General features: G+C 35.7%; 1 protein-coding gene and 1 pseudogene across 1 annotated transcript; both read left to right on the top strand.

Moving 5' to 3' along the window:
- The first annotated feature begins 15949 nt into the window (after positions 1–15949).
- Positions 15950–16289, top strand: LOC105749044 (annotated as a pseudogene).
- Positions 16290–43703: 27414 nt separating this feature from the next.
- Positions 43704–122933, top strand: SRD5A2 (steroid 5 alpha-reductase 2). Its single transcript, XM_003757827.3, has 7 exons — positions 43704–43896; positions 44969–45091; positions 45198–45576; positions 104492–104655; positions 108021–108122; positions 119573–119723; positions 122770–122933. The coding sequence occupies exons 1-7, from the start codon at positions 43704–43706 to the stop codon at positions 122834–122836; spliced, it is 1179 nt and encodes a 392-aa protein (XP_003757875.2). The 3' UTR covers positions 122837–122933.
- The last annotated feature ends 21246 nt before the right edge of the window (positions 122934–144179 follow it).

The following is a 144179-nucleotide window of genomic DNA, read 5'->3' as shown; positions in this document are numbered from 1 at the left end:
TTATCATTATATCCATTTGAGATTTTTTTTAGTTGTACTTATTTCTTCCTGTTATTTTTTATTTCATTTCTTTATATTAAATGTTTTTATTTTTCTAGTTACATGTTAAACAATTTTTTACATTTTTTTTAAACTTTGAGTTCCAGATTCTCTACCTTCCTCCCCACCCCATTCCTTTTAAGAAAGCACATATGAAGTTATGCAAAACACTTCCATAAAAGTCATGTTGTGAAAGAAAACAAGGATTTCCCCTGCCCCCCCCAAAAAAAACTCTCAAGAAAAAAAGTTTTAAAAAAAGAGTATACTTCAATCTGTATTCAGACACAATCAGATCTTTTTCATATTTTTCATCATAAGTCTTTCAGGGTATTTGTAGATCACTGTGTTGCTGAGAATATCAGTCATTCACAACTGATCATCCCATAACATTGCTATTACTTTGTATGCAGTACATTTCACTTTGCTTGAGCTCATGGAGGATTTTCCAAGGTTTTCTGAGAGCATCCTGGTCATGATTTCCCATAGAACAATAATATCCCATCAAAATCACATACCACAATTTATTCAATCATTCCCCAATTGATGGGCCTCTCAGTTTCCAATTATTTGCCTTGAGAAGAGATCTGATATAAATATTTTTGTACATATAGGTCCTTTTCCTTTTTAAAAAAATCTTTATTAGGATTCATGCCTAGTTGTGATATTGTTAGGTGAAAGGATATGCATGATTTTATAGGCTTTTGGGAATAGTGCATATCTTTTGATCATTTATCATTTGGGGAATGACTTATTTTTTTTTATAAATTTTTATGATTTTTAAAATAATTTTTCTGTATATCTTTATTATCTTGGAGGTAACTATGAAGAATAAACCTTCTTTATGACTTTTTAAAATTAAATCTTCATAAATTATAAATTCTCTATACATTTGAGAAATGAGCCCTTCAAACTTGCTTCAAAATTCTTTTTCCAATTACCATTGCTAACTGGATCCCCCATTTATTCTATTCTCTCTCTTCTTTTACTTTGTCCCTCTTCAAAAGTGTTTTGCTTCTGACTATCGCTTCCCCCAGTAGTTCCTCCTTCTTGCTATTTTTTTCCCTGATAGAACATAAGCTCTTTAAAGACAAGAACTCTTTCATTTTGACATTTGTATCTCTGGGCCTAGCACAGTACCTGGCACCTAATAGATGGTTAATAAATACTTGTTGGGTGAGTGATTTGATTTCTTTAATTCTTCAATTGTGTTTTATATTATTATATTTTATTTCAGGATTTCTTTTGCTCTTTCTTGTACTATTTCAATATTATCTTGATTTCTCAAGACAAAAAAGGTATACCTTTCTTTTGGTGTTAGTTCTCCTTTTTTTCTCTTATTTCTTTTTTATATATATTTATACATACATATATAGTTATGTATGTATGTATACATTCGTACACCCATGGATACATACATGCATTGCAATAAATCAGAACCCTTCTTCATTTTGCTTATGATTTTTAAAATAATGATTCTTAAAGCCTGGGGTTTCCTGGGATGTGACTGAAGAGTGTATGTTCGATAAGTAATCTAAGGAGATAGGAAGGATTTGAATATAGGCCTGGTATCAAGTTGAGTGTCTATTGATTGAAGAACAAACTAACAAAGTTTGTAGAGACTTCATCAGGCTGTTCTCAGGGCCATTCATTGTTCAGCCTCAACAATGCTCAAAGACCATCTATTAAGTAAGAATGGGGTTGTGCTCTGTGTCAACACTCACAACAATGGCATTACAAATCCCTAAAATTTGCCTGTTTCTTCCCAATTAGGCTGTAATCTCCATGAAGGCAAGGACTGTATTTTGCCTTTTTTTTTTTTTTTTTTTGTATCCCTCTATCTTTGACTCTCATATAGTAGGTTCTTAATAAATATTGATTGATTGACTCTGATGAGAAGAACTGACTTGTTTTTTTTAAATAAAGCTATGCTGATTTTTCATTATTATTGCTTCCCTAAATAAATGCTCACAAACAGCCCTTTTAATGTTGTGATCTAAAATTTTTCCAGTAATTGACATTGAGATCACTGCCTTGCAGTGTGTAGATTCTTCTCTCTTCCATTTTCTGAAAACTGGGACATCAATTGTTCTTCTCTTGGCTGCACCAAGGAACTGACAATACACAAAAAAGCAAGAGAAGGGACAGAGGTTCTATGAGAGAGAGGAAATTTGAAAGAAGGTGGGAGAGGAGATAGAGGTGCCCAGTTTCACTGGAACTTAGAGGAAGGTCAATAGACAATGTCCTCCTCATGGAGACAGAGGAAGAATAGAATAAAGGCCATCAGGGAACCATGTATGTTAGAATTAATTCTTCTCTGAGTAGTATGGATCTTGTTTTTCAGATCCAGAGGGAAGCAAATCCCACCAGACAGTAATGTTGCCTGGTGCTCCATGCAATAGAAAACATAACTTTCTTCACTTGGCAAAAAAAAAAAAAATATTTTGCATTTTAGGTATTGTTCTTTTTTTTTTTTTAACCATCTAAATAAGACTGATTGTATAACTAAGATCTTGTTAGCCTGGATGCTTACCAAATAGATGAGGCATTTTAGACAAATAGAAGCCAGATTATGTTATTTCCAGGAGAAGGCTGAACCATTCAGATTATTATTGTATGAGGGCCAAATGATACATGAGTTATATAGGGACAGTGAATTGTTTAACCTATGTGTCAGGTCTTCATACTAGTAATGATTAACAATAATCTACTCCTATGTAAGAGTTGTTGAATGCCTATATAGAAGTAAATGATCAGCTCTGACTGGGTACACTATAAACATATTATTTAATTTCAAAAGAACCCTCTTTGTTGTTGGTAATCAATTTTCTCTTTTCTGATGGATTACCCATCTTACTTTGTTCAAGAAGTTTTCATGGCTCCCTATTTCCTCTAGGATAACTCTTCTGTTTGGCATTTAATGCCTTTCATAGTCTGGATCTTACCTATCTTTCTAAGGTAGTTACTTATTACTTCTGCTCACTTACTGCACATTTCTTCTCAATTAATCCATTTCTATTCTATATTTTATGACATTTTAATCTTTCACTTCTATGATATTGTACTGGAAGTTCACATGCCTGAAAAGGTCTCCTTTCTTGCTTCTACTTTTTGGAACCCTTAGCTCCCTCCAAGAGTTAGATGAATTATAATATTCTCCAAGTTACCTCTCCTGCGGTTCTTTGTATACCCTTGACCCCCAAATTACTTCTTATTTATTTATCTCATATATATTCAGTATTTACTTCTTTGGATAAATATTGTATCCCCTTAAAAGGAGATAAACTCACTGAAGGCTGGGATTCCAGAACCATAGTGCCAAGTGCCAACCACATAGGTATTTAACAAATCCTTGATGAACTGAATTTAGTTGAATTGGAAATTATTGCAAAATTCTTCTTCCTATCCTTGAAAACAACCTGGGGAATTAGGTAATGAAAATATTATTATCCTTGTGAGAATTATGAAAATTTTGAGCCTTTGAAAACTTAGGTCATAGTGAACATGGTACAATGGAAGAAAACAGTGGCTTTTTAGTCTGAAGATCTGGAATCCAATCTACCTGTGAAGTTTGCTACTTGCATCTCCTTGGGCATGCCTTAAAATCTCCTGGGGACTCAATTTCTCATCTGTAAAATGAGAGGGCTAGACCGAATGGCCTCCAAAGTCCTTTAAAGTTCCAAATCTACGATTCTGTGATCCTATTTTATGCAGTCACAGAACCAGTGAAGTGTAAGAGTCAGGAGTAAGGACAAGTTATAACTATTCTTTCCATTACACACCATTACATCACTATATTCATCTAAATGAACTTAGGCTCTTTTATCTGTCCCAGCCTACCTCCATACTTGTGAATATTGGATCCCCAAGATAGGGCATTCTTTCCCTTTATGAGATTAAGTTGGTTTCATCAGCATCCACTAGTTCAGCTATTACCTCTCTGCAAATTACTTCCAGGTCTCCCTGTCCTTCTCCTTCTCCCTCTCCCTCTCTCTCTCTCTCTCTCTCTCTCTCTCTCTCTCTCTCTCTCCTTGTTCCTCTCCCTCTCTCTCTCCTCCCTCTCTCTCTTTTAAACCCTTAGTTTTCTGTTCACTTTGCCTTAGATACTTCTGCCCCACCCCCTATCTCACCAGTTCAGATTGAATTGGAAGTCCTTAAGTAGTCCTTTTTTGTTAGTTTTTTTTTTTTTTTTTTTTTTTTACTATACTTTAGCTTTGAAACCCCCTATTCTGTGGAATTGCCCTGGCAGACTCAGTTTTTGGGACTATTTTGTTTTTAGGAAATCTCCAAGATATAGACACCTGTCTTGGGACTGGCAGTCTCCAGCCCTGTAACCCCAATTTTTTTATTGGTATCTCAGCATTTTCAATAACATTGCAGTTTTGAGATCAAGCCTCTAAAGTTCGGGGTTTGCCTGCCTTCATGGTCTAACTGTTCATGCTTTGATAGCTCTGCTCAGAAATCTGGATTCTAGAAGCAGCCCTGTCTGTCCCTCTGGGTGGGGACAGGTGGAGCTACTCCAAGCCTCCCCCTTCTCCCCTGGAGTGAGATGCCCCTCTGAATGGGCAGCATGACTATCTTGAGCCTTGCTACTCCCTATATAAGCAGAAGCTGAGTTAAGTGCACAAATGACTGAAGACCACCTAACACAGGGAACTGTCCATCTCAAAGTGGATTCTCTGGCTGAGATGAGGGCTTTTGTACTGCTGATAACTTTGGTATTGTCAGGAAGAGACTTGCCCTTGCCATAAGTCCTTGCATTTTCTAGTTTCATTCTGATTTATTTGCTTTACATTGGGTTGGCCAAAATTATGGTGCTGAGACCTCCCGGGTATTTTAGGGAGGTAATTCAATAATTCAAATATTCAGGAGAGTGTGTAATGTTGTGCCTCAATTTCCCTAGATTGTCATCTTTGATTTTTCTTTGTATTCTTATGTCTGCCAAATGCTAATTTGTTCTGTGATAACTGTTTCTAAGATAGTGGAAGCAATTTTTATGGTATGAACTTATTGCAATCGTGGTATTATTCTGTTGCCATTATGTCTCCCCTATATAATTACATTTAGTAACCAGAATAATTCAACAGTCCCTATCAAAATATTGCATACAGAAGATGCTATTAAAATAATTATTCTCCAGAAGAAAAGGCTGGAATATATTAAGAGAGGGATGATCTTGATGGTGAACTTGATAAGCAATGTATAAATATGATAACTGATTTTGAGCAGTGTGTAAGTTCTTCATAAAAATACAATAAAAATCATTTACATATTAGAAGGGGGGAGTTGTATGGAATGGAGAGATAAAGTGAAGAACTTACAGGAATGTTTAAATCCTTTTTCTGTATTTTTTATTATTTCTCTGTCTCTCTGACCTGCGTAAGTATGGTGTGTGCAAGCCAATATTTACTTAAAACTTTAGATATATTTACTTAACCAGAAATGATATTTATTCTTGTTCAGTGTTATCAGTATTTAGATTATTAAATGCCATCAGCTCAGTAATCTGAAGTTTGAAGGTCTGACAGATGATTTCTCTTGGAATCAGGGAAACAAAGCATTCCGTTCTAATCTGCCTTTGGCACCAATCTTTAACATTCAATTAGGGGAGAGGGCACCTATTTCTCAATGCTCCCCAACTTATGATGCAATCCTTTGCAACCAAACCTATAAAAACTGTATATCTTTCCTAAATCTTTAGCCCTTCTACTTAGAGCCTTCTCTCTTTCCCTCCTCACAGTGGAATTGCTCATTCTCATGAGAATTTATTAATAAATAACTTTTCTGCTTTCTACTGAGTGATCTCTGAGTAATCATTTTGGGTAAGGATTTTCTACATCCCTCACAAAGTTAATTGTCTACTTAGAAGAACTGTGCCTTTTTATGCTTGTTATATGACTGAGCAATAAGTCAGACTCAGAGGTTATATACTCTTGTCTCAGGAGTCACTCTTTCCTGTAGACCAGGAATTTACATGTCTGATTTCCAGATGGCGAGCTCTGATACTCTGTGGAAAGATACCTCTTTTTTGAATCTGTATTTCTTAGGACATGTCCTGAATACAAGCTATTCTGAACTTAGAGAAACTCTTAATGGTAATAGCAATTGGTACTTTTCAGAATCCTTGTACTTGCATATTCACTGATGTTCTCATGTAATTCTCCCCCAACAAACCTGAGGGTTAGATGAGGGGCAGATGCAATTATCCTCACTTTATGGTAAAGGAAAGAAATGTAAGCATTTACCCCATATTAATTTCAAGACTTCTTTTTAGATCTGAGGTCTCAAGAATCTTTTTCAGAACCCTTTCCCTTAACACACCTTATCTTCCTCTTCTTCTTTTTTTTCCCTTTTTTTTTCTTCTTCTTTTTTTTCTTTTTTTCCTTTTTTTTTTTTCCTTTTTTTTTTCCTCCTCACCTTTTTTTTCTTTTTTTTTCCTCTTCCTTTCTTCCTTTCTTTTCCTTTCCCTCCTCCTCCTCCTCCTTTCTCTTTCCTTTCCTTCCTCTTTTTCCCTCCCTTCCCCTCCTCCTCCTCCTTTCCCCTCCTCCTCCTCCTCCTCCCTTCTTCTTCTTCTTCTTCTTCTTCTTCTTCTTCTTCTTCTTCTTCTTCTTCTTCTTCTTCCTCTTCCTCTTCCTCTTCCTCTTTCTCCACCTTCTTTGATTTTCATTTCTGACTCATAGAATCTTTTGTTACAAAGGATCTGCTCAGACATCACTTCCCACAAGAAACCTTTGCTGATTTCTAGAGTTGATGGAATTACTCTCTCATGGAATTATTTTGTATATTTTGCATTTGGTTTCCTAAATACTTCCTTTTTCAGCACAGAATTTTTGACCTGCTCTGCTTTTGATATGGGCCATTTTGCCCCTTCTTAAATGGTCTGGTACTTTCCTGCAATTGAGGACTCTCTGTATTGGTATAAAACTTAGAGGGGATTTTCATCTGCTTTAGCTTCACTGTACCTTACAACTCTTGAACCAAATCTTTTCTATAGGTTAAATACCATCAGTTTCTTCATCCCATCTTTATATGGCATAGTGTCTAGTCCTATCACCATTCTGTTTGCTGCTCTCTCAATTCTCTCAATGGACCAATAAACATTTATTAAGTACTAATTATTTGCTAGGCACTTCTTCAAAAGTGGTATCCAGAAGCAATTTGGAACTATGCTCAAAAAGTTATCAAACTGTGCATACCTTTTGATTCAGCAGTGCTACTACTGGGCTTAAACTTCAAAGAGGTACTAAAGAAGGGAAACGGACCCATATGTGCCAACATGCATGTAGCAGCCCTGTTTGTAGTGACTAGAAACTGGAAAATGAATGGATGCCCCTCAATTGGAGAATGATTGGGTAAATTGTGGTATATGAATGTTATGGAATATTATCATTCTGTAAGAAATGACCAGCAGGATGAATACAGAGAGGCTTAGAGGGACTCACATGAACTGATGCTGAGTGAAATAAGGAGAACCAGATCATTATATACTTTAACAACGATACTGTATGAGGATGTATTCTGATGGGAGTGGATTTTTTCGACAAAGAGAAGATCCAACTCAGTTTCAATTGATCAATGATGGACAGAAGCAGCTACACCCAAAGAAAGAACACTGGGAAATGAATGTAAACTGTTTACATTTTTGTTTTTCTTCCCAGGTTATTTTTACCTTCTGAATCCAATTCTTCCTGTGCAACAAGAGAACTGTTCAGTTCTGCACACATATACTGTATCTAGGATATACTGTGACATATTTAACATGTATAGGACTGCTTGCCATCTGGGGGAGGGGGTGGAGGGAGGGAGAGGAAAAGTCATAACAGAAGTGAGTGCAAGGGATAATGTTGTAAAAAATTACCCAGGCATGGGTTCTGTTATAATTACGAAAAAAAAGATTCAGCTTGGATATCCATTTTTAAAAATACACATTTCTTTGTGCATCATGTTGAGAGAGAAAAAAATCAGAACAAAAGGGGAACACCAGGAGAGGGAAAAAAACAGAAGAAAAAGAAAAAAGTAAGCAAAGCATGTACTGATTTATATTCAGTTTCCAAAGTTCTCTCTCTAGAAGAAGATGGCGTTTTCTATCCAAAGTTTATTAGGATTGCCTTGGATCACTGAACCAAGTTTTTCATAGTTGATTATCGCACAATCTTGTTGTGTTACTGTGTACAATGCTTGTTTTGCTCAGCATTAGTTTATGTAAATCTTTCCAGGCCTTTCTAAAATCATCTTGTTCATCAATTTTATAGAACAATAATATTTCATTGCTTTCACATACAATAGCTTATTCAGCCATTCCTCAATTGATGGGCAGCTACTCATTTTCCAATTCTTTGTTACCACAAAAAGAGCTGCTACAAACATTTTTGCACATGTGGGCTTTTTTCCCCCACCTTTATGATTTCCTTGGATACAGACTCAGTAATGGCACTGCTGGGTCAAAAGGCATGCACAATGTTATAACTCTTTGGGAATAGTTCCAAATTGCTCTTCAGAATGGTTGGATTATTTCACAACTCCGCCAATCTTTTTCCACATCCCCTCCAACACTTTTCATTATCTTTTCCTGTCATCTTAACTAATCTGAGAGGTATGAGGTAGTACTGCATTTTAAAAAATTTGTATTTCTTTAATCAATGATGAGTTATTAGAGCACTTTTTCATATGATATAGGTGGCTTTAATTTCATCATTTGCAAATTGTTCATATTCCAAGATTTCAACAAACCTGTCCTCATGGTGTTCAGGGAGGACTAGCACCTCTGGTGTGAGGGCTTGCCTAACCCTTTTCAGGTCTGTTCTTCCACTTTTGGTGTCCACCTGGCACTCAACTCTCACCTGTGGCTCCAAGAAACTGTAGTATATACAGTTGACACATCATAATAAAACCTTCTTGGCAGACAGGCTAAGCTAGGTTGAAGGTAACCAATAGACCTCAAATCCATCAGTGAATTAGAAGGCTGTCTACCCTAATCTTGTGAAGACTTTTCCTAGCAGAATAGGTGAATGAAAGCAATTTGCTCCAAAGGCCATGAAAATGACCAAAGCAGGTGCTGTGGAGCACTTGGAGCTTAGTCAGATGATGAAGTCATGAAAGTGTCGTGACTCTGGAAGAGAGAATGAGGCTGAGAACTTCATTCAAGTCTGCCTCACTTAAATCTAATTCATTGCTGGAGTCAACACATCATCCTTTGATGTCACCAGTCCTCTTTGAAAATAAAGGAACTCCTGACTATAGTCCCACAGATGGGGATGAAGAGAAAACAGTGCACTTTTAACTGACTCCTGAGTCCTCCCAATCCCCTTATCACTGGGATTTATCAGGCTTTTCCAGCAGGACGTATCTGCAGTGTAGAAAATGGGGTCAATCCCAGGGTTACTACATTAAAAGAGGGATGGGCCTGACTGGGCCCAAAGATAGCTCCATTGAGGAACAAAGTAACTGTCTTAGAAAATGTTGCCTGGCAAGTTTTTGGTTCCAAGTTCCTAGTCCAGGTAAGGCTATTCAAGGGCACATCCTCTTGAAAGAAGCTGAGCACTGCTTTCACTCTGTCTTATTAGTTAGAGCCGTGAGGCTTTGCCTATTGGTGGGGAGAGAAAGAGAAAATATGTAAGCAAGGGTGAGAAGTGGCAGGAGAGAGATACTTAAGATCAAGGAGACATTAAGAAAGGAGATCATAGATATATGTCCTGGCTTTTGGAAACTTTAATGGACAAGTTCAACTCCAAAGATATGGAAGAAGAAGCAAGATGGCAGATGAGCAAAGAGGAGGCACGTGAGAACATTTCATAAAGAAACTCTGTATGTGAGAAGGAGAGAGAGAGAAAGAGAGAGAGAGAGAGAGAGAGAGAGAGAGAGAGAGACAGAGACAGAGAAACACAGAGATAGAGAAAGAGACAGAGATAGAGAGACAGAGACAGAGAAACACAGAGACAGAGAGAGACAGAGAGAGACAGAGAGATAGACACAGAGACAGAGAAAGACACAGAGACATACATACATAGAGAGAGATAGAGACAGAGAGAATGAGAGACACATACACAGAGAGACAGAGACAGAGAAATACAGAGACAGAGAGAGAGAGAAAGAGAAACATAGAGAGAAGAGAGATAGAGACATAGAGACAGAGAAAGACACAAGAGACACACATACATAGAGAGAGAATGAGAGACACATACAGAGAGACAGAGACAGAGAAATACAGAGACAGAGAGAGAGAGAAAGAGAAACATAGAGAGACAGAGATAGAGACACAGAGACAGAAAGACACAGAGACACATACACATAGAGAGATAGACAGAGACAGAGAGACATACACACATAGAGAGACACAGAGAGAGAAACAGACAGAGACAAAGAAAGGCAGAAAGAGACAGAGAGATAGAGAACAGAGACAGAGAAAGACACTGAGACACACACACAGAGATAGACAGAGACAGAGAGACACAGAGAGACAGAGACAGAGAGAAAGAGAGAGGAAGAGGGAGGAAGGAAGAAAGGGAGAGCTTCGAGGTTGGCTTGACTTTTGGTCACTTTAATGGGCAAATTCAACTCTAAAGATATGGAAGAAGCAAGATGGCAGATGAGCAGAGAGGAGTTAAGTGAGAATATTTCATAAAGAAACTCTGTGTATGTGTGGGAGAGAGAGGGGAGGAAAGAAAGTGAAAGGGAGAGACAGAGAGAAACGAGGCAAGAAGGAAAGGAGGGAGAAAGAGAGGGAGGGAGGAAGGGGGAGAAACTTCTAGGTTTGCCTAGCTTTTTCCTCTACCCTTGTTCTACAAGTAATGATTTATTGGTGGTAAGGAGTAGTTGGAGGAGCCAAGTCTTTCAAGGATCCAGGCTTCTTGAGTCTTTAACTTAAGAAGAGAGACTGCAGGATAGAATCAATGTACATCAATAGAAAATTGTCTTGTATTTTTATGTGCTTTTTTTCCCTTGATGAAGTAACCCTGAAAGAGGGGAGAGGAGATGGGCAGAGATGAACAAAATGGACTTGTGACAGGGGGTTGGAGGATTTAAGAATAACAGAAGAGAAGGGGAAAGATCAATGAACACTTGAAATTAAGAAATATGAGGCTTTTTTTTTTTTTTTGAAGAAGGCAATGACCCTCCGAGAAGTCTTGTCTTCCAGGGAACAATCATGTTAATCCCCAGGGGCTAACTAGTCAGATATTATCCAGTAAAAGTCAAAAGAGATAAGTAGTATGCTTTGTGACTCTTCAGTGAGTGAGATACTAATTATTCCCTCTCTGAAAATAATTGTAATAGAGAGGGCAGTGATCTTTCTGAGGTATATTTCAAGATTAAAAAAAAAAAAGATTCTCCTAAGAATTTTCAAAACTGGTGACTATTGACCATTTTGGGTGTCAAAAGAATATTAGAAATAGTTGCTAAAAATTGCAAAATCTGAGACAAGGTACTTAAGATCTTAGGGAGACAATGTTTTCATCACATCTATAAATTGTAGGCAAGGGCTTGAGAACTGAAAAGCAGTTTTGGGAAATGAACAGTTTGCTAGAAAAATGGAGTCTAAGATTTGGATTTGGATTTAGGGGCCATGGTTTAGAATATTAGAATAATGAGTTACTGGTTAGAAATGATCTGGTTAGAAAATTGATACTAGAAATTGATACTGGTTAGAAAAAGAGTTTGAAAAAATATTTTCCTAGAGTCTTACAAATCTAATCCAAAGGGATTTAAAGTGAAAAAAGAGGAAAAAGAAAACAAATCTCTGTCTCTGCGCACACACACCCCCACCCCCCCCACCCCCCCACACCCATATACATACATATTTAATATCCATCAAATTTGACAATGCAGAGAATATTCACAGGAAGACCTGCAATGGAAGTTCCCATAAATTCACAAAAAAACCCCAAAATGTTATATAATGTCATTTGCATATATGTATGCTAATTATGGGTAATGTGTAAGATGCAATAGCTATCTAACTTGAAGATACAAATTTACATGGTTGTCACTGGTAGAATGCTGATATGTGCTTGACAACTGATTTTCCAAACCCAAAAAAAAAAAGAACTTGTAAATTAAAACAAAGTTATTAAATTTTTTTGCATTACTTTCTTAAGTTTAGACAAACAGCAAAACAATAAATCAAACCTTAATTTATAGCATTTGCTGATTTCTGAAGTATAAATTCTCATGCTGAAAATTTAACAATCAGCTCTTGCAAGCCAGTTCAAGTTGGCTCCATGACTTCTGGATATTTATTGCTAAGATTTGGCAAGATAGCTTTGGAAATGAATCTTATTCAAAAGAAATAAGATAGAAAAGCCTGGAGGGAGGGGAGGAGACTGAAGGTAAAAAAGAGAAGTGTGAGAATAGAATCATATATTTAAAAGATATAGAAGTGAGAAGAATCTGAAGGCAGCACAGTAGAGAACATTTGGCTGAAGATCAACAGAAGGAGAAACAAATATGATATCATTGGAGTATAGTACAAATCACCTCTGCAGAACAGAAAATAGATATTTGGGAATCTGATTGTATATCTGCCACAAAGACATGGCAATTATCTGAACATATCCTTGAGTTCTCTTTCTTTCTCTCTTAAAAGAAGAATAGTTAATTTTTTGGCTTGCCTTAATGATCCTCCCATTTTTCAAAAGGCAAAAAAGTAAAAGAACCAATGAAGACAATTTATGTTCTTGATCTAATTATAACCAACCCCAAAAGACAAAAAAACCTTTTTAAAGCTCTATCTGGATAGGGGTGGAGATTGAAAAAAAAGAACTGGATTGCTATTCAGGGTGGATGATGCTAATAATGGGCAATAGAGGAAAAGTAGAACTCTTAAAACCTTTTTTGTTGTTTTAATTTTTTCCATCAAAGAGAATGGACTTTGTTCTAGAAAGTACAGAACAAAAATTGTGATTAGGAAGTTGATATTCAAGTTAAATAGACAAAGTTTGTCCAGCTGTTCTAGATGACATCAAATTTCCAGGCCCAAGTTACTGAAAAAAAAAAAAAAAAGGTAAATATAACTGCTAAGTCACTTTGAGTGATCTTTGAAAGACAAAGGAGAACAGGAGAAGTGCTGTAGGACTAGCTATTAATATCATGCCATATGAGAATCAGAAGAAGGAAGGAAGCAGGCATTTATTAAGTGATTATTATGGATACAAACACAAGCAAAAAGAAAGTCAGTCTATGTCCTTAAGAAGCTTATATTCTAACAGGAGGAGATGATATATAAAATGGAACTGAAAAGTGAATATATGAGAGTAATGAAGGTAACCAATATGGGAACATAATTTTGAAGTCTGGCTATAAATAAAGAAGACTGGCTATAAAGGTAGAGAGAAGCCTGAATCTCTTCTCAAAATATAGGTTCCAGGAGGAATTCAAAGATAATTTGGCTGATGTCTAGTATATTTGTAAGGGAGTAATATAAGAAATGGTCAGATTCCTCAGGTTATGGAGGATCTCATAATTCTAGCTTAAGCAGGTTAGGAATTATTTGATAGGTAAAAGGGAGTCATTGGATGGTTTACGGAATAGAAATTTCATCATGATCTGATCTGTGCCTAAGAAAGATTAGTTTGATACTGAATGGTGTAAAGAATGGATCATAGAAACACCAGAGGTAATGTTACTTATTTAGAAGGCTGATCAAGCAGTCAATCAACTAATCAAATAGAATTTATAAAGCACCTACTATGGGTCACTAGAGGCTATCACTATAGATATTAAAAATGTATATAAACTCTCCTTTAGGAACTTTCATTTTATTGGAGGAGACAACAGACACATGTTGAAATAAATGGAAAAAAATAAATACAATGAAAAATAAATATTAGTAAAAAGAAATACTATGTAATTAGGAAAAGGGAGGGCACTAATATTCAGAAGCATCAGGAAAAGACATTGTATAGAAGACAGTGTTGATGTATGATGGTAACAAGGACCTTTATGATGACACTGGTGGTAAGAATGGGAGTATATGGGTATGGGAAATACTAAAGTCTTCATGACAGAAGTTGGTAACAAGATATTGGAGATGAGAAAAAGGAAATAAGGGAGTCAGATAATAGCAAAATTTAGTGGAAAGTTAAGTTCTGTTCTACATCTGTTGATCTTGAGTTACAAAAGAATGCAAAATCAATACACTGAAATGAAGTAGAAGTACTAGTACTTCTACTAGAAACTGAGTTGCTTTGAGGCAAGTGAGAAACACACTTTGGATCAATGATCTCTGATTTACTTGGCCTTTTTAAAATAAGAAAACACTTTTTAGGTAAGGTAAATATTCCTTTAAAACCTTTAAAAACAATACACTTATTTATTTTAACCTATTTTGCTTTTAATAGTCTGTTTAGCTGACATTTCTCTTTTGGACTGTTTTCAATTCATGTAGTGCTTTGCAAGTCTGCCTACTGTGGAAAAGGGTTCTTTTCTACTTTAAAAAGGACTCATACATAAATAGGCCATACGCACAAAGATTTAAAATTGGTAGCTTCTTCCAAGTGTGTGTGTGTGTGTGTGTGTGTGTGTGTGTGTGTGTGTGTGTAGGAGGGAGCAGATTTGGGGTTTGGAGGGAGATATTTCAGTCATTTATTCAGAAAGAATAAGCAGTCTTGTGCCAGACACTGGTACTGAGGATGCAAAAACTAAAGAAGAGAGCATATTCAAGAGGAGAAGGTGATCAAAAATAGCAGATTCTTTGGAAAGGTCAAGAGAGTTGGGTTGCAGAGAGAAGGTCATTAGATTTGACAATTAAGAGATTGGAAAGGCAATTTCAATTGAATGATGAGTCATAAGTTAGATTGAAGAATATTTAGAAGATAGTGAAAGGAGAGGAAGTAGACACAGTATAGAATAGCAAATGGACACAGGACAGATAGCTTTCTTCAGGATTTTTGCTGAAAAGAAGAGGATATCTATGGGATAATTGACAGTATTAAATGAGTTTGTTTTTTTTTTTAAAGGATGGTGGAAACAGATCTGTTTATAGGCAGGAGGAAAAGAGTCAGTAGATAAAGAGACATTGAAGATAGTGTGAGGACATCATAGAGGCAATTTCTTAGAAAAGAGAGAAGGGAATAGGATTCAGAATGCTTGTAAAAGTGTGACCTTGGCAAAGAGAAGGGCTACTTTTTTTAGGTATAATAAGTGTGAAGGAAGATTGAAGAGGAAGAAAGCTGAATGCAGTGAAATGATAACAATGGGAAGTTGTGATGACCTTATTAGCACCCTGGATACTTTAAAATCAGCTGGAGTCAGGATTATCAAAAGTCCTTAATCTTTATTCTTTGTGGGAGGAGAGAGGAATGGTCATATGAAATGAAAAAGATGGCAACACGAATCCGGCCAGGTCACTCTGGCTTTCTTACTTCACCCCTTTTTTCCCTCCGCCTCATCTCCCTATACACCAACAGATCAAGCCAGCACAGAATGGTGGGGTGGGCCATTTTCCAAGCAAATACTTACTAATAGAGTATTGTCCAATTGGTAATTAGCTTTAAGTGTTGGACCTTAGTGCATCTGCTCAGTTTCAGCCCATTACAGGAGGTCTCAGAGAATATTTTAAATTTTTGTGTATGTGAAGGATGAAATCAGCTCCTCAGGGAAGAGGAGGTGATATGAAAGAGTTGAAGAGAAATGAAATTTGAAAAACCATTGTGGAGAATGGGTTAATAAATCAATTAGCAAGGAGTAGTGAGGGTCCAGTTGAGATTAGATAACATTATTTTGTAGTGGACCCAATCAACATAGTTTCACGATTTCCTCCATTTCTGCTCTGCATATGAACAAGAGTTAAGGATACATATGGAAAGAATAAATTGGGTCTAGGGTTTGAGAAGGCATGATTAGCAAAAGGGAAAAGGGGTGAAAGTTTTAACAATAGAAGATAGTGTTGAGGATCCGGTGGCAGGTAGTTGAAGAACTGTTGTCATGGAACTGCTCAGAGAGTTTGTAGGATGGGACGCAGAACCGATAACTTGCAAGGGGCCAAGTGAGTCTAGTCGCTTCCAGGGACTGCTTTCTGGATTGGCGCAGTTGAGGGAGCGGGTGACCGAGCTCCTCAGCACCGTGAAAGGGAGAGCAGGACCCGGCAGTGACTGGAGGCTCCACCTCAGTCTCGGAGGGTGAAGAAAATGAGGCTGAAGATGAAGAAAATAACACTCATAGCAAAAATTTACTCATCTGGACCACCTGCAAAACGGATAAAACCCATACATTTCGACAGTAATCTTGAATGTAGTTGTGGAGCAAAAAATTTTGGCTAGATCTTGATTAAAAATATTTGATATATATATATTGACATCTTGCAAAATTTGTATGTTAGTAAAAATGCATCTGTTTTTACCTTCTTGGCTATTCTGTCAAAAGAAAATATTTCTTCTGTGTTGTCAACAACAACAAAAAAATATGACCATTGTTTGGAAATAAAAACAGTCCTCATGGGTGAGGATATTATTCAATCAGCAAGCATTTCAAGTTCTTGCCCTCAAGGAGTTTACATCCTTTCAAGGAGATATAATATGAATCCAGCTCTTGATTCCAGAACCATTTCTCTTACAATACACATTGCTTCCATATATATGTATATATATACATATATATGGATGGATATATATATATATATACACAAAAGAATTTTGAGGGGAAGAAGAGTAGACTAACAACTGGGGATATAAGGAAAGGCCTCTTGAAGGAGATGGCCCTTAAGATGTACCTCAAAGGTGAGCTAAACAGCAAGAGTGGGAACTGAGAAAGGAGAGTCTGTGCAAAGAGAAAGAAGATGACATGTATATAAGGAAGAAAAAGGCCAGTGTTTCTAGAATTCTGGATACAAGAGTGAAGAGTCAAATGATCTGCTATCAAAGTTAGGCTTTATCTGTATTGTAACTTTTAAATAAAAAAAAAATTGACAGTATGTCTCACATGGTCTTTAAAATAATCTCAAACAGCAATTTAGCATTTTTTCAATTTTTCTTTCTAAAATAAGTTAAATTTGAACTCTATTTCATATATAATATATAATAAATGTTATAATCAGTCCTTACCCTAATGTGGTTAAATACTTGAGGCCCTGTAATGTTTTTGCCTATAATATTTGTGTGGAACTAATTAATGATGTTAGGGAGGGTATCTTCTAGTTGTTGCTTTAGCTATATATAAAGAACATGTTATATCATGCTTTGTGAGTAGTCACATTGCAAAGAGTTGAGGTCCAAACTTCACACTTGACTACTAAATATAGGAATGACAGGACTTTAGGACTCCTTTCTTCTAAACTGAGAGAAATGAAGAAAAGGGAAACCCTTGGATGACAACCCAAGAAAATCCTGTGCTCCTTATTGACTTACATCTTGTGGTTAAATACTTCTATTGCTTTTAGGACACATTTTTAGAGGGGATAGCTCTTCTACCATTACTTCTCAGTTGCCAGAGATATAAACTTTAATTTATCAGCATTTTAATTGTGGATTTTGCAAGATCTCATTTGTTAAGGTCAAGCCAGCACTATATTGTAAAAACCTGCTGGGGTATATTTCTGTGCCAGAATTTTATAAATTAAAAAAAGCCATTAATGAGGTTTTTAGAATATATGGGGATGAACTGTCTTCATTTTGTCTTTGAATGTGATAAACACAATTAAGAAATACTATATTATACTTTTTTAAGTTGTCAGTTCCATGTTTAACATAATTAAATAATTTAATATTAAGGATTGAATATAGTCTCTTAACAAATCTTTGTGAAATGAGTAACTTATCCATCAAGTGTTAGGGTAAAGGGAATTCCCTACTATTTTCCTTATAGGTTTGGTTATGGCAGTTATACAAATTAATGTGAAGTATATAAAGAGGAGTTAAATGAGACTTAAAGAATTATAGGATCTAAAGCTTAATGATTATACAAGATGACCATCAGGCTTTATTTTACATCAGGAAACAAGTCATTGTTTTGGTCAAGGTCACCAACACAAGGAAATAAATGTCTTTTTTTCCGTTTTTTTTTTTTTCCCCAGTTCAGTTTACAGATTGAGAAATGGAATATTATTGGGCAGTCTAGGTAGGCGTGGTAGAGAAACCAAATAATGTAAACCACTATACCTGTTGTTTTTCTAATTAGGAAATGTGAGTAGCATGGTGAATTAACATGTTCTGAAATCTATACCCAAAGAACAGATAAAGCTGCTGGAATCACAAACCTTTCTTAAGTCACTTCAGGTTTATTTGCTTTGGTACTTTTATCTGTTGCTAAGTGCTCTTATATAATAATCAAAATAATAATACCAATTATTAAAAGCCCTTTTAAATGGTACAAAATAATTAAAAAAAACTGGTTAGACTTACTTTAAAAGAATGGAAAGGAAACCTAATGTCAAAACATAATGAAACATTTTTCATTTATAGTAATCTTTTAACCTAAAAAGGATGTCCTCATTCTCATAGAATTTAAATATATATCATTTCATTATATTTAAAGTTGAATATGCAAATTTATTTCTGCAAATTCCAGTGTTCTGGCTTTGTCTAGTATGTTTAAAGTGTGTGTTTTTAAAGGTTACATCTCAATAATGGTAATGTATTAAAAAAAAATAGTGTTGAGTTTGTTATGCCACAGTTCTCTTTAACTGTTCTGACTTGGTTTCCCTGAACTAGTTTCCTTTATCTCAGTTTCCTTAACTGTTCTGTCTCAAATCCCCTAAGCCGTAAAAACCCACTCTGGTCCATTAAGATTGGGAACCGTTTACTCTAAGGTTATAAATTGTTAGCAAGATAACCAAGAAGAGCAGGCCTCCTGTCCTCAAGAATTTACAAAGTCCCTCAAGACCTCACTGATATCTTTATCTCTGGGTATTCAGACATCCTGTCTCTGGGCTTTTAGGATTTATGGTCTCCCCCCATCCTGACAGAAATTTTCCCGGGCTTCTTACCTTTCTTTGTCTCTAGAGGGTATTTAAGAGCTTAAGATACGCCCATTCAGCGCTGGATTCCAGCTCTGGGACCAACATGGTTTCCTTGGTCCCAGTACATTTTTATCTCTATCTGACTGGATAATTTGAGACGAGAGTCCTTTCCAGTCAATTATACTCTCCAATTAATAAAATATTGAAAACTCTCTAATTTCTCTCCTGCCTCAGTTTCTCCAGCATTACAAGTTGAATTGGTTCTCTCATGGGTCAAGCTATGGAAAACAGAGTATAGCCCAGTGCAGGGTTGAAGGCCTGGAAAAAACTTAAAAGTGGAAGGAATGAAGGTCATGGGGAAAGGTTTAGAGTTGAAAGGCGTAGGGAAAAGTGAAATAAAAATAGGTTATAATTTGATAAAGGCATTTCAGAGTTCATGAATGTGGAGGTAGAATACTTGTTTGTGATAGCAAGATCAGGGACAGGACCACCTTTGTGTACTGATGAGGTAAATTGGAGAAATAGGTCATGGAAGTTGAGTATATTGAGGATTTGGAAAATTAGGGTATTTAAAAGAGTATTGTATGTTGAAGTCTCTAATTTGAAGACAGAAGTTGGAGTAGAGAGAGAAACTTTGAGTTAGGTACTGAACAACTTGAAGAAAGAAGGCTAGTTGATATATAATGAACACTAAGATCTGAACTGGATAATATCTTTGGAAATCGTGAATATCATCAGAGGAGTAGATGGTAGAGAATTTGAAGTGTCAGTGGGGAGCAAGGAGTTCTCCAATTCCCTATATTGGTCTATGAATTGATAGATAAGTGAAAGTGCAATCTGCACTGGAATATGAGATAACATAAATACTTAAGTTCCTACTATTTGCCAGGCACTATGTCAAGTACTGAGAATACAAATATGAAAAGGTATGGTGGAAGCTTGATGATGGTAGAGAAGAACTCAAGGAGTATAGAAAAGTGTAGTGAGTAAAGCAGTGTCATCACAAGGAGCCTAGATATTAATGAATATTTGGAGATGAAAGAAGTGTTAGAGGAAGAAACCAAAAAATGAAAGAAAGTTTGTTAATTATGGAGCAAAGTTCAAGAGAGTACAATAGAAAGAGTGAGCATTTCTGAAGTAGAAAATTGGAAGGGGGATTGGGTTGAGATGGATAAGAGCAAGAGAGTGGGTATTTAAGAACAGAGAATGGGATATATCCTTTGGTTAATCTCCATTTTCTATCAGTGCCTCTGCTTCATTTGAGTCCATGGAACATGATGACTCTCCCAGAATAAGCTGATCACCTGAAATCTCATCGCCATGTAGATTTACTCAGCTTTTTAGACATAGCACCTTCTCAAGTCCCTGAGTTACTTCTTGTCTCTTATTATATTAGATGAGTGGAGGATGGAGCAAAAACTCCTCTTAAAGCTTTTCGTTATAGAAGACTCAGAGTTTTCAGGTAACTCCATTTTCTATCAATGGCTCTGCTTGGTTTTGATGCCATTTTGTCCTTATACTGGGTACTCCTCTGGTACTATCTCCCCTTTCAGTTTCTTTTTGCTTCTTGTCTTCCTCACTAGATTGTAAACTCCTTGAAGAAAGGGACTTGCTTTTCTTTTTCTTTTTTGTATACCCAGTGCTTAGCACAGTGAAATGGTGCAGTGGATGGAGTGTTGGGCCTGGAAGACTCATCTTTGTGGATGTGAATTCTGTCTCAGACATTTACTGGTTGTGTTATCCTGGAAAAATCACAACTCTATTTTCCTCAGTTCTGCATCTGTAAGTCATACCACTATCTCTGCCAAGAAAATCCCAAATGGGGGTCACAGAGTTTGGCAACTGAAAAAAACCCCCAAAACAACAACAAATAAATGTTGATTGAACTGAATCGTCAGCCAAAGATGGAGAATTCCCTCTAGAACTTTATTTATAAATGATTGTCCAACTTTTTATTGAGGATTTTTAATGAGGGAAGACTTATTTTCTCCTGAATCAAGTCTTTCCATTTCTGGATAGCCCTAAGTTTTTAGGAAGTTTCTCATTACATTAAATCTTCCACTTGCTACTAGCTGATCTATACTCAGGATAAGCAGAACAATTCTAATCCTTCTTCCAGGTGATAACCCTTCAGTTACTTGATGTTAGCTTTCATGGCTCCTCTCATATTCCTTTTTTTCTAGGCTAAATGTGTCCATTTCTTCAACTAATTTTTGTACAACATAAGTGGAACTTTTATTGTCTTGTGTTTTTTCTGGATGCCTTCTAGCTAATCAATATCATAATTTAAAAAGGCACTCAGAATGCCTTTTTATTACTGATGCTGTAGTCTGATCATGACTGAGCATGTGGAACTATTACCCTCCCAACATTGGATATCATGCCTTTTAATGCAACCTGAGATTTTATTAGATCTTCTGTCAACATATCACAATGTTGACTCATACTGAGTCTGCTAAAACCATTAGATAGTTTTCAGACAAAACTGCTATCTAGACATGTCTCCTCCTCCTCCTTCTCCTCCTCTTCCTCTTTTTCCTCCTTCTCCTCCTCTTGCATTTCCTCTTATTCCTCCTCCTCTTCTTCCTCCTCCTCTTCTTCTTCTTCTTCTTCTTCTTCTTCTTCTTCTTCTTCTTCTTCTTCTTCTTCTTCTTCTTCTTCTTCTTCTTCTTCTTCTTCTCCTCCTCCTCCTCCTCCTCCAGCTCCTCTTCCTCCTTCTCCTCCTCTTCCTCCTCCTTGTCTTCCTTCTCCTTCCTCTTCTTCCTCACCTCTTTCTTCTCCTTTTTCTCTTCCTTCTCTTTCTCCCACTCCTTCTCTTCCTTCTTTTGCATGTCTCCTTCTTCTCCTCCTCCTTCTCCTCCTCCTCCTCCTCTTCTTCTCCCCCTCCTCATTTTAAAGTTTGCAAAACATTTTTCAAATATGATCTCAGTCGATCCTAACAGTAACACTAGAAGCTGGTGATGTTATTATCCTTATCTTACAGATGAAAAAACTTACAGATGGGTTTTTTTCCAGTTGCCAAACTCTATGACCCCCTTTGGGATTTTCTTGGCAGAGATAGTGATATGACTTACAGATGCAGAACTGAGGAAAATAGAGTTAAGTGATTTTTCCAGGATAACACAACCAATAAATGTCTGAGACAGAATTCACATCCACAAAGATGAGTCTTCCAGGCCCAACAATTACAGGCATGAAAGGATTAAGTGGCTTGCATAGGTCATAGAGCTAGTAAGTGTCTGAAGTCAGATTTAAAATCAGGTCTTGACTCTCCATGTCTAGCAGTCTCTCTATTGCACCCCATCTGCCTTTAGCAGATAATTTCAACTCATCTATGAGAATCTACATTTGTCCTATTAAATTTCATCTCATTAGATTCAGCCCAACTTTCTATCAAGGCAAAGGTATTTGTGAGTCCTAATTTTGTCAACCAATGTATAAGTAATTCTGAATTCCAATAGTATTCCTTCTAGATTTGTGCCATGTGCGAATTTGAATATTCTTACCTTGAATATTTGAAAACAATTATCTATTGTTTTCAATGAAAGAAAGTTTTTAACTAAAGCTTCTTTCGTGGTTCTATAATTCTACATATTCCACTGTTAAGCAAAGAATTAATTTTATCTTGCAATGGGAACACTATATTTTCTCAACTTCTTTATTCAATTGGTCAATTGTGATTGATGTTGTGAGATCAGGAAGTGATGATCTAAGATTGGTTCATTTATAACTGTAATATTTTTAGGCAATAAAAGTGATGGCTTGGGACCAAAAACACTGGGTCATGAGGTACTATGAATACAAGTGCTACACAGGTATACTCAAGAAACAGATTTATTAGATAGGTGTGGCCTGGTTTAGTGAGCATCATCTATTTATACTTGAATGGTTAGTCCCCAAACTCAGATGTGTGGTGGCTTACATGGGGGAAGGAAATATACTATTTTCACAGATAAGTAGATTTAAAAAAAATTTTTATTAAAGGTTTTTATTTACAAAACATATGCGTGGGTAATTTTTCAATATTGACCCTTACAAAACTTTCTGTTCCAATTTTTTCCTTCCTTCCCCCAACCCCCTCCCCTACATGGCAGGTAGTCCAATACATGTTAAATATTTTAAAATATATGTTAAATCCAATATATACACACATATTTATAGTTATCATGTTGCACAAGAAAAAGTGGATCAAGAAGGAAAAAAAAATCTGAGAAAGAAAACAAAATGCAAGCACACATCAACAGAAAGAGTTAAAATGCTATGTTGTGGTCCATACTCAATTCCCATAATCCTCTCTCTGGATGTATATGGCTCTCTTCATCACTGAACAATTGGAAACTGGTTTGAATCATTTCATTGAAGAAGAGAGCCACATCCATCAGAATTGATCATCATATAGTCTGGTTCCCATGTATGATGATCTCCTGGTTCTGTTTATTTCACTTAGCATCAGTTCATGTAAGTCTCTCCAGGCCTCTCTGAAATCACCCTGTTGGTAATTTCTTACAGAACAATAATATTCCATAACATTCATATACCATAATTTATTCAGCTATTCTTCAATTTATGGACATCCATTCAGCCGTTTCTAGCCACTACAAAAAGGGCTGCCAAAAATATTTTTTCATGTTTCCCTCAGTTAAGATCTCTTTGGGATATAAGCCAGTAGAAACCCTGCTGAGTCAAAGGATACACACAGTTTGATAAATTTTTGAGCATAGTTCCAAAGTGCTCTCCAGAATCGTTGGATCCATTCACAGTTCTACCAACAATGTATCAGTGTCCCAGTTTTCCCACATTTCCTTCAACATTCATCATTCAGATAAGTAGATTTAGCACGTGTGTTGGAATAGAAACTGAAAACTGGGTAAATTAAGAAAAGCATCTTTAAAGACATGGCACTTGAACTGGAGGTAGGACTTTAAAGAAGCAGAGGTAGAACATCTCCGGTATGGGAGAGTATGTGTAAAGGCATCAAGATAGGAAGAAAAATGTAATTTATGTAGAAGAGCAATTGATAACAATAATAACTAACATTTGTTGGATGATTTTAAGGTTTATGAGACACATCTCATTTCGTCCTCTCAACAACCCTTTGAGGTAGGTGTTCTTATTACCCCCCAATTTTTTTTTTATGAAAAAGGAAACTAAGAAAGATGGAGGTAAAGTGATTTGTGCAGGGTGGGTAATAAGTGCTTGAGGTCACATTTGAATTCAGGTCTTCCTGACTCTAGATCCAGCACTTTATGATGCCAAATAATTGCCTTGTACACCCACCCCCACACACACATCTAATCTCGTGGCTTGAGATAAAGCAAATATCTGGGTTAGAATTTTCTAGAAAATTTATACACAGACAAATGATATAGTACTCAGCTTTATGTGGTACAATCAGTAGACAAACCATATATGGATACTATATAACAATGTAAATAGAGATTCATTCCCATGGTGCAAGAAACTCACCCAGCATGAGGGAGAGGAAGATGTGTCAAGGAAGAAACATGCTCATTCTTGGGATTCATTACCCTTTTATGATTATATACCCTAAAACAGGCTTAGTTGATAAGTTATTGATGGCAGATGAAAAGTGTCCCTTGTTGATACCAGACTAGGGTGAAGCTAGAAGAGTGGAAATTTCTATAATGGGACCACAAATTAATGGGAGATTTCAAGTCTTATCTTCCTGATTCTAAGTTAACAGTGGAAAAATGCAAACTTTGTGTTTCATCTATTTGTTTCTAGGACATTAAGTCCATTTAACCTAAGTGACTCCATGTTGGAATCTCATCAATATAATCGTAATCTCAAGCAATAACTATGACATCAAACAATAACCATAACATCAAAAATATAAATTGTAGAATCATCAGCACATGTATGTATGTGTATATTATGTTTGTTAATATATACAAGGTTAATTTGTAATCACTTTAGAAAGGTAGGTTAGAGCTAAATTAGGAGGCAATTTAAATGCCAAATGGACTTTCTGTTAAAGATAATGGAAACTACTGAAGCAGACAAATGAGACAAAATTAAACCTGAATTTTGGCAATTTTAATATGGCAGCAGTGATTAGATTGGAAATGTGAGAAACTGAATGCAAAGATCTTATTCTCCATGGGAGGCAGGCTAAAGAAAGGATAAGAAAGACAAGGCCATTATTTCTCTGTCCTTCCATTGAACTTGTCCAGCCCCAGGCCACCTCAATATCCCATTTCCACTCTGTATTTTCACTTGTAAGAGATCATGGAGAAGCTACCAATATGCTACCTTCTTCCACCCTTTCATCTTCTTTGGTCTTTTAGCAGGTGATTTCTTCCCTTCTCTCCAAAGTGAATTTTCTGCCCATGCTCTGTTATCTCACAGCCTTTTGCTGAGATCCTTTCTGCAACTAATTTTCCTCATTAAATCTTTGACTTCACTATTTACTGACTATTTTTCTTCTACCTTAAGATATATACAAGTCCTCTCTATATTTTTTTGCTTAAAATGTTTAAAATCCAATTTTATTTTATTTTCAGTTTTAAATTCTCTCCCTCACATCATCTCTGTCTCCTCCCTCCCAATGTGGAAGGCAAGAAATACAAAACTCATTACAAATAATGTCATACAAAACAAACTTTTGCATTAGTCAAGTTCTAAAAAACCCAAGGAAAAAAAACTTCAATCCATACTCTGAGTCCATCAGGTTTTTGTTTTTTTTTTTATGCAGAGGTGGATCATGGTTTTCATTATGAGTACTTTGGAAGTGTATCTTGAAAAAAAACAAATCAAACCAAAAAAATCCAACATTGTTCTTTCACTTGTTTTTTCAACCAAGTGTTATATATAACAATTTTTTTTCACTGTTAGCATCAAGTCATGGATATCAGGGAATAGGGCAGACTAGGAAGGGCCAGGACTAGGAGTGGGGCCAGGTTGATATAGCATGGTGGACAGTATGGCAAATATTCTTGAAACTGAGATGCTCAGCTAAGAAGAGTCATGTGGGTTTCATGAACTGAAATGATAGAGCTGAAGTTAAGGGCTAGAGGCATCAGATCAAACCAGAATGCTAAATCAATCAGTTACATGAGATCTCTTGAGTCTTAATATTAGAAATATTTCTCATGGTATCTGGTCCATTCCTTATTCCAAATAGAAGTTAGTATCTTTGAACCCCAATTTGTTCCTCTTTCTAACTTCCCTATTTCTGTATTTATTTAGTTTTTGATGATCAAAACCATCCAGAAGCCCACTATCTCTACTCCAGATATAGTGCTCTCTCTCTTTTGCCCCAACCTGACACTTTTGGTTCAAAAATTATTATAGCAGCTTCCTGGACAATTTCTTGATGTACAGTCTGAATCTGGTACAATCCATCCCCCAAACTAATACTTGAATGATCTTTCTTAAACCATATTTTCTTTACTTGGAACATGACAAAAGCACTCTATTTACTTGTTCTTTTGCATCTAAATTCAATTAGTCAGTATGCTTTTGAAGACTTTGTTAGATGGCACAGAGAATAAACTGCTGAGTTTGTATGATTCTAGGCAAGTCACTATCTGACTCAGTTTCTTCAACTCTAAACAGCACCTACCTCTTGGAATTGGTGAGAGGGTCAAATGAGATATTTGTAAAACACTTACTATAGTGTCTGGTATATAGTAGGCATCTACGAATTGCTTGTTCCTTTCTTCCTTTCCCTTTCTCTCTCTATCTTTCATCTGATATCTCATGAGTTCCCTAATTAGGCAGCTAGGTGGCAAAATGGTTAGAGTGTTGAGCCTGGAGTCAGGAAGACTTCTCTTCCTGAGTTCAAATCTAGCCTCAGATGCTTATTTGTTGTATGACTCTGGCCAAGTCACTTAACTGTGTTTGTCTCATTTTCCTCATCTGTAAAATAAACTGAAGAAGGAAGTGACCAAGAAAGTCCCAAAGGGAATCACTAAGAGTCAGATCAGCCTGAAAAATGACTCAACAAACCCTTAACTCCTTCCCCAGTGATTAAATGCCACATAGTATATATTGAATACATGCTTATTGGATGAATGACTTTTATTGGATGAATGAAGCTGACAAGATAATTCAGTTTAGCTCATAGTTCCAATCAATCCATCAGCAAATTTTTATTAAGGGTCTAATACATGTCAGCTATTCCAGGTTCTAGGGATACAAATTCCAAAAATGAAACAATTCTTCGTTGCCATTGGCTGGCAAACCAAGGGGAATGGATTTTGGGAGTCCCATATCTTGTCAAAATCTTTAACTTGCATTTATATACTTCATTATAGGAGGGACTCTTTTCATCAATGCAGATTGTAAACCATTAATTCTTCTCCAGGTATCTTATGTGATTCTTGTCCATCTCCTTCCATAGAGGGCCCACAAAATGTCTACCTGGCATGTTGGAGGACTTCCTGTAGTTTCTTTTACATGTCTTCTCTATGCCTGTCCACTGTTATTGCTTCTACATTTTCTCAATGATATCCCTTACTATATTGTCACTTGAACATAGGTCACCAAGGGATCATGCCAAATCCCATTTATGCCCCCCAGGTGCCTCTTAATCTGTTCTCTTTGGGTCTCTCCTAACTTTGATTCTTTGGAGATTAAATGTTCCAAAATTTGCTACCACACAGCACCATCAGAATATGTTTTCCAAGGATAGATCTCTGCTCTAGGGAGGAACTTGGAACCCTACTGTTGATAGTTTTCCTCTATAGTGGAGTGTGTGACTGAACAATGAATGTGGAAAATCTGCAATTTTGCTTTGGAGATATGAATATGATGAATTTTCATCTGTAACTTGTAATGGAAAACAAGGAATATGTGGTTAAATTTCCAATAATTAGGACTATATTTGATACAATCTCTAATAACCACTGACTTCAGTGATCCCATCACTATGAGGACTAACAAATCTCTATCCCCATACTGTCCTTAGTTATCTTGTACCTTTATCTATTGTGAATTTACACATTCATGAAAACTTTTTTCACCACTTTGTACCTTCTTGGTGAAGTGTATTGCTGACCTGATGGCTGCCAAATCCTTTTCAGGGATGTTTTCCACTTTGGTGTCCACCTGATCAATCTAACTCTCACCTGTGATTCAAGAAGTTGTAGCATGTATAGTGACCACACTCTGGTAAACTTGTTTTGGCAGACAGGCTAAACCAGGTTGAGGGTAACCAAGAGGTCCCCAATGGTGAGTTAAAAGGGAGTCTACCCCAAGCATGTGAAGACTTCCTCTAGTGGAACGAGTGGGTGAGAACAATTTGTTCCAACAGCCAGAAAGGCAGCTGAAGCAGACACTGTGGAGCTCTTTAGAATGTGGTTAGACATTAAAGACACCAAGGTCATCCATTGCATCTCAGGCCCTCCCCAGTCATCTGGATTTTGTCCTATCATTGGACTGACAATGAAGGAAGAGTGAGACTGATGATTTCATGCAACTCTGCCTCATTCAAATCCAATTTACGCATGAATCCAAAAGAACTCCCCTGTATCATTTTACTGTTCCTACCCATCTCAAAGGTTTGTGGTAACAGGCAAGTGACAAAGTAGCAGCTGTGGATACATTAGAAGCTACAGTCACAACCCTGAATACAAGTGGCCCAAACCATAGGGTCGCCTTCTCACTGGAAGCAGCAGTAGAATTTGGCAGCCTCCTGGGTGTTGAGCACTTTTTAAAGGGTAGTACTCCTTCCTTCCTGGTGTGAGGAAAGGGCTAGAAAAAGTTCTGTAAAAATTATCTGCTTATCCAATCCTCGCCTCTGCAGAGATGATTCCACTCACCACCAGTACATTGAATGTGCACATGCTTATAGATAAAACAAATTCAGTAAACCAAAAGATGAACAACTCTTGTTGCAAGAGAACTCAGTAGGTATCGAGGCTGACAAATGAAGGCTGTGTTACTGAAGGCAGTGCCAGATACCTGTTTCTCTGCAGTGGCTTCAGTGAAGGGGAGTGCATGAAGCTGCTATAGCTTTTGCAATCAAAATGAATCTAGTTAACCAAGCTGTGTGCCTCCAAAAGGAGTGAATGACAGGTTTGTGACAATTCAGCTGCCACTTGCAGGAACACCATCCACCTTCATAAGTGTCTATGCTCCCACCATGACAAGCCCTGATAAGATAAAAGAAAAATTTTATGATGACCTGGAGATCCTTATCACCCATGTGCCCAAAGAGGATAAGCTTATAATTCTGAGTGATTTTAATGCTAGAGTAGGCTCAGATTACCCAACATGGCAGTGAGCTCTTGGGAAGAATGGAGTCAGAAACAGCAAAAGCAATGCTCACTTACCACTGAAGACTTGTGCATGTCATGACCTTCTCATAACTGTGGTATTCTCTTCTTTTGTATAATATGATGGTTCTCTGGGAGCAGGTTTCTTGGGGAGGTTTTCTCAAGGCAGCCTTAGTTTTAGTTTAAAGTAATAATCACCTCAAATACAGCCAGGGATTAAAGTACAGTTCTTTATTGTCTCTTCAAAAATAGCCCAGTTAACTTTCTTTGGTTCTGAGAGCTCTCATTGCTAGTCTTTTGTCTCTGCCAGTTTCTGCCTCTCTCCAACTGATCCTCGCTGAGACTGAGAGCTTCTTATATATGATCTCTTAAAGGTGTGAACCCAAAGGTTGACTACTCCTCTGAGAGAGTGGGATTGTGGGAGGTATAAACTTGGATATCTCCCGACTTGTGAACTCCAATGTGTGAGCCAATGTGTGAACTCTCAAAGGTAAAAACAATGTTTCTATCAATTCTAATGAAGGAGTCTAACACAATACCAACATTCTCTTTCATTTACCTAAATGCAATAAAATGCATGGATACACCTTCATAGTAAACAATGATATTTAATAGACTATGTGATTATAAGGAGAAGAGACAGGATATGAGAGTGTTGAAGGTAAGGTGTGATACAAAGTGTTGGACTGATCATAAACATCTTCTTGAAAAGAAACATTCTTATGCAACAATTCACAGCTTTACCAATAGTGTTTTAATGTGCCTATTTTTCTCACAGTCCCTTTAACACTCACCATTTTCATCTTATGACATCGTTGGCAATATAGTGAGTGTGAGGTAATTTCAATTTGCATTTCTCCTATGAAAGATTTATTAGCAATTTTTATATGATTGTTGATCATTTGTATTTCTTCCTTTGAGCATCTACTGGTAATATTTCTTCACCTATTTACTGGGCAATGGCACTTACACTTAGATATTTGGTCAATTCCATATATGTTTGGAAAATTAGAACTTCATCAGAGAGATTTGTTATAAAGATTTCTTTCTGAGTCATCAAGTTTTATCATTGCATGGCATTGATTTTGGTTGGTCAAACTTTAAAAATTTTACACAATCAAAATTTTACACAATGTTATCTTTTGTAGTTGTCTCTAGCATTTGATTGTTAAAAATTTTCTCTCAGTTGTATTTATATGTTACCTCTTTTCATCCTCCTAATTTTAAATTTATGTGACATTTTCTCTTTGTATAGAATATTCATTTGGAGTTTATTGTGATACACGATGTGAGTCCAAACTGAATTTCTGTTAAACTCTTTTCTAATTTTCCCAGAATTTCAGTACAGTGTCATTCCAGAAATAAATGACTATTTGAAGGATTTGTCATTTCATCCTAGCAGGGAACTGGTATGGAAATTTCCTCCACCAATACAATTCTATGACTCAACAGATAAGATTTAAGGAGTTGCCTGATGTCCAGATAAATTAATTAATTTACTCAAGGTCATCCAACTAGTAAGAATCTGAAAACCTGTATTCAAATTCTTCTTCTGTTTCTTACTATCTTTGTTATCTTTGGCAAAGCAGTCAGTTTTTCTGAAACTCACTTTCCTCATTTGTAAAATGAGTGCTGAACTAGATTATCTCTCAGATTCCCTCTGGCTCTTAATCTATGATCTCAAAGCATCAAAGATAGAGTGTAAGCGTTTTCCTTAGTACAAGCTTAGGACTCTATCTACCATGTCCTTCACATGATGTATGTCTAATAAAAATTTGCTGAATCATTGAATTGAAGGACTTTGTGATGTATTTTGTCTGTTCAAATATCTTCTTTGATTAGATTTTGAGTTGCTGCTGTGGTCTGTATAGTTGAGCTTGCTAGATGGCTCAATTATGTCTAGGCCAGATATTATTATTATACTGAGAAACAAGGAACTTTAATTGGCACAAATATGGTTGCCATTACATTTGTTTTCCATGATGAACATCTTGTATCTCATGACTGTCATTTTGGAGTTAAGTACACCTTATTTTTCTTATCCTAGACTTTGTTGTTGAGTCATTCAGTCATATATGACTCTTTTTGACCCCATTTGAGGTTTTTCTTAGTTTTCTTAGTGGTTTGCCATTTTCTTCTCTGTCTCATTTTACAGATGAGGAACCACGACAGGCAGGATTAAGTGCTGTGCCCAGGGTCACACAGCTATTAAGTGTCTTAGGGTGGATTTGAATTCAGGTCCTCCTGACTCCAGGTTTACTGTACCACCTAACTACTGCTGATTTTATACTTCATATTTCCATTGGGATAGAACCAATGACTAATTTCATAATTAGAACTTTTAGTAATACTATTAGATACATGAGCCTACTTCATAGAGACCTAGCTATTCATTATATAGTCATTGTCTTTTAGTATAAGGATTTTGACTAGTTTTTTATTTCATTTGTTTTATTTTTGGCTATCAAACATAATTTTAAGCACTTTAAGAACAGGGACTATCTTCTACTCCACTAACCCCTTGCATCATGCTGAACTCGTATAAAGTGATTCAATGATAGTGTCTGGATTTTTTTTTCCCCATTGGCATCAAATGCTTCCTAAATTGATTTCAGGTTAATGGCTATTCTGGGCTGAGCATGGGTCAGTCTAGGATCCTAGTAGTTTATATTCAATATTGTAACAAAAGTAGGTCCATTTAATAGTTAACAAAAGCATATTTACCTAGCCATGGTCAAGAGAAGGATATTCATCTAAGACAGGCATACAGGATACTTTGAAGTGATTCCTTTGCAGAAAAATTCCATAGCCTGAGGTCCCTTTTATGGTCTACAAACTAATCATCAGAAATCTCTTGGAATTCTTCATGGAAGCTTCATACTCAGGAAGTGATATCAACAACCTGAGTTTTTAATTCCTTGAACTAACCAAGTCTTGAGGTTACTTTTATAACTTTTAAGGAAGAAACTAATCTAGCTTCTGTGCAGCTAATCTCTGTGGGAGATTAAGATGTTGCATTATCCAGCATGACTCTGAGGTATATTCTGGCTGTTAGTTACAGCCTGTTAAAAATGGTTCTTTGGTTCTTTGGTAATAAATAACTTTGACTCTCTTGGAACAGAGATGTAAGTGTAATATATGCATAAATCTGTGCATTTATCTTGGGTATTTCTGCTAAAGTTGACTTCTCGATACAATATAGGCATGATTCTCTTTAGCAATCTTGGCAGTAGATATGCTCCTCAAAAATCAAATTGATTCTTGGTACTTAGTAATATTCCTATTGTCTTACCTAACAATTATGAGTCATGCAATTTGCATTAATGTATAACTTCAAGGAAGTTCTACAAATCTTCAACAATGTGTTAGTGGGTCTATCTTCCAGCAATACCTCCAACACAGATAGTTGACATTTCCTGTCATTTTTGCCACTTTTCAGGATGTAAAGTAAAATCTTTTCAGGGTGTTTTGATTTGCATTTTTCTTATGGTCATTTGAAGCATTTTTTCCTTGTGGTTATGAATGTTTTGTACTTCTTTGGAGGATTATTTGTTTATATGATCAAAATTATCCAATTTATCTTTGTAGTTGCTTTTATCTCTTGTTTAAGAATCCATCTCTTACACATACCTATGAGAAATATACAATCTGTTTCTCTTCTAAACTTTTTATAGGATGATCTTTGATATTTAGGTCGCATATCTATTTAGTATATATTGTAGAGTGTGATATGAAGTATTGGTCTAAGTCTGATTTCTTTCAGACTACTTTCTAGCTTAATTAGGAAGTTTTTCCCTAGGTAATTTATGTTTCTATTTTATCAAAAACTGGGTTATTGAGTTCTATTGTTTCTGAAACTCCCTTGTCTAATTCATACCATTGACCTCTTTCTTTATTTTTTAACCAAATAATATGTGGTTTTGATGACTGCTGCTTTATAATATGATCTGAGGTCTGGAAATGCTATCCTCCTTCATCCCTTCTTCTTTTTACTATTTTTCTGGATATTCTAGATCTTTTACTTTTCTAAATTATTTTTTTGTTATTTTATCAAGCTTTGGAAAGTACCTTCTTGGTAATTTGGTTGGTATAGCATCAAAGGTTTAAATTAGTTTTGGTGGTGTCATTTTTGTTATATTGATGCAATAGACAACCAGTCAATATTTGCATTAGAGATATCATTTTGTCTTGACCATTGGGTAAAGATCATATGATTTTTGGTTAATATGGATATATCTTTGTCAAATTGTCATTTTGAGGAAAGACCACTTAAAAAATCTGAAAAAAAAACCTTGGCTATCCTCTGATTCAACCAGTTCATTAAAATATTTTTATTAATATCTTTAGTTTTTACATCACCTTTATTTTTGAATATCTTTCTCCCTTGCCCTAACTAGTACACCATCCCTTTTGATAAAGAATAAAAATGAAAGAAAAAAATGTTCAACAAAAATCGGCTATTTGATATATACAATGTTCTACAACTTTTGTCTTTTGTTTCTGCAAAGAAGGGAAGGAAATGTATTTTTTTCATTCTTTTATTATTTAAAACCTGATCCTAATCATTACACAGTGTTCAATTTTCTTCTTTTTTCCATCTATCCTGGCTCCCCATCACCCCTCATATCTCAAGCAATTTCTTTTATAGATGAGGGACCAGAGATCTAGAAAGATGAAATGACTCTCCTTGGAACACTTAGTGGAAGTTAGGATCAGAAATCTGGGTCTAGTTTAGTGCTATTTCAATTTTAGCATTATCATTATCATTAAACATTTATTTAAGCAAATGAAAAATTCTGCACTGGGGATACAGAGAGATCTAAGGCTCTATCCCTATTTCTATTTGCTTTCAATCTAATTGGCAGGATACAAAGAATATCCATTTAAAAAGGACAAATATATTTGATATATCAAATTTGTGATTTAGATAATAAGTTCTATAGAAATTCAAAGCAAAAAGAAGTTTTTTAAGGGCTGGGGGAGAATTCTTGGAGGTTTTGAACTTTGATCCTGAAGAAAGACTTTTAAATGGAGAGGAAAGAGAAAGACTCTCTACCCCTAGGGTAACCCACTTGCTATTTCCCAATTTATCTTGTCAGGACACATCAAGAATGTCATGTTCACTTTTGAGCGTCACCTCTGCAGAAGAGCACTGATAAGCTTGGAGAGATCCAGTTGCCTTCAGATATGAGGGAGTGGAGAGAGCAGTTTGAAGTCTGAGTCCCTGATCTGGGGGCTATCAGTTCCATTAAAGATCCCCAATGGAGATCTTGGATATCCAGATAGAAGAATGAAAGTACTGAGAGTGGAAAAATATCAGCTGATAACTTTACAGGAGAAAAGAAGGTAAAGATCAGATGCTATTGGGAAAGGCTAGAGAGTCAGTCTAGAGTAAATAGACTGGAGTAAAGCAAAGAGGGCCTTGTTGAGACTGTAATGGCACAAATCAGCACTATTTAAGTGGCTTCTTTCATAGAACTCTCAAAGGAATAGATTCTTACCATTAAATAGTATTAATATAAAGAACTGACACTGAAGGTTTACAAAACAGTTTTACTTATGTAACTTGTGTCACTTGAGCATTGCCCTTGAAATGATTGACTAGCTTCAGTATTTTTTGTTTAGTCATTTTTTTTTCAGTCATGTCCAACTTTTTGTAACTCCATTTAGAGTTTTCTTGGCAAAGATACTGGAGTGGTTTGCTATTTTCTTCTCCAGCTTATGAGGAAATTGAGGCAAACAGAATTAAGTGACTTGCCCAAAGTCACACTGCTAATAAATCTCTGAGGCTGCATTTGAACTCAGATCTTTCTGACTCTAGGTTTGGTGCTCTTATCCACTGTACTACCTACTTGTCCAGATTCAGATCCTTGTCCAGATCTCTTTTGTAAGGATAATTTCTGTAGACCAGTGTGACTTTCAGTTTACCCTAGAAAAATCAAGATCTGATATTTTGTATATATATAAAAAGCCATTCAGCAAATATTTATATTAACAATATATTGACCATAGAACAAGTTTCATTTATTTTAATTTTTTTATTTAAAAAATTATTAAAGTTTTTTATTTATAAAACATATGCTGGGTAATTTTTCAATATTGACCCTTGTAAAACTTTCTGTTTCAAACTTTTCCCTCCTTCTCCCCACCCCCTCCCCTAGATGGCAGGTAGTTCGATACATGTCAGATATATTAAAATATATGTATACATATTTATATAGTTAACTTGCTGCACAAGAAAAATTGGATCAAAAAGGGAAAAAAAACCTGAGAAAGAAAGCAAAATACAAGCAAACATCACCAGAAAGAGTGAAAATGTTATGTTGTGGTCCACACTCAGTTTTTATAGCCCTCTCTCTGGATATATATAACTCTCTTCATCAATGAACAATTGGAACTGGTTTGAATCATCTCATTGTTGAAGAGAGTCACGTCCATCAGAATTGATCATCATATAATATTGTTGTTTCCGTGTATGATGATCTCCTGGTTCTGTTTATTTCACTCAGCATCAGTTCATGTAAGTCCCCCATACCTCTCTGAAATCATCCTGTTGATTGTTTCCTATAGAACAATAATATTCCATAACTTTCATGTACCATAACTTATCCAGCCATTTTCCAGTTGATGGGCATCCACTCAGTTCCCAGTTTCTTACCACTACAAAAAGACCTGCCACAAACATTTTTGTACATGTGGGTCCCTTTCCCTCCTTTAAGATCTCTTTGGGATATAAGCCTAGTAGAAATACTGCTGGGTCAAAGGGTATGCACAGTTTGATAACTATTTGAACATAATTCAAAATGAACAAGTTTCTTTTAGGAAATTAAAAAAAATAGACAACACAACAAAACCAGAATGACTATTTTTTTAACTTGAGCCCATCACTATTTGGGAAAACTCTATTCCTCTTTCCAGAAGGTAATTTCTGCTCTGAAGGGGCTTATCTTCCCTTTGGAACTATGGAGTCCCAATGACAGGTAGCTCCTGGTGGGTACTCAAAGCACATGGTTTCTTGCTGGGATGATCCTTTTTCCCTTTTTGTGACCATAAAGATGATGCTAATGCCATCCTCTCTTCATGTCCTCTCTTGCTTTCTCTTATGGAGAGTCTGAATTCCTTTAACTGAAACTTGTCTCTCCTGTACCTCAGTCTGGTGCCAGCTGCTCAAAGAACTTGCTTCCCTATCCTGTAATCATAAAACTAGTTAGTATTAGATGAAGAATTAGAATCCAGAATTCTCCTGATCTCAAGTCTAGGATTTAATTAGATGTTCCCCTCTTGGAATGATTATTTCACAATCACTCACTATGCACTAGCCCATATTCTAGGCTGTTAGAGAGATACAGATAAATAAGGCTTGGTCTCTGCCCCTAGGGAATTTATAATCTAGTATGGGAGAGTAAGAAGGTATATATGTAACTATTTTATGGCCGCATCTGATAAATGTGTTGGAGAAATGAGAGCTTTTTAGTTTCTGAATATTTAGAGAAACTTTCTTTCTTAATCCCTCCCTGTTGTGCCCTGACAAGTCCCCAACTCAGGGAAGAAGGGAGGAAAGAAGGAAGGAAGGAAGAAAGAAGAGGAGGAAGGGAGAGAGGAAAAGTATCTTTTCTCTCTTCTATCCTTTTCTTTCCTTTTCTATCTTCCTTCTCTCCTTCCCTTTTTCCTCCCTCCATCCCTTTCTTTCCCTTTTTATCTTCCTTATCTCTCTCCTTCCTTCCTTCTCTCCCCCCTCCCTCCAACTTTTCCCCTTCTGCCTTCCTCCCTCTCCTCTTTTCTTTCCTTCTTTTCTTCTCTTCTACTTGTCCTCATTTCTTCCCTTCCTATACTCTGGCTGCCAAACATGAAGACTTATAGACAGGAGTTCTGTCTTATATTAAAAGCCATAAATGTCAGCTTGGCATAGGTACCACTCATTCTAGTCTCCAGTAATTATCTCTTCCCAGAGACAATATATTATGTCTTAAGTCTCTCCTAGCTCCTGCTTGCCTCCTCTCCCACCCCACTACAAGACTGTCCAAAGAGAGAGAACAGCAGTAAATAAAGCTACAAGACAGCTTACAAGGGCAATGCCAGTATTTTTCCATCCAAGCCTCTTGAGGGGTATAAAATCCTTCTGAATCAGGGAAGGATTGGTCACAATTAGGTCCTTCCAGTTGATTCCACTTGAGCTATCTATCCTTAGCCCAAGGTATCACCACTCTACCTTTCACTCTAATGAAAAAAGACCTCCTTCTCATAAGTAAAATAGATTTTTATGAGGCTGCTGATATCCTTCAGAAAATCCCGAACGACTGTGCAATATTTTGCAATTATTTGCAATAAATTTGTAACTGTGAGTGGGCCACATGTTTCCCTTCCTGAGAACCCTTGAGCTCCCTGATGCATTTGAGCAGTACCAAGTATTGCTTAATATAAGAATAAATTTTTTCACAGGATTCTTGGTGATACTTGTTCTTTGTACTCTATTGTCACCTGATGAAGTTTTGTTCATATTTCCAGGGAGGATTTTTTTTTCTTGGCAGGGGTCACAATGATAAAAACTGGAAATATCACCTTCCTTGTTTTGGGTGGCTGGGAATTTCAAGGTGGCGCAGGGGTAGTGATAGGGGCAAGAAAGAAATGCATCCTAATAGAGAAGAAGATGTTGAAAATTATGTAAGAGATTAAAAAAGAAATATAAAATAAAAATGAGATATACTTCACTATATTCAACCATTGGCTATGGTTTTTGGCATTATCCTTGCTCTTTTGCCTCACAATCAATCTCTGCTTAATATTATGGCCAGTATACAGGACAGATAAAGTATGGAGTTGTGGATAGTTCCAGATAATTCTCTACATACTATGTTCATTTTTGTCTTTGAACCCTTAGCCACAAAATTAAGCATCCTGGGAACATAATCACACCAAAATAAAAACTTTTTCAGTCTTCTCAGCCCTTTTTTTCCTTTCTCCTTTTCCTGCATCATCAGCTTCCTACAGCCTGTTCCATCAACTCTGGCCCTAATTGTTTCCTCTCTCTCTGAACTCTCACAGGTACCTTTTAATCTGGTTTATACCAGATTGTAAAACACTCAATGCCCACATGCCTCCAGTTTGCCTTCCTGTGGAGCTTTAGCAAAGGAGGGAAAAAGAGCAGCAATAACAACAACAACCATCTCCCCACCTCCCCGCAAAAACCTTTCATATGTTAATTGAGTATTTGTTCCTTCTAAAACTGCTCACTGTCTGTACCTCTCATTTTGCCTGGCACTTAATCACCTTTTTATCATCTTGTATTGTTAGTTTGAATTTTCTGGAAGACCAGCTAACTTTTATACATAAAATAATTTATCCCTCTCAAGTGTGTATTAGCATGCTGAACATGTACCAGGTACTTGATAAATGTTGGAGAGAGAATGAGAAGGGAAGGGAATCAATATTTGTTAAATAATTACAAATATTATCCTGAAATGTTGAGAAAAATAAGGAAAGAAGGGAAAAGGAGAAGATGAAGAGATGTAGAAATAGGAGGTACAAGAGAGGAGAAGATGGGTCAATAAATTTCAGTTCCACTTAACTTTTAAAATAGTTATTCAGTTCAAAATACATTGAGTATTTCTTCTGCACAAGATGCTGGCTAGGCATAGAGGATGTAGAGTCAAGCAGTAATAGTAATTTCCTTTGTGAAGTGTACATTTTACTGCAAAAAACAGTATATATCCATGATGAATAAAAAATGAAGCATGGAGGAAGTTATATAAAGTAATTTCATGAGAGAGAGCACGCTAAAAGCTGAAGACACTTGGAGAACTCTTATACAGGAGTGGTACCTGAGCAATGCTTTGAAAGAAACTAGCAATACAGAGAAAGGGTAATAAGAGAGAACAATCCAGACATTTGGGATCCTTTGTGCAAAAGGGGGTACATGGTCTTGTATAGAAGACAGCTAGCTACTCTCTGGTTTGCTGGGAACATAAAGTAAGTAAAGCGACTAATAGGCATTAAGTCTGGAGACATAGGCAGGAGCCAGACTGTGGGGGGCTTTAAATGCCAGATTAAGAAGTTCTGTCTTTTGTCCTCAAAATATTAGAAAATCACTAAAGATTTCTGAGGAGGGCATTGACAAAGTCTATACTTTATGAATATCGACTTGGCACCCATGCAGAGGATTCAGTGGAGAGAAAACTGGAAGGAAGGAGATTAGGAGACTTTAAGCCAGGGCTTTTAAAACTTTTTCAGTTGCAATACTTTTTCACCGAGAAATTTTTACCCATCTATATGGGTATGTATATCAAATATTTATTGATAATAAATAATAATTTAATGACTTTCACATTCAGTTACATGGTCCCAGATAAAGTCATGACCCATATTTTTTAAAAACTGGGGTCTAAGCAATAGTACAGATGAGACTGTGTGAGTGAAGAGAAGGGGGCAAAATTTGACCGGCAGCCAGTTGCTGCTTAATTACTTGCAGCTAACAATAGGAACTCACCATCTCACTAGACAGTCTATTTTTGTTGTTGTTGTTGTTGTTGTTGTTGACTAGTCTTCATTATATTGAGTTAAAAATCCATTTCCCTGTACATTCTCTGTATCACAATTCCCTTTGTAGCATTACTGATCCTGATTCTACCTTTTTTGATCTACATATAATAAATCAAATTCCTTTATGATATGGCAGTTCTTCAAATGACTTAGTCATCTTTTCTCCAAAATATTGGCTCAAGAAGAATCAGATATCTAGATTAGCTGATTGGGGAAAATATCCTAAAATATAGGCAGAGGTAAAGGAAAAAGAAGTGGAGAAGAAGAAAAAAATCAGAATGAGTGATGGAGGATAATGATGAAAATAGTATAATTTTTAAAAAAGACTATTGGACCTGGATCAGGAGAGCTGTGGCTTTGAATATTGTCTCTAGTGTTGAATTACTTTGTTAGTATTTGACACTTTAAGTCTGATCCTTAATTATATAATATGGAAGAAGTATTAGATTTAAAATAAAAGGACTTAAAAATAAAAGAAATCCTGACTGACTTTAGTAACATTTGTTAAACTCTTTGACCTCAGTTTTTATCAACTGTGAAATGAGGATTGGATTCAGTAGTGTGAACATTAAATAGAAATGGGTCCTCTAAACATAAGGATATTTTGCAGGTACAGTAGCTTAGAAAAGTACACAATAACATTATTTATATCTTATTGTATTTTTGTTTATTTTATTAAATTTTTTTTCAAATTACATTTTAATCTAATTAGGAGGCTATGATGTTTGAAACTTCTGGATTAGATGATTTATCAGAATGCTATGATCCTTCTAGTTTTGAACATCGAATCAGAGCAAGTGGGGGAAAGTCTGAATAGTAGGGGATCAATCACTCAAAGTGAAGTGCAAGAGAGCTTTATTTAGTAGGGAAGTGAATTCAAATCTTGCCATTTAGTTTCTCTGAACTTCAGCTTCTTCACCTGTATTGTTTAGTTGTTTTTCAATCATGTTCGTCTTTGTGACTGACCCTATTTAGAATTTTCTTGGCAAAGAAACTAGAGTGGTTTGCCATTTCCTTCTTTAGCTCATTTTACAAATGAGAAAACTGAGGCAACAGGAGTAAAATGACTTTTTCAGGGTCGTATAGTTACTAAGTATCTGAAGTCAGATTTGAATTCAGGAAGAGTCATCTTCCTGACTTCAGGCCTACCACTCCATTCACTAGGTGTTCCATTTAGTATGGTAATAGATGTTAAAATATTCTTAACTTTTCCAAATCAGTGTTAAGTCTGAAAGACTGCTGGCAATTCCTTGGTCTGTGATAATTCTCTGGCTTTAGTAGAATTTATTGGTTGAATTCACAAAAAAATTTTGAGGTCTATATTTGTGTAGATTTGTTGTCTATCAGTCCAGACAGTTTTTTTGATTCAGTCTTGGATCTTAGTCATGACATAGACTTCATTCAGAGGTAAATATAATATTTATGACAAAAATCCACTTACATAGGAGTTTTCATGGATAAAGAAGATACTACTGAGGACCAGGTGACAATGGTGTTGATGGCAAAAGATTGTGAGCTTCTGATGTATAGAACTCTTGTCAATATGTCATATATTGTTAGGCTTATTATGTGTGGCTTATTATATATAACCCTTCCTGTCATTTCTGGTCATAATGACCTGGTTCTGAAATGCCATAATAAATCACTCCATTTCTTTAAATAAATCTACACAGAGTCATTTGTTTGATACTTATTTGTTGAGCTTTTATTGGCTGATTTCATATAGCTGTTGCCTCTGGGGGCTGAGGGGTCTGTTGATTTCCATCTTAGCTACATCATAGACCTCATTCCTAGAGAAATCATTTTAGTTAACATTTGACAAATTCAATAGTACATACCTGTTGTCAGTTTTGACTATTGATTGGTGAAGTGATAGCTGCTTGTTCTAAATATATTTTTGTGTTTTTTTGGACTTGTTCATCAAGTGTTCTAAGAATGTTTATTAACCCTTTTCCTTCTTTTTGAAAAGGAGGTATAAGCCATCTTTAAAAGGTAAACTACTTTAGAGTGATGGACCTCATATTCTGTTAATATTATGTGAGTATCATCATCACAGCAGAGTAAATGAAAACTAAATGAGAATAATTTGAGGTATATGTCATTCTAGTCTTCCTGTATGCCACTAGAATTTTCCCAAAGAGGATTCTGGTAAAAATAAACTTATATTCTAATACTCATTTAATTATAAAAAGTAGTCATTTTATTTGCGTACACAATAGTCTACAGAATTTAAAATCATAAAAAATAAAAGGATAGTGTTGCCCTCAACTTATTTCTATACCAGTCCAATTACAAAGTTGAGAAGAATAAGATAAGTGATAATGAAAATAAACGAAAATCAAAAGACTGGGTCAAATATAGTCTTCTCCTATACAACATATGTATTGCTAAGGCACAATGAACTTTGGGGTGAAAGTAAATATGCAATGGGCATTAGACGAGTTTATTCATTGTTGCTAACAAGATATCATAGAAACTGTAATCAAAGCAGGACTTACAGGTCTGAAAGGACTGGGAGATTCTGTTCTAGTACCTAATAACCCTCAGGGGCTATGGTCTGGAGCCTGTTGATCTCCCATACTGGGGACAGGTTGTTCTATTCTTCTATCCAATGAACTTTCACAGGAAAGCACTATTCACTGCCATAGTCATTCAGGTTTGCCTCTTTCTGATATATTTAAAGATTGGGCAGATCCAATAGCTTGAGCCAACTAAAGGAGAGGTGGATGGAGGGCGAACAGGTAAACAGATGAGCTGGTCTAAGGGAATCATGGTAAGGATAGGATGAAGAGTCCAACTTACAAACCTTCATTTTATCATTGGATAATGTTTTGTTACTCAGGTCATCTTACGGATTTTTTCCTCAGGTAGGTTTCTACGATAATAGTTCATTGTGCCTTAGCAATGCATGTGTTGTAGAGGAGAAGACTATATTAAACTCAGTTTTTTCATTTATTATCATTATCATTGTTTTCTTATTCTTCTCATCTTTGTAATGGGATTCATATAGAAACAGGCTGAAGGCAACATCTTCCAGGGTTGTTGAAAAAATTGAATGAAATGAAATGTTAAGTGCTTTGCAAACCTTAAAGTGCTATATAAATGCTAATTACCAAAGAAATATTAGTCACATAGAGTGAGAAAGCTGTATCCTGTCATTAGTGATCTGTAAGGGCCTAGCACACACATGAGGTTAACAAGCAGTGGTCAGTTAGGATGCTAATTGTTATTGACTGAGGAGTCTTCCACTACTCCTGAGAAAGCTGCTGAGTACTTTATGCCCTGTGGGTGCTTAAAATAAAATTACCTTTCTACTAACTGAGTGATTTATGTGTTTTTCTCATTGAGAAGCCTTTGACTGTCTCAGCTCCTATGGTTAGTCTGCGAGTTATGGCAGAGTCTGGTAGTGATGTCTAACTCATGAGACGGGGAAGAAACATTGCAAGTTAGGATGAGAGGTAGAGAGAGCAGAAGAGGCTGAGGACAAAGGGGAAAAGAGATAAGGTAAGTTAGGCTTAAAGAAGGAACTAAAAGCAAAAACAGTGACAAGAGAATCTGGGATTTTTGAGGGTTAAAATAGGAGAGAGCAAGCAGGGTTGGATTTTCATCCTGCCTCTGTCACCAGCTAGCTATGTGGCCACTGATGACTATGATCATAAACTTAAGATTGGAAGGGAAACACCTCATGACCTCAACTTTCTCAATTATAAAATGAAAAGATTAACTTAGATCTTCTTGTTGAGGGATTTGGGACACAGGAAAAATAGCGAGGAAATCTAGAGCAAAAAAATAAACTGGAAAGAAGGGGTAAGAGGTCTTAAGCAGGATTAAGACTGGAAAGCTGGGGAGGAAAAGAGAAAAGGGAATCAAGAAGGAGGAAGAGGATTAGGAGAAGCAAAGAACATTGGAGGAAACATCTTGAAAGGACAAGGTGACTGAACAAGGTTATTGGGCTAAGGACTATGGGACTTAGAATGGAAATAGTTTTCATCTGTTTGTGAAAGATGAGAAAGAAGCCAGTGGAGAGTAACTTCATTAGCAAAGTCATGTATGCCATCGTGAAGTGCAGCCCACTGAAATGGTGCATTATGCCTTATAGGGAGATCCTCAGAGTTAACATTTCACACCCAGGGCTACCTACCAACTCCACAGGAACCTATGAAGAGACTTGGCAGAAGTATGAAAGGCTAGGAGTAGGTAAAAATCCCTCTTACGGGACTTGTGAACTGTTTGCTTTACATTTCTCTGCATCTTCTGAGGGCCTAGGACAACATTCTGTCTACTGATTTTTTTTTTGGAGGGCTGTGGGAGACTGGGGATATGAGGAAGAAGGGGTGGAGAAGGGATAAGAAATGGGGAGGGGAAGGACTAAAGAGTTTAGGGCAGAAGGGAAGAATGAAGAATGTGAGTCTATTAAAAAAGAATGGGAAACAATCTGACTTGAAGCAGCAGTATCAACAAAATGAAAAAGCTAATAGAATATGAATGAAGTAGGAATGGAGGGAAGAGAGAAGGATGAGAATGAAGAGGATTGGTCAGAGATGGAACAATGAGTGGGAGAAGTTGGGGCAGTAGGAAGGATGAGGGAAAATAGGGAGAAAGGGGGGAAACAGAAAAAGAGACACAGACAGAAACACACCTGACAGAGACACAAAGACAAGAGATGAAGAGAGATACACAGAAACAGAGAAAGACAGAATGAGATAGAAAGACATACAGAGACAGCAATAGGAAGACAGAAAAATGAGGAGACAGGAAAGAGAGAGAGAGAGAGAGAGAGAGAGAGAGAGAGAGAGAGAGAGAGAGAGAGAGAGAGAAAGAGAGAGAAAGAGAGATAGACAGAGAGAGAGACAGACACAGAGAAAATCTGGTCTAATCTCTTTTGAGACATTAAGAAACTTGCCCAAATCACACAGGTAGTAAGTAACAGAGTCGGGATGTGAAGCCAGGTCCTCAGACTCCAAAGCCAGAGATCATTCTAGAGTACTGCGCCTCCTCTGGTGGTACCTTTCTAAGAAGAGAACCTATGGAAGAGAGGGGGCGTGTGGTGGGGTAGGACAGAAGCACCGGGGACGAGAGCATCCCTAAGGAGTTTTAGTGGTGGTGGGATGTAAACCGGAGTTCACGGTCAGCATCTTCACCCACGCATTTTCCTTCCCAGCCGGAGTCAAGTTACGAGGAACAGGAGCGGTCTTTAAGTTAAAAAAGAAGCTACGAAAGAGCAAAGGGGAAGGTGGTTGAAGGAACGAGGTCTCTTCTTTCTTTGTAGTGGCGGTGGCCGAAACTGATGGATTGGAGCCTCGGGGCTTACAAAAATTACTAGGAATGGATCCACTTTCTTCTCTCGCCTCCCACAGTTTCTGCTCAGCTGAGCCAGCAGCCTGGAGAGTGGGTAACGTTCTGGCTAGGGTTACCTCACTATTTGCCATACCCTCCGGACGCCTCTGATTGGGGGCGGGAAGGAGGGGGGTAAAATGGAGGGGCGGGGGACCTGGCAGAAGGGGCGGACACGGGGAAGTGTCTCTGTCCCCATAAAGGAACCTTTGGGGGCTGCGCTCCTCACACCCGGAGTGGTGGTGAGAGGCGCACTGTCGTGATACTCATGACATGCCAATTGAGCCCGGTGCTGGCTGGCAGCGCTGTGATGATCGGCTTCGGGTTGCTTAGTATGCTGTCTTCCGGACCCTCAAACTATGGCAAACAGGCCAACAGCCTTTTGCCCTTGGCCACCCGGTTGCCAGCCCGCGTAGCCTGGTTCCTCCAGGAACTCCCCTCTTTCTTGGTGCCCGCTGGGCTGATTGCCTGGCAGCCCCAACCACATTTCGGCTTGCCGGGGACCTTACTGCTTGGCCTCTTCTGCGGACACTACTTCCACAGGTACCCCACTCTAGCTTTTCCACCTCTTTCATTACCCTACCGCAAGCAACCTTACTATCTTGGGCTGCGTCTTCGCATCTGCGCTTCTCCATGACAAATAGTCAAAAAGGGATGAAGGAGCTCAATGCGAGTCTCTCTTCAATTCCCAGAAACTTGCATGCATTCAGTCGATCTGTGGGGCTGAAGCATCCCGGGACAGAATGGAACAGCTCGGGTCAGGCTGGCCAAAGGGCAGGAGAAGCAGTAGCTAAGCTCAGAAATGTCTGGCCCCGCCCCCTCACACCTGGCTTCTCTGTAGGAGAGAGGCTCAGGAGCCAGGAGTCCTTTTCCTAGAACTTTTCTCTCTTGGAAACTATGCCCGATGCAAATCTGGAAGGAAAGCTGTATGTCTAGAGGTTGGGGCGGGAGGTTAAGGAGGGAGGAAAGGGAAAAGCAGACATAGAGAGAGATAGAAAAGGAGAGAGGGAGAAGGGAGAGGAGAAAAGGGGAGAAAGGAAGAGAACGAGGGATGGAGAGAAGAGGGGAACGGAATGAGGGCGAGAGAGAGGGGTAGAGAAAAAAAGACAAGGAGAAAAACACACTCAGAGAGAGTCTGCACAGTTCTTTACTAGAAATAAAAACTGCCTGATGATGACTTGGAACCAGCCGAATGCATTCTTAGCCTTCCTTACCCATCTTTTATAGAGTTTGGGTGGATCAGTGGATGGCTGGCTAGGGGGAAATTTTGGATCTGCCAGCCTGAGATTGTGAGCTGGAGTCTACCAAAAAGCATTCAGAATTGATGGGACAGAAATCAAGAAAAGACATGCAGACCAGAGACCAAGATAGGATTTCAGTGGTAGAGAGGAATTGCTGGTTGTACTTTCCTTGGACTTCTTTATTAGCACCAATTCAGTGGGAAATAATGAGAAGTTCTAATTCTTCCTCTCCCCACCTCCCCTCCCAAGCGATCACTCTTTTTTCAAATTCCCTTGGGGAGGGGAAAAGGGGGAGGAGTGGTTATTGGAAAAAATGGGGAGAAATTTTTCATATAGAAGGGAATATCTACAATTGATAAGCTCTAATTCTCTTTGGAAAGAATATTTTCCTTTGGAAAGGAGCTCTGCTTCCTAGAGTGCAGTTCTCATAGTCAATAAAGGGGGGGGGGAGGAGAGGATTAAAAGAATGGAGGATCAGGAAATAAATGGAGAATGAGAATAAAGATTGAAAGAGTCTTTAGAGTCCATCTGTTCCCTACTATTCCTTAGTGCTGGAAAAGAAGGAAAGGGGATTTAAAAAGATCAGATGACTCAGAGAATTCCAAAAAGGAATATTGATCAGCAGAGGCAGCACCCTAATTTGCTCAGTCACTGGCATCAAAAGACCTTAAATCTTAAAGGACAGTGCTATTTTAGAAAGGAGAGAAAGGGTAAGGTTATTGGGGAAAATAGGAAAAATGTGGACTTGAATACCTGAGAAGCAAATTGAGATCCTTTCCTTTACTATGATTTACTGTGATGAACAAAAGTAGGGGTGTCACTGGGACAAAAATAGTTGGGGGATGGGAAAGAGGTCAGCAATGAAGAGGATCCCATGACTGTGGATTCAGTGGACAGTTCAAATAAAGACACAGTGTACTGGGAAAAGTTAATTTGTCCTTTTGGCCTATAAAGGATTGAACAGGAAGGTGAGTAACATTTGAACAAGATCCTGAGATAACAATATTTATTAATATTGCCCCACGATGATTGTTCTCTGTCGGATCACAAAAGACCAGAAGGTGAGGAAAGGATGGATGTGGATGGAAAGGCAAATAGTACAAGGTTATAGTACATCTATTGAGGAGAAAGTATGTTCTCGTCTGGGACAGAGTTTACCTTGTACTAGTTATGTGTGAATGTATGGGAGTGTTTTAGCTTATCTGTGGACCTGATATTGGCTTTTGGAGAATCTTCTTAGCATTCTGCTTTGATGATGTGGAGGCAGGATGTTATATCTGCACAGGATATATATCATATCTATCAGAGTGGAAAAGGTAATTATCACCTTCAAATTATTCTTTCATCACCAGTATAGCTCTTTCAATGACAAATTTAATTTGATAAACTTTTATTTAACATCTATGTGTAGAGTACTGTACCCTTTCTGTAGTTTACTATCTAGGACTTCTAGGTGACTTTTTTTAATCAGTCAAGATAACATTCATAGAATTTAAGGAAATGTTGATCTTTTAAAAATTTTATATAATGTTCTAAAGTAACAGTAACAAAATAACCAAGAAATGAATTTTCAAAAATTGGAAACATTTTAGATACATTTTACTTTTTAAATTTGTAGAGAAAGAGGGATTTAATAGGATTATCTCTCTTTTTTTCCAATTTATACTTCATGCAACCAGCTGCCAAATCATTTTCCTATTCCTAAGGTTCCATTTTATTCCTGCCCTACCCAGAAACCTTCCATGACTCCCAATTGTTTCTAGCATAAACTATCCATTCTTTAGCCTGGCACTTAAGGACTTTCACAATCTGGCTCTACTGTAAGTTTCCAGCCTTATTTCCCATTATTCTCCTGCATGTATTCTACATTCTAGTCAAATTGGAATATTAGCTGTTCCTCCAATTTGATATACTGTCTTGATATACTGTCTCCTGCCTCTGAGGATTTGGACAGGTGGTTCCCCATGCCTGGAATTCACTTCCTCCTCATTTCTGCCTTTTGGAATCTCTTTCTTCTTTTGAGGTTTAGTTTAAGTAATTCCTTCCCCTCCTCCCCCAGTTCATGGACTCTTCCCTGATTCCTCTAGCTAAATAGATTTTCCTTTTCTCAACATTTTCCTAGAGCACTTGGTTTTTTCCTCTGCCCCAGTTCTTCACTACTTTATATCATCCTTGTGTATGTTATACTTACCCTCCCAACTCAGCTTGCATATGCATTCATAGTCTGTGTTCCTTGGAGGAACTATTGCTGCCTTCATATTCAAAGCTAGGTCTCCTAAATTAAAACTTCTTGAGCCCCTGTAGGCATGTTCTTCAAGTTAGTAAACCTTATTAGCTCAAAGCAAAAACATTTATTAAAACGAAAAAGTAAGACTTGAAAACTACAAAACAGATTTTTAAAAAAATACACCAGTTACAAAAGCTTTAGTAAATTTGGGATATACTTTCCCACAAATATACACAGTTTAAATACATAAAGTAGCCTCAAAATTAGAGAATACACACATGTAGGGGACATATGTGGCCAAAGCAACTCATAATTCAGATACTACAGATCCCAAATTCTCTTTCATCTTCTTTGCTATCCTCATGTTGCTTCCACTGAATGCCTGGCTCACTCAGTTTGGCTTTGTGGACTGCTTTTTTTTTTTTTTTTTTCCTGTTGTTCAGTCCTCAAATGCGAGGGTTAATAATTCATAGTCAGTTCCCTTCTCTACAGCTAGGGGTAATGTTCCTTAAAGTTCCTTCTTGACCTGACTCTCTTTCTCTTCTTGTCCCCAGTTAAAGGTTGAATACTATTGGGAGAGTACTTATGCTATGACTAATTTGGAGGGAGGAAAAGAGAAAAATCATCCCTCTCTCCATTATCATTCCCTGTCCTTCATCACTTGGTATAGGCAGAGGGGATACCAACATTCCAAAAAATTACTTTCTGCCTTGAATGCCAATCAGCTTACTTTTTAAGGGCCACCTAGATGGAAGGCAGCTGAGATCTTGTTCAAACAGGAGGGCCACAATCTCGTGAAACATGAAATTCCCTTATGTCTGGAGAGTAAAACTGGCAACTGGCACATATTGAGGCGCACACTTCTCTGTAGATCAGCAATTACAGACTCTTTAAACCTAATTTTTGTCTGATTCCTGTTTCATCACTTGCTGCCATTGACCTTTTCACTTCTGTAAACAAAGCCACATGATACAGAGATTTATTCAATACTTCTAAGTCAACATAATGTTGGTTGAATTCATGTGAACATCAGAGTGGAAAAGCCTTTTGTTTCCATTCTCATATCTTAAGCATTTAATAGGCTCCATCTAGAAATAAACCATTTTCTGTTACAGGTAACAAATCTAGGAGTGTAGAACTGTTGTCTAGCTTTACCCTTACTTTGTGGAGTGAGATCTGTTTGCTCTCAAAGTTATTCTATAAATTTTTAACCTGTTTATCATTTTTCTGAAAATATATCATTTTATTTTTTTCCTTATTGAAAGAGAAAGGGCCATTTAGCTTTCTAAAACCACCTTGGAATAATGTATTTTTTATTGTTAGTATTTTATAGATTTTTGTTTAGATAAGTTCTAGTATAAAAGTTCACTGGGAAGATGACAGTGAGCAGAGTGATGGACTTGGAATGAGGAAGATTTTTGTTCAAGTCATGCCTCAAAAACTTACTATGTGACCCCTTCCTATCCTCCTTTCCCCTGAAAGTTTTTTAACCTACTCATCTGAAAAGTGTGCATAATAATAGCAACTACCTTCCATGTTTGTTATGAGGATCAAATAAAGTAACATATCTAAAATGCTTTGAAAGCCTTAAAGCTCTATACAAGTACTAGTTTTTGTTGTTGTTTATATTATTATAGCAAGACTGGTATTGCACAGATATTACTTGCTCTAAATGTCTTCTTCTCATGAGCCTATTATTGACCAACCATTGAGAGACAAGGTGATTTGGGTTAAAGGCTTAGTCAATCTCAATGAACTTTATTAAAGTCTAATTTTTCAAAGATACATTTCAAAAATCATGTATGAAAACAACAAGAGACAAAGGAGCCGATCGTCCTAATTGAAAAAAAGATAAAATAAACGAGTAAGGAAGAAAGTGAGAAAATTACACTTCAATTTATACTCAGAGTTTATTAGTTCTCTCTTTCTCTTGAGGTAGATGGCATTTTTTTTTCATCATGAATCCTTTGGAATTGTCTTGGATTATTATATTGCTCAGAGTAACCAAATTTTTCATAGTTGATCATCCTTACAACATTGCTGTTATTATGCACAATGATCTCCTGGTTCTTCTCACTTCACTTTGAACTGTATTGGTTGATATATTTCTTTTTTTTTCCTTTTCTTTATTAAAGCTTTTTTATTTTTCAAAACATGAGTGACAATTCTTCAACATTAGCTCTTGCAAAACCTTGTGTTCCAATTTTCCCTCCCCTCCCCACGCCCTCTTTTATATGGCAAGTAGTCCAATATATGTTAAACATGGTAAAAATATATGTTAAATCCAATATATGCATACATATTTATACAATTATCGTGTCACACAAGAAAAATCAAATCAAGCTAGTAAAAAAAAAAGAGAAGCAAAATAAAATGCAAGCAAACAACAAAAAGAGTGAAAATGCTACGTTGTGAATTATATTCAGTTCCCACAATCCTCTCTCTGGGTGTAGATGGCTTTTTTCATTATTAAACAATTGGAACTGGTTTAAATCATCTCATTGTTGAAGAGAGCCATGTCCATTAGAATTGATCATCATATAATCTTGTTGCCATGTACAATGATCTCCTGATTCTGCTCATTTCACTTAGCATCTGTTCATGTAAGTTTCTCCAGCACTCTCTGAAATCATGCTGCTGATCTTACGAAGCAATGCAATAATCTTACAAAACAAAACAATAATATTCCATAGCATTAATATGCCATGATTTGTTCAGCCATTCTGAATTGATAGACATCCATTCAGTTTCCAGTTTTTTGCCACTACAAAAAGGGCTGCCACAAACATTTTTGCACATGTGGATCTCTCTCCCTCCTTATACTATTGACAGTTGTTTTGAATGGAATTTTTTTTGTATCTCTTGCTGTTAGACTTTGTTAGTGATTTATAAAAATGCTGATGATTTATGTGGATTTATTTTGTATACTGCAACTTTGTTAAAGTTGTGGATTCTTTCTTTCTTCCTTCTTCTTCTTCTTCTTTTTTTTTTTTTTTTGCTGAGATAATTGGGGTTAAGTGACTTGCCCAGACTCACACAGTTAGGAAAAACTGTCTGAGGCCAGATTTGAACTCAGGTTCTCCTGACTTCAGGGCCAGCACTCTTATCCACTGTACCATCCTTTGTGGATTATTTCTAATAGATTTTTAGTTGATTCTCTAGGGTTCTCTAAGTATGCCATCATATCATCTCCAAAGAGTGATAGTTTGGTTTTCTGATTACCTACTCTAATTCCTTTAATCCTTTTTCTTCTCTTATTTCCAAAGCTAGCATTTCTAATACAATATTGAATAGTAATGGTGATAGTGAACAACCTTGTTTCACCCCTGATCTTATTGGGAATGGTTCTAATTTATACCCATTACATATGATGCTTGCTGGTGGTTTTAAATAGATGCCACTGATTATTTTAAGGAAAAGTCCATTTATTCCTATACTCTCTAGTGTTTTTAATAGGAATGGATGTTGAATTTTATCAAATGCTTTTTCTGAATTTCTGTTTCTCTGTGAAACCAAATATGTCTAATGTTCTCTTTTTGAGCCAAATTTGATGAGAGTAAGATTTACATAATGTTCATCTCCCTCCCTTCTTTACCTCTTTTAATTAGATCAAATTTTGCTTTTCTTGATCTGCGATCAGGATGGCTACCCCTGCCTTTTTTTTTTTTTTAACTTCATCTGAAGCATAATAGATTCTGCTCCAGCTTTTTACTTTACTCTATATGTATCACTCTGCTTTAAATGTGTTCCTTGTAAACAACATATTGTAGGATTCTGGCTTTTAATCTAGTCTGCTGTCCAATTCTATTTTATGGGAGAATTCACCCTATTCACATTCATAGTTAAGATGACTAATTCTATGTTTCCCATCATCTTATTTATCCCAAATTATGCTTTTCTCTTTCCTTTCCCCCTTTCCCTCCTTTCCAGTATATTGCTTCTGACCACCACTTGCCTCAAGCAGCCCTCTCCCTTTATAGCCTTTCTCCTTTTCTTATACCTTTCCCCTATTTCTCTTTTCCCTTCTATTAGCCTTTCCCTTTCTTTTCCACTTTCCCCTCCCACTTTCTTATAAGGTGAAACAAATATGTCTAATATTCTCTCTATGAGCCAAATCTGATGAGATTAAGATTCTCACAATGTTCATCCCCCTCACTTCTTTCCCTCAGTTATAATAGGTTGTCTTTGCTTCTTCGTGAGATGTAATTTCCCTCATTTTACCTCTACTTTCCCCTTTTTCTAGCACAATCCCCTTTCTGCCCTTAGTTTCTTTTTATATTATAACAGTAAAATCAAATTATACATGCACTCTATTTATACCCATAACAGAGATATAGTTCTCAAGATTTTGCTTCTTTTTACTTTTTTATGCTTCTTTTGAGTTCTATATTTGGAGGTCAAATTTTTTTGTTTAACTCTGGTCTTTCATCAGAAATAAATGGAATTTACCTGTTTTGTTAATTGTCCAACTTCTTCCCTCAAAGAAAATGTTCAGTTTAGCAGGGCAGTTTATTTTTGACTACATTCCAAGTTTCTATGTCTTTTGAAATATCAGATTCCAGGCTCCTTGATCCTAGGTGGAAGCTGCTAGATCTTGGGTAATACTTATTGTGGCTCCTCAGTATTTGAATTGTTTCTTTCTGGCTTCTTGCAATAATTTTTTTTCTTGATCTGATAATTGTGAAATTTAGCCATAATATTCTCTGGAGTTTTAATTTTGGGGTCTCTTTTAGGAGGTGTTTGGTGAATTCTTACCTTCTGTTCTAGGATATCAGGGCAGTTCTCTGATGATTTCCTGAAAAATAATGTCTCGATTTCTTTTTTCATCATGGTTTTCAGGAAATCCAATAATCCTTAGATTGTCTCTCCTAGATCTATTTTCCAGGTCAGTTGTTTTCCAAGTAGCTATTTTACATTTTCTTCTATTTTTTCTTTTTTTCGGTTTTGCTTGATTGATTCTTGATGTCTCATTGAGTCATTTATTTCCATTTGTTCAGTTCTGATTTTTACCATATTATTTTATTTATTTAATTTTTAAAGTTCTTTTTCTATTTGCCCAATTGAATTTTTTAATGAGTTGTTTTGTCTGTGGATTTTTTTTCCATTTCACAAATTCTGTTTTTCAGGGAGTTGTTTTCTTTTTCCATTTTGTAAAATCTATTTTTTAAGGAGTTATATGCTTTTTCCATTTCACTAAGTTTATTCAGTAATGAACTTTTTTCAGATAATTTCTATGTTTCCTTTTCCAAACCCTCTTGCAAAGTTCTCATTTCCTTGCCCCATTTTCCTCCTAGCTCTTTTTAAAGATCCTTTTTAATTTCTTCTAGGAAAGCCTTATGAGATGGGGACCAATTTATATTACCGTTAGGGGCTTCATGTGGAAACGATCTGCTTTTAGTTTTCTCAGGGTTTGAAATCTGTTCTTCTCTTTCACTATAAAAGCTACCTATGGTCAGTTTTTACAGATTTTTTTTTTAAAGTTGAGATCTGCTTTTAGGGCAAGGAAAATTGTCTAAACTTCCTCTACAACAGTGGGCTGCATTGAGTCAGTGCTGAATGACTTCTAATGCTGGGTGGGTGTGGTCAGATCTCATAAAATTCTGGCATTTTGGGGTTCACTAGACACATCGAGCCTGCACCCCCCTCCCCTCTGTGCTACCTGTACTATCTTTTATGCTCAGCCTGCTTACACTTGGCATGCCTCCCTCCATACCTGATTGAAACAAACCTTTTCTGGAGATCTTCGAAATTATCTTCTGCTGTTAATTTGTTATACTCCTAATATTTGTGGGTTCTGCCAGTTTAGAACTAATTCAGAGGCTGAATTTGCTAGTTAGTCTGAGAGTCATGGCAAGAGGTCAGAAAAAAAGTATGTTCTCTCTGCCATCTTGGCTCCACCTTCCAGTTTATATATTTCTTGCCATGTTTTCTGAAGCTACCTCCTTCAATTTCTTATAGCACAAGAGTACTTACAGTCATATGCCATAACTTGTTCAGCCATTCCCCAACTGATGTGAATTTCTTTAATTTCCAATTTTTTTGCCAGTAGAAAAAGATCTGCTATAATTTTTTTTTTCTAGATAAAGTCCTTTTCCTCTTTCTTTGATCTCTTTGGGAGGTACAGACCTAGAAGTGGTATTGTTGAATCAAGGAATATGTACAATTTTATAACACTTTGAGAAAAGTTCCAAATTATCTTGCAGAATTATTGGACCAATTCATAACTTCTCCAACAGTTTATTCATTCACCTATTTCTTTATAGTCATCCTCTATAGCATTGGTTCTCAAACTTTTGTTCTCAGTATCTTCATGTTGTTAAAAAACTATTGAGAATCTGTTCAAAGAGTTTTTGTTCACATGGGTTATATTTATAGCTATTTACTATATTAGAAATAAAAAATAATTTTGAATTTGTGGCCCTCTGAAAGGATTTCAGAGACCCCAACAATTCTTTGGGCTACACTTTGAGGACCACTGCCCTACAGCATTAGTCATTTCAGATGGGTGTGAAGTGGTAGCTCAGAGTTCCTTTAGTCTACATTTCTCTGATCAATAGTGATTTAGATTTCTGTGTATCCTCTATGTTTTCTTTTGTTTCTTCTTTCTCTCTTTTTATCCTTTCCTTCTTCAATTCTATTGTGCTTCTAAGTGCTGCTTCCCTCAACCTACCCTCCCTTTTATCACATATTACTTTTTTTTCTCATGTCTCTTTCTCCCCCTGTTTCCTATTAGGTAAAATAGATTTCTAACCTAACTGAAATGTATATATAATCTCTCTTTGAACCAATTCTATTAAGAATACGGTTCAAACATTGCCCACCACATCCTCACTTCCCCTTCCACTATAAAAATACTTTCTTTTGTGTCTTTTATGTGGGAACATTTTCCCAATTCTATCTCTCACTTTCCCCTTCTCTTCCTTTCCCCCTTTCCCCCATGTATTCTTTTTCTTTCTTCTTCTTCTTCTTCTTCTTCTTCTTCTTCTTCTTCTTCTTCTTCTTCTTCTTCTTCTTCTTCTTCTTCTTCTTCTTCTTCTTCTTCTTCTTCTTCTTCTTCTTCTTCTTCTCCCTCCTCCTCCTCCTCCTCTTTCTTTCCTTCTTCCCCCTCCTCTTTCTCTTCTCTTCTTCCTCCTGCTTCTCTTCATTCTTCTTCTCTTCCTTTTTCTTCATCATCATTCCAATATAATCAAGTCACACCCATGATCTCTATGTAGACTCCTAACTGCCATACTAATGATAAAGTGCTTGAGAATTACATATATTATCTTCCTAAATAAAAATGTAAATAGTTTAACTTTATTGAGAGCTTTATGATTGCTCTTTCATACTTATCTTTTTATGTTTCTCTTGAATCTTGTGTTTTAATGTCATTTTTTCTATTCAGTTTTGGGATTTTTATCAGGAATGCTTGCAAGACCTCTATTTCATCAAATATCTACTTCCCAACAGCTCTACCATCCCGAGATTATTCTTAGTTTTTCTGGGTAAGTTATTATTGGTTGTAATAATGGTTCTTGCTTTCCAGAGTATTATATTTCAAGTCCGCTACTCCTTTAACTTGGAAGCTGCTAAATCTTGCATGAATCCTGAGTATACCTTCTAGATATTTGAATTTTTTTTCTAGCTCCTTATAATATTTTCTCCTTGACATAGGAGCTCTGGAATTTGACTATAATATTTCCAGAAATTTTTATTTTGGGATTCTTTCAGGAGGTGATTGGTGAGGTCTTTTATTTTCTATTTTATCTTCTGGACTTAAGATATGGGACAATTTTCCTTGGTGATTTCTTGAAATACAATATCTAGACTCTTTTCTAAAATTTAGCTTTTTATTTTTCCCCAGTTACATGTAAAAACAATTTTTAACATTTGTTTTTAAAACTATGAGTTCTAGATTTGTGCCTTCTTCCTCCTTCCTCCTCATTGAGAAGGCAAACAATCCAATATAGACCAATATATAATCCAATATTGTCATGCAAAACATTTCCATAATTGTCAAATTGTGAAAGAAACCATAGATCCCTGACCCTTAAAAAACCCTCAAGAAAAATAAATAATCTTCAGTTATTTGTCTTTGCATGGATAACATTTTTTCATCATAAGTCTTTCAGAGTTGTCTTAGATTATTGTATTGTTGACAATAGCTGATAATCTTATAATATTGCTGTTACTTTGTACAGAGAACATTTCACTTTGCATCCATCAGCTCATGGAAGTCTTTCCAGGTTTTTCTGCAATTATTCTGCTCATCATTTCTTATGGCACTCTAGTATTCCATCATAACAACAAACTACAACTGATTTAGCCATTTCCCAGCTGATGGGCACCCTCTCAATTTCTAATTGTTTACCTCCCCAAAAAGAGCTGCTGTAAACATTTTTGCCCATATGGATATTTTTTCATTTTGTTTTTTAACTTTTTTTTGGATACAGTTCTAGAAGTGGTATTGCATTGGTTTAAAGCTTTTGGATGTAGTTCCAAATTGCTCTACTGAATAGTTGAATCAGTTTACAACTTAACCAAGAGTTTGTTAATGTCTCATTTTTCCCATATACCCACAACCATTTGTCATTTTCCTTTTCTGTCCTATTAGCCAATCTAATATTTATGAGGTAGTACTCCAGAATTGTTTTAATATTCACTTCTTCACTTACTAGTTGCGTACAACATTTTTTCATATGGCTATAGATATAGGTTCTTTTTAAAAAATCATAACTTTCATGAAGTCCAATAATTCTTAAATGATCTTTCCTCAAATTATTTTAGGTCACTTATTTTACCAGTGAGGCATTCACTTTTTCTTCTATTTTTTCCTTCTTTTAACTTTGTTTTATTGTTTCTTGATGTCTCATAGAATCATTAGCTTCCACTTCCACTTGCCCAATTCTAATTTTTGAGGAATTCTTTTCTTTGATGAGCTTTTTAATTTCTTTTTCTATGTAGCCAATTTTGATTTTTCTTCAGTGATTTTTTTTGTGCCACTTTTACCATTAGGCCAATTCTGTTTTTTTAAAAGAGTTTTCTTCTTCAATGTTTTTTTTTTTTTTTTTTTTTTTTTTTTTTTTTTTTTTTTTGTCTCTTTTACCAAGCTATTTATTTTCTAAAAACATTTTTCTTTTGCTTCACTCTCATTTCTTTTGTTTTCTTTTTTGGTGAGACAATAGAGTTAAATAACTTGCTCAGGTTCACATAGCTAATAAGTGTCAAGTGTCTAGAGCTAGATTTGAACTCAGGTTCTCCTGACTCCTTCAATTATTTCTCTGTGTATGGACAGCATTTTTTCATCATAAATCCTTCAGACTTGGTGCACTATTCACTGTGCCACCTAGCTGCCTCACACTCTCATTAACTTTCCCATTTTTTTCTTTACCACTTTTCTTTTTCCTTAACTCTTCCAGGGATTTTTGCTGACCTTGGATACAATTAGCATTTTTCTTTGAGATTTTGCTTATAGTTGTTTTCATATTATTGTTTTCTTTTGTTTAATGTCTTGGTCTTTCCTGCCCTCATGATAGCTTTTTATTGTCAAATTTCCTTTTTGTTGTTTGCTAATTTTTTAGCCTATTTTTTTTCCATTTTGAACATTATTTTGTAGTCAGTGTCTGCTTACCTGAAGGTAGGACTGTCTCAAGCTTCAGATTTTTTTATGTTGTTTTCAGAACTGGTTCTGGTGATTTACAAATTTTCAGTGCTTCCAAGGTGATGTGATTCAGGGAGAGGTCACTCTTTTCCTTCTCTGCTATTTTATCTTTGCTCTGATCTCCTGAAGCCACAAGTGTGGAGTTCCTCTTAGCCCTGGAACTGAGATCAGGTTCCCTGTTTTCTTGAAGCTACATGTGCTAATGAACTTCTTCCTGAGTTTAGAACCAGGACCCTGCTCCCTTGTGACTAGCCATCAATGCTCTTCTCTGTCCAGCTATTAGAACTGTGACCCAGAACTGTATATGGGCAATAGAGTTGACAATAAAGGCAAGATGCTAGTGTCAGTAAAGGGGGCCCTGTAATATTTCTGATCATTCACTGCCTTATTGAGTCTGGACTGAGAGCTCCAAAAATTGCTTATGCTGCTGCTGCTGTTGTCATAACATTCTCTTCCCCATTCCCTGCCCCCTCAAAAAAAAACAAAAAGCCCACAGCTGAATTCTAGGTTGATTCCCATTCTGTTAGGTCTGGCCCATACTAACTGTGTAATGTAAGTCACTTAAAAGTAGTATATTGACTCAGCTTAAAATATAATATTATCTGTACTTTATTGTATATTTATTTTGTTAAATATTTCCCAATTACATTTTAATCTGGTTCAACCACTAAGGAGTGATGCTGGGTACATGAGCCTATGTCATGTGTTTGAGACTTTGGCTCTTGGAAGAGATCCCTGACATCCTAGTCAATAATGAACTTTATCCCCTTAGACCTTTATAGAATTTGAGGATTGGAGGGGACCTCAGCCACTGTTTAGTGCAATCCCATACATGAAAAGATTCTTCATTAAAACATATTGAATAAGTGGTCCCTCAACCTTTGCTTAGAGACCTTGAGATAGAAGGAATCCACAACCAATCGAGGAATCCCATTTTACTGTTTAATAGTCCTAATTGTTAATAAGGTTTTCCTCATCCTAAGCCTAATGTAGTCTCTTTAATATTGCTTCCCACTGACTCTGGTTCTCCCCTTCTAAGTCAGACAAAACAAGGCTAATCCTTGACACCTAAAGATAGCTCACAAACCTGCCCTCTTTCCTTCTCTTCTTCAATTTAGTCACATTCAGTTCTTTCCCCCTGCTCCTTTTTGTGGAATCTCATTCATACTTTGACTGTGACCCTAAATCAAGGTTCTTAGTGCTCCCTATTAGATAACAAGTTCTTTGAGGGCCAAGACTGTAGTATTTTATCTTTGTAACCTCTGTAAAAGGCATGTAGGTGGTAGAGTAGAGAGAGTCCTGAGCACAGAGTCAGGAAAAACTGAGTTCAAATCTGGCCTCACATACTTCCTAGCTATATTAGCCTCATCCACAATTGCAAAACGAAGATAGTAGTAGCCCCATTTTCATAGCAGCTTAATAGTAGTAGTTTAATAATAGTCCCAGCCTCCTAAAGCTATTGTGAGGATCAAATGAGATACTTTTTCTAAAAAGGACTTACTGGTACATGGTAATTGCTATATAAATGTTTTTTCCCCTTCCCCTGGTGCATTGACTGTGACAAATTGTTATCAAATATTTTGTTTGAATTGAGCTGAGGGGAGAATGTTATATCAATTGGGACTTAATAAATGCTTGTTGATCGATGGATTGTATAATCCATCCTTTTAACAGATGAGGAAATGAGGTTTTGGGTTTCAGATAATAAGCAGCTGAAACTGAATCTAAATTTCATTCCTACAACTCCAAATCCAGTGTTCTTTCCACTCCACTGGAGAGGAAAGTCTTCATCAAGTATTCTCTGGGGACAAAGGTAATCTTAGCAATTAATTGGCTTTGACCACCTTGTAGTATTTTGTGTGCATTATCCTGGTTATTGTGCATATTGTCCTAGTTCTGCTTATTTTATTTGGAAACCAATGATAGGGGGAGAGAAAGAGAGAGAGAGAGAGAGAGAGAGAGAGAGGCAGAGAGAGCAACACACAAACAAAGAAACACATAGAGACAGAGAGAGACAGAGAGGAAGAGAGAGAGAGGGAAAGGGAGAGGGAAAGGAGAGTGAGAGAGGAAGGAAGGGAGGGGGAAAGTGAGATGGAGAGAAGGAGAGAGGGAGGGAAGGAAGGAGGAAGAGGGAAAAAGAGAGGTAGAGACAAGTGCAATTATTTGTCCAAAATTTGCAAAGTTATTGGGACAGCTAGGCAGCACAGTGGATAGAATGTTCACCTGTAAAATAAACTAGAGAAGGAAATGGCAAACAACTCCAAGTATCTTTGTCAAAAAAATGCCAAATGAGGGCATGAGTCAGACTGAGCAACAATAAGAACAACTATGAAGTTACTGAATTGTATATCCAATATTTGAAAAAAGGTCTCTGGGTGCCCAGAGCATAGGACTGACATTTTTCTTTTTTCTTTTTTGCTTTAATAACTTTTTATTGACAGAACCCATGCCAGGTTAATTTTGTACAACATTATCCCTTGCACTCACTTCTGTTCCAATTTTTCCCCTCCCTCCCTCCACCCCCTCCCTCAGATGGCAATCAGTCCTATACATGTTAAATATGTCACAGTATATCCTAGATACAATATATGTGTGCAGAACCGAACAGTTTTCTTGTTGCACAGGGAGAATTGGATTCAGAAGGTAGAAATAACTCGCGAAGAAAAACAAAAATGCAAACAGTTTACATTCATTTCCCAGTGTTCTTTCTTTGGGTGTAGCTGCTTCTGTCCATCATTGATCAATTGAAAGTGAGTTAGATCTCTTTATCAAAGAAATCCACTTCCATCAGAATACATCCTCATACAGTATCATTATTGAGGTATATAATGATCTCCTAGTTCTGCTTATTTCACTTAGCATCAGTTCATGTAAGTCTCGAGAACTGGAATTTTTCAAAGTGAATTTTGAGGAAGAGCAAGGGGAAGAACACATACAAAAGCAAGTAAGTAAACATGTTTTCAGGTAAAATTTTCTCTCAACTCTAATTTGTTCCTGAAAATCAGTCATACATCACATTCCATATTACCCTTCGACCCCACCTTATGATCTATTTTCCAAATTCCTTACTTTTCCTTTTGTCTTCCTCCTTTTGTCTATGTTCTTTGTAGTATAGGCCAAATATGATCTTGTATCTATTTCTTCTGCCACTGATTTTTATCTGAATGATATCAATTAATTTTTTCTTTCCTCTTACATTTTTAAACATTAGTATTTTTTTCCCCAAAATGTCAGTCCCCCTTCCAGTCCCTTTTAGCTGTTCCATTACTTTTAACTAAAGCTTACCTTTTAAAAGCCATATTCAAATCCTAGGTCTCAACTAACAAAATTTCAGTGATATCTATGAAGTCAAATTTGCCTACTTGCAATTAGGACTTCTAATATTTGTTTGTGGATGTCTGAGGCCATGGGTTTTATTACTGGTGCCTTTTCTTAGCTTTTATTCTTAATTTCTAGGTGTTTCTATTGCCATTCTTATATCTATGCTTTGACTATCATCTATGATATTTAGCTTCATAGAAATCTGTAGGCAATTTTCTCCTTCCCTCTTTCATTTCAGTGTCAAGTGATTTTGGTTATATTTGTAAGACTCCAGTCAAATACTAACTTTTAATCTTTGCTGGGTGTAATTCTTTCCTGTTTTGGAATCCATCATTCCCCTATTCTAAACCATGGTCCAGAGAGCCAAATCCAAATCTGTAATAACACAGCAGCTTTATATCTTTATTTCCTATAGCTTCCTTAGTTTGCTGAATCCTTGTCTCTGATAGCAGAAATTTAAATAATATCACTATTCAAATATCTTCAGTTTTTTAAAATTCACTTAGTAATTTATTTTTAATTTTATTTAAAAATTAAATACAAAATAGAAAAAGAAAAAAAATTGCCATGTGCATAGCAGAAAATAAGAAAGGATTCAAAATATGAAATAATTAATTTTCATTTCAAGAAAGCCTATATAATAAATACTACACATTGTGTTCAGACGTTTTCATCTTTTCTTTGCCTCCTTGTAGGTTTTCTTGTGTTCTTTGCTGGTACTTTTACTTTGTTCTTTTTCCTCCCTTTCCTTCTCCCCCACCTCCCCAAGAAGGATTCAATTAAGAAAAAATATATTGATATAAACTTATATATACATAGATATGTATAATCTTACACACATATAGGTGTATATATATATATAATATACAAACACACAAATACATTCAAATATACATGTATAAAGGTGTACTAAGCTTGATTGTCTTCTGTTTCTCTATTTCATCCTTTATAAGTTCAAGTCTTTCCATATTTTTCTAAATCCACCAACTTATCATTTCCTGCACTACAGCAATATTCCAACCTTATACTGTCTAGTTATTTTAAATAGCTGAAAACAAAATTAATATGACTGACATATAGTGTAGTTTCCCTATTTTTCTCTTTTGATTAAATCTATTTTAGTTTTAATTTTCTCTGAGATCAATTACTACCCCTACTTTTTTTCTAATAAATTGTAGTCATGATCATTATTATTATATTTGTGTGTATCACTTATTAACAATATCTTATCTTGCTATTATTTAACCTATCCCTCTTCTAAGAATCCGTCTCTTATCCTTTCTCCTCCACTCTTTCTCTCCCTCTTTGTGCCATTTTTATTAATCTGTGCACCTTATCCCATTCCGGTTAATCTCTATACCTTTCTATACCCCCTCATCCTATTCTCTCTCATTCTTATTTCTTAAAAATTTAGAAGACTTTTATGCTCTTTAATATATGTGTATATATGTTACATATATGTATATACACACATACATACACATGTGTGTATGTTTTGCTTTCTCTTTAACCCATATCTAATGAAAGTAGTATTATAGAACAACCAGTCTTCCTCCCCCATCTAATTCCTCTGTATCAGTTCTTCCTTTTATACCACATAAGTGTAACATAATTACTCTTTTTATCTTTTTCTGCATGATTTTTCTTTTTAGAATGATATCATGCTCAAACTTTCTTTTGAATTACTCTATCACTAATGACAATCTTAGACATATACTTTACATTTTCACATATAAAACATAAACAGTTTGCCTTGGATTCCTTGTAATTAGTTTTTGATGTTTACTTTATATATTTTTTTGAATCATATATGTCTAATTTTCTATGACGTTTGGGTCTTTTTGCAACACAATTCTGAAAGTCTGATAATTCATTAAATATCAATTTTTTTCTTTCAGGATTATATTTAATTTTGCTGAGAATGATATTTTTGGCTACAACCCCAGTTCTTTTTCTCTTTGATATATAGTTTCCAAAATCTGCAGGCTTTTATTATAGTCAGTGCTAGATATTGATTTTTACTGTGACTCCATCCTATTTGAATTGTTTTTTTCTTGTTGCTTGTTATATTTTCTTCTTGACCTGGTGGTTTTAGAATTTGGTTATGATGTTCCTACAGGTTTTCTTTATAGGATCTCTTCTAGGTGGTAATTGGTGTATTTTTTCTATTTCTATTTTTTCCTCATTTTCTAACTCTTCAGGACAATTTTCTTTAATCATTCCTTGTATTATCGTATCAAGATTCTTCTTTTTGTTATCGAACTGTGCATACCCTTTGATCCAGCAGTGCTACTACTGGGCTTATACCCCAAAGAGATACTAAAGAAGGGAAAGGGACCTGTATGTACCAAAATGTTTGTGACAGCCTGTTTGTAGTGGCTAGAAACTGGAAAATGAATGGATGCCCATCAATTGGAGAATGGTTGGGTAAATTGTGATATATGAATGTTATGGAATACTATTATTCTGTTAGAAATGACCAGTAAGATGAATACAGAGAGGCTTGGAGAGACTTACATGAACTGATGCTAAGTGAAATGAGCAGAACCAGGAGATCATTATATACCTCAACAATGATACTGTATGAGGGTGTATTCTGATGGAAGCGGACTTCTTCAACAAAGAGAAGATCTAATTCAGTTCCAATTGATCAATGATGGACAGAAGTGGCCACACCCAAAGAAAGAACACTGGGAAATGAATGCAAACTGTTTGCATTTTTGTTTCTCTTCCTGGGTTATTTTTACCTTCTAAATCCAATTCTTCCTGTGCATCAAGAGAACTGTTAGGTTCTGCACACATATATTGTATTTACGATATACTGTGACATATTTAACATGTATAGGACTGCTTGCCATCTGGGGGAGGGAGTGGAGGGAAGAAGGGGAAAAGTTGGAACAGAAGTGAGTGCAAGGGATAATGTTGTAAAAAAATTACACAGGCATAGGTTCTGTCAAAAAAAAGTTATAATTATTTTAAAAAAGATTCTTCTTTTTGATGATAGCTTTTGGGAAGTCTGATTATTCTTACTTTTTCTCTTCTTGATGTTTCCCAAATCAGTTGTTTTCTTAGGAAAAAGGCAAAGAAGAAAGAACCCACCCATAGAGAGAACCAGGTTCATCTCAGAGAAGGATACTAATGCACACAAAAAAGCCTCCCTTACCCCAAAAAGTAACATTAAATAGTCACTTGCCAAAAAAAGAACTCAAAAAAGACTTTAAAAATCAAATGAGAAAAAAGCATTGCACATAGCAACAACAAGATTATGGGATGATCAACTGCAATGAATTTGGCTCTTTTCAACAATCAGATGTCTCATATTCTCTTCTAATTTTTTTCATTCTTTACATTTTGTTTTATTTCTTTGTCTCTTATAATTTCAGTGACTTTTGCTTGCCCAGTTCTAGTTTTCAAGAAGTCATTTTCTTTCCTAAGATTCTAGATCTTCTTTTCTAGTTGGTGGACTTTTTTTTCATATCTTTTTGTTTTCCTTGGATTGTTCTTTTTGTTTTACTTGTGTAGTTTTTCTTCAATATCTTTCATTTGATTTTAAGAATCACATTACCTTTTCATTTCTCAAAATATATGCAAAGATAGTTTTCAATATTCACCCTTGCAAAACTTTATGTTCCTTTTTTTTTCCTTCTTCCCTTCCCTAAACAGCAAGTAATCCAATATGTTAAACATGTGAAATTCTTCTAAATATATTTCAACATTTATCATGTTGCACAAGAAAAAATCAGATCAAAAAGGAAGAAAAAATGAGAGTAAAAAAACAAGCAAGCAAACAACAACAACAATAACAACAAAAGAGAAAATACTATGTGTTCAGTCCCCATAGTCCTCTGGATTCAGATGGCTCTCTCCATCACAAGTCTATTGGGAATTGACCTGAATCACTTCATTGTTGAAAAGAGCCTGAAAGAGCCTCGTCCATCACCATAGATCATCAACTATTTGTTGCTGTATGCAATGTTCTTTTCTCATTTGATTTTTAAAGTCTTTTTTTGAGTCCTGTGAATTCTTCTTCTTCTTTTTTTTTTTTTTGTCAAGTGACCATTTAATGTTACCCTCTGGGGTAGGGGAGGCTTTTTAAAAAACTATTTTCTATATGGTTGGATTCTTTCTTTTTTGCCTGCTCTTTTTAAAAAAAAAATAGCAGATTGCTAATATATTTGCCTTTAGTACTAAGGTATGGGGAATGGTGCCTCTGGCTTCAGGTCCTTTTTCAGTTCTCCCTTCTGGTATGGAACTGAAAATTAGGAACTCTACTCTCTTGTAAATGCCCACTGCTTCTGTATTCACCTTGCATGTGCTGATTCCTTCTCACACCAGGGATGCATCTTGTTGTCTCAACAGCTGGATCTGGCTGCCCTTATCAGCAGAGATTCCTTTAATATTCCCCAACTCAGATGCCTGATTTCCCACATTTAGAGGTGAAAATTCCTGTGGCTGGAGCCCAACCCAAATAGCCTCAGGGTTTGCAACTTGCTGTTTCATGGGGAACTAGTCTGGAGATGTTTATACTTCACACGAGAGTCCTGGAATCTTTGTTTGGATCTTCCCTGTCCAAGAGGATCACAATTCTGTCCCAACTCTTGTTTGTTTTTACTGCATTATGTTGACCCCAAAGTGTTATTTTGTCTTGCATGATGTGCTTCAGTCAAGCATTACCAATAACACCTTGGATTTATTAACCATTCAATTTTGAATTAATTTTGGTCATTGAGTTCAGAAACATTTTATTTTGCCATTTTTTTTAGACCCACACATTTAGACCCAGTTATTTGACCTTATATGAGCGTGTGATCACAGTTTGAGAAGCTTTGGTTTAAACATTCACCAACTGGTTAGTACTTATTTTGTTCTCTGCCCTTCTGTTGCAAATAATGCTGTTATGTAACAAAAAAGAAATATATGACTTAAAAAAAAACTAAGAAGAAATTGAGTTCCGAATGAAAACCAAGTAAGGATCCTGGGGAACAGGAGATGAAAACTGGCTCCCTTCTCTTGACAGAAAGGCAGACACTATTAAAGTTAATTGTTGCATACATTGTCAGACAAGGCCACTGTATCAGATATTATTCTTTTTTTATATGAAAGGATTCAGTTTTGGGGGATTAGGAAGCAGGAAGGGAAAGGAATTTTTAGAAAGGACTGTGATGTATGACACACACACACACATATATATTATTTATTTGACATATTTCTATAAACATCTTTTGTACATATGAATCTTTATTTTTAAAATTTTGTCAATTTAACTTTGTTATAGATTTAATAATGGAGTCTGAGTCAAAGGCTATGCCTGATTTAGTAACTTTTCTTGCATAATTCCAAATTGCTTTTCAGAATAGTTGAATTTTACCAATTCACAATTCTAATAGCAATAAATTAACTTCTCTTCCTCTTTATAGGCTCTCTAGCTTTGACCATTTATATGTTTTGATACATTGTCAATCTGATGGGTATTGGTAAAACTTATTTATTTTAAACTGCATTTCTCTTTTTGATTGGATTCATCTAGTTTTCCATAATTTGAATTTCTTCTTTTTAAAACTTATTGTTCATAGTCTTTGAGTTCTTATCTACAGTATTAGATGACTTGGTTCTTGATGTAGTTGTATTAATTGCCCAACTATATTGTAGATAAGACCTTTTTCAGAGATTTTCCTCCTAGTTTGCATCTTTTTAATTTTAACTGCATTGATTTTTATAGATGCATCTAAAAATTTTTATATATGGTTGAGCTTGTATATATTTTTTCTTTTCATGCTATGCATGTTTTGAGTTCTTCCCTCATTTAGTATTGTGGTATTTTGTTTCTCATTTGGGATTTTGTAGTACTTAGCAATACTTTTTGTATTTCTTTTGGAAATATCACTGCTTCATGTGAATTATCTAGCAGTTGTATTGATGGGGGAACCCTGAAACTGTCTCTCTTTGAGTTTGGGGGGAATGCTTGAGAGACTCCTTGCACCCTTGGAGAAGCTCTCCCCTGAGAAAGACCCACCCTAGGGAATCAAGATAAATATTTCATTCTGTTATCCTGGAGGAGACCAACACCCTCCTCCCCCTCCCCCCATAACACTCACTACTGATTACATCATTTATTGAGTTGAAGACTAGTCCAGGGACACTCATTCAATTGAAAATCTTCTATTCAACTGGAAGATTTCAGTCTGATTTCAACTCCAATTGCCCCCAGCTCCCAGTCAAGATAAAATAGGTATTTGCTAGCTCAATTCTTCATAGAGGTCCAAAGCAGGAACATGCCATGCCAAGGAAACTCTCTCTCTCTCCTTGGCAGAGCTGCCTGCAAAGACCCCCTGCCCACTGAAAAGACATTCTCTTTTCAGTGTTAACCTCTCTCTATCTCTTCTCCTACTTCTCTGTCAGAACCTGGCAGAGTCCCCAAGCAGGACCATGCCTTGTCAAGGAACCCCTCTCTCTCCTTGGCATAGCTGCCTGACAGAACCCTCCCCTCTGAGAAGAAATCCCCTCTTCTCATGTTAACACACCCATGTTTATGACAGGATTTCTCTATAACCCTTGTTTATTTTCTGCCAGGACTCCTCTGTTAGAACTTTACTTCTCTGTTGGGACCTTACCACTGAGGAAGTCAGCCTCCTAGCAAAAGCTGATTTCTCAGTGTCAATAAACTTCTTTTTGCCCATCTAACTTTTTGGATTCATAAATTCTTTTACGAAGAACCTGCACCGACCAGAAGGGATTCCCACAACTCTCTGTCTTGCACTGAATCTCATCAGTATTAGCTATCAGATTTAACCATCATCACCTTGGCATAAACATCAACATAGCTCCAGTTAGAATACACGTAGATATGTCTTCCTTAGAGGGTATCTTTAGCAGGATCCACATATGTATTTCATAGTTCCATATTTTCAGGGGTCTTTTTCCCCCTTTCTGAACTGTGTCACATTCTGTCAAAAAGCAACTCTTATCATGAGATTAGATCACAGGAAGTGGGATACTTTTCAAAGAACATTAAATTTGCAGTTGGGACAAAATGCCAGAGGCTGCCTCTGAAGGGTCCTTTCAGCTAAAAATGATACCTGGCTCTAGGTTGAGTTGGTGAGCTGAAAAGGAAGTTGTGCACAACTCTACCAACCAGGAGTTTATATCTGATCCAGGCTTGTATAGATTGTATTGGAACAACCATTGCTAACTTTGCTCCACATGCTGTCTTAGGGACCACCTATCCTACTTTGCTGCAAACCCTGGTTCTTCTCAGTATCCAATGAGGTCCTTCCTTCCATGCTTCAACTCTATAACATCTAGAAGTGTTTTTTGCCCTTTCATTTGGATCTCTCCTTAACTCCTTTATATCCTGGATGCCCTTCTTTGCTTTCTGACTGATGGCAGTTACATGTGTCTGGGGGATTGGAGGGGAGGATCACAAGTTGACATGTCCTGCTCCTAAACCAGTCCTTGATATGATGCTAGTGCAACACAAAAGTTGAAGGAGATGTGGTCCCTATATAAAGGGAGGGAAGTCACAGCGTTGTTGGGGAAACAATATATATAGGACAACTGTACAATAATAGAAGCCAGAACTTGGTAATTAAACAAACAACCAGGAGACACAGTGTTAACAAAAACCTAGGGAGAATAGAGTATCAGGGACAAAGTGATTGACAGTGTCAAAAAGTTCAAAAAGGATAAGGACTGACTGTGAAAAAGCCAGTAGATTTGGTAATCAAGAAGACACTGGTAATTGTGGAGAGAACAATTTCACTTGAAAGATTAGGTCAGAAGCCTGACTACAGAGTCAAGAAGACAATGAAAGGAAAGAAGATGGAGGTCATCTCAAGGAGTTTAGAAACAAAAGGTCCCTCAAAGACCCCTGAAGATGGCTTAGTAATCATATCTGTTAGTTTTTCCTAATGTCCTGGGATATAGTTTGCTGAATTTGGTATCTGGAATTATTCAAAGTCATCTTATTACTTTCTTACTATTTCCTGACTCATTTGGAATTTCAACTCCCCATTAGTCATTTTTTTCTATCTTTTCCAGGCCAAAGGTAAAATGGAAAATAAAAGTTGAATAATTCTATCTTCTCTTCATTAGAGTTAGAGGACTTGCAACAAAGGTATTTTATAGTAGAAGTCCTTAATCTTAGGGTGCCAGAAGCACAAGTGTGTTGTGAATATACTCCCTGTCCCCCAGAAACCTGGTTATTAAACATTAACTCTAGCATCCTCCTAAATAAGACTTTTAGGTTAGATCAGATGATGATGAAAACAGAAAGTAGATCTGCTCAATTACTATTTCCTTTACAAAAGAAAATAACTTTAACTCTGGAAATGACACAACAAAGATGACTAGCTGGAAGATAATATGGAGATAGATAAATAGTAAATAAATACCTAGCTATTGTTGTTAGATTATTTTAGTTGTGTTCTACTCTTCATGACCCCTTTTGAGGTTTTTTTGGAAAGACCCTGGAGTAGCTTGCCATTTCCTTCTCTAGACCATTTTACAGATGAGGAAACTGAGGCAAACAGTGTTAAGTGACTTACTTAGGGTCACACAGTTAATGAGTTTCTGAGGAAGTTGAATATTTCTGAACTCCAAGCTCAATGCTCTGTCCCCTGTGTCACCTAACTGCCCACACACTTAGCTGCCATTGATCAATTCAAATCACTCTGCATAGAACTACATTCTTGGAACCAAAAAGAACTGACTCATCTGATTATTGACTTATTGTTCATGACATTTGAACAATTCTGGAAAACAGGAGGGGAGAAGAAAACAGGAGAAAGACAAAAGTCCTGATTTAAAAAATGTGAAGAGAACAGAGTTTACAAACTAAAGGTTAGCTGTTATGGGGCAGAACTCTATACTTAAAATAAGAATTCTTACAAGATGTTAAGTCAGTGTAATTGATAAGACAATGGTTATTTAGTTTAGCATGGTGATTAATAGTTCTCTAGTTCAGGATAATTGATTTAATCTTACAACAAAAAATGGTTCCCTAGTGATATAATGATTGGTTTATACTCAGTATACTGCATATAAACTAGGACAAACTCAGCCAGAGACAGACTTGGAAGGGGATTGGAACAGGCTGGAGGAAGACAGTGGGTGGAAGCTGGAGCACAAGCCCTTGGACTGAGAGAGACTTCAAGACAGAGACTGTCATGGTGTTCCTCCTGCCTTTCTCACAGAAACCAAGACACATTCTGGAAGACCTCCAGAAAGCTAGCCAAGCCCCAGGCAAGGAGACAATAAAGAATTTGGACTTTAACACCTGGCTATTCTCCTGGTGATTACTCAGTTGAAAGGAAGGCTGGTTCAAATACCTCCAGAAAACCAATGAGAACACTACAGTTAGTAAATTTGACTTCATGGAAATTCTCTAAATTCATGATTTTTTCATGAAATTCCTGGAAAAACTCAAAAATCAATCATTAAACAGATGATTAAAACAGCTAGAAAAGGAAGAAATGATTACAAAACATCAGAGTAATGTCATTAAATCATACTAGATTAATCTAATTTCTTTTTGAGTGTGTGTGTGTGTGTGTGTGTGTGTGTGTGTGTGTATTCTATCATTAATTTATTAGATGAGGGGTTTGCTGACTTTTTACAAAGCTGGGAGAAGGAGTTAACATACAAGATGATAGAGTTAGAATCCAAAATAGGACAAATTAGGATTGATCTAATAAGATGAAATTCTATAGGGAAAAAGTAAAGTCTTTCTTGTTGCTGTTCATTTGTTTCAATTTTATGTTACTCTTTTTGACCCCAATTGAAATTTTCTTGATAAAGATACTGGAAAGGTTTGTCATTTACTTTTCCAGATTATTTTATAGATGAAGAAATTGAGGCAGAGTTATATGATTAGAGAATTTGTTGTTGTTCATTTTAGTATTGTCTTATTCTTTGTGAGCACATCTGGGGTTTTCTTGGCAAAGATGCTGGAAAGTTTTGCCATTTTCTTTTCCAGCTCATTTTACAGTTGAGAAAACTGGAAGCTAGATAATGCTATGGATAGACTGCTGAGTGTGAAGTCAGGAAGCCTCATTTTTCTGACTTAAAATCTAGTCTCAGACACTAGCTATGTGACCCTGAGCAAGTCACATAATTCTATTTGCTTCAGTTCCTCATCTGTAAAATGATCTGGAGAAGGTAATGGCAAACCCACTCCAAGAAAACAGAGTCACAAAGAGTTGGACACAACTGAAAGTCTGGCACTTGAGTATAAAAAAATTAACATCAGACATATAAGATGAAGATTAGACAGAAGTTTCTCTGTAAAGGTTCCAGGAGTTTTAGTGGATTGTAAATTCAATATGAGTCAATAGAATAATATAGAAACAAAAAAGATTAATGTAATCTTGGGTTAGTTAAGATATTCATAACTTCCATGAATAGAGAAGTGATAATACCACTCTACTCTTTCCCCTTTAGACCTTAACTCTCCATTCAGTTCTGGGTTTAAGAAGGAAGTTGTTAAGTTGTAGAGTGTCCAGAGGAGAGCAATTAGGATAGTAGAGGGCTGGAGTCCAAGTCATAGGAAGATTAGTTGAAGAAAAGTCATGTTTAGCCTAGAGCAGAGAAAGCTAAGGCAGGGTGGGGACACTTTACAGTTGTCTTCAAGTATTTGAAGGTCTGTTGTATATTAGATGAATCAGACTTGGGTTGTTTGGGACCAAAGGGCAGAACTATCAGGAGCAGTGTATATAAATTGTAAAGAGGAAGATTTAAAGTTGGTCTAAACTCCTTCTTAGAAGTCTTTGAAAAGAAGCTGAATGACTTTTTGTTGGCTATACTATTGTAGGAATTCCTTTCATTCATGGATTGGAATAAAAAGTGGCTGAGTTTCCTAGGGAGAAATGACAGTGGTGGTAGAGAGCAGAATAGGAACCAATTGAGCCATGATGTATTTTTAGCCATTTTATGGAACTTTGTTATAACTTTCCAAGTTCTATTATTGCTAGGATGACCAAAGAGTCTTGTGATAGTGTTTATTTTTTTATTTTTTTTGCTGAGGCAATTGGGGTTAAGTGACTTATCCAGGGTCACCCAGTTAGGAAGTGTTAAGTGTCTGAGACCACCGGTGATGCAAATGCAATGGATGAAATAACTGCATTCATAATGAACTTACATTCTAATGTGGAAGACAACAAGGAAATATATATATATATATATATGTATATTTTGTAATATACACACACCATAAACACAAAGTTAATAAATACAAATATATATGAAGTACTTAAATATGAGTTTATTTGGAAGGGAAGGCACTAGTAACTGAAGGGAATTAATAAAGACTTCACATAAAAGCTAATGATTAAGTTTCTTCTTAAAGGACAAACTATTTCAAAAAAATTTTTTTTCAAGTTTAGAAATCACTTTTGTTTTATTTTTTAAAAACATATTTCCATATTAGTGATGTTGTGAAAGAAAAATCAAAACAAAAGGAAAAACACAAGAAAGAAACACCACCAAAAAATGAATATAGCATGCTTCAATATGCATTAGTTTTGCATAGTTCTTTTTCTGGATGCTGATGACATTTTCTTTTTTTTTTTTAGTTTAATTATTTTTAAAATACATTATTTTATGAATTATGTTGGGAGAGAAAAATCAGAACAAATGGGAAAAAAACATGGGAGAGATTGAAAAAAAAAAACAGAAAAAAGAAGTGAATAGAGCATGTGTTGATTTACATTCAAGTCTCCTTAATTCTTTCTCTCATTGCAAATAGTATTTTCTCTCCAAAAGTCTATTGGGATTCCTTTGTGTCACTGAACTACTAAGAAGAACCAAGCTCTTCACAGTTGATCACTGCACATTCTTGCTATTATTGTATACAATGTATTCCTGATTCTATTTGTTTATCTCAGCATCAGTTCATGTAAGTTTTTCCAAACCTTTCTATAATCAGCTTGTTCATCATTTTTTATAGAAAATTAATATTCCACTACCTTCATGCGCTACACCTTGTTTAGCCATTCCCCATTGATGAGCATCCACTCCTTTTCCAATTCTTTGCTACCACAAAAAACTACTACAAACATTTTTGCACATGTGGGTCCTTTTCTCTCCTTTATGATTTTCTTGGGATACAGACCCAATAATGGCACTGCTGGGTCAAAGGGTATGCACAGTTTGTAGCCTTTTGGGCATAATAGGGATGAACTTTATAAGGTAGAGAAGAAGAAGGAACGCAGTTCAGGCATGGTAGATGGACAATGCAAAGGCCTAGGAATTGTCAAGCCCTCAAAGGAAAAGATCATGCTGTTTTTCATGTGAGTGAGAAAAAAAGAAGAGAACAATTTATTTGTATCACAGAGCACAGGAAGGGAAGCAAAGACCAGTGAATATGGAAAGATGGATGGTGGACAGATTGTGAAAGGCTAAAGCTAAACAAGGTCTTTAGGAAACAGGAGCCATTAATGTTGTCTGAGTCAGAGAGTGACATGCCACATCACTGGCATCAGCGTTTAGGATGACCTGGAATGGAGAGAGACTTGAGGTAGGCAGGTCCATCAGGAGGCTGTTGAAATAATCTAGATTAAGAGATGATAAATTCTTGAATGAAGTTGTGGCTGTGAATGGAGAGAAAAGGTAGGATGTAAAGGATGTAAAAATTGACCTATTGTAATTTGGTACCTAATTAGATGTAAGATCATGAAGAGAAAAAGTCTTTCCTTGAAATGAACCATTTTAATGTAATTAATTCTATACTGCCGTTTTGGTAGCAGTCATCAACTCTCCTTGGAAACTTTATTTCTCTCACTCTTTTCCCCCTCCCTTGTTTCTCTCTTGCCTTTACTATTGCAGATGTGGAAATTTACTCTTGAAAAATAACTTTATAAAGATCTTTCTCTTCCCTCTTGTTTCAGTTCAGGTGTGACCCTCCACAAAGCCTTCTTTAATAATTCCACTTGAAAGTGATCATAATCCTCTTGATTACTTTGGCTCTTCTCTGCTCTTATCTTATTCCATCTTGTATCATGTCTATTTGTGATTCCTTTTTCTATGTTTAGATTGTCAGTCAGTCCACAAGCATTTAAGTGCTTACAATAGTTCTGGGAATATAAAGAAAAGTGAAAATATAGTTCCTGGAATTAAGAATTCACAATTCAATGGGGGCTGGGGGAGAGACAGCATGTAATTAGGTACATATAAGTTACATATAAAGTAGATGGAAAGAGACCCGATGGGTTTTACTTTAGTGTTCTATGATTCTTACATTTCAAGTGGGAAGACCTAATATTTATTGAGCATCTATTATATGTAAAACATTTTGTTAAGTACTCGAGTGTTATAAAGATGAATATGGACTTTTGAGAATTTGCAATCTATTGTGATATGTCAAGAAATTCAGTTTTCTAGGACTTTTAAATTTTTATTATTGGAATAGATGTGTGATTTCATCCATTTTCTAGCTAGGTAGTTTGGCAACTCATCTCTAATTTAGGGTATTTTCTTCACAGGCATAACATAACAATACTTTAAATAATTGCTCTGTATTACAAATTAATAAGTATTAAGAATTCTCTAAAGAAATATCATGTAAATATGTTTTCCTTGACTTCACAGGCATAATTGCTATCAAATTGCTTCACTTCTCAAGGAGAGGGAAAAGGAGAAAAAAGAGAATGGGAGCCCAAAATTAAAAACAAATGAATAAAAACATTTTTTAAGGCATGTAATTGGAAATTGTAGCTGTTCAATCATTTCAATCACATCCAATTCTTTATGATTCTCTTTGGGTGTTTGTTTTTGGCAGAGTTACTAGAGTGGCTTGCTATTTCTTTTGCCATTTAATTTTAAAGTTGAGGAAACTTAGGCAAACAGGGTAAAGTGAATTGTCCCGTATCATTAGCTAAGTTTAAATCTTAGGAGTCATTTTGACTTCAGTCCCTAGAACTGTATGTCCTGGGTCACCCAACCTGCCTCCAATAAATTTATTAAATTAAACTAGAAAATTCAGACCAAATGACAGCTGCTAGCTCTTGATACTGACTGTTACCTGTTTCTAACATATTAGAAAAAGCTAGAATGGATGAGGGGAGAGGGAAAATTCTTTAAAATTACAATTCTTGAGAGAAATTCCTTGGATAGGACAGAATGCATGAAAAAGAACGGGCGGGGGGGAAGAGAGGGATGGATGTCATCACTATGTTGGTCAATGTCTAATTTGTTTTTTGCCTTTACTTCGGATCCTGTGAGCAGAGTTGAGCCAAGTTATAAAGGGAAATTGAATGACTATAAATAGTCCTAGGCTCAGACATTTCACAATAGTGGTTGCATTTATCAGGGGAAAATATTGTTTTATAGTGAAACAACTTCTATTATTTTCTGCTAATGGTTTGGAGTAGTGCTGAGCTTTGTCTTATAGACAATGACATTTTTTGAAAGGAATTAGAGAATTCAATTAGAAAATATATAAAACTTTATTTACATATATATATATATATATATATATATATATATAGAGAGAGAGAGAGAGAGAGAGAGAGACAGAAAGAGAGAGAGAGAGAAAGAAAAAAAGAGAGAGAGAGAAGCAACAGTGGTTTCCTCTTAAAGGATCAGAAACTAAATCTTAAAAATAATTGTAATAATAATGATAATGATAGCATTTATATTATATCTATGTACCATATATTATGCTAAACCTCTGCAAATATTTCATTTGATCATCACAGTGACTCTGAGAGGTAGATGCTATTATTATTACCATTTTGCGGTTGAAAAAACTGAAGAAGATAGGGTTTAACTGATTTATTCTAGTTTCATAGTGTCTGAGGATAGATTTGAACTCAGATTTTCCTGACTCCAGGCCCAGTTCTCTATCTACTGCATCACCTAACTCTCCTTATATATTTCAGAATTCTTCTCTACAGACAGCAAACCAAAATGTAAAAACTTACCCTAGAAGGTCAAACTATGGGTTTAAATTAAATTAAATTTAACAAGCATTTATTAAGCACCTACCGTGTGCCAGGAATTGCACTATGTCTTGGGGAAAGAAAAATAAACACACCACATTTCTCCCTTACCAGGAAATTGCAATCTAGAGTTGTTGGTCTAGATGGATTCTGAGAAGTTAAAATGAAGAGAGTAATTGGGAATGGTGATTGTTTCTCTTACAGAGGTATAGTCTTTCCTGAGACAAGGGGTAGAGGATCTTTTGGCCCCAGAGCTGAACTAAAGACTCCTGGGGGCACACATTGAAAGAAGGATGTGAGACTGTGATTGGTAGAACAAGAATTCAGGAGATACTGATTGAAATGGGGGCTTCACTCTGAGAAACTACATAAAGAAGTGAAAACTTAAAGCAATAAGAAAGCTGATCATAAAGTTCATATGGATAAAGCCTTGGGATACTAACCTAATTGGAAGGTTAAATGGTTATGACAGAAACTTGCTCCTGTTGTCAAAGAGAGATGTTGAACAGTGACCCAAAAGATCACACAATATTAAATCTAGAGCTGGAAGGGTCTTACAGAACCATCTAGCCCTCCCCTTAATTTAATTAGTGGAGATAACTGAGTTTCAGAGAACTTGAATACCTATCCAAGGTCACACAGGAAGCAAGCTTTAGAGACAGAATTTGAACCCAGTTCTTCTGATTCTAGAGCCTATGAGTGCTTTTTCCAATATGTAATTTTATTTCTATACTTATCCTTTTAGGGAAGAGACCTAACGTTGTTTGGAGACTCAATCTAGGCTCCTGAATAAATTTAGCATGGCTAACCAAGGACAATGACCTAAAGGTCCAAGGATAAGGGAAGTGGCCACTGGCTGGGAAAGATTTTTTGGTGGATGTTTTATGTTTTATTTTGTCAAGATATTTGTATTTATATTTATAATGTATTTATAGTTTTAAGGTCTCATGACTTATTTCCACAAATATTGATCATGATATCACTATGATTTTTTTTTTTCCTGAGGCAATTGGGTTTAAGTGACTTGCCCAGGGTCACACAGCTAGGAAGTGTTAAGAACTCAGATCCTCCTGACTTCAGGGCTGGTGCTCTATCCACTGCACCACCTAACTGCCCATGCCACCTAGCTGACCTCACTATGATTCTTTAAATAATACCCAAAGATTGCTGTAAATAATTTATCATTTTTGGTGGACAGCTTTCTGGTGGTGAGCTTCTGCCCTCATAGGTAAGCTGGCTCTCAGATGATAGCCTATCACTAGAACTGCACTGTGAGGATTTCCTTCTTTGTGGTCTGCTGAATTGTATGTAGTCTGTCTGCTAAGTGACACAGTAGATAAAAGTTCCTGTCCTGGAGTCAGAAAAACTGCTTTTTTCTGAGTTCAAATATGGCCACATACACTTACTAGTTGGGTCAATGACTATTGCTTTTGGTTTTACTTCTGTTCACCTTTACTTATTTCTTCACATTGATATATCTTCTAAATATACCACACTATTCTATCCCACTTCTTACCTATCCTGTTTCATTTGAATGTAGCTGGGAAGATTGATATCAAAGAAGGAACAGGACGATTGATCAATATGGATGGGATAATACTTTAAAAAAATATCAATAGTATTTTATTTTTCCAATGACATGAAAAGATAGTTTTCAACATTCATTTTTGTAAGATTTTTGAGTTCCCAAATTTTTTCCTCCTTACCTCCCCCTTCCTCAAGACAGCAAGCAATCTGATATAGATGTTACATGTACAATCATTTTAAATGTATTTCCATATTAATCATGTTATGAAAGAAAAATCAGAAAAAAATCATAAAAACCAAAAGAAAAATAAAGGGAAAAAAAGATTAAAAGAGTATACTTAAATCCATATTCAGTCTCCATAATTCTCTCTCTAGAAATGGATGGCATTTTCTGTCTCCTCTATTGCAATTGTCCTGTATCACTGTATTACTGAGAAGAGCTAAGGCTATCTATCACATTTGATTATCACATAATGCTGTTTTATTGTGTTTAATGTTCTCTTGGTTCTGCTTGCTTCACTCAGCATCAGTTTGTGTAAGATTTTTCCAGGCTTTTCTGAAATCAGTCTGCTCATCATTTCTTAAAGGACAATCATATTCCATTACAATAATCCACTCAATTTCCAATTCCTTGTCACCACACAAAAGAACTTCTACAAATGTTTTTGCACATATGGGTCTTCCTCTTCCCCTTTTATGATCTCTTTGAGACACAGATCCAATAGTGACTGTGCTAGATCAAAGAGTATGTACAGTTTTATAGATCTTTATATTGCTCTCCAGAATGATTGGATCATTTCACAAGTCAGACAAAAATGCATTAGTGTTCCAGTTTCCCACATGCTCTTCAACATCATTATTTCTTTCTGTCATTCTAGCCAATCTGATAAGTATAATGCATTTCTCTAATTAATAGTGATTTAGAGAATTTTTTCTTATGACTCTAAATGGTTTTAATTTCTTCATCTGAAAATTTTCTATTCATATACTTTGACCATTTATTAAATGGAAAATTACTTGTAGTCTTATAAGTTTGACTCACCTCCCTATATATTTTAGAACTGAGACTTTTTTCAGAAACACTGGTTGTAAAAATTGTTTCCCAGCTTTCTGCTTCCCTTGTAATCTTGCCTGCATTGTTTTTTTGTGTGTATGCAAAACTTTTAAAATTTAATATAATAAGAATTTGGATTGGGTAATACTAATGAATAATGGAGGTAAGATAGAATAATTTAACTTTTATTTAAGTTTTATTTTTTTTCCTGTAAGGAGAATAACCTTTAGCTTGGAAAGAATGGCACAAAAATGCTTAATTGGAACTTGGAACATAAGAAATATAGAAAGTTAGTATTTAGGATCACAGGTTTGAATCTGAAAGCATCTCTAGATGTCATTTAATTCAAATCTTTCATTCTATAGATGAGGAAACTGAATCCCAGAGATGAATTGAATTATTGAGGTCACACATGTTGAAATTAGCAGAGCTAAAATTCTAAGCCAGGCCCTTTGATTCATAATCCAACACTCTTTTCTCTTTGTAGCCCCTTTATAGTATATTAGGCCCTCTATTCTCTATTATCTCACAAAGTATGTTCAAAGTATGTTTGTTGCTTACATGACACTGTCCATCCATCTTTTCTTCTACTTTGTCCTCTGTTTTCCTTTGATCCTTCACATGAGGGTCTTTTCCAATGAGTCCTGTTTTCTTATTATATGGCCAAAGTTTTTAAGCTTCAGCTTTAGTATTTGATCTTCTAATATATGGTCTGAAATAATTTCTTTAAGCATTGATTGATTTGACATTCTTGCTGTCCAAGAGACTCTCAAAAGTCTTTAATACAACCACTTGAAAACTTCGATTCTGCCATTTTCCTTCAAATTCAACCCTCACAGCTATACATTGCTATTTTTAAAAAAAACATAGCTTTGACTGTATAGACCTTTGTCAGCAAGATGATATTTCTGCTATTTAGTATGCTGTCCAGATTTGCCATAGTTTTCTTTCCAAGGAGCAAGTGTTCTTTTAATTTCTTAGGAACAGTTGCAGTCTGCAGTAATCTTTGAGTCCAAGAATATAAATCTGACATCGCTTTCATTTCTTCTTTTTCTATTTGCCAGGAAAGTGAGGGGATCACTCTTAGGGTTTTTAAATCTTAAATAGGGTTTTTAAAATTAAGCTTCAAACTAACTTTCACTCTTTTCTTTCATCTAAATCAAGACTTCTTAATTCCTCTTCACTTCCTGCTATTAGAATGTTATCATTTGTGTGTCTGAGACCACTTAATATTTCTCGTGGCAACTTTAATTCCAGCTTTTGAGTTATCCAGCCTACCATTTTGCATGTGTACTGTGCATATAAATTAAAATGTGAACATGTTAAATAAATAAGATGGCAATATACAGTCTTGTACTCATTTTCAAAACTTAAACCAGTCCATTGTTCCATGTTTCGTTCTATCCTTTACTTCTTGACCCACATACAGGTTCTTCAGTAAACAAGTAAAATGATCTGGTATTCCTATCTTTTTGAGGACTTGCCACAATTTGTTGTGACTCATATAGTTAGGTTTTAGTGTAGTCAATAAAGCAGAAATAGATGTTTTTCTCTTGCTTTCTATATAAGCTAGTGCATGTTGGTAATTTGGTCTCTAGTTCTGCTGCCTCTTCAGAGACAGTCTGATTTTCTGGTAATTCTTGGTTCACATATTACAGAATCTTAACTTTGACTTTGCTGGTGTGTGAAATTAGTACAACTGTTTTGACATTGCCTTTCTTTAGGATTGGGAAGCAAATTGATCTTTTTCCAATCTGATGGCCACTGTTGTGTGTTCCAAATTTGCTGACGTCTTGAGTACAACATTTTAACAACATCACTGTTTAGAATTTGAAATATCTCAAGTAGAATTCTCTTACCTCCCCCAACCTTGTTAGCAAAGCTTTCTACGGCCCATTTGACTTCATTCTCCAGTATGCTTGACTCTAAATCAGTAACCATATCACTGTGATTATCACTGATGTTACCTCCCAGATTTCTCTAAAGATCAGGATATGCTCACTATCTCCTCTTCTTTACAATCAAATCTTTCTTCAACCCTTTAGATTTAGTTTCTGTCTTCATAGCTCTTCAGAAATGATTCTTTTTGAGGATGCACAATAACCACCTCGTTACTAAATCCAGTGGTCTTGGTCCTCATGCTACCATTTTTGTAGCCTTTAACAGGATTAATTGTGTTTGACACATTGTGGTAGAGTGGGAAATCCATTGGTTCTGGAGTCAGAGATTCTGGAATCAAATACTGCCTCAGACATTACCTATTTATCTGGTGGTAGGCAATTTATTTGACTTTTTTTGGTTTTCAGTTCCCTTATCTGTAAAATCAGGGGGTTGGACTAAATAATCTCCAAGGTTCTTTCTAGCTCTATATTGATCCTATCATCACTCCTACTTCTTGAAAATATCTTCTCCCTTGGCTTTTATGATACAACTATTTTCTCATCAGTCTCTATGACCCTTTGGATCTACATTCCAAGTCCTAGAGGACTTAACTTTTCAGTTCCAGAATTTCTGTTTTGGAGTTCCCATCATCTTGATTGGTTGCTATTTCAGGAATCCACAATATTTAGTCATTCCTACTCATGATTTACTTTATTCTCCAGTCTTCTTTGTTACAGGTGTCCTATGCTTACAGCTATCACATAAGCTTCCTGGCCCTCTACCCCTCTCCCTTTTTCAGTTCTGAAACTTATTAAAATCAGTATTGCCATTGCTACTAGAAAAGGAGAGAAGGGGAAGAAAAAAATAAATTTACATAATAACTATTATACATTTAAAAGGAATAGCAAGTTATACATAATAAATTTGCAGTTTCATGTGTAATCAACTTTTAATAATTCTATGTTATGTAAATGCTTGTTTTATTTCTTAAATGAAAAAAATAGTAGCATTGCTACTAGAAAAGTAAGTATTGGAAGCTTGGTCAGAAGCAGAATGAGTTAGATCTAAGTCACTTTAACCCCTGGAGAACAAAAAAGTTACCTAGGGTCAGGTTGTAAGTTGGAAAGGAATTCAAATATCAGTCAATAGAAGAAAGACCAGGTTTGCAGATGGTTAGCATCAGAAAGAATAGTTATGAAAACTAGGTTTTTTAGTTCATAGTCCATTTCCTACAAATTCTGGGAGAATGAGGAGAAAAGAGGCAAGACTTTTTTTTTAAGCCTCAGCCCAAGTGCCTCTTTTTAAGTTTATCCAGCCATTATCATCTTGCCATCTAAGATTTCCTTGTGATTTCTGTACATATCTTATATGTTGTTTTCTTCATTAGATAATAAAGTCCTGGAGGGGCTTCAACACTTCATGCCATGTCTAGGTACATAGTTAATGTTTAATGAGTGTTTGATTATTGATTGGAAAAGCTAGATATTGAACAATGAAATAAGATAAGATGAACAAATAGATGAAATTATGAACAAATAGATGAACAAAGTAAAAATCTAGTTATTGGAATGATGATATTGGAATAAGATATCAGGCAAATAGCAAGGTTTACTTGGTATTATCAGTTAAATTACTGATTTAGGGATTCATACTGCTAGGGGCATGATTCTATTACAATTATATACAATGTATTACAAGTTTACAGCAGAATGTATTTTACAAGAAGATATCTAGAAATATGGAGATCTTCATTTTGTTATGTCACTTCTGTACTTCCTACCCCAACAGTTGTTCCAAAATTATTTGAAAACTATAAAAAATGGAAAAATTAAATATTCCTTCAAATAATGAGTTGAAAAAAGCTTTCAACAAAGAATCTCTCACTATTAGCCATCCTTCTTGGTTCTTGAAGCCTTCTTTCCTCCCTCTCTCCCACAAAAGATAAAATTTCAGTAGAAATCTAATTAGCTGGGAGATTAAGGCAAAAAACTGTCTCCCCAATCACCCACAGAATCAGTAGCTATTCCATCAGAATTTTCACAGATGCTCCTTGATATTTATGACATTCCTGCTTCTATGCTGCTTTTAAGACATGTGACAATAGCAGATTATAGGCAGATTTATTGGGAGTGGCAGCCTGGCTGATGTCCACCATTCTTATACTAGAATTCTTGTTCCTGAAATTAACAACTGGATAATTCATCCACTTCACAAAGTGGAATTTGGCATTATGGAACTAATTAAAGGTCTTGGTAGTTGAATTGGTCTGGTTCCTTTGCTCATATCAGTGGTGAAGAGACAGGAAGAAAATTTGACTGAATTCTATAAGCCCATATCAAATCCTGCTTTGAAGATCAGGTCTGGATTGGGGTGAGAGGATGAGGAAGGTGGGTTTGGGCCAGAGAAAGTCTGGTTTGCCTTTGGCTCATTTTCTTCTCAGAGAACCCAAAGATTCTAGACTAATTTTTAACAAGATAAAGGCATTTCCTATTAAAATGCAAACTCTTTGGGTTCATATCATCAACACTTGGCATTGAAGATTTTGATTAAAGATTGAAAAATTGAGATTTTGGTTTCCCGTAGGTAGTCTTGGTTACCTAGTCTGATCCATCAGCTCCAGAACCAAAGCCACAGCCTCATAATTCTTCAGTTCTTCAGACTACAGATGACTAGGGCCTAGTTGACACATATTGGCACAAAAATTAGCCAGAATACTATCAAATTCTGGAATGAGGAAATGGGATGGTGGTAAGGATGGGGGATGATGGGGAGAGAATGGGTGACTTCAATTCAATAATTTCTACTTTTGTATTGGACTTCAGTCTGCACACTTTCTATGAGCTAGGTTTGCTTTATATTCAAGGTTGTTCTTGTTCTAGTTGCTTAAACCACCTGAATTACTCAATCATGAGTGCTGATTACATGGTGGACCTTTCACAAGTTTTTAGACTGGATTGTTGCTGTAACAATTCCTGGATGGAGTATTCCTCTGAGTTGGTTCCAGAGACCATTCAAAGAATGTATGGCGATGCAAAGAAAGACAGTCACTATTCTCAAGGAACTCAAAGTCGGATGACATAAAAAGAAATATATGGAAACAAAATATATGCAGGATAAATTGGAAATAATCAGCAGCAGGAAGGTAGTAATATTAAGAGGAATTAGGAAAGGTTTCTTGTAGGTAAGATTTTAACTGAGACTTTAAGAAAATCAGAGAATCTAGGAGGCAGAGATAGAGAGGAAGAACATTCCAGGGATGGGAGACAGCCAGCAAAAATACCCACCATAAGTAGATGGAGTGTTTTATATGAAGGATAGCAAGGAGACCAGTGTTACTGGATTGCAGAGTAAAAAGAATGGAACTCCCGTGTTAAAAATCAGGATTGGAGTAATGGATGAATAAATAGCTATGCTGCTTGATGATTACACAGGGTAGTATTGGACATAGCCATATGGGGAGGTATCACTATCTCATTGACTCAACAAGGAAACCAAGGAATCTAAGGAATGTGAAATTTAGGATTTAGAGCTGGAAAGGACATTAAAGACCATCTATTTCAACCCTTTTATCGTGGACAGACTAAGTTCAATGGTCTTTCTAACACTAGGAAGCTAGCTAAACCTTCCCACAATGTTTCATAGTCAGTCAATCTTAAACATTTTGGAAAGAAGCAATTTCATTGGATTCTAAGATATAGAGGTTGAAAGGTCTGTAGAGATAAACTAAGAACCTTTTAGGTAAAATCTGCATCATTGAAAGGAATATCTAAACTGATGAAGTAAAGTCCATTTGAGTGTTTGAATATCAGGTCTGGATTGGATGATGATATTGGAATAAGATATCAGGCAAATAGCAAGGTTTACTTGGTATTATCAGTTAAACTGATTTAGGGACTCATACTGCTAGGGGCATGATTCTATTACAACACAGGTAATAGAACACAGGTATTAAATGTGAATATGCACTTTGATACATTTGATTGGATCTATTCATGAATGTGGGAAGTTTCTCATGAAAAACTTCCTTTTCTGATCTGGGTCAGCACTTTTCTGTGCCTTATAATCATAGACTTGTGTAGGGCCTTGAGAAATTAAGTGACTTGTCCATGGTCACAGAGCTGGTAAGTGTCAGAGGCTATATTTGAACTCAGGTCTTTTATGATTTGAAGATACTGCCCTTTTCCCTATTCAAATCTGTCTCACATGTATCTATCATGTCAATGGAGCCTTTCCTGGTTCTGAGAAGACTTGCTTCAATTTCCACTCATGCTGATAATTTGGGTACCCAGAATAAGATTACATCTCCCCTTAGGGAATATCCCTGAAAGGTCAGAAGTATTTATTGTTTGAACCCCTAATCTAGTGTGTTCTCTCAAGTTTCAACTGCCAGTGATTTTCACTTAACGAATTAGCATCAATTAGCTTTCATAAAGAAATACTTATCTTGATATGAACAGACAATTTTCAGATGATGAAATTAAAACTATTACCACTCATATGAAAGAATGTTCCAAATCACTATTGATCAGAGAAATGCAAATTAAGACAACTCTGAGATACCACTACACACCTGTCAGATTGGCTAGAATGACAGGGAAAGATAATGCGGAATGTTGGAGGGGATGTGGGAAAACTGGGACACTGATACATTGTTGGTGGAATTGTGGCGTCCAGCCATTCTGGAGAGCAATTTGGAACTATGCCCAAAAAGTTATCAAACTGTGCACACCCTTTGATCCAGCAGTGTTTCTACTGGGCTTATATCCCAGAGATACTAAAGAAAGGAAAGGGACCCATATGTGCCAAAATGTTTGTGGCAGCCCTGTTTGTAGTGGCTAGAAGCTAGAAAATGAATGGATGCCCATCAATTGGAGAATGGTTGAGTAAATTGTGGTATATTAATGTTATGGAATATTATTGTTCTGTAAGAAATGACCAGCAGGATGAATACAGAAAGGCTTGGAGAGACTTACATGAGTGAAATGAGCAGAACCAGGAGATCATTATACACTTCAACAACAATACTGTATGAGGATATATTCTGATGGAAGTGGATTTCTTCGACAAAGAGAAGATGTAACTTAGTTTCAATTGATCAAGGATGGACAGAAGCAGCTACACCCAAAGAAAGAACACTAGGAAATGAATGTAAACTGCTTGCATTTTTGTTCTTCTTCCCTGGTTATTTATACCTTCTAAATCCAATTCTCCCTGAGCAACAAGAGAACTGTTCGGTTCTGCACACATATATTGTATCCAAGATCTACTGTAACTTATTTAACATGTATAGGACTGCTTGCCATCTGGGGGAGGTGGTGGAGGGAGGGAGGGGAAAAATCGGAACAGAAGTGAGTACAAGGAATAATGTTGTAAAAAATTATCCTGGCATGGCTTCTGTCAATAAAAAGTTAAAAAAAAAAAAGAAATACTTGTCTCAGAGCTGGCATTTACATAGTGATTTGAAGTTTGCAATCACTTTATATGTTACTTCATTTGGTCTTCAAAACAATCCTGTGATGGAGATAGATATTCCCATCTATTTATTTATTTATTTATTTACAGGTGAGATAATTGGGACTCAAAGAGGTTAAGAATGAGTTGCCAAGGGTCACCCATCTAGTTGAGGCAGAATTTGAACTCGGGTCTTCCTGAGCACTTTCAGTCTTCTATCCACCATATACCTAGCTGCCTTTTTATTACAAAGACATAGCAAGGACAGAAGTTACAAAGCATCATTCTCCCAATACCTGAAGGTACACTCTCTTCTACCACCTTGATTTTTGGGGAGAGTGTGTTCAAGCTTAAAGCAGTTTCTACATAGCAGTCACTTCACTGAGTTCACCTCCAAATTTGGTGTAACCAATGGATGAATTGCAGAAGCTCCCTTTTGAGTGACTTTTAGCTATTTTGCATCAGACAGGTTTCTCAAGACTTTGCTATTTACCACAAGGCTTCTGGGAAATCTTGACTTAGACTTAGACTTCTTTTGTCTTGCACATATATGAATGATGTGACAGTCACAACTCTTTTTCCATTGCAGACAGCTCTTTAAGACCATAAATTTCTAGGAGCTGTAATCAGTGAAGAAAGTTTGCACCCCAGCAAATGTATTTCCATATACATATAGGAAGATATTTTTAGGAAGATAGTTTACACTTATTTTGATTGACACTGAAATTGTAGAATTAATATTGCTTGAACTTTCCAGGCTTGATAATACTTACCAATAGCATTTATATTTGCAAAGGGTTAGTTTAATTTTAGTTGGCCTATATAAAATTTGTAGATTGAAGTTTTCTCCCTTAATTTTAATTTCGATTGGCAATTTATATTCATCTCTTATAATATGACTGCTCAAATTGATATTTGTTTAGCACTGATATAATACTGTACATTTAGAGACTTTTTAATGATCTCTAAGTTAGCTTGTGCTTGAGACAAAGGTATGCTAGATCAGGAAGAGGAGATGGGATTAAATGGGCTGTTTTTTCAAAAGCCTTAAACCTCAGAATGTATCAGAGACTTCTGGTAGAGGAATTACTGGACTGGGATAAGAGGGGTACCTAGAACAAAATTACATCTCCCCTTAGGGAGTATCCCTGAAAGGTCAAAAGTATTTATTGTTTGAACCCCTAATCTAGTGTGTTCTCTCCACTTTTAACAGTTAGTGATTTTCACTTAACAAATTAGCATCAATTAGCTTTCATAAAGAAATACTTATCTTAGAGCTGGCATTTACATAGTGATTTGAAGTTTGCTTTTATGCAATGCTTGGCTCTATCTTTTTTCTGATCTTCAGACTTCTTTATCTTTTTCTTTCTATTTGCGCTTTTATTACTCACTGTGTTTAATTACTTATTTTGAGCAGTTATAGATTATACAATATGACAATACCATGTCACACATAGGAGAATGTATTCTCCATTTCCTCCTAGTCCACAGCCCATGCTGTCCCTCCTCACAGGAAGTAACTATTAATGTTCTCACTGTATCAGACAATTGTTTATCACCCCACAATTAGTGTGAAGTGGGACTTTTGTCTTTTTAGTTGTTTTTGTGTTTCCTCAGCACAGATAGGGCCAAAGTTTAATGCAAATGAATCTTGTCTTCATGTACTCTTCTCTTTTTTATCTTTCTCTTCCATCTTACTTTTTTTCAGGGTCATGCTTCTCTCAGGTACTCCTTCCTAAACTCAGTCTCTCCTGAGCCAGGTGTAAAATGCTGTCATGAAAAGAAAAAAAAAGAATATTTGTTCAGAAACACAGAATATTAGAGGCCTGAGTTCTGGTCTCCAAGGTTTCAAAAGTATGTTGGTAATTTGGAAAATATCCAAGTGAGGGTAACCTCGAGAAAGGCTTTTATTCCATGTCAAGTAAGGGCGCATAGAATGAATGTGACATGTTTTGCCTGGAGAAGAGAAGACTCAAGGTCCATGATAACTATCTTCAAGAATCTGAAGGGTTGCTGTGGGTAGAATTGTTTTGTTTGGTCCCTGAGGGAAGCCAGAAATGTGGGTGGAAGTTGAAAGGAGGCCAATTTGGGTTTGATATGAGGAAAAATTTCCTTAGAATTTGAGCTGTCTTGAAGTGGAATGGGCTGCCACAAGAGGATGTGGGCTCCCCCTCCTTTTGGTCTTCAAGTAGAGGCTTGGGTGACTTCATTTGTATATGTTCCTTTCATATACGACTTGGACAAGCTGATAATAGAGATCTCTTCCAGCTGTCAGATTCTGTGATTCTGTCAACTATGCCTGAACCAGAATCCCCTCTACAATAGTGCTGGAGAAATGGTCATCTGGTCTCTGCTTGGAGATCTCCACAGAGGAGCACTACCTCTTGAGGTAGCTCATTCTACTAGGGGAGATATCAAACACTCATTGATCTTTGTTCTGCACTCTGAGACTAAGCTGAATGCTTCTTTTTCTCCAATGACGTCCTTAGAAGACTTGAAGCTATCTATATCTATCTATCTTTATCAAAGTCTTCTTCAGACTCAAGATTCCTAGTTTCTTCAGCCAGTCTTCATCTAGTCTGTTTAGAAGCAGTTAAGTGACACACTGGATAGATCAGGCCACACAGAGTCAGGAAAACCTAAGTTCCTTAGTAGGTATATGATCTGGATGAGTCATTTAATATTTGTCTGCCTCAGTTTCCTCAATTATAAAATGATAATAACAGCACTCTCCTTCCAGGGTTATTGTGAAGATGAAATGAGTTAACTTATGTATAGCACTTTGAAAACTTTAAAATCCTATAGCTATTATATGGTATTAATGTGAGGCTCTTCTCTAGCATCTGATCAGCTTATTCATGTTAAGGTATTCAATTACCACTCTTCTTTTCAGGAGTATTTGCATTTGAAATAAAGCCTGGTTAGGGCAATGATTGATCTCAAATGATATAATTTCAGGCACTGTTAAAACCTAGGTAAGGGACAGGCTTTTAGTCAACAGACTTTTCTGGCTTTCAGCTCCCAGAAGAGACCATTGACTGATTTGGACAGTCAGCCCTGCATATGCATCTGTACACAGCAGAGGGAGTGAACAGAGGTGATTTGGATTGAAGTGCAAGCCAATAAAGTAATCATTTTGAGACATGACAAATTACAGACACCAAAATTCTCATCCCCAAGGGCCTCAGAAAACTGACATCACTGTCCCAAAGCTATAAAAGTAAAATCTTTTATTTCAGAGAAAAAGCAAGGTCTTGTGACTCAATAACCTGCCAGAAGAATGGATGGAGGATGTGAAAATGTTTCACTTAGGGATAAATCTAGTCATCTTCACCGTTCCCCTGGTGTATTCCCCATCCAAGGAAGGGGGAGAAAGATGATGTACTTTGCTCATACAGGAAAAAGCTTTGCTGTAGATCCTTGCAGTGTTCCTGCTGCTTCTATCTGTTCATAGTGTTGTATCAGTTAAAGCTGTTGTTTCCCAGAGAAGGATTTGTGGGCAGCAGCAGCAGCAGCAGCAGAGGTGGTGATAGTAGGAGTATGGTCCAGAAGACCTGGACATTTCTCGGGACTTTTGATACTGGCAATTATCATGGCTAAGACAATGGACAAATCATGCCATCTCTCTGGGCTTCTGTTTCTTCATCTATAAAATAAGGTAGTTGTACTTTATGACCTCAGGTCCCTTCAATTCTAAATCGATGATCTTCTGATCATCCTTTGATCATTATAAGTCAGGACTTGAACCTGGGCCTTCCTGATTCTAAAATTGGCTTTCTACCCACAGTGGTACATTGCCTCTCAATGACTATGGAAAAAAAATGATTAGACAGTGACAATAAGGAAAATAGTAACAACTTTTTAATTTACATGACTGCTTTTACATTTCTTGGTGTTCAAAGGAGAGTTAAAAGGGACAAAATTGTGACTTGCAAAAAGTCATACAATTAATAAATGACAATAATATCCCAAACTTTCAAGAAAAAAACCCTGATTTTTCTCTTTTTTATTTAGGAGGTTATTACATTAGTATAGATGAAAGGTGATGACGATCTGAACTAAGATGATGACTCAGTGTGAAATTACAAAGAGTTAATTTGAGATAAGTAAAGATAGAAATGGTGAGATTTGGCAATTGATTGAATATGTAGGATGAGAGAGAATAAGGAATTGATAATAATGCTGAAGTTCTGAGTCTGGAAGACTGGAAAAATGCTGGTGTTCTTGACAAAAATATGGAAGTTCAGAGGAAAGATAGATTTAGGGATGGAAGACAATGAGTTCTGACTTAAATATGATGAGTTTGAGTCATTATGGGTCATCCAGTTCAAAATGTCCAATAGAAAGTTGATGATGTATGACTCAGGAAAAAGCTATATTTGTAGATCTGGGAGCCATCAGGATAAAGAAGATAAATTAATGAAAGCTGATAAGGTCACCAAGTAAGAATATATAGAAAGAAGAGGACCCAGGGCAGAGTGTTGCGATACATTCACAGGTGGTACACTATGGATGATGAGCCAGCAAAAGAGATTGAGAAGGCACAGAAGGCAGAAGAAAAACCAGGAGGGCGAAGCATCACAAAAACCTAAAGGAGAAGGAGTAGTAAGGAGAGGTGGCCCACCATGTCATATACTGTAGAAAGTTGGGAAAGGATCAGAATTGAAGGAAAGACCATCAGATTTATCCATTAAGAAGTCATTGGCCATTTTGGAAATATTATGATGAAAAAATGAAAAATTCAGCCCCAGAACTAATTATTGTGTTTATATTAGTTGGTTTATTTTGTTCAAATAAATGGATATTGCCTTAGACCAACTCTAGAATACATTCTGTTCTGACCTAATAAAATATTCATGGTCTTAAGTGGATAATCAAACTTTTTCTGCATGTAAAATGTAAATTTACTTGGGATAGCAGAGGGGGCCCTCAGCACCAGAGACTTCATTAGTGTCTTCTTAGAACAAGTAGATCTGCTCATATCTCATCTTCAGAGAAGCCTCTTCTATTGAAGGGACAACCCTCCTGAGGACCTGCTCCTGTGCTAAAGACAATCCACACAGAGCAACAGTTCTCAAGGGGTGGTCCAAGAACTACTAGATGTTTCTAAGATCCTTCCAGGGTGTCTATAAAGCCAGAACTATTTTAATACTCTTTATTAAAATATTATTTATCTGCTAAAATATTCTAAATATTTTAGACTTGTTAATCTAACAACTTTAGATTGTTGAGTTTTGTTAACTCAAAAACTTGAGTTAACAAAGTTAACTCCTTTGTTAATTAATCAGGATGAAGCTAGATTTTCTTTATACAGTTAAAAAAAAATAACACATCCCAACAGATTGAATGCAGAAGCAGATGGAAGAAACCAGCTGTCTTCTATTAACTAGATATTAAAGAGTTTTGGAAAAAAAACATATAGAATAATTCTACTCTTCTGTTTTTGAAAATGTAGTTATTTTTCATTAAAATATATTGTTAACATGTAGTACATTTATTATTCTAAACAGTTGATAAATACCTATTTAGAAATTTATCCATTTTAATTTCTAAAATTGCAAATTTGATATTTATAAAACACATTTCAAAAAAAAGCTCTTTGGGGGATCCTCAGTGATTTTAAAGAGTGTAAATGAGTTCTAAGACCAAAAAGCTTGAAAGCTAACTGCAAATCTAGAGGGAAAGAGGTATTCTTTATCTCACTTCCAGCCTCCCGCAGTTGCTCACAGTATCCTGGAACTATTAATGAAACCCAACTTCAGCAATACCTAGTCTGTATTTCTGTAAATTCATTCAAATTATAAGCTTTGGCCTGATTTAAAAATTTGAGGATTTTCTTTGGGAAAGAATGTTCTTATTGATCAAAGGGCAGTTGTGTCTCTTTGGGAGGGGATGGATATAAATTTGTCTTAGTTTAAGTAGAACTAGTAGTTCAACATTTTAAAAAAATGAAATAGAAGCCTAGAGTTGGCTTGCCTTTGTATCCCCAGAACTTTCCATAATGCATTGAACATAAGAGGTGTTTATAAATGTATGTTGAATGAGCAGAGGAATGGTATGAAAATGCAATTATTATCATGAAGAAAAAAGACATTGTAGCATAGTGGAACAATGACTGGCCTTAAAGTCTAGAAATTGCCAATCAAAGTCACACCTCTGATACACACTGTGCTTCACATCCGTTAAACACCTCTTGAAGCCACTGGGTTATAGAGCAGATATTGATGTACACTGATAGAGAGTTTTCTTATTGTCATTTCCCTATAAAATTGAAACCATGTGTCCAGACCAAAAAAATGTGGAGAAATAGAATAAATCATATAAGATGACCTTCCTCTATTGTGTAAAGGGGTCTACATCATGGCCAGGACGGTAGTGGTTCAAGTTGTAGTAGCAAGGAAACAATCCTTGAAATTAAAGCAGAAAAGAAGAGCTAGAAAGAGTGTATGGAGGTAATAAGATGGTGAATATGTTATTTTAATCATGGAGAAAAACTGGAATAGAAGCCTTTATCATAAGCCACAACAAAATTCAAAAGTTAAAGGAAGGAGCAGCTGACAAGTGAGTCTAGTGTAGCATTCCTCTGGGTTACTTTCCCAAATCATAATCCCAGTTTTATAGGTTGGCTCCATAGCAGATAGCTTTTCACAGATTCAAGGTACTCTGTAGGACTGTACTTAATAATTTACTATAATTTAAACTATAATTTACAAGTCTCTACCAGTGTACTTACCTTTAATAGTCAGCCAATAGACACAATTAGCTCATAGCAAAAGCATTTATTAATATGGCACAATAAAAACAGTATCTACAAAACATTGTCCCTATAAACCTCAGGCAAACTCTCTCATAAATATACATAAACTTGGAGTGATGTATTAGGGAACATATGTGACCAAGAAAACTCTGGTACTGCTGAGCCCTCTTTTCAAAGTGGTATCATACATCTTTGAGAGTGGCCTTTCTTCTGTAAGGGTCATTCATGTGGGTTCCCCAGGCTTATTTTTCAGTGTAGCTTGAATCCTGTTTGCTAGAGCTCTTTCCTTTTTAAAAAAATGATTCTTGTCATGGGTCACACTCTCAAAGGCTGTCTACTATTTCTTCCTCTAGAGTTAGTAAATTAGCTTTTTTTAAAAAAAAATTAAAGGCCATCAAGAGGCATGGTCTACACTTTGCCAACCAATAGCAAACTATCTTTGTAATTCTACTAGGGAAGCTTCTTCACATCTCATAAAGAGATAAAAGGGAATAGAGGAGTCTTCATACTTTATTTCACATATTAGCATCTCATTATTTCTGTCCTTTCTATGATTTTATCAACAAGGGATGGTAGACTGGGAGAGATGGAGAGTAACTTCTCTCTCCTAATTTTAATGAAATAATGGAATGCTTTTAAAAATATAAGCCACTAATACCTTCTGCAAGAGAGTTGAATGGGTATGTCAAAATCCAAATAATCTGAACTGGTCTGATTCTTTATCAAACAGCAAAATTATGTGTGCATTGAACTTCTCCCTTTCCTGCCTTAATTTCTGTATGTGCAAGAGTGGGAAAAAGAATACTGCTGGAGGAGAAGAGAAAGAGGGAGATGCTGGGACCAGGAGTAGTCTTAGCAGCCTTAGAAGGAGAAAGTTCCACCCTCTTTGTATATCTTTCAACGTGAATGGAGAACCAAATCTCTTTAGGCTAATTCAGCTGTCCAAAAGCAAAGGGTAGTAAGTAAAACATCCCCTGCATCCTCCCTACATTTTTGCCTTTCTTTTCCCTTAACCTACAGGTAAGGGCTGCTTTCTCTGTATTGCCTAGAATGGGATTCATTTTTGGTGCTCAAGAGATGTCTATTTTCAATAGAGATATTTTTAATTCATCTTGGTGTTTTGAGATTTTTGGAGTCCTTTGCTAAAAGGCTTTCTGTAAATATGGAAAGAGAGATTACTCTTATTCTTCTTTTTTATTTACTCTCTTAAAAGTGGAGTTCTGCTCTTCAGATAATAGATTCCTACTAGTTATTACTTTGCTTCTTCAAAAATGAATGAGAAAATGTGCCTGAATCTTTTCTCATATTGCATACCTGTGGTAGAGGATTGCAGATTAAAAGAAAGAAGAGTTTGGTTCAGTCTACTCATTTTAAAGATGAAAACCCTGGGGTCTAGAAAATTTAAAGTGATTATCGCAGGATAGTAAGTGGTACTTAGATTTGACATTATCTAGCTCCAAATTCAGCTCTATTTTCACTGTTCTGATGCCATCCTTAAGGTTCAGAAATGGTTCTTTTTTGTCTTTGTACTCTCATCTTCTGATTCATAGTTGTCACTTGATACATGCTTGTTGATTGATCCACTCCTGAGTACAACTTTACACAGTAAATAGTAAGTGGTTTGCTAGACAGGTAAGTATGCTCAATGGGGCCATTTTTCAGAGTTAAGACATGCTGTCTCCCTGTATGTAGAAGCCAAAGTGAACAACTGAAGCAGATGTCTAAATAATTCAGGTCTACTTCCCAATTCTCTACTCTTGAAATGGCCATATAATGTAAACACATCTCTACTCATCCTTTGGATTTCTTTCATAGAAATAAATAGCTAAACTCTCTTCTTTTTACTTTGTATATGAATAGGCACAGTGTAGGAGCCAAAGTCTGTCAGTGTTTTTCTTTATAAGGAGTTTATTACAGGCAGTTTTGAAATTGTATAAGATGTAAAGGGGCCTTCTTTGGCATCAGGTCTTGGGAATACTGTATAAGGCTGCCCTTTGTCAGCTCTGCTTCTTTCCCTGCATTATGAGAAACCAGTGGAAAACTATCCTTCAGGGCTCTGTGTTTTCTGAATCAAGATTCACAACATTCCCAGAAGCAGCTGAATATTATTAGAAAGACAGGTCCCCATTGTATCAGCATTTCTATGTCCGGCAATTTGAAAAATAACAGATCAATACTATGTGATGATTGTTGGGAGTCATTAATTAAAGGCACCATAAAGCTGAAGACGGAAAAAAAACTGCCTCAGGCTAACAAATTATTGCTATTTTGCATTTTTAGTATTATTTCATTTTCTAGATTCCTTGAATCTTCGTCAGCCACTCAAATATATATAAAATGGCCATGTGCAAGTGTGAAGTTTCTCATTCTGGAAAAACTGCTTATCTCTTCTATGTAGTTTGAGTTGCTGTGTACTGTTTCTGATAATACACATAAATTATATGGTTAGGACTTACTAGTTAACTCAAATAACCTTTTTTTTTCTCTAGGCATGTGTTGAGATTACTAAAAAATAACAAGAACCCAACAACCCAAAATAGCACAACCTAGGAGATGTGGTATTTTAGCTTCCTTACAAATGGCCAAGATTGCTTCCTGATGGATTCAATCAGCTAGCCAAATCAATAGGGCTGGACAATCTTCATCAATCTAGATTGACAAGTCATTGTGATGTTAGGTCATCAGACAGAATTTTCATGTGTAGCAGGCCAATTGATCAAATTGTTGATGCCATGAAAGTGATTTCTTCAAACTCATTAGGCCTTGAGCATTATCGTATGGTATTTGGTTAGGGAATGTTCATATTGAGTCTAGTTGTGTTGGAGCCATCAGTCCACTTTTTGTGATTGAGACAGATCTACTCCATAACAAATCAGAATTTACTGAGTTTTGCAAACTCTGTACATTTCCCTTCCATGGTCTCAGGGTTCCCCTGAAGGATGAATATTTTTTCTCATGTTATTAGCTTGAATTCTTATTCAAGTGTATTCTCTTCAATTTTTCTGCCATTTTTCTCTTTAATAACATCTAATTAATACCAATTAATATATCCTCATTATCTTTGATACTATTGATTAGTGCTCTGGTATCACTTAACCAATTAACATCTATTAGCTTTTTGAACATTTTTGCTACATATTTTATTTTTATTATTTGGTACCTATTTTGAATGCACCAAATATATATATATATATATATATATATCCTGTTTCTCCCACATGGATGTAAGTTCCTTTTGGGTAGGAACTATTTCTTTTTTTGGCTACATATCCCCCCAAGGCCTTCATAGTTCCTGGCTTATAGTAGCTATGCCATAAATTCTTACTCATTGATTGATTTGTGAGCTCACTGATGCAATTATTTCTTCTAATGAGGTAGAATGCTATATATCTACATATCAGAAAGAACACTGGCAATTCTAAAGTCAGAGAATTGATAGCAAATAAGACCTTTAATATTGTCTCTGTGACCATGGGCAAGTTATTTAAAGTCTCTGGGCCTCTATTTTCCTGTCTGTAAAATGAGAGGGTTGAACAAAATGTCCATTTTCAATCCTAGGTTTGCGTTCCTATAACTATCTCAACCTATACAACTCATGTTCATGGCCTTTTGTTGGTCTTCTGTGGTGGGTTTATACAATTTAATGGGAATTATCAGCTTCTCTTTATATTGTGGAGTTACAATGGAGACTGGAAGTTATCTACCAATCAGCCCTTTCCCTCACTAAGCCCACTTTCTTTTCCCATGATACATGTCTCTATGATTTCCACTGAGCAGCTTCCCCCACTTAGATCTTTGCTAGTGGTATGTTGCAGTCAACTTCCCCCTCCAAGACCCATGCCACATCTGCCTCTCTAATGCCTTTTGGGTGACCTATAACTTTAATTGTAATAGAAATCTCAATTAAGCTTAAAGACATAAAAGCTCAGTTTGCAGCAAGAATCACAAAGAAAACAGAAATATATATGCAGCTGGGCAATTCTCTTATCTCTCCAGATTTCCCTCATTTATAGGTCATTTTAAATCTCTGTTGTTCCCCAGTATGAATTTACAATTTCCTTTGAAGTCTTTTTGCTTGCTGTTCAGTTGATGGCTCCATCTAAGCTGTGTATGGCTGCCTGTCCCCATTGGGAGTTCATGAGGTGGTGGAAAGGGTCCTGAACTTGGAATCAGAAAATATGGGTTTGAATTCTGGCTCAAAATACAACCTTCCCAAAAAACTCTTACTGAGTGCTCTTTAAGAAATCACTTAATAATAATATTTAACATTTGTTTATATGGACACCTAAATGGTGAAGTGGTTAAGAGCAATGAATCAGGAATCTGGAAGAGTAGAGAGGTCAGTGTTCAAATTTTGACCTTAGATACTTATTAACTATGTGATTTGGGACAGATTACTTAATCCAAAGAAAGAAATGGCTAATATTTTTTCAAGAAAAACCAACTGGTCCATGGGGTCACAGAATCAGAACTGACTGAACAGAAACAACAATTTATTTGTATAGCATTTCTCACTCTCCTTCACTGTACCTATCCCCTTAGTTACCAAGGCTTGATAATTTCACCTTTTTTCAATACCTTTCCCATTCACTACCTCCTGTTTTCTCCCACAGGTACCACCTATTTTAGGCCCTCATAACCTCTCTGAATGATGACCATTACTGCCCTATTTTTCTCTCCACCTGTTTTCTCCCTCTTGCGAATCTATTTTCCACCATTTGCTAGAGTGATTTTCCTAAAATACTGCTCTGACTGTGCCATGAAAATGTGGAGCTAGAGTTGAAAGGGAGCTTAAGGACATTATAATGCAATCCTCCAATAGGGGAGCAGATCTTTGATCTGCCCTCTAAATGCAGCAATCTTTCTGCCATATCAGATGGTTTGTAAAAGTTCCAGAATCATACATAAACTTATTTATTTGGCATTCAAAGCCTTTTAAAATCTAGCTCCAAATTGGATCTTCTTGCTTACACGGGACAATCAATCTCCTGTTTCCTTGCCTTTGAACAGGATGTCCTTTATGCCTGGAATACTCCTCACCTTTGCTTATAAGGATTTCTGGCTTAACTTTTTAGGAGGAACAAGATGAAAGGAGAGAGAGAAAAGAATAGTGATTGTAAAAAGAATTTTGAAGCAAGTTTCTCTGATAAAGCCTTATTTCTCAAACATATAGAGGACTGAGTCACATTTATAAAAAATAAGAGCCATATCAAATCATGCATGTCCTCTGACTTAATAACATCACTACTACATATGAATCCCAGAAGAGATTTTTTTTACCTACATGCACAAAAAAATATTCATAAGAGTTCTTTTCACAAGGCAAAGAATTGGAAATTGAGGAGATGCCTATCAACTAGGGAATGGCTGAATAAATTGTGGTCTGTGATTATGATGAAATTATTGTTCTATGGGAAATGATAAGTAGGATGCTCTCAGACCAGACCTCTGTGAACTCAAGTCAGGTGAAATATACTGTGTACAAAGTACAAGCAACGTTGTAGGATGATCATTTGTGAATGACTTTTCTCAGCATACAATGATTCACAACTACTCTGAAGGAGATGTGATAAAAAAAAATCCTATTCACACCTAGAGAAAGAATTGATTGTATCTGAATACAGATCGAAGCAAAATCAATCTCTCTCTCTCTCTCTCTCTCTCTCTCTCTCTCTCTCTCTCTCTCTCTCTCTCTCTCTACTTTATTTTTCTTGAGGGTTTTCTTTTCTTGGGTGGTGCTTTGCATAGCTTCACATATGCTTTCTTAATGGGGAGTGGGGGGGAAAGGGAAAGAATCTGCAAATCAAAGTTTTAAAAACAAATGTAAAAAATTGTTTTAAATGTAACTGGGGAAAAATAAAATATTAAATAATTTTTAAAAAAGGAATCACTGATTTCCTTCCCAGTTTATCATGAGGTTCTTCTTGTTATCCCTTTCTACAATCCCTACTGCTAGGAATTACCCATTCGTTGACTTTGTATTTATTTTCTGTTTTTGTATCTACCCTGGCAAAATGTAAGTTCACTGAGAGCAAATAGCCCCTGCCTACGTAATGCTGGAGAAACTGAGGCAAGATAGAGGTTAGAGAGTATTTAATATTTTATTTGAAAGGGAGAGATTTATTGGGACCAATGGATCCATGGTTTGGTCCCAGGGCTGAATGAGACTATTGTCTCCAAGAATCCAGCAAACAATGTGAGTTCTCAATGACATATATAGATGTGGCTCAGACACAGGGGGTAGACTGAGGCAGGGGCGGAGTCAGGGAGCTGAGAGCGGGAACAGGATTCTGACAGGGTGGGGTGAGCCACTGGAGATGGGGATGACATAATGGGGGGAGGCACCCCAGAGATGGGGAGAGGCATCTTGATAAGATGGTATCTGATATTCTGATAGCTTGGGATGGGGAGACGCATTCTAATATTCTACAGTATAAGATCTTTTATCCTTATCAAATATTTTGATTAAGAGGGAGGGGTGATTTTGCAGGATTGAGTGGAACAATTATAAACTAAGGCAGAACAATTAGGGAAACAGAGGCAGGACAATTTAGGGAAACTGAGTCAGGACAATAAAAGAGAACTGTGGCATAATACCTATTTCATTTTTATCTTTATATTTCCAATGCTTAGCCTATAGTAAGTGCTTAATGAATAATTGTTGAGAAGTGTTTTTTGATCTTCACAGCAAACTTGTGAGATTAAATACTTCTTTTGTCTCCATTTTATGGATAAGGAAACTGAAACTCAGAAAAGTTAAGTGGCTTTCCTAGGGTCTCACATTTAATGAGTGTCTGAAGTATGGTTTGAATCCAGAACTTCAGGACTCTTTAAGCCAGTATTCTATTTGCTATGTCATGCAGATTCTCTATCTTTCTGGGATATCTGAGAAATAAGGAAATTGAACCATGTAAATTTTTAGATAATTTTCCAGATATAACACCTGAAAGTGTTCTTTTCCTCAACTTTTCCTAAGGAATTTTGTTTTGGATCAATGATACTATCATGCTTTCTCCTTTTTGGAGTATCACTGGTTTATAGCCCCCAGTCTTCCCAATAAAATATAATTTCTTTGCAGGCAAGATCTGTAACTTATTTTATCTGTATAACTCTTTGTGTGTGACAAGTACTTTTTGTACATATAATAGTAAATATTGTTAAATTTATATGATGGACCTCCTAATTCATTATTTAAAAAAACGTTTTATCCTTAGAATTAATTCTGTGGCTATATATATGCTACAAAGAGTCCTCAAACTAACTTAAGTAGGTTAAAAGAACCATAACACAATCTAGGAATTTTTTTCTCTTTTATAATAAAGAAACGATGGTGAAATTTACAAAAGGTTTTACTTTTCTATCTACTTGTTCCTGTTGTCCTTGATTCTTTTCTCCTGCCACTATAGCAATTTGTTTAGCAAGTTGTATTATTGATATCTTTTATCCCCCTGGGCACAGGTTGGGGTAGAATCAAGATCAGGTCCAGGCAAGATCATTGCCTGGACAGGATAATTGGTATAGATTTGTTGTCCTGGTAGAAGTCATAGAAACTCTGAGAATCTGTCTCTTATTCTTTGTTCTCCAGACTAATCTCAGGTTCCAGAATAGAACTATCTCACCCCCAATTTAAGGCTATCTCTCCCCCTTAGAGTGCTAGAGATACCCCTGTTGTATATAACTATCCAATGTCATCTAATGTCATCTGCCAGTATGCTTCCCTAAAAGATTAACAATTTAGTTTTTTAGATTTAGATAATCTTAAAGTAGCTTTTAGAAAGAATATTTACTAAGATGGGGCAACTACGTGGCAAAGAAGATAGATCACTGGGCTTGGAATCAGTAAGACTCAACTTTATGAGTTCAAATCTAGTATTAGACATACTCCAGTCTTATTAACTGTGTGACCCTGAACAAATCATTTAACTCTATTTGCCTTAGTTTCCTCATCTGTAAAATGAGCTGGAGAAGGAAATGGCAAATCACTCCATTATCTTTGCTAAGAAAGTTCTGTCCCAAAGGGCTCATGAAGAGTCTGTTCATAACTGAGCAATAACAAAAATTTACTAAAATATTAGTCAGAATAGTTGCTTTAAAATAGGAGTTGGCAAACTCTAATCCATGGGTCAAACTTAGCCCATTTCCTGTTTTTGTAAGAATGGTTAAGCAATTCTTAGTTTGAGAATTATAAAAAACAAATAAAGGTCTGGATTTGACCTTTGGTATGTAAATTGCCAGTCCCTAATAGAAAATATCATCCGAAAAGTCTGTAATACATTCTCTCACAAATTCATAAAGAATTCATGAGAAAGTTGGCTTCTGTTTAGAAATGACAAGGGTTAAAGGAGTTACATAGCTCATGGTCACTTTAAGACCTTTTCTATTTTATTGAATAAAATTTATTCCCCTCAATCATGGTGAACATGTCTCTGTCCTTGGCTCTTTTTTTTAAAAGAAGCTTTTTATTTTTAAAGTACATGTAAAGCTAGTTTTCAACAGTCACTCTTTTTATTTTATTTTTTATTTATTGAAGTTTTTTATTTTTCAAAACATATGCATAGGTAATTTTTCAACACTGACCCTTGCAAAACTTTCTGTCCCAAATTTTCCCTCCTTCTTCCCACCCCTTCCCCTGGAGGACAGGTAGTCCAATACATGTTAACTATGTTAAAATATATGTTAAATCCAATATATGTATACATATTTATACAGTTATCTTGCTGCACAAGAAAAACCGGATCTAGGAAAAAAACCTGAAAAAGAAAACAAAATGCAAGTAAACATCAACAGAAAGCATGAAAATGCTATGTTGTGATCCACCCTCAGTTCCCACATGTCTCTCTCTGAGTGTAGATGGCTCTTTTCATCACTGAACAATTGGAACTGGTTTGAATCACCTCATTGTTGAAGAAAGCCACGTCCATCAGAATTGATCATCGTATAGTCTTGTTCCTGTGTATAATGATCTCCTGGTTCTGCTCACTCAGCATTAATTCATGTAAGTCTCTCCAGGCTTTTCAGAAATCATCCTCCTGATCATTTCTTACAGAACAATAATATTCCATAATATTCATATACCACAATTTATTCAACCATTCTCCAATAGATGGCATCCATTCAGTTTCCAGTTTCTAACCACTACAAAGAGGGCTGCCACAAACATTCGTGCACATACAGGTTCCTTTCCCTTCTTTAAGATCTCTTTGGGATACAATCCCAGTATAAACACTGCTGGATCAAAGGGTATGCACAGTTTGATAACTTTTTGAGCATAATTCCAGATTGCTCTCCAGAATGGTTGGATCCATTCACAACTCCACCAACAATGCATCAGTGTCCCAGTTTTCCTACATTCCCTCCAACATTTGTCATTATCTTCTCCTGTCATCTTAATATGAGAGGTGTGTAGTGGTATCTCAGAATTGTCTTAATTTGCATTTCTCTGGTCAATAGTGATTTGAAGCACCTTTTCATATTTGTCCTTGGCTTTTGACGAATACACTACCTCTAGCTGTTTTCATCGCAGGAGGAGGATGGTGGGATATTAAACAAAAAATGGGAAATTCAACACTCTCTGGATGCTTCAAAGTTTGCAAAGTCTTCCTCTGGACAAAGGGATGGTGGCAGAAGGATATCCAAGCTGAGGCTAGAAGCCAAGAGCTCTTTTTTTCCCCCAAAGCAGTTCTCAAGTACTTCTAAGGCAGTCTCAGGACTTTAATGAAACATTGTTTCCTTGTTTGTTTTGAAACTACTTGCTAGACCTCCCTGATTCCAGCCAACTTTATGCTTTTATGTAAGACCCAGAGGATGTGAGAAAATCTCTTAGCCAATTAGAACATAACTGTCTGGCTTTATCCATTGGTCTTTAACACTTTTCCTACATATTCTTGAGTCTCCATTTGGGATAGAAATAATTTCAAAGAATTACATTTTCTCATCACACATTTTGTCTCAGGAAAGTACTTTGTCAGATCTATAAAACAATATGAAATATGAAGTTTTGAAATTGTGTGAGATCTAAAAGTGTGCAATTTATGAGTTACTGGTATTTTTCTACATTTTGTAAAAAAAGTTATTTTATTTTTGTCTTTATCTTGATCATTTTATTGATCTTTATTTATACCACTTTCATTTCTCAATATACTTCTCTCCTTCTTTGCTTCCACTTAAGGAGCCATCTTTTATAGTAAAAAATAATAAAAGAAATATTATTTTAAGATGTTTAGTAAAACTAATCAATCTGTCAATGTGTGTTCCACATCTATAGTCTCAAACAGAACATTCTACTGTCTCTTTTTTGGAGTCAAGCTTGGTCATCATTATGCTTGTGTTTCTATTTTTGTTGTTGTTCTTTCTATTTGTATTGCTGTAGTCACTGTGTTGATTGTTTTCCTGATTGTCATTACTTCACTTTGTATTACCCCCTACAGGGAGTTCTAGGCTTCTTTATTCATTCTTATTAACTATTTCCTGTAAAATAGTAATAATTTTCTATTATGTTCTTATACTATTGCTTGTTTAGCTAGTCCCTCAGTCAGTGGGCATCTGTTTTATTTTCAATTCTTTATTATTACAAGCAGTACTGTTACCGATATTTTGGTAGAGAAGGACCTTTCTTTTAACTTTTGATCTCTTTAGGGTTTTTGTCTATGCAGGATCTCTGGGTCAAAAGCTATGATGTTGTAGAATACAACAATTAGAATAATACCAATCTCTCTCCCTCTCCATTTATTCATAGCTCCACCTAAAGGAAACTAGTGTGCCATTTAGAAAAGACTCTTTATAAGAGGGGAAGTGATATAAGTGAGTTAAATTAAATAAATATTTAAAAGTACTTATTAATTGTAATACACTGTGCTAATCTTCAGAGAAGATATAAAAATCTCTCTCAAGTAGGTTATAATCTAGAAGACCCATACACAGATCTTCATACTATAAATTACAATATAATAAATACATGAAAATCATAAAATTTTAAGAGAGCAGATAATGATAGCTTACATTTAGATAACATTTTATGACTTGATAGGGACAACTAGATGGTTCAATGGATAGAATGCTAAGCCTAGAATCAGGAAAATTTGAATTCAAATCCAGTCTTAGATACTGTCTGTGTGACCCTGGGCAAGTCACTTAACTCTACTTCAGTTTTTCCTTAGCTGTAATATTAGATGGAAAAGGAAATGGCAAACCACCCCAGTATTTTTGCCAAGAAAACCACAAATGGGTCATAAAGAGTTGGAAGAACTGGTATGGCTCAACAACAGTGCTTGAAAACCTTCTCACTTACCATTTTACTTAATGGAGAGATTATCTCTGTATATGAAGGTTTCATATAGAAAGTGGCAATTGAAACTTTATCTGATTGCTTTGACTTTTTTATTTGTTTTTTAAACATGTTTTTGTTTTTCTTTTTAAATTTTCTCTAGAACATTCATTTACAGCCTTCTCACCAGAGGAAGTCCTTTTCCACTCAAACTACTTTTTCCAGGCCTTATTTTCTGTACCGTGAATGGCTTCCTTCAAGGACACTATTTAATTTACTGTGCTGAATACCCTGATGAATGGTTCACTGATGTCCGGTTTACTTCAGGTAATTACTAACTTTACTTCAATTCCCCTTTGTAATTCATTATTTGTCACATACTTCTTCCTGATCATGGCCACCATGCACCAATAATCCATTCACTTCCAAGTTCCCCTGCTTTTTTAGTTCTTTGAAGACTGTGATGATCCATAACTTGTAGCCATTAAAATGCAAAAGAAATAGTCTGTTAAAAAGATGGACTTTTTTTCTGGTAGAAGTTGGAGGTTGGAAACAGAATTTTGCCAGTTCCCCAAACTGATTCAGCTGCTCTTCTCTTTCTATTCAATTATGTGCCCAAGCTGTGATTCATTTGCAGTATCTGTCTAAAATATCCATGTATAGATACATAATAGCCTCAGATGGGGCTATATAGACAAATATTGAGATCTATCTATATGATAGATAACTACATTTATATTATATGGATAACTATCTTTATATTATAGCTATATTTGTATAGAAATTATATAGAAATATTATAGATATATTGTATATTATATATAATATTTGTATATTATATTTGTGCCCTCCCTCTCAGCATATTCACTCACCATGCTAAACTTTGGCAGAAACTAAAGTATGCCACTAGCATGCCTATTGCCATGAACTTTATGATGCCTACTCATTGTATATTTGTATACAATTTGTATAGAATACAAATATTGTATAGAAATATTATAGATATAAGGAGTTATTTATATCTGCTATAAATATCAATATCCATGTTATAGATTCTCTCTATATATTATCTACATTTTATCTTACAGATATGTATCTATATCTATATTTAAAATAACACTATAAAATACTATTACTTCTTGAGATATTGATACCTATATAGCTTTAGATAGCTATCTCCCCATATTTTATTTTAATAATCATATTTCTACAGATATATCTTTATAACTATATTTTTATATTATATATATTATATGTAGTATATATAGAAACTATATATAGTTTATATAACTATATAAAAATAGAGTTATACATATAAAACTATATATAAGGATATCGTTATAGAGATAGCTCTAAATATATCATTTCTATATAATATATTATATAATATACACAAAAATATGTATATACACATACAAATATACACATAAATATGTGTAAACATACATATACACACATACATATATAATAACAAGTACTCTGGTCTGGTTTCTATGAGCCATGGTTGCAATGCTAGTATGTTTTGAACATACCTCTAGTTCCCTCTCAGCAGTGAATCAAAAAAGCCTCTCTTCATTACTTAGTAAGTAGGTTGGAACTAGTTACAAAATATCTACATATACTCTAAAATCTTTCCAATGTACTTCTATTACACTGTCATCATGTAGACTCAGAAGTAATTGCCTCAGACTCTCATGTGGAGAATTCCATCAGCCGCATTCATTGCCTACTTGTAAGGACTGAACTTGTTATCCATGTTCTCTATCTCTGTCTCTGAATGGGTCTCTGTCGCTGTCTCTCTCCTCTCTCTCTCTTCTGTTTCTCTTCTCTCTCTTCTATCTCTCTTCTCTCTCGCTCCTTTCTCTCTCTTTTCTCTTCTTTCTCTCTTCTCTCTTTTTGTTTCTTTTCTCTCTCTTCTGTCTCTCTTGTCTTTCTCTTTCTCTCTTCTGTCTCTCTCTCATTTCTTGTTTCTTTTATTTTCCTCCTTCTTCCTGCTTTCTTTCCTTTCTTTTCTTTTTTGTTTCTCTACCTATCTAGCTACACCTCCATTTGTATACATAAACCAAGTAGATAATGAATGCCATTTGGAGTTGGAGATCTCACCTATCAGAATATACACATATACATATAAGTTAGGGCATAAATGTATATATATATATATATATATATATATATATATATATGTGTGTGTGTGTGTGTGTGTGTGTGTGTATGTGTATGTATACATAAAAATATCTACATATCTTTACATCTATATATAAAGAGATATGTACATATCTATGTACTAATGGCAGTATATATGCTAATGGATGCTTTCTATAGATTTGCCCATTGAACTTCATATCAGTATTGGTATGTAATATTCTTCATCCACTTGATTTCAAATGAGAAAAAAGAAGATGGTTGATCATAAGGCAAGAATGAGGCATAATATATGTATAGCCTATGTATTTCATTGATATTTTTATGATGTCAAGAGAAAGTGAGCTAAAGCAGTGATCCACTTATCCCCATGGATAAGCTGCAACTACAGCTGCATTTAGACAATTATCACATAGGATTGGCAGGTACTGAATTGAACACACACATTGATGAGATCACAGGTCCATTTAAATAAGAGAGTTACCATCTAAATCTCTGAGAAATCTGTTCATATTGGAAGTTATATTAAAGTCTGGCTCAAATATCACTTCACACTTATTGGAGCAAGGATTTGTAGGCATCATGAAGTTCATGGCGGTAGGCATAATAGTGGTATACTTTAGTTTCTGGCAAAGTTTAGCAGAGTGGGTGAATATGATGAGAGGGAGGGCACAAACTATTATTGTCTGATAGATACTAGGAATTGGATAAAAATATTGTTTTGAGGATTGTCTGAAAATCATGGCATTGTAATTTAGATATGGAAATGGCTTTGAGAGAATTTTATCCAAGTTCTTCATGTCACAGATTTAGATGACTGCCCTGAGGTCACAAAGGTGACCTGATTCTTACCCCAATACAACTTAGGATCATGGAGTTATATTTTTAAAGATAGAAAGAGTCTTACAAGTTTATCTAGTTCAATCTCACCATTTTATAGATGATTAATTGAGACCTATACCTATGGAACAACTTGCCCAGTGTCATATAGGGGAGATTTGAAAACGTCTTCTGACATTATTTGTGGTGAAGACTGGAAGGAAATGCAGATGATTCTCTACCTTTTCAAATCTCTTTCCATTCTTCTGTTTACTGACATGCAATGGTATACCAGTATTGTGAGTGTATGTAGATTTGGTTGTTTTTGTTAAACTGTCTCACAGCCTGATGAAGCTTTCCCTTATATTAGCAGAGTGAGGGTTATTAGAAGAAGTGAAGTTGAAAATGTTTGTGGTTTGTAGTGTCAGCTCAAGGAGGCTCATCCCTACTTTGGCATTTCCCAAACTAACCTGTTTTCCAAAATATTTTAAACTTATATTGGTATAGCTGATACTCCCATAGGAGATATTTGTAATATCTCCTGATATCACTGAACAGGACTACTGAACTTGCTGTAGCAAGTAGCCCTGACTTGCTGTACTCTGGGTTGGATTCTGGCTATGGAGACCAACCAGTATTTAAATATTTTTCTGTAATTATTTAATGTACACAAGTGTAACGATCAGGACAGCTTAAATTTCACCTATCTACTATTTATTATTTTTGTCTAGGTATCTTTTTATTTTTCTTGGGAATGACAATCAATATTCACAGTGATTATTTACTACGCCACCTCAGAAAGCCTGGAGAAACCTCCTATAAGATTCCACAAGGTAAAAATGATCATTTTTTCCTGTCCTTATTCTTGTGTTTTTTGAGAGTCACATATTAATTAATTAATTGGTTAATTATCAGCAAGTTAGTTGTTCAACAAGCATCTATTAAGTGTCTTAATCTGGGAGGGGAAGACCTCAGAGTTTCCGACCAAAGCAGAAATAATGACTGCTATTTAATTCAAAATGAGTCAATTAGATCTAAACTATGACCAAATGGAGCTTGGACTATGACCTATTTAGAATCAGATTGGTTTTGGTTTAAGGCCTGGTCCTTAAGAAAGTAATCTAACCAGTAAATATCAAGATATCTTGGGAAGGTTTAAAAGGTGCCAAAGAGGGAAAAAATGTTTTTAAGTGCATCTGTAGGTAAGGGTATGATACCCTATGTGGACAGAGGAAGGAAGGAAGGAAGGAAGGAAGGAAGGAAAGAAAGAAGGAAGGAAGGAAGGAAGGAAGGAGGGAGCCAGAAAGGAAGGAAGGAAGGACGGAAGGAAAGAAAGGAAAGGAAAAAGAAAAAAGAGAAGAAGGAAGGAAGAAAAGAGAACAGATAGGAGTAAAAATAAAATGGAGAGAAATACACAGTTAGGAAGTATAATTGTGAATGTGAATGGGATGAATTCTCTCATAAAACAGAAGTGGATAGCAGAGTGGATCAAAAAACAGAATCTTACATGTAGTTTGCAAGAAACACACTCGAAGCAAAGGGACATATACAAAGTAAAGGCAAAGGGCTGAAGCAATATTTATTATACTTCAACTGAAGTAAAAAAAAAAAAGGAGGGATAACAATCTTTAACTCAGACAAAGAAAAAGCAAAACTAAACCTAATTAAATAAGATAAGGAAGGAAACTACATTTTGCTAAAAGTTACCATAGACAATGAAGCAATATTAATACTAAATAGATAGGGACCAAGTAACATAGCACCTAAATTCTTACAGGAGAATATACGTCAGTTACAGGAAGAAATAGAAAAACAATACTGGGGTGGGAGGAGAGGACCTCAGCTTTCTTCTCTTAGAATTCAACAAATCCAACCAAAAAATAAACAAGAAAGAAATGAAACAATTTGCCCAATTATATGCCAATAAATCTAACAATCTGAGTGAAATCAACTATTTACAAAAATATAAATTGCCTAGATTAATTGAACAGGAAATAGAAAACCTCAATAATTCCATCTTGGAAAAAGAAATTGAAGAAACTATTAATTCCTTAGAAAAAAAAGACCCCAGGGCCATATGGGTTCATGAGTGAATTCTACCAAATATTTAAAAAACAATTAATTTCTGTACTATATAAACTATTTGAAAAAATTGGAAAAGAAGTAGCCCTACCAAACTACTTTTATGAAACAAATATGGTATTGATACCTAAACCAGAAAGATCTAAAACATAAAAAAATTATAAGCCAATTTCACTAATAAATATTGATGCAAAAATTTTGAACAAAATTACTTTGTTAATGCAAGGTAATTACAGCAAAAATGTAGGTTTGGTTCAATATTAGAAAAATATCAAAATAACTGACCATAGCAATAAGAAAACCAACAGAAATTATATAACTATCTCAATAGATACTGAAAAAGCTTTTGACAAAATATAGTATTCATTCCTATTAAAAACACTAGAGAATATAAGAATAAAGAGAGCATTTCTCAAAATTAAGGCATATCTATCTAAACCATAGCAAGCAGTTTCTATAATGGGGATAAACTAGAAACCTTCTCAATAAGATCAGGGGTGAAGCAAGAATGCTCATTATCACCACTATTATTCATTATAGTACTAGAAATGTTAGCTTTGCAATAGAAGAAAAAAGAAACCAAAGGAAGAAGAATAGATAAAGAGAAAATAAAATTATCACTATTTTCAGATATGATCATATATTTAGAGAACCATAGAACATCAACTAAAATAGTACTTGAAATTATTAACAACTTTAGCAAAGTTGCAGGATATAAGATAAACCCACATAAATCATAAGCATTTCTTTAGAAGACCAACAAAGCCAAGTAGCAAGAGATAGAGAAATTCCATTTAATTCTAATTTGCCAATAAAGATGACAATAGTACCTAAACTAATCTATTTATTTAGTGCTATACCAATCAAACTCTCAAGAAACAATTTATTCACCTAGAAAAAATAACAACAAAATTCATCTGGAAGAACAAAAGATAAAGAATTTCAAGGGAATTAATGAAAAAAAAAGCAAATGAAGGTGGCCTAGCTGTCCCAGATCTAAAACTATATTATAAAGCAGCAGTCATGAAAACCATTTGTTACTGGCTAAGAAACAGAGTAGTTGATCAGTGGAAGAGGTTAGTTTCACAGGACAAAATAGTCAATGACTGTAGTAATCTAGTATTTGACAAACCCCAAGACCCCAGTTTCGGGGATAAGAATTCACTATCTGACAAAAACTGCTGGGAAAATTGTAAACTTGTATGGCAGAAACTAGGAACTGATCCATACCTAACACCATATGCCAAGATAAGGTTGAAATGGGTTTATGATCTAGACATTAAGAATGATATTATAAACAAATTAAAAGAACATAATAAGATGGTTTACCTTTCAGATTTGTGGAGGAGGAAGGAATTTGTGGCCAAAGAACTAGAGAGATCATTATTGATTACAAAATAGATCAATTTGATTATATTAAGTTAAAAAGTTTTTGTACAAACAAAACTAATGCTGACAAGATTAGAAGGGAAGCAATAAACTGAGAAAACATTTTTACATTCAAAAGTTCTGATAAAGGCCTCATTTCTAAAATATATAGAAGATTGGCTCAAATTTATGAGAATTCAAGCCATTCTCCAATTAATAAATGGTCAAAGGATATGAACAGACAATTTTAAGATGAAGAAATTGAAACTATTTCTAGTCATATGAAAAGGTGCTCTAAATCACTTATTGATCAGAGAAATGAAAATTAAACAACTCTGAGATACCACTGCACACCTCTCAGATTGGCTAAGATGACAGGAAAAGAGAATGATGATTGTTGGAGGGATGTGGGAAAACTAGGACACTAATACATTGTTGGTGGAGTTGTAAACAGAGCAATTTAGAACTATGTTCAGAAAGTTATCAAACTGTGCATATCCTTTGATCCAGTGTTTCTACTGGCCTTATATTCCAAAAAGATCTTAAAGGAGGGAAAGAGATCCACATGTGCAAAAATATTTGTGGCAGCCCTTTTTGTAGTGGCAAGAAACTAGAAACTGAATTGATGTCCATCAATTGGAGAATAGCTAAATAAATTATTTTATATGAATCAATAGATTCATATCTATGAATATTATGGAATATTATTGTTCTGTAAGAAATGATCAACAGGATGATTTCAGAGAGGCTTGGAGAGACTTACATGAACTGATGCTAAGTGAAATGAACAGAACCAGGAGATCATTATACCCAGCAACAAGACTATGATCAATTCTGATGGACATAACTCTCTTCAACAATGAGTTGATTCAAACCAGTTCCAATTGTTCAGGGATGAAGAAAACCATCTACACCCAGAGAGAGGCCTGTGGGAACTGAGTGTGGACCACAACATAGCATTTTCATGCTTTCTGTTGATGTTTACTTGCAGTTTGTTTTCCTTCTCAGGTTTTTTTTCTTTCTAGATCTGATTTTTCTTTCTTTTTAAAATTATTATAGCTTTTTATTAAAAAAGCTTACACTTGGGTAATTTCTTTCAACATTGACCCTTGTAAAACCTTCTGTTCCAAATTTTTCCCTCCTTCTCCCCATCCCCTCCCCAAGATGGCAGGTAGTCCAATACATGTTAAACATGTTAAAATATATGTCAAATCCAATGTATATATACATATGTTTACAGTTATCTTGATGCACAAGAAAGATTGGATCTATAACTATATAAGTATACAAAACTAATGCAACCACTATTAGAAGGAAAGCAGAAAGCTGGGAAAAAAATCTTTATACCAAGTGTCTCTGATAAAGACCTCATTTCTAAAATATAGAGAGAATTGAATCAACTTTATAAGAATATGCCATTCCTCAACTGATAAATGGTCAAAGGATATAAACTAGCAGTTTTCCAATGAAGATGAATGCTATTTATGGGCATATGAAAAAGTGATCTAAATCACTTTTGATTAGAGAAATACATATTAAAACAAATCTGAGATACCACATTATACCTATCAGATAGGCCCATGTGACAAAAAAGAAAAGTGATAAATGTTGTAGAGGATATGAGAAAATTGGGATACTGATGCATTGTTGGTAGAGTTATGAACTATGCCCAGAGGCAAAACTTGCAAATCCTTTGACCTATCAATACATTGGAAGGTCTGTATCCCAAAGAAATCATAAAAAAAGGAAAAGGACCTATCAGTGCAAAAATATTTATAGCAGTTTTTTTAGGGTAGTAAAATATTAAAAATTGAGGGGATGTCCATTATTTGGGGAATGGTTGAATAAGTTATGGCATGTGAATGTAATGGAATACTATTGTGCAATTAAAAATGATGCACAGGTGTATGTTGGAAAAACCTGGAAAGATCTGGATGAACTGAAATAAGAAGAAATGAGTAGAACCAGGAAAACATTGTATATAATATTATTATATAATGATCAACTATGATTGACCCAGCTCTTCTCAGCAACATAAAGATCCAAGACAAGGTCAAAGAAGTCAGAAAGGAAAATGATGTATCCATAACCAGTTAAAGAATTGATGGACCGGGCAACTATAGTTGAATAGAGCACCAGCCCTGAAGTCAAGAAGACCTGAGTTCAAAGGTGACCTCAGACACTTACCTTAACACTTCCTAGCTGTGTGACCCTGGGCAAGTCACTTAGCCCCAATTGCTTCTGGAGAGAGAGAGAGAGAAAGAGAGAGAGAGAGAGAGAGAGAGAGAGAGAGAGAGAGAGAGAGAGAGAGAAAAGAGAGAGAGCGAGAAGAGAGAGAGAGAGAGAGAGAGAGAGAGAGAGAGAGAGAAAAGAGAGAGAGCGAAAGAATTGATGGACTCTGACTACAGACTAAAGTCTGTACTTTTATACTTACTATACTCTTTCTCATGGTTTTTCTCTCCTTGGATCTCTTTCTTCTTTTGCAACTGTGATTAATAAGAAGATATATTTTATATGATAGCATATGTATAAACTAGATAAAACTGCATATCTTCAGAAGAAGGAAAGAGAGAGAAAGAAATTTGGAACTTAAAATCTTGTAAAAATGAATTCTTAAAATTTTCTTGTGTATGTGAGGGAAAATACTATTATTTAGGCTTTAATAAAAAAAAAGAATATAGAAAAAGAGATTAACTGAATATGCATTATAAAAAACTAGAAAAATAAATGAACAAACCCAAAATAAGTACAAAAGACGATATTAAAATTAGAATAGAAATAGATAAATAGGAAATAAAAAAATAAAAATGACAAATAAAACTTAAAAAAAAAACCATGCAGCCTCACACACTTATTAGCTGTGTGATCCCAGACACATCACTTACCCCTATTTGCCTTAGTTCCTCATCTGTAAAATGAGCAAGACAAGGAAATAGCAAACCACTTATATATCTTTGCCAAAAAAAATCCCAAATAGGATCAGAAAGAGTCAGATCAATTGAAATATGAAGTCACCAGGCCTCAGTTCCTTATGTGTAAAATGAAGAAAATAGCATCAACTTCCTAATTAGGATGTTGTAAGAATTGAATGAGATATTGCATGTAAAGTGCTTTGGAATAATGAACCAATTAACATGAATTTAGTTAACTACAATGTATTAGGTGCTGGGAATATAAAGACAAAAAATGAAACAATCCTTACTTTAGGGAGTTTATGTTATATTGAGGGAAGACAATGTATACATATTTAAGAAGAGGCATGAGACCTAGGATTTCATTGGTAAAGGTACTACTTAAGTGAGGAAATCCCTTCTACCTATGCAAGTTGGCATCTTTTCTGTTTCTTAAAATTTTAATTATTTGCCTAGGTCATTAAGAGGATTTTTTCAGGGTTACATGACCAGCATGTAACAAAGGTAGGCCCTGATCCTCCTAGTTCTCTCTATCCATTAAACGTTACTGTATCTCATATTAGTTATTGTGATTATACCCAAAGACCCCTTAGTACATTAAAACTGGATTGTAGGAGGAGAGAATCTTAGTTACACAATATCCTCTTAATTCTCCTAGTCTTACTCTGCTCCTTCTCATCATTGCCTTATTTCATCAGATCCAAAACATTCTTCTATATCTGAAAGTCTATTACTATTTCCTTATCATGTTCTAACTTATTTTATATTTATTTATATCCATATCTCCTATGACACTTTTGAACACCTTGAAGGCCAGGACTATCTTAGTCATCTTTGTCTTCCCTTATAATTCCAACTCAATGCCTAGCATGGTGAGTAGTACATAATAGATGCTTAATAAACATTTGTTGAAAAAGTTAATTAATTAGCATATTATATCATATATTACAATAAACTTAAATTGATTAAATTTAAATATTAAAGACATTTGAAAAAAATAAGATTAAGAAGAAAACAAAATTAAGCACAGTTCACAGCAATGAGTAGGGAGAGAATTCTTTTATTTTTATAAAAATATAATTATAAAACAATGTTTATAAAAATAAATGGAGAGACTTGGCAAAGATGGCAAAATGAAAGGTTTCAGATTAATGCATCTTCCACTATAACAAGAATTCTTAGGATCCATATCCTCTATCCTCTTCCCCCATTTCTTTTTTTTTATAGCTTTTTATTTACAAGATATATGCATGGGTAATTTTTCAGCATTGACAATTGCAAAACCTTTTGCAATTTTTTTGTTACAACTTTTCCCCTCCTCCCCACCCTCTCCCCCAGATGTCAGGTTGACCAATACATGTTAAATATGTTAAAGTATAAATTAAATACAATATATGTATACATGTCCAAACAGTTATTTTGCTATGCAAAAAGAATCGGACTTTGAAATAGTATACAATTAGCCTGTGAAGGAAATAAAAAATGCAGGTGGACAAAAATAGAGAGATCAAGAGTTCTATGTAGTGGTTCATAGTCACCTCCCAGAGTTCTTCCGCTGGGTGTAGCTGGTTCAGTTCATTACTGCTCTATTGGAACTGATTTGGTTCATTTCATTGTTGAAGAGGGCCATGTCCATCAGAATTGATCATCATATAGTATTGTTATTGAAGTATAGAATGATCTCCTGGTCCTGCTCATTTCACTCAGCATCAGTTTGATGAGGGGTAGAGATGATTATCAAAGATAAATTAGTCAATTTCTATCACACGAAATTGAAAAGCCTTTTTCCTCACATACAAAATCAATGGATAAAGGTCTAAAATCCATGATACCCAGGGACAAACAGAAACATTCAAAACCTAGTCATTCCCCAATTTATACATGGCCAAAGGATTTAAACAAATGTTTCTCAAAAGAAAAATAGCAGACTGTTAATAGCTATATGAAAGATTGTTCCAAATCAGTAGTAATGAAAGATTCAAATCAAAATAAATCTGAGATTTTACCTCACTTCCAGAACATTGACAAAAATGACAAAAGATGATAAATTATTTTGAAATAGTTGTAGAAAGGCAGATGCTCTGATATGATATTGGTGGAGTTAAAAATCTATTTAATGATTCTAGAAGGCAATTTGGAATTGTGCTAAAAAAAATGACTAAAATATCCTTACCGTTTGACTCAAAAAATCTACTGATAGGTGTGTGTGTGTGTGTGTGTGTGTGTGTGTATTCATACACATATACACATACATATATATTATGTATACACACACACAAAGTCAAAGATAGGGAAAAAAGTTTCATATACACCAAAATATTTATAGCAATAGTTTTTAGTAGGACAAGTAAAAAAAATACACCCTCAGGAAACAAAATAAATGCCTAGGATCTGAGGAATAGCTAAATACAACATGGCACATGAATGTAATAGATTATGATTTTGCTATAAAAAATGAAGACTATGAAAAAGTGAGAGCAACATAGGAAGAATTACATGGGCAACAATGGACATCTGGGCCGCACAAGGAATAGAATACTAGCCGTGGTGTCACAAAGATAATAGAAAAATAGCAGAGTTGTTGTGAGAATCAAAGATTGTTATCACTGTAAAATGCTTAGCATAGAGCCTGGCAAAGAATTAGCATTATATGCATATTAGCTCTTATTATGATTAGCTAAATGAATTGATGCAGAATAAAGTAGGCAGAATCAGGAAAAAAAAAACAATATACCCAAGGACCACAAGAGTATAAATGAAAATAGCAAAATGAAACCAAAAGGTATCATCTCAAACCTGTTCTCAAATAAAGATGACACATTGTACTTCCCTCTCTCTATCCAGAGACAGGGGACTATGGATATAAAATACTACATGTATTGTCAGACTATGTTGAAAATAACAACCTTTAATCCTTACAACAATCCCATGAGGTAGTTGCTACTATAATCTTAATTTTGTAGATCCTAGACTTCCTAGGATCACATAACTAGTATGGATCTAAAACTGGATTTGCAGAGATGGAAACTATAGGACCTGTTAATTAATTGAATATGAAATTTGAGAGAGAGTCAAAGACAAGGAAAAAAACCCCAGAAAAATCTATAAATGGATAGATTCCAAAAGGTGGTATTTATCATTAGAGGAGAATTTGAACACAAGTGTCCTTTATCATCATTCCAGAAAGAAAAGTCTGTTTGGGGTACAACTTTCCAGTCTTGGACCCAGCAGAAAACTTGTGTGTAGGCTACTCTGAGTTTAAATTGTTAGTTGATTTTTAGTTTCAGCTGGAATTCAAGCATATTTCCACATTATACTTTGATAACAGGAATATAGTAAGTCTTCTTCCAAGAGAAAACCAAACATTTAAAATCAATAGAAGCATAATTACTGTAGAGGGAGGGTAAAGTCATTTTTTTACATTAAACTTTCATAGATCAAATTTTCTTCCAGCAGGGCACTATAAATGTCAAAATAGTACGAATGATGTTTTGACTTTTCATGTTGAAATTTATTTTCATAACTTGAATGTCTTGTATTTTAATAACTATATGACTAGCTGGGCTGCTATTTTGTAATGGATTTCTTTGAAGGTTTTGAGTCTTCATGGGAGAGAAAGGAATAGGAGAGGAGGTCTGAAATAATTTTGTAGGACAGCACTGGAGTCACAGAATAGTCGGTCTTAGGATCAGAAGACCTGAGTCCAGGACTGACTTCAGGCAAAGTCCAGCTTTATAACCATGGTCAAGTTATCTTATCAGCCTGAATTTCCCATGTATCTCAGTTTCCCTTGAAATGGGGATAATAATGCTTGTATCCTGTACTTTTCTGGTTAATGGGTAAAGTATTTAACACATTGTGAAATACTGTGAAAACTCTTTTGCAGCTTAGCTTTATTGTACTTATAAATTAGGTTATCAAAGAGACATCTTCATCACAGTCCTGCAGAAAATTAATGATAGAGAGGGAAATTAAAGCAGGACAGAATAAACTCCACAAAGGAGGCAGGAAAGTTCTCATAATGCCAAGCTATTAGACAAAATTTTCTAGGGTATCAGGCTAATGCTGCTTCTTTCTTTTCTATGTCTCTCAAAGAATATATTACTCCATGGAAAAAATCCATATCTAAACCTATATTTATACCCACAGTTATATTTATCTTAACTGTTATCTAGAATCATCTATATTTTCAGATTAGAATACATATACATTTTTATGTATACATGTTTTCATATCATATATGCATCTATTTATATAGTATATTTATTAATGCACTTTTGAAAATGCTATTGCTACTTCCCAATAATAGCCCTATCTCCTTAGAGCCCTTCCTTGTAGCAAAGTATCAAGCAAACCAAACCAAAACATTGATATTATCTGGCAGTGAAGGCCTTGTTCTACACCTGTAGTCCATCACTTCTCTGAGGAGAGGAGGGAATTATGTTTCATTCTCAGGGACCTGGAATTAAAATAGGCTTTCCTATTGAACAGAGTTCTGATGCCTTTCGTTGTTGTTTTCATTTATATTGTATTAGTCATTGTGTTTATTGTTTTCTTAGTTCAAGCAAGTATTTCCATTTTTCCTGAATAATAAATAATAGCTAACATTAAAGTAGCTCTTTGAGGTTTGCAAACTAGTTTATATACATTAACTTAATTGAGAAAATGAATACTTTATATTTGTTATTTTTTATAGTGTAGGTATATTCAAATACATAGATTACTATCACAATTTGTCCAATTCTTTCCCAATGAATGACCACCCACTTTGTTTATATTTTTTGTTTGTTTTAGCAAATTTTTTACTTTGAGTAATTTTGATTATATGGATCCTTTACTTCTAACATTGTATGCATGTCTCTCTGTGTGTATATCTGCTTTTGTGTCTCTGTTTGTGTCTATGTGTATGTGTGTACATGCACACGCTTCATTGGGAAAAGGTTAAGTTATCCTTTGATATAGAATGATTTTGAATAAAGTCCAGATCAATTTCCATGGACACTAATCTACAGTTCTATGCATGATTAACAAAAATCATAAAAATTGTTGGAGGCAGAAGGAGTAGATGGCAGAAACAAAAACATCAATATATTAAGGATCTGTGATTTCATAGCTTTGTTACACCCTAGACAAGCTCAGCAAGATTAATTGGCTAGTTCATTATCATACAGCCTGGTGTTAGAGGAAGTTTTCAACCCAGGTTTAACTAACTCCAAATTCAGCATCTGCTTTGGACTACTGCCTTTTTCTCAGACTGAGAAAGGAGAGAAATAATAAGTTTTGTTCAATAATTGTGTACAATTATGATTCTTATTCTGCCTTTAGGCAGACTGAAATAGAGGTAGCTTGGTGGCCTGATGGATGATCTAAATTTGAATCTCCTCAGACATTTACTAACTGGGCAAGTCACTTATTCTTTGCCTCAGTTTTCTGAAATGTAAAATGGGAGTAATAACAGCACCTACTTTCCAGAGTTGTTTTGAGGATCAAATGAGAAAATATTAGTAAAGCACCTGGCTTTAGTAGGTATTATCTAAATGGTTATTCTCTTTTTTTTGGGAAGGGACTGATGGTTTGAAGTAGACTCCTTATCTTCAGCCAGAACTAGGTCTTAGAACAATTAAAGGTGGGATTTATTTTTGGTAAAAATATGATCTCTGGGGATTAAAAAAAGCTTGGCCTCTGCTAGATTTTAGGTTCAAAAGTGCTCCTTAAAGAGTAGAAATCAGAGAAGAGATGTGGACTTCAAAGAAAAGGGTCCTAGCCAAACACTGATGCATGGATTTCTATACAGGACTCAGCTTAAACCTATGTTAAGCATATAAGTGTATATTTGAAGCAGGGTGGGGTGGGGAGGGAAGATACTAATTAGAGTGGTAACTCATTATGCTGACTTGAATGTTTGCATCTTCTAAATGTAGGAGGACTGTTCACTTACATATCTGGAGCCAACTACTTTGGTGAAATAGTGGAATGGATTGGCTATGCCATGGCAACCTGGTCATTACCAGGTTTGGCCTTTGCCTTTTTCTCACTATGTTTTCTTGGAAAACGAGCTCGTGAGCATCACAGGTAAACCCCAGGAGAAGAGGTTTTCTTTTATACAACTTCCCCTCTCCCCTCTCCCCCCCCCCAAATGTACTTATTTAATTTTCGAAGGTCACTATTTGGTTTGATTTAGGACAAAGAGAGGAAATTTTGGCTTTCTAGGTTTTTCTTATTTCTTTGAATATATGGATAACAAAGATTTGGATCAGTATGATAAAGCTCTATCTTTTTGAGGTGAGGTTAAATCCACATGGACAATGGGGTGGCTCAGGGGATAGAGCACTAGCCCTAGAATCAGGAAGAGTTCCTATCTTGCCTCAGGCACTTACTAGCTGTGTGAGACTGAGGAAGTCACTTAATCTTGTTTGTCTCATTTCTTCATCTATAAAATGAATTGCAGAAAGAAATGGCAAATCATTCCCAACTCTTTTCCAAAGAAAACTCCAAATGGAGTCCCAAAGAGTTGGACATAACTCAATAACAAAATTATCCTAAACCAAATGGTTTTGAATCCAAGCTTTCCTTGATCAAATATTTGTTCAAAGTGCTACTAGGTGTGTTGGACAGGTAACAGTCTCACTGGACTCTGGAACATATATGAATTAATGTGTTTAGTTCTAAGTGTCACAACTTAGAAAAGCTCTTCTGAAGCTGAAGGATAACCAGGATGTGAAGGGTTTTGAGTTTATGCCGTCTGAGCACTGGCTGAAAAAAAAAATGGAAATGTTTAGTGAGGAAAAAACTTTAGTGGTTCATAATCTTTGACTTCAAGATTTTGAAGAATATCATGGAAAAAGGAATAGAATTGTTTTATTTGGACCTAATAGGTAGAATCAGCAGCAACAGATAGAAGGATTAGGTATGGACTGGACTAAGTTATTTCTTCATATATGAGTTGAGTTGGAAGACCTTTGAAGCCCTTTCTAGCTCTCAGATTCTGTAGTTGTGTTTTGTTGCACTTAAGGGTGATTTCAATGAATGAAAAAGCATTTGTTAAGCGGTTAATTTATTCCAAAAACCATGCTGAGCACTGGGAATACAAGCAAGGAAGACAGTTCTTGCTCTTACTAAGAGGCTTACCTTCTAGTAGGAGAAAATGACACAGAGAGTGGAATGGTGGGCAGAGAAGAATATTCTAGACAGGGAAAGTCATAGGATGACTATCAGAATCATAGAACAAGTGATTGACAAACACATTCTTATGGAAAATGGTAGTATTAATCTCAGAGCTAGAGTTAGAAACAGGGGTGGTGGTTGGTAGGTTAGTACATGAACTTGGTGATATGACAGAGAACTAGCTAAAAAGTGGTGTTGAAGGTCTGAGAGCAGGCCTAATCAGATGAGTATGCATCAATAGGAGTTCAAGGTCACAGGGGTGAGACCTTCAGTTCTGGATGGAGGTAAAAGGTAGAGAGTGATCAGTATGGCAGGGAGATATGTGATTTCATCTTTATGACTACGACTAGGAAGTATCAAAGAAGATCTGAGATTTTTAGTCAGACTATTCATTAGTACCTTGTGGAAAGAATAGGTATGATTCCTGGAGTCATATATCATTGTGTGTGTGTGTGTGTGTGTGTGTGTGTGTGTGTGTGTAGTCTGTCTATCTTGTGGCTAATGAAATTTATCTAAATCTTATAGAATAATAAGATAATTAAAGCTGAAAGGGACCTTAGATTTTTAATATAAACTTCATTTTCTAGATGAGAAAAGTGTAGCTCTGAAAGGCTGAATGATTTGTTCAGGTAATGTGTAGTACTGGGATTTGAACCTACTTGTTTTGACTTTTAAACTAACAAGTGTTAGTGGAGTAGAGGTTAAAGAATCAAGTTATAGAGTAAAAGTTATAAAAGTAGGTGTATTTAAAAATACAGAGGAAAAATCCACTGTTAAGTATAGTGAGACTTTGCTTAATATTCTAGACATAGAATATCAGTCTTCCTCGCAGGTCCCCTTATGGAATGGAGATGACATTGAGCTCTCAAAAAAACTATGGAAATGAAAATAAACTGTGGCAGGTTCCACCAATCTGGAGACTCTTCAAGTATAGGTCCAATGATAATATTTCTTTTATTTGAAGCTCAATTTCATTAATTTCAAAAATTTCAGCACCAGAAGATGTTTTGTCTTAAATTGTAGCAACTAATGACAAATGTGTATTAAAACAGAGAGGGGACTGTTATCTGAATTGAGGGAGGGGGTAGTCATAAAGATGAAATCACATATCTCTGAAATGAAATCTTTGGAAGTAGTTCCCCAACCATGTCCCCACTTCCAGAACACTAACCATGACCTATTAAGGCTTTATGGGTTTTGTTTAGTACTTTGATTCCTGTTCAGATTCAGATATCTCAAAGAGGTAAGTTATTAGTTATTTGGTTAGAGTGTGGAAAAAGTTTGAGATGTGTTTTTTGTTGATTTTAAATGCTGTAAGAAGGAGAAAACAAAGTTATTGTTGTCTGAGAGAAATAGAAAGGAAAGAATGAGGAGAAGATGCCCAGGTTTAATTTTCATAAATTTTATGATAATATCTTTGCCATAACGGGCCATGATTATCTCTATTGACTACCTGACCTAGAACAAACTGACAATTTTTTTGTAGATATCAACTCTTCTCTTTGGTTTGGCTTGGTTTATAAGAAGTAGCCATATGGTCAAGAGTCAGAGTGTAGTACAACAAAGCAGAAGATAAGGGCCTAAATAATCCTAGTAGATGCTGTGATAGTAGAGCTTGAGGCTCAGCCTCATCCAATCCAACCTTCTCATTTTATAGATGAGAAGACTGAAATTTAGAGACACAAAATGATTTCTCCAGAGACATATAGTCAGTGAAAATGGCAGAGCCTAGATTCAAATCCAGGTCTTTTGATTCCAAATCCAGTGCTCTGGTCCTCTATAGCATATTATTTTGTGACAGTTAATTATGGAATGACTCCTGAATAAAAGAGAGTGCCTTAATTATGTCTTTTACTCTCCCTTTTGCATGAGGGAGAAGAATATCAGCATCCTTTATTCATTTCTTGCCTATCACTTGCCCAAAGTACTAATTTATGTTTCTTCTTTCATCTAGGTTCTATCTCAAGAAGTTTCAGGACTACCCTAAGTCTCGGAAAGCCATCATTCCTTTCATATTTTAAAATCACAAATGACAGACAAAAACAGAACATTTTAAAGCTGCTGAACTTGATAACTGAGTTCCCCTATAAATAATAAAGTTAATGATGATGATGAAAATACCCTTTATTTTTAGCTTTTAAATTTGCAAAGTGCTTTACAAGTATCATCTTGTTTGATCCTCATAAAAACCCTATAAGGTAGGTACTATTATTATTATTTTATGGATGAATTAATTGAAACTGAGAGAGGTTAAGTAAAATTTGGTGTTTAGGAAGAGTTTACAACTTAGATCTTCATAACTCTATGTCTAGCACTAGTCACTGTGTCATAGCTGAGGTAGATGATGGCTTGAATTCACCAAGCTTAACCTCTTAGTCTACTGAGTTGAGGCCTGATTATGTCTGAGAGGTGTATCTTTCCATCTTGCAGCTGAACTCAACATCTAACATTAATACTACTATCTTCTCTCAAAGCCTGAATGATTTTCCTTCCTAAATGGCATTTCTTTATAGCTTCTTCTAAAATATAAAAACTCTCTCTCTGTCTCTCTGATATCTCTCTCTCTCTCTCTCTCTCTCTCTCTCTCTCTCTCTCTTTCTCTCTCTGTCTCTGTCTCTCTCCCCTCACCCTCTCTCTTTCTCTCTGTCTGTCTGTCTTTCTGTCTCTGACTCTGTCTCTCTCTCTCCTCCCCTCCCTCTCCCTCTCTTTCTCTCTCTCTGTCTGTTTCTCTGTCTCTATCTCTCTGTTTCTCTCTGTGTGTCTGCCTCTGCCTCTGTTTCTCTGTCTCTGTCTGTCTATCTTTCTTTGTCTCTTGTCTCTCTGTTTCTCTTTGTGTATATAAATGTATATATACATAGACAGGTATACCCATACATACATGGGGATAAATACTCTTAATAGCCCAGCTTCAAAGACTTACTGGATAAACCAACTCCAATCAGCTCTTTTGGTGAAATTTTAAAATGAAATTGACAGAATTAAAAACATTTGGGATCCCAGTGTCTCCTTTCCTTCCTCCTCCTCCTCCAAAAGTATGTGTGTGTGTGAAGGGTGGAGAGATCACTACCTCTCATCCTTTTCTACTTTAACACTTCAAAGATCTATGATTTTACTGACATGGAACTGTCTTCCATTATTGAAAATCAATACCCCTTAAAGACTTAGTAGCTAATCTTCTTGATTGCTTTCAGAGAGGCAGTATGGGACAGTGAATAGAATGCTGACCTGGAAATCATCTCTGTTATTTGCTAACTATGTGACCATTGTTCGGTCATTTAACCTCTGATCTCAGTTTCCTCATCCATAAAATCAGGGACTTAAACTAAATGGCTTCTCTAATCCTTTTTTGTTCTGTGAAAGCAATTGCCTTCCTGAGGCCAGCTCTCCCACTAAGAAACTCTCTGAATTAACATAGGCCTGTAGACTATTCCTTGGAGAACAGACATGGCATCTATCACTAACACTGGGCCCTGAGCAATTATAGAATAAGAACAGTAGCAGAAGACAAAAATGAAGAAAAGTTAATGTAAAGATAAGGATGATTTTTGTATTTATTCCTTTCCCAACTCTCCCCCTGAAACACAATTTTTTTCCTTAGGGAAACATTTGAAGGAAGTTTTTGGTGGGTTACTTCATTGGAAATGAGGCTTATAGGATAAAGCTTAAGTGTTGATCCCAGCCTCAGAAGCTTCAAGTGCTTATTCTTACTCTGGCCCTTCGTTAGTTGTAAGACCTTGAACAAATGTCTAATCTAGGGTACCCCTTTGGAGAGGGGCCTCTAGTAGATTCTTGATATTGGGGAGACTTGAATTTTTCCAAAAGGCATTAAGTGATCATTAGCAATTTTCAGGGAAATCAGAATTTTAGCAAATGATGGGCTATGTTATAAATTTCTTTTGAGAAATGAATGTGAATCTGGGGGAATCTAGTACCCAGAGCAGACACTCAGTCCATCAATAACATGAAGATTTGGTGAGCCTGGAAAAGGTGTTACTGGCTAGAAAAATGTCCATGCTAACAAGGGTTTTGTTGTATAATAAATGTCTCTCAAAGATATTGCTGTTTTGTGGCTTTGTTTTGGCATAAACAAAAAAAGTGCACAAACCTCTGGAGAGTATTGCAAAATTGTTGAGCTAGGATTCCTTCTTCCCGCAGCCACAAAACCACATACCTTGGATTGTTTTGATGTGGCTTCTTTCCCTTACCATCTGACCTCCCTTTTTCACCCCTTGTGGAAATATCCCTTGGAATTACACTGAGGCCAAAAAAAAAAAAAAGCAAAATAAGTTAGTTTTCTCTTGAATGAATTAGATGAGAACTTCTAAGGTCCCTTTCACTTCCAAATGGTCCTAGGAGACTCTGTTTTTGGTTTCAGTTCTTGCTGTTGCAAACATTTCTGTGGTGCATTTTGGTACCAAAAACTTCAACCCCCCCCCAAAATAAACCAAAAAACCCCCCTAAACCACCTTCCTTTAAACAATTTTTAAAATGGCCCTCCCTAAAGGACCCTGCTAAAAACATTATGCTTGTATATTTTGAAAATTCATGATTACCTTGATGTGGGTACTTCTTCCATGGATGCAAATCTCAATCATGCTAAGTCTTCTCAACCCATGACATTTTGGTCTAGATGTTATCCCTAACCTGTAGGGTGGGATAGGATATTTTCCCAAATGGAATTCTGGGCTTAAAGGAACTTGGATTCAATTCTAGGGGAACCTAACCCAAAGAGAAAGGATTCAGATCTTTTCTCAGATATTCTGGTTTATTATGCCCCAACTCCAAGATTCTAAGGGAAAATTTTCAAATAAAATTTAAATATGGCTTATGTCTAGGATCTCCCCAAAAGAATTATTAACAAGGTCTTTATTAGAAAATTTATTCAGCATCAAGTATTCCTATATGTGACAGAGGACAGTTATTTATTTTCTTCAACTACACACAAAAAATTCTTAAACCAAAAGATTCATAAGGATCTATTAACACATACATTAAACATGAAATCCTTGTAAGATTGCTGAACAGATATTCAGCCCATTTGCATCAGATCTATATTACCAAAACAATTCACATGATGTTGATCTCATACATTTTGCTTTCTCCCTGAAAAGAACAGTTGGAGAACAGTTGTAGGAATTACCTTCATTGCCAATGAGGGCTGGAAATGTTTATCTCTCAGAATTGTTGTTCGCAGATCTGGTCCAAAAATAAAAACTATATATTTCTGTGCTTCATTTTCCTTGGCATCTGTAAAATAAGGAGATTAATCTAGGTCAGGAGTTTTAAAGGTAGAGTCCAGGAATTTGTTTTTTTTAATGACATTTTTTCTCAATTTCATGTAAAAACAATTTTTAACATTCATTTTTTTCAAAATTTGGAGTTCCAAATTTTCTCTCTCCATTTATCTTTCCTGAGAGAGCAAAACAATTTGATATTGATTTTATAAAGGAGCTTGTTTTTTAAAGATTATGATTATTTTATTTTAATATAATTTCCTATAATCCTATGTATTTTATTTTCTGCATTTAAAATATTATTCTGAGAAGGGATTTTTATAAATCACCAGACTGCCAAAAAGAACCATGGCACAAACCATTTAAAAACCCTTGGTCTAGATGGTTATTCTGCTTCCTTCAGTTGCAGATCCTGTGATTGTCTTAAAACAAGGTCATTGGATTAGTCAATTTCTGTACAATTATTGTATGCTGCCACAATTCATATCTATGAATTTAAGATGATGAGAGGCTATTTCTAACCTGAACCATTTGGTGAAGATGGCCTAGCTATACCAGATCTAAAACTATATTATGAAGCAGCGATTACCAAAACCATTTGGTATTGGCTAAGAAATGAACTAGTTGATGAGTGGAATAGGTTAGGTTCAAAGGACAAAATAGTCAATAACTATAGCAAGCTAGTGTTTGACAAACCCAAAGACCCCAGATTTGGGGATAAGAATTCACTGTTTGACAAAAACTGCTGGGAAAATTGGAAATTAGTACGGCAGAAACGAGGCATTGGCCCACACTTAACACCATACACCAAGATAAGGTCAAAATGGGTTCATGATCTAGACATAAAGAATGAGATTATAAATAATTTAGAAGAACAAAGGTTAGTTTACCTCTCAGACCTGTGGAGGAGGAAGGAATTTGTGACCAAAGAAGAACTAGAGATCATTATTGACTACAAAATAGAAAATTTTGATTATATCAAATTGTTAAGCTTTTGTACAAACAAAACTAATATAGACAAGATTAGAAGGGAAACAATAAACTGGGAAACATTTTTACACTTAAAGGTTCTGACAAAGGCCTCATTTCTAAAATATATAGAGAATTGACTCTAATTTATAAGAAATCAACCCATTCTCCAATTGATAAATGGTTAAAGGATATTGTAGAGGGCTGAAACTCTTGAATCATTTGCACTGAGGTCGGTTCAAGCACTTGAGGGTAACTACCTATTGGACAATACCCCAAGCATGTGCTTGGGGAATGGCCCTTCCCACTATCCTGTGCTGGCTCCATGATTGGTGTATACAGAGAATTGTAGGAGGGATTAGGGGGTGGAGTAAGACTAGCCAGGTGGTAGACGAGGAAGAAAGAGGTCGTGGAGATTCTGCTTCCATCCCCTTCACTTTTACCCCTAAAGATCAAGAATAAAGACTAAGGACTTTTGCTTATTCTGATTTCAGCTGATTCTAAGGTATCAGGGTGCTAATGTGGTCATCACAGGATATGAACAGACAATTTTCAGATGAAAAAATTGAAACTATTTCTAGCCATATGAAAAGATGCTCCAAGTCATTATTAATCAGAGAAATGCAAATTAAGACAACTCTGAGATACCACTACACACCTCTCAGATTGGCTAGGATGACAGGGAAAGATGATGGTGAATGTAGGAGGTGATGTGGGGAAACTGGGACATTGATGCATTGTTGGTGGAATTGTGAATACATCCAGCCATTCTGGAGAGTGATTTGGAACTATGCTCAAAAAGCTATCAAACTGTACATACCCTTTGATCCAGCAGTGTTACGGCTGGGCTTATATCCCAAAGATTTTTAAAGAAGGGAAAGGGATCTGTATGTGCCAAAATGTTTGTGGCAGCCCTGTTTGTAGTGGCTAGAAACTGGAAACTGAGTGGATCCCCATCAGTTGGAGAATGGCTGGATAAATTGTGGTATATGAATGTTATGGAATATTATTGTTCCGTAAGAAATGACCAACAGGGTAATTTCAAAAAGGCCTGGAGAGATTTGTATGAACTGATGCTGAGTGAAAAGAGCAGGACCAGGAGATCATTATATACTTCAACAACAATACTATATGATTATCAATTCTGATGAACATGGCTCTCTTCAACAATGAGATGAACCAAAATCAGTTCCATTTGTTCAATAATAAATAGAACCAGCCAGTGAAAGGACTCTGGGAAATGAGTGTGAACTACTACATAGCATTTCTAATCCCTCTGTTTTAGTCTGCTTGCATTTTTGATGCACAGGTTAATTTTACCTTATTTCAAAGTCTGATTCTTCTTGTGCAGCAAAATAACTGTATGGACATGTATACATATATTGTATTTAACATATACTTTAACATATTTAACATGTATTGGTCTATCTGCCATCTGGAGGAGGGGGTGGAGGGAAGGAGGGGAAAAATTGGAACAAAAGGTTTTGAAATTGTCAATGCTAAAAGATTATTCATGCATATATCTTGTAAATAAAAAGCTATAATAAAAAAATAAACAACCATTTGGGGAAAAAAATCCAAACTTCATTTTTAAGACAAGTACAGCATGATGAGCCTTATTCGGTCTATAATCTGTTTTTGATTTTGAAGAATTTGCAGTGTCGGGGTCATTATTCTGAATCTCAATTCAAATTACCTAAGACTTTTAACTATTGCTCTAGTTTTGGATATAGACACTAGAGATATAAGAGACTGGTATAAATGCAACTTAACGTGTCCAAAAATTCATTATCTTTCTCCTCAAATCTATTCTTCAAACACACTTCCCTATTTCTTTTGAAACATTGCCATTCTTACTGTGCAAACAGCTAGGCTCACAGTTTTGGAGTCATTTTAAATTTCCCACTCTCCTTCACCTCTCAAAGCCAATGAATTGCCAAGTCTTGTTGGTTCCACCTTCATGATATTTCTCACATTCTACTTCTATCTAGATGATACAGTGGATAGAACAGTGCTCATGAAATTAGGAGGACCTAGGTTCTAATCCTATTTTGTTGTCATTGATTTATGTCTGTCTTCTGATCATTTTTTAGAGTTTTCTTGGCTGGAGTGACTTGTCATGTCCTTCTCTATTTTACAGATGAGACAAACAGGTCAGGGTCACCCACTAGTAAGTATCTGAGGCCAGATTTGAACTCGCCAAGACTGAACTGACTTGTGCTCTCCTCACTGCACTACCTAATAGTTACCCCTACCACAGACTTTATTATTTGTGTGATTATGGAAAAATCATTTAACTTCTTTCCCTATTGCAGCTATTTTATGTATAAAATAGGAATTATTTATAGAACCTACTCTACATGGGGTGAAGGACAAAATGAAATAATGTATAAAAAAGGTTTTGCAAATTTTAAAGAGCTATATAAATGCCAGTTATTACAACTGCTGTTGCTACATGGCCAACATCACCTTTGTTTGGGTCATTTCCATAGCCCCCTCATTATTTCTCTGTGTCAAATCTCTCCCCTCTCCAGTTCTTCATTCTCCCATGTCTCAAAATGATGTTATAAAGCATAGGTTTGACATATCACTCTTCTGTTTGATAACCTCCATTGACTACCATTAGTATCAAATTCAAATATCTCTATTTGTCATTTAAAACTCTTCACAATTACATGTTATTACCCTTCTTGTAAAGTTTAGTAAAAATGGTCTCTCTCTCTCTCTATTGGTATTTCACCCCCCATCTCTGTACCTTTGAATAGGCTGTTCCCCACTCCTGAAATAATCTCTCTGCTCACCTCCATCCTATAGGATCCCTAATTTTTTTCCCCAAATGTCAGGTTAAGGGCCATAGTCTTTCCAATGACTGTCAACTACTAGTGTTCTTTCCCTGAAATAACCTTTTATTGATTTTGCAAATATTCTTTAGATGTATATATTGTTTTGCTATTTGAATATAAGCTCCTTGAAGGCAGGAATAGTTTGTTTTTATGTTTGTATCCCCATTATCTTGCAAAATTTGGGCATGTAATCAGTGCTTAATAATTATTTCTTGATTCATTATTTGATTATAAGGCCCAGAGAAGTGATGTGATTTGCCCAAATTTATACAGTAGTAACAGAGTTTTGATTTGAAACCAAACCAGAAAATTAGAGGTAGAAGTGAATTAGAGGTCATTGAGTCCAACCTTCTCATTTTACACATGAGGAAATTGAGACTGTGTGGGATGCAAGAGACCCCTACCCAGAATGACTACTCAGAGTTCACTCAAAGTAGAAAGCAGAAAAGGTTGTTTATTATAGCAACTCATGAGTGGTGGGCAGTCCACCATGAGAGATAAAGGGAAGTGAAAGTACTCAGAGTAGGAGGGCCAAAGAGTCAGTGACTACAGTCACTACCCAGTGACTACACATTTTTATAGGTTTTGTTACAAGAGATTACACCACAAATTAGAAAACATTAAGACACATGAGGCCTCTTAATTGGATATCACTGCCAAAAGAGATGGGAATGGAATGTTTCAGTTTCCCTGAAATTACCTGCTTTCTAGGAAATATATCAGCAGATAACTAAACTAACAGTATTTAAACTAATATGTCAGGGGTCCTCAAACTACGGCCTGTGGGCCAGATGCAGCAGCTGAGGACATTTATCCCCCTCACCCAGGGCTATGAAGTTTTTTTATTTAAAGGCCCATAAAACAAAGTTTTTGTTTTTACTATAGTCTGGCCCTCCAACAGTCTGAGGGACAGTGAACTGGTCCCCTATTTAAAAAGTTTGAGGACCCCTGGTCACTAAATGATGTCAAACATTGATAAATATTACCAATTCAGGTTAAATAAATATGTCTGTAACTGGCCCAGGTTTAAGTAAATGGAGGCCTAAATATATTATAGGTCATGGGGAGATACAGAAATAATGAAAATAAAATAAAGGAAAAGCATTCACACATCCCTGTAAATTCTTCATCTCATCTTTCCATTCCACTCATGACCCAGAGAATTGAATATGAATTCATATTGAATTCATTCCATTCCACTCATGACCCAGAGAATTGAATATGAATTCATATTGAATATGAATTGAATATGTCATATAGCTAGTTTAGTGGCACAACTGGGATTCAAATTCATGTTCTTGATTATGATTTGTCTATTAATTCTGGCTCTGTCACACCCCACCTGTGTGTTCCTTAGAAAATCATTTCATAGATTTAGAAGAATTGCACTTGTTTAACCTATATTGGATTACTTGCTATCTAGGGGAGGGAGAAGATGGAGAAGGAAGGAGAAAAATTTGGAACACAAAGTTTTGCAAGGGTGAATGTTGAAAATTATCTTTGCATGTATTTTGAAAAATAAAAACTATTATTACTTAAAAAATAAGAAAGTAATTTCACTCCCAAGGCCTTAGTTTCCTGAGCCATAAAAGCAAAACAAAACAAAATCTAAAAATGAAGTTAGCTGAAATAATCTCAAGGATCTTTTCTGAAACTTCCAATATAATCCCTCAAAAGCTTCTGTGAATCTTTGCAGACACTTCACTGTCCTTTTAATAGGAAGGAATTAAAAAAAAAACAATTTGGCCTCTTCCAAAGGGAAGAGAAACATTCATGAATACATTTTTTCCTTTCCAGTTTGACTTTTCTCTTCACTCAAATAGATTATGGGCTAAGGTCCCTGAGGGGAAATAAAAAGAATCATTTAAAATGTAAAACAAAGTCTTCTGGAGGAGGCTGTCATTGTTTTAGGACTTTTTACATTAGTCTATAAAAAGAGAAAGAGAACTTTTGGCCAAATGATCATGGTGTTTATGTGTCTATGTCTATGTGTGTGTGCTAGCCTTTTATGAGTCCATTGAGCAGACTTCATTTCTAAATAAGCTTATATAGTCATTTCCCCTACAAGTCAACTGAGTTATGAAGGTGTTCAACATTTGTGTATATGTGTATGTTTCACTCTCTCCCACTATTCCTGTTGGAGGATATTTGATAGTGAAATGATTAGTGGGGGCTAATTAAATGTACACCCCCCCCTTCTGACTTTAGTGCTTACTCTTGTTTGAAACACCAACTTTCGCTCAGTGGAATCCCAGTTAAAAGTAATTTTTGTTCTATCATCTTCTTTGTGGCACAGTTGTCCAAGAGGTTAGAACAGGAGAAAGATACGATGAGAGGTGGGCTAGAGAGGAAGATGTGTGTGTCTCTGTGGAGCTAGGAGACAGAAGACTTGAGATAGAATCTCACCTTTATCTTTGTGGCATTGGGCAAGTCCTTTGATTTCTCATCTCCAAATGGAAGCAGTAATGTCCTACCTAACTTAAATGACTACTGAGAAATTCAAATCAGAGAAGAGCCAGCTACTACATGGCCTGGTTAAGTGAAATTATATTAGGAAGGGGGTAGACAAGGAGATTGTCTCCCCTAGAATTCTGCCTGAGCATCTGTGACCACAAGAGATAACCCGTGAGAGAAGGGTTTGGGACATGAATACTAGGGTGGTGTTGGGAGATAGTGGCAGTGAAGAGAGAGAAGACATCACTGTGATGGGACTTCTAGGAAAGTGTGCAAACTTTGGCTCCACTGGATGTGCTGGGACAAGTCAGATTGCATCTCTCTAGATATAGCACTTAATGAGAGAATTAACAAATTTTCATAGATCTCATTCTCATAGATCTAGTAATGTATATGAAAGCAATTTGTAACTCCAAAGTACTATGTATTTGAATATAAGCTTTTATTATTAAAGTAAGTATCTGGGGAAAGTAACACCAGAGGATGACAACTCTTGCCCTATGACTATAGAAAATATTTTTTTTGCTCTGTTCTCTTCCTTCTGGGAGATAGAATTAGTCTCTTTCAAGCTCCTGTTTCATGAGACTAGAAACAAGGAAAAGGCTGGGGGGAGCCCCAGCTTTAAACATAAGCCACATGGCAATGCTTTTATTCTTGGAAATAAATAATTTAACTGCCTTTCTGTCTGCTCACCTCATAAAGATGGTTTTAAGCCATTTTGCAAACCAACAGCTGGAAACAAGATGGAATTGTGTAATGGACTCTGAAAACTGAACAACTGAATCCAAGGTTAGCTGGAAGATATACAAAGGCAGCTGAACAAACAAGAGTCATTGTCACTTGCCACTTTGCCTTACTTTGTCATAATCTCTTCTCTACAGCAATGACATCTTTCATTCTTAAGAATGGATACTTCCCAGAGGAACCATTGAAAAACTCATTTTCACAAAACCAAACTCACTCGCTTTCTCCACTCCATTACTGACCCCCCTAGCTTTCTTTAAATCTCAACTAAAATCTCACCTCTATTGGAAGTCTTCCCTAATCCCTTCTAATTTCCGTGCCTTCCCTCTGTTAATTATTTCCTATTTATCCTGCACATAGTTTGCTTCATATAGGTTTGTTTGTGTGTTAACTATCTCATTAGACTGTGAGCAACTTGAGGATAGGGACTTTTGTTTTGTCTCTTTTTGTATCCTTGGCTCATAGCACAACGCTTGGCACATTTTTATTATTGTTGTTCAATCTTATTGAACCCATTTAGGTTTTTCTTGGAAAAGATATTGAAATGATTTGCCATTTCTTTTTCCAGTTCATTTTACAAACAAGGAACCTGACAACTATAGGATTAAGTGACTTGCCTAGAGTCACATAACTACTGTCTGAGGCCAGATTTGAAGTCAGGTCTTCCTGACTTCAGGTCCAGTTTTCTTTCCACTGTGCTACCTAGTTGCTCCTGGTACATAACAGGCACTTAATAGATGTTTATTAATTGATTTTCTCACTGATTTTCCTTTTAAATTAAGAGATATAGTTTTAAAGAAATGGAAGAGGAAACCAAGGGAAAAACAATGTTGGGAGCCAGAACTAGATTGGAATCTTGTATGTGACCTTGGGGAATCATCTCCACTCTCTGAACCTCCACATCCTATCTATAAACTGATAGATTTGGACTAGATGATCTCTGAAATCCCTTTCAGCTCTAAATGAACAATCTTATATATTAAAATCTTCTGGCATGGAGAAACCTTTACACCCTGGGCTTCCCCGCACCGCTCCTGTGCTCGATTAAGTCCCCCACTATCCAATTGAGACAGCCTTTCCTGAAGTTTTTCCAAAATATCTTTTGCTGGAAATTTGTTACACTCCAAATTTTGTGGGTTCTGTCACTCCAAAATCTGTTCAGATGCTTGATCTATTGTTGATATGAGGGAAGGCAGGAAAAACTCAGACAAAGACCTTTCTCCCCCATCTTGGCTCTGCTCCTGGGAATAAGCATTTATAAAGTTCCTACTGTATGCCAGGCACTGTGCTAAGCATTTTATTAATATTATCACATTTCATCCTTATAATAAACCTGTTAGGGCAGGTGCTTTTGTCCCCATTTCATAGTTGAAGAAACTGAGGCAAACAGAGGTTATGTAATTTGCTTAGGGTTACAAAGCAGTAAGTGTCAGAGAATAGATTTGAATTCAGATTTTCTGATTTTAGGAATAGCTTTTTGCCTAGTGCTTGAGACAACTCTGAAGGAAATTAGAAATTCTGAGAAGTTGTGGACAGATAGGGGATGGATAAGATAAAGGGAAGATGAAGTGTCATATTTAAGGAAGAACAAATGGACCAGTTTGGCTAGAACATATTAAAGTGTAATTAACTTGGAAAAAATTGCTGGAGTTAGTTGTAAAGGACTTCAAATGCCAAATGAAGGAATTTGTTTCTGTTCCTAGAGTTATGGGCTTAATTATCACTTCTTTCCATATGACTCACAGATCTATGTCCGGGGGCAGCCAGATGTCATAGTGGATGAAGCAGTGGCTCTGGTGTCAAGAGGATTTGAGTTCAAATCTGACTTCAAACACTTAACACTTACAAACTGTGTAGTGGGCAAGTCACTTACCCCCAATTGTCTTCTAACCCCCTCACCCAACAACAAAAAAACCTGTGTCCATCTATTAATCTCTCTCTTGAGCTACAGTTTCACATCACCATCTTATAATGGGACATTTCAAAGTAGGTTTCTCAGAGACATCTCAAATTCAAGATATCTGAAACAAAGCACATTGCCTTTCTCCTCAAATCTACCACTCTTCTGAATTTTTCTAATTCTGTCAAGGGTACTGCTACCCCTCCAGTCCCCCAGGTTTGCAATGTTGACAATATTGTTGCATCTTCTCTCTCCCTCTCCCTCATCCTGTATCTCTCCTTAGTTGCCAAGTTTTGTCATTTCTGTATTTACACCATCATACACCTGATACCTTTCTCTACTCACACTGTCACCATGTTAGTACACCTTCATGGCTTCTACCTTCCACTATTGCAATGGACTTCTAATTGGTCTCACTATCTCAAGTTTCTCTCCTCTTCCTTATTCTTCACACAGATGCTGATGTATTTTTCTTTAAATATAGATATGGCCATTTTACTTCCTTACTCAATAAACTTCAGTGGCTCTCCATTGCCTCAAGCATTGTCTCCCCTATGTAAGCCCTCTTCACTTTTGCCTGACAGACTCCCTCTTTTCTTTCAAGTTAGCAAACTTCTATTTATTTTGATTTATGCTGCATATATGTTTTATACATATATTTTGTCTTCTTCTGCACAATATAATCTCTTTGAGAATAGCAGTTATTTTATTTTTTTGCTTTTGTGTCCTGCAATTCCTGGCACAATGCCTTGCAAATTTTTGTTGTTTGGTCATTTTCATTTGTGTCTGACTCTTTGTGAACCTATTTGGGGTTTTCTTGACAAAGTGTTTGCATTTTCCTCCTCCATTTCATTTGGTGGATGAGAGGACTGAGGCAAACAGGATTAAGTGACTTGTTCAGGGTCATCCAGTAGTAAATGTCTGAAGTTAGATTTGAACTCAGGAAGATGAGTCTTTCTGACTTCAAGTCTGGCATTCTCTCTTCTGCATCACCTTGTTGCCTTTCTGTCATATAGCAGACACTTAATAAATGCTTGTTCATTGATCATTTGATTTAATAGGGAACAAATGGAAATCGTTTAGGAGATTAACATTGTCATGGAGAAAGGAAGAATGAAACAGTTTAGGGTATATTCACACAAATTATAGGATATAGCTTCAATCAGCAAAGGAGACTGAGAAGTGATCATAAGGGTAGAAGAAGAACTAGAAGGGTAGAAGGGTAGAAGAACAGCATGTGTTGTTATTAAAAATACCAAACCAGTATTCTAGACATTTTATATTAAATTATTCTTATGTGGGTACATGTAGTATTCCCCTGATGAAGGCAAAACACCTTTTTTTGTTTAAATTCTTGTATCCCCAGAATCTATTTTACATGCTTAAAAAACAGTAATTGAATTTCATTTACTTCAATCTAAGACACAGAATTTCTGAATCCAAACTTTCTATGGAATCATTCCCACAACATGCTAGACAAATGGCCATCTAGTCTTTTATTGAAGATTTAGAGCTAAGACCTTGAAAATCATCTAGCCCAATCTTTTCATTTTTCAGATGGGGAAAATCAGGTTTAGAGAGGTAAAAATGACTTGCCCAGGGTCATATTGACTAAGTACAAGAATCAGTATGTAAAATCAGGTCTTCAGATTCCCAATTTAGCATTTTTTAAACTTTGTACTCTATCTCTGGTGGTAGTGTGGTGGTACTGCTGGTAGCCTATCCATTACTTATGGAAGTAACTCATTCCATTTTTTGATATTTCTAATTAGTAGGAAGATTTTCCTTTTATGGGAGGTGGCTAGAACTCTGGACCTGGAGTAAGGAAATCGGGAGTTCAAGACTAACTTCAAACATTTAATTTAATCATCTATAAAATGAAAATAATAATAACTACCTACCAGGGTTGTACTGAGACTCTAATAAGAGAATAATTATAGTTATTATAACTATTATATACACATATGTATATAATTGTTAGCTATTATTATATCAAGCCTACATTTTTCATTCTGCAACTTTTTGTCATTAATTCTAGTTAAATTCTCCAACTTTAAGAAGAAAAACTTGAATATTTCTTCCATAAGACAACCTTTCAAATACTTGAAGGTAGCAATCCTCTACTTTGTCCTCCTGACAAAAATATATTAACCTGTGGAGAAAATGGTTTCAAAAGAATAACAGTAAAGTGGAATGTCCTAAGATGTTTAGTACAAGGATAGATAGGCCAGGTCAAACTTATTATCAAGAATTAAGTCTGATGCTGAGTTCTGGTGAGTGGAATAATAATGATTGGAATATTATATCTGCAAAACTCTATATGTGATATCATTTGATTCTCATTATGAAATAAGCAGGGCATATTATTAGCCTTATTTTACAGATGAAGAAATGGAGGCTAGGAGAGGTAAAATAATGTTCCAAGTTCATTGGGGCAGCTAGGTAGCACCATAGTGTACAGAATGCTAAACTTGAAGTCAGGAAGACTTTTTCCTGAGTTCAAATCCAGTCTCAGATACTTACTAGCTGTGTTCAAATCACCTGGGCAAGTCACTTAATCCTATTTGCCTCAGTTTCTTAATCTGTAAAATGAATGGAGAAAGAAATGGCAAAACACTCTGGTATTTCTGCCAAGAAAACCCTCAAAGAGAATTTCCTCTGACAGACAAGACTGAAAAATGACTCATTAACAACAGCAGCAACAAGGCCATATTGCTAGTAGGGTAATTGAGTTCAGAGCTGGAAGGGACCTTAGAGTTCACTGGTGAGTGTATTCAAATTCACCTAATTTACTATAACCCCATGTTCCACATTCTATCTAGACATATGTCAGCACACCAAAGCCTACCAAGCTTGAACACCTTAACTTCAGCGATGCTCCTCCCCTTCTGGCTTTCCACTTCTGGTTCCCCCCAAGAATAATCAAATCAAATCAAAGTTACAGTTACTATTGAAAATTGTAACGAGAGAGAGTGGAGAGCAAAAAAGTAGGGTAGGGAAAAGGAATTTTCAGGAAGAATTGTGGTACACAGCTCAAAATCAGGAAAACTTGGGTTCAAATACCTGTTCAAATAACCTTGACTTCACACACAATTCCTTACTCTCCAGCCCAAAATTCCCTTCACTGGTCTAGGTATCCTATCATCCTTATTATCCAATAATCTTAGCATATGAAGGCAGTCCCTGCCTCCCTTTTTTATTCATGCTCTTAGTATCTAGCAGAGTTCTTGACACATAGCAAGTACTTAATAAGTGCTTGTTCAATTTTTCATCATCTGAACTAATCCTTTTATTTTAAATAATGAAGAAATTGAGGATCAGAGAAGTTACATGACTTGTCCAAAAGCAGGGTCATTCATATTCAGGTCTTCTGACTTCACACTCAATGCTCTTTGCAAGACATCAACTCTCTGACTTCTTCCTAGCTTTTTGTTTATGTCACAGATTATCTTATATATACATATACACATATATACAATGGGTATATACATATACATACATATAACATACACATATTTCCTACATTTTTTCTTTTTTGCTGAGGCAATTGGGAGTAAGTAACTTGCTCAGGGACACCCAGCTAGGAAGCATTAAGTGTCTGAGACCAGATTTGAACTTAGGTCTTCCTGACTTCAGGTTTGGTGCTCTATCCACTGCACCACTTAGCTGCCCCTATTTCCTACATTTTTAGCAGGGAGAAAAAAGGCTGTTATTTTCTCTAACGAAGGCATTGTTGTTAACTCATTATTTAACATGAGAGAAGTTGGTAAATAATCAATGGTAGAATAAAAAAAGAGATGCTGAGGCAGAATGAGCTACTGGGAATGAGGAAAGGGTAGGAAAAGGTTGGAAATTTCCAGGAGTTTTACTACTCTAATAATGGAGTGCTAAACTCAAAGTAAAAAAAGATTTGGGTTCAAATCTATATGATCATTTACAAGCTGATAGACCCTGAGCAAGTCACTTCATTCCTCTGAACCCTATTTTATTCTTCTGCATATTGAAGATAATAATAGCACCTGTTTCACAGGATTGCCAGGCTCAAAAGGGATAATGCATCTCATTTCTCAAGTGCTTTATAAGAAATGTATTATTATTATTATTATTATTATTATTATTATTTTCCTTCCTTACACCCTAAGTGATCATTTGACTTGCTCTGGCTCAGCTTCAGATTTTAGAAAAAGAAAATCTAGAAAAAAAGTTGGTTTTCTTTTTTTTTTTCTTAAATTAGAAACATTTGCATATATACATAGCATTTGACAGTTATCAAAGAAGGTTCATATATAAAACCTCATACTTTATAAAAATCCTGTGAAGTATGTTAGATTAGATATTGTTATCCCCACTGACAGATGAGAAAACTGAGGTCAAAGAAGGTAATATTCAAGGAACATAATAGCAACTTAATTTATATCATGTTTTAAAGATTGAATAGGACTTTATGTACCTATAATTATTTCATTTGATCTTCATAATATCCCTCTTTGGTAGGCATTATTATCCTAATTTTGTAAATAAGGAAACAATCTGACATTCAGTGACTTGCCCAGGGTCACATGGATAGTAAGTATCTGAGACAGTATTCAAACACAAGTTTTTTTGTTTTTGTTTTTGTTTTTGCTTTTTACTCTAAGACCTGTACTCTAACCTCTATGCTATTTAATTACTTCTCCAATGGTCCACTTTGGCTAGACTGTTAAGTGCATGGAGAGGATTAAGATGAGAAAATACTAGAAAAATAAGCCAGACCAGGCTGTGGAAGACCAGTGAATATTTAATGGTTGTTGAGAGGTTTCCGTCATGTTTGGCATTTTGTGACCCCATGTTCTTGGCAAAGATACCAGAGTGATTTATCCTTTTCTTCTCCAGCTCATTTTACAGATAAGGAAACTGAGGCAAACAAGATTAAGTGACTTGCCCAAAGTCATATAGCTGGTGGTTAGATTCAAATTCAGGGCCTTTTGACTCTAGGATTGGCACTCTATCCACAGTGCCAGCTAGTGGTTCCAGTGAAAATTATTTTAGCTAATTTCCCAGTTTTACTAAGACCCAGAATCATCCATAACTTAACGTGTTTTCATGGACTAATGTGTTTTGTTTAGTACTTTCCTTCCAGCTTTATCTTTTTAAAAATGTTTTATTGATGCACTTTGTTAATTTCATCATAGATGCTTCCTATTACTACTTAAGAACACCCTCAGAAACAGCTGAAACAGTGAATGCATCTGACACATATGTGACATTCCTTATCCATCCATAGTCTACCTTCTGGATTCAGATCTTGCCTCTGATACTATGCTTGTGATCTTAGAAAGACCACTTCCCTCTTTGGTCCTTCGTTTCTTTTTCTGTCAAGTGAGGGTATAGACCAGGAAGCTGCCTTCCAAATCTAGCTCTATTAGTACAGATCACCAGATGATCAGCTCAAAATACAAAGAGACATTTTAAATAGTCTGCAGGCTCAGAGAATGCTGTAGTTTAGTACAGAGGTTTTTAACCTTTATTTGGGCCAGGGATTCCTTCCCAGAATAATGTTTTTAAAGGTATAATATCTATAGGAATACAAAGAAAGCCAAGTCTATTGGCTACAAATATCAATATCAAAATATTTTCAAACAAATTGATAGATCCCAGGTTAAGAACTTCAAGTTTGGGGGACCTTTTTCTTCCTTTCTTTTTCTGAGCTAAAATCTCATCTATAAGAAACTTTTTCTGTCTGTCAATTATCTCCCATTTCTCTTCTATGTATCTTATTTGTAGCTTACAGGTTGTACATGTTGTACATGTTGCATTAGCTCCTTTGAAACCATCTGGCCTTTGTATATCTCCATTATTTAGCACAGTGCCTTGTACATAGCAGACACTTGATTATCCTCTTGACCAAGAGGTTAATGTTTCATCATTGGTTCTCTGGAATGAGGTTATCAAGAGATTTCTAAAGTTCTTATCCTAAGAATTTTTAGCATCCTTGCTATGGCATCAGTCCATATTTTGAGCCAGTTCCATAGTTTGAGTGTCTCAGGAAAGCTTTTCCATATTGAGACCATGGCCTTCACAGGGTTACATTGTACCCATTAAGAAATGTGACTTCTACACTCTGGAATTTTATTCTTGGAAGACAGTTCTTTAGGGAGAGTAAGTTCATTGAGTAGTAGCTGTGAGAGAATAATCCTACAATCCACATTGATGGGAAGGGGATAACAACATTCTAGGTGAATACTCTTAAGGCCTTACATTCTAAGGTTAATTGTGCTGTGATGATCAAGGAGAAAAAATTGGGATGAAGGAGAAGCTATACAAATAGGACTTGAGCTCAGTTCTTCCTGATTTGGATACCATTTCTTCACTGAAATCACAATGTTTTTCAATTTCCATCAACACCACCACCATCAGAACATATACATGGAGATCATATTTTCTGAAGAAAAAAATTACAAGTATTTTTTTGGTGTGAATTTGCTTATCTGAAAAATCTTACAAAAGTATAAAAAAATAAATCAAACAGCCCTATAAATTTAACACATGGAAACAGAATGAGATGCAGTAGAAAGAGTGTAGGATTTGCTGATAGAACAGCTGGGTTTGAATTTTAGCTTTGCCAATTACTATCTATTTAATGATTGGCAAGCAGTGATAATAATAGCACCGACCTCCCAGGATTTTGGGAAGATCAAATGAGATAGTATTTATAAAATATCTAGCACATAGTAAATATCTAATATTAATATTTCAGTTTCTACTGTAAAATGGAGGGAGGTTCTCATCATTTGGGGAATGATTGAACATATTAAAGTATATAAATATAATGGAATAATATTGTACCATGAAAAATGACAAAAGGGATATTTTAAATGAAACCTGGCAAGATTTGTATGAATTAGTATAAAGTGAGCAGGATCTAGATAGACAGATTATATTATATATATGTATATTCATAAAATAGCAACATTCTTAAAACATCAAACAACTTAGAAAATTCTGAGAACTTCAGTCACTTAATATCTAATTATGATTTCAGAAGATATATGGAAAAAACATGCTACTCACCTGACAGAGAAGTAATGCATACAGGGTACAAAATAAAGTCAGGTTATTGGGGATCCTCATTCTTTTTTCAGGACTATGAGGTGACAATGATGGAAAGAAAGAAGGAAGGAAGGAAATAAGTATTTATTCAGCATTTTACTATATGCTAAGCACTATACAAATATTATGCCATTTGATCCTCACAACAAGCTAGGTTCCCATTTTACAACTGAGGGGACTTAAGGGATAGAATGACTTGTCCAGGTGACACAGCTAGAAAGTGCTTGAGGTTACATGTGAACTAATTTTTTTTTTCTGACTCCAGGCTTGGACCTCTGTCCATTGCACCATCTAGCTTCCAAGTGACTTCATAACAAGAGAAATTAAGAGGACCTGGGCAGAGCACTGTCCTGGCCATGGGGAAACTCATATAGTCTTGCTGTTGGTCTTTGAACCAGTTTGTAGGTGACGAGTTTCAGATTCATATAAAAACAGAAAATAAAAGGCACTAGTAGACATTTATAATCAAGGGGGAAATGTTAGCTCATTTGTGAAAGTACTTGTTTCTTGGTACAATCTTGTTCCATTATAATTGTATATTTTAATATGTTCAACTAATGAGAACCTCCCTCCAATTTACAGATGTGGAAACTGAGGCATTATTATTAGGCATCTCCTATGTTCCAGGAACTTTACAAATACTATCTCATTTGATCTTTGCAATAACCTTGGGAGGTAGGTGCTATTATTATCACCCTCATTTTATAGTTGAGGAAACTGAAGAATATAGAATCTTGACTAAGGAACAGAGAGAGGATATGCCCCTGGGCTCCCAATTACAGAGAGTTCATAAGTTGGCATGTATTTGGGTATAGTGATTAAGGAAGAAAAGCAGATATGTAGGCTAGTATAGGAAGACGTTTATTTAAGAAGCATGATACAATAGTACATTGCTGATTGATGTGGCTAATTTATGAAGAGGAAATGGAACTGATGATAATTGGCGATCTGAATTGTTCAAAAGAATGCTCATACCAGTGAGATCACAGATTCACTGGAAAATTAGACAAAGCTAAAATACCACTTCAAAGATCCAAACCTGTAATATCAATAGCATGTGTTGTGCTATGACCACAAGGAGGAGCTTCAGAGCTTTGCTCCCTTTTCTGCTTTTCTACCCTTGATTTCAGAGCTTTGGGAAATGGCCAAGTACCAGAATGGTCTCTTGCCTTCAAGTGTGGTATAGTGCATAATGAAATACAACCATTTTTTAGCCTGAGCCTCCTTTTTTGGGAAGTAACAGCTGTGAGAGTGGTGAGAGAAAGAAGAAAAGAGTAGACTAATATTGTGAGGTTTTTTTTTTTTGTTTTTTTTTTTTTTTTAGGAGCAAGAAACACAGAACTAAAAAAAAGGAAATATGGTAATCAACCAGAAAGTGTTAATTAACTATGGAATAATAAATGATAAGTCAATGTGTAGGGAAAACATTTTTCATAACATTACTCTGTGTTCTTGGAACTTTCTCCCTTTTTAAAACCTTTGCCTTTTCGAATCCTTAACCTTCTTCAAAGTTTGAGCCAAGACTTGCCTTCTATGATTCTTAGTGCTTCCTCTGAAATTATTTGATATTTAAATATATATGTATATATATACATATATATATGTGTATATATATATATATGTATATATATATATATATATATATATAATTTACTTATCCATGAATATGTTTCCCCTCAGGAGATTACAAGCCCCATGAGACCAAGGACTAGCTTGTTTTATCTTTAGAAGGCACTTAATTCATGCTTAATGAACTTAATTGAAAAGAATTTATGTTCTTTACCTGAAATGAAGATTAGGTAGTCCAGATAAAAGGACAGAGAAGAACATGGAAAGTGATGGCTAGAAAGGGGTCAGAACAGAAGAGACAGAAAAAGAGAATCATAACTAAGTAGATGTAGCTAGAAATTCTGGGCCTTGAGACAAATTGTGTGTGTGTGTGTGTGTGTGTGTGTGTGTGTGTGTGAGTGTGTGTGTACATGCATGTGTGCACTAGAGTTTGGAGGAGTTTCTGAGAAAAGTTTATGAAGTAATGTGAAGTAATGATGACATTTGAAATTCAAACAAAGTGCTTATATCTGATACGTGAAATAACTAGGAGCCAATATAAAGACTTGAGTGGGGGAAGAAT

This window comes from Sarcophilus harrisii, chromosome 2, assembly GCF_902635505.1.
Source record: "Sarcophilus harrisii chromosome 2, mSarHar1.11, whole genome shotgun sequence".
NCBI lineage: Eukaryota > Metazoa > Chordata > Mammalia > Dasyuromorphia > Dasyuridae > Sarcophilus > Sarcophilus harrisii.
This window is presented reverse-complemented; position numbering and strand designations above follow the sequence as displayed.

What these genes read in the sequence shown, in the direction of transcription:
- SRD5A2 (XM_003757827.3), top strand. Translation starts at nt 43,704, where the DNA reads ATGAGAAAGAAGCCAGTGGAGAGTAACTTCATTAGCAAAGTCATGTAT. An exon ending in TGCGGACACTACTTCCACAG is followed by an intron (nt 45,577 to 104,491) that starts GTACCCCACTCT and finishes AATTTTCTCTAG; the next exon opens with AACATTCATTTACAGCCTTC. An exon ending in CGAGCTCGTGAGCATCACAG is followed by an intron (nt 119,724 to 122,769) that starts GTAAACCCCAGG and finishes TCTTTCATCTAG; the next exon opens with GTTCTATCTCAAGAAGTTTC.